This window comes from Mauremys mutica, chromosome 2, assembly GCF_020497125.1.
Source record: "Mauremys mutica isolate MM-2020 ecotype Southern chromosome 2, ASM2049712v1, whole genome shotgun sequence".
NCBI classification, from domain to species: Eukaryota; Metazoa; Chordata; order Testudines; family Geoemydidae; genus Mauremys; species Mauremys mutica.
Window position 1 is genome coordinate 86739742 of NC_059073.1, and position 121896 is coordinate 86861637.

At 42.4% G+C, this 121896-nt stretch overlaps 2 protein-coding genes across 11 annotated transcripts; one reads left to right on the forward strand and one right to left on the reverse strand.

The window, feature by feature from the left end:
- Nucleotides 1-43892: 43892 nt before the first annotated feature.
- On the reverse strand, nt 43893-74792 carry METTL4 (methyltransferase 4, N6-adenosine). Of its 7 annotated transcripts, none has more exons than XM_045004588.1 (10): nt 74518-74671; nt 73066-73560; nt 69666-69731; nt 66530-66896; nt 62851-62920; nt 59061-59235; nt 58704-58810; nt 57568-57659; nt 45578-45669; nt 44455-44715 (listed from the first exon to the last, which is right to left on the reverse strand). In XM_045004588.1, the coding sequence occupies exons 2-10, from the start codon at nt 73480-73482 to the stop codon at nt 44704-44706; spliced, it is 1398 nt and encodes a 465-aa protein (XP_044860523.1). In that variant the 5' UTR covers nt 73483-73560; nt 74518-74671; the 3' UTR covers nt 44455-44703. The 7 variants fall into 7 exon arrangements, with proteins under 7 accessions (XP_044860520.1, XP_044860519.1, XP_044860518.1 ...); XM_045004587.1 differs by having other exon boundaries at nt 44458-44715; nt 45524-45669; XM_045004585.1 differs by lacking the exon at nt 74518-74671 and adding an exon at nt 74680-74792 and having other exon boundaries at nt 43893-45669.
- NDC80 (NDC80 kinetochore complex component) lies at nt 74705-100105 on the forward strand. 4 transcript variants are annotated; one of them, XR_006576790.1, is made up of 18 exons: nt 74705-74858; nt 78229-78339; nt 79770-79856; nt 80550-80673; nt 80807-80976; nt 83769-83871; nt 84751-84837; nt 88660-88753; nt 89980-90086; nt 91059-91203; nt 92070-92275; nt 93500-93652; nt 94158-94247; nt 96757-96849; nt 98040-98170; nt 98789-98891; nt 99470-99658; nt 99944-100098. XR_006576790.1 is itself a non-coding variant. In XM_045004579.1 (17 exons), exons 2-17 carry the CDS (start codon nt 78239-78241, stop codon nt 99590-99592), a joined length of 1917 nt encoding a protein of 638 aa, XP_044860514.1. In that variant the 5' UTR covers nt 74705-74858; nt 78229-78238; the 3' UTR covers nt 99593-100105. The 4 variants fall into 4 exon arrangements, 3 of the variants coding, with proteins under 3 accessions (XP_044860514.1, XP_044860516.1, XP_044860515.1); XM_045004579.1 differs by having other exon boundaries at nt 99470-100105; XM_045004581.1 differs by having other exon boundaries at nt 74712-74760; nt 99470-100105.
- Nucleotides 100106-121896: the final 21791 nt, after the last annotated feature.

The window sequence follows — 121896 nt, forward strand, 5'->3', positions numbered from 1 at the left end:
ATTGGTTTAATTTCTGCCTTTTAAAGTCTGCTCTTTTTATTTATTTAAGAAAAGCATGCAAAAAGAACTGTATACACCCTCACAGAAACCATTCAGAAACATTTTTAAGTGTGTGAAAGGAAGATAAAACAGAGCAGAAGTAACTTTAATCCCTGCTAATATATATGGTGTTATTCCACCATTTAACATGGCTCATAAAAAGTGTATGTTGCCATAACAACTGCCACATCACATGTAAAACTGTCTGAGATACTGTACCCTTAACAAATCAGATGCATGCACACACACACCTTAAAGTACCTCAGACACTACCTACTCTGTTTTCTGGTAAATTTTATCCCCATGTGAACTTAAATTTCCCCGACCCCTCTTTTATAATCATTACTATTAAAAAATGAATCTACAGTCTACATATTTTAATGATCTTTCTTTTCCCTACTGGCCAATTTAACAATTTAACCAAAAATAACCTCAGGGGACAGTGAACACCTTTAAGCTAAGCCAGAGATCTGAGTATGCAATGTACATTCACTTCATCATCATCATTTTACTGAGGTTTAGCAAAAAGTAACAAATGGCTAGTTCCACTCATCATTTGAGTAACACTCAACACAAATCCCAGATAGTGACCATGGCTAAAAACTGCATCCAGATTGGCATGTCTCTGCACCTATGCAGGGACCCACTGAAGTTGAGGGGATTACTTCTCTGAGAACTGCATACAAGTGGGAGCAAGAGGGATGCAGTCTGGCTTAATATGACAAAAGCCTTACTATAATGCTGCTACACATCCCAGGCCTGAAACACCGCTACAATGTAGGTCCCAACAGAGCTACCATTTTTTCCTCTCTGTCTTTGCATGGCCATGGTGTCCAATGTAACCCACTTCTCCTTGCAATATAGATATTGCTTTAGCCTCTAGCTTCTTTTCAGTCTTTGAGATGGCCACCTTGGTTTGTAACTCTGGGCAAGTCACTTAATATTTTTGTGCTACACTTTCCCTATCTTATGAAAAGTGCTCTGAGATTTAGAAGTGGAAATGGTTTGTATAAACATAAAGTATGGTTCCATTTTTCATTCTCCAGAATGTAGCTTCTAATTTTGGGTGGTTTGTTGTGTTTTGCTTTAGTGAGTGACCATATTTCTGCTTATATAATCATTCTTGGGTAGGTATCCAAACTCATTTTTTAAGTATAAGGAATGTTGTGTACAATCCATTACATTGTTCAGCCTTCAGCAGAGGTCCCAGTTATTTATTTTATTGATTGATTGAGATGGAATGGTCCAGAAATCTGTTCCTACTTCACCTGAAATGCCTCAGGTATTCTGCCACTGCATACATACATCCTTGCTCCAGGCCATACCTGGAGTCTACTACAAGGTAAAGAATTTAGCAAGATTCCGAGTGGGACTGGACATTTATATGGATAACAAGAATATCCAATGTGCAAATATTTTGGAAGGGACATAAGACCTCATGCTTCAGGGTTTAAGACCATAACTAGCTATTAAGGATTAGTATGAGACCTTCACGGGGAGCAGATTTCCTGCATCTGCCTACTGTGGGGTTTCCTGCACCTTCTTCTGAAGTGTCTGATGTTGGCTTGTGGTAGGACACCAACCAGAAGAGTGTTCCCTGTCCTGCTTAAGGCATTAGAGTAACCCTGTGAACCACACTCCATTCACTGATCTGACTGCATGTTTCCAGGCAGAGCAAGAAATGGAACAAAGCTGGTTATGTGGTAACTTCCTGTGCAGTGCTCCCAACTAGAGAGAGGGGATGAGAAAGGAAGGGAGAAACAGAGAATGGAATGCAGAGACGTGGTCAGAGAGGGAGTGATTCCATCATGGGTGTTTACAGGGCCGTCCCTAGCTATTTTGGTGCCCTACACAGCACCCCCTCCCCCCGCAGGGGGGCTGTGTCAGGCCCCAGGCCTCCGCGGGGGGGAGCTGGCCCCAGGCCTCCATCGGGGATGGGGAGGAGAGAGGGGCTGGCCACTTTCTGCGGGAAGTGGAGTGACCCGGCCCCAGCCTGCTCTGCTCCCCTGGCTCCCAGGCTTGGGGGACAAAGGGGAACCGTACCCCAGCACTCGCTGGTGGCGCAGCTGGGAGCCAGGGGAGCAGAGCAGGCTGGGGCAGGGTCCCTCCACTTAACATGCTGTGAGTGCAGGCCCGATCACTTCTGGAGTCCTCAGGGGAGTGTGGGCGGGGAAGGGGCATATTCCTGGTGCCCTACCCAGCTGCGTACTTTGCGTATGGGTAAAGACGGCCCTGGGTGTTTATGGAATACAAGGACAGAAAGAAAAAGTGGCAAGAAAGATTCCAATTTAGCTACTAATAAACAGACTGTTTCTCTCATGAATAATTGCCAGAATACATGTCCTGTGTCACTGGTACTATAACCAGTAATTATAGAGTACTGACCTGTTGTGTTTATAACCCTGGGACAGGTCTATAAAGCCACTTGTTTGTTGCTGGAAATATTTTCAGTCATAAAGGGGGAAAATACACTCACACAATCCAGACCTCAAAGAACTCTTAAAATATAAACTGCTTCCTTTCCTTGTACTGTAAAGGTTATTTGTTAATGTCGGTGCTAATTAAAGAAAAAAATAGCCGTGTTCACCCAAAAAAAACTCCCTCAAGAACTCTTTGATGTAAGTGTCCAGATCTTTATGCAAATACATTTCAGATTTACACACGGGCATATTGTAGTCGCATATTTAAATTTGTTTTCCAATATAAAACCTGCTTTCTGTCTTACAGACTAAATCACTAGTTTGAATGTCCCTCCTGGCCATTTTAAAACCGTTATTATAATTCTTGATGAAACAGAGAAGTGAACATTCATTTTATTTAATCATAATAGATTAAATTAATGAGCTTCCCTGACAGATCTATTTATTTTCCTATGGACATAACTCTGTTTGTTGATCATATATAAACAGAGTAAGAACATTTCTTATATAAAGAAGTTTAACATTTCTAATTGATAAATGTTCCAGTTACTAAACAGCATATATTTTCCTGAGGAAGGTTGAGTGAGTTTTGTACTGTTTCTTTACATTTGTAGCTGGAGGTCAGAAAAGAGTGGGAAAGGGAGCGGTTCTGGGTCAAAATTCCATAAAGAATCAGAAAGATCTAGATTAGCTTTAGAGATAACGTTGTTGCTCTCATAATGTTCCTTGTTCAGCGTTAGAAGGAAGCAACTTTAGGAAGGACAAATTTATGAGTGCAGTTGTCTGACAGGGCTGCTTGTGATGGTAGAGGACAGGGCTCAACTGCTCTGGGACTCACGTCCAGTTTATGTCTGATGTTCCTAAAGTTCATGCTTCAGGGTTCAGTGGACCAACAGCAGAGTTCAGGAAGGGATTTTTCCCCCAATGTATTCTGGGAGAGGTTTTTAAAAATCTCTTTTCTCTGAAGTCTCAGGATGGCCACAGCTGGAGATGGGACATTGGGAGGGGTGGGCCAGCACGGTAAGGTGGCACTGAGCATGCTCTCTCTCTTAGGTGCTTGGCTGGATGGTTCTTGCTCACATGTTCAGGGTCTAACTGAGCTCCGTATGTGGTGCCATGAAGGAATTTTCCCATAGGTCAGATTAGCAGTGACCTTGGAGATTGTTTGCCTTCTGCAGCATGTGGGTGCAGACCACTTGCCACAATTATCTGGGTATATATCACTTAATCATTTCTCTGCCATTGCAGGACCCTCAAGCACTGGTGCATGTCAGTCCCTCCTTTTCTTTACCTGTGACACATTATAGTCTACTCTCCTGTCGACTGTAATACTTTGGTCGCAATTCGGTGGTTGGGTTAGTGTGCAGATGTTGATGGCCTGTGATATATAGGTGGTCAGATTAGATTATCCGAGTGGGGAGGGGTCTCTGATGCTTGTTGTGATTATTGATCATTGTCACATGACAGGATGTTCTTGTGGCTAAGGCACAGGGCTGGGAGCTGGCAGATATAGGTTCTATTCTTCACTCTTACATGGATTTTCTGTGCCACTTTCAGTGGCACAGAAAATCCATCCGAAGAAGTGGGTATTCACCCACGAAAGCTCATGCTGCAAAACGTCTGTTAGTCTATAAGGTGCCACAGGATTCTTTGCTGCTTTTACAGATCCAGACTAACACGGCTACCCCTCTGATACTTTCAGTGAGACATTCAACATCTCTATGGCTGTAAATGCACACCTAATGAAAGATTCACTGTGCACACAGGCATGGCAGCATAGTGACAAATGTGGAGCCAGGAGACTGAGGCAGGGGTTCCGATACCACTGCACTCTATACCAAGTGCAGAAAAGCCCTCTCCCAGTATCTACACACTTTGCTTCTGCCCCTGCACACCTAACACAGAGCTGAGGTTTCCTGGACAATTCATAAAGTACACAGAAAGGAACCTCACTCTGATGCACTTTGTGAGCTCCACTGCTGGGGAAAGTGCAAAGAAGTTGTGGAACAAGATCATGACTTAACACTGTGGGAAGAGTAGGTTGATGGTGGAAAAGACAGAAGGTATTTGCTAGTGTGAAGTGACTGTCCCAATGGGAGAGATGTGACCATTCAAGGACTGCCTCAGGCTTCAGCCAGCAGTAGGCCAAGGGAGATACTGAAGAGGGTGAAAGAGTGAAATACAAACAAGAGTTGGAGCTGCTGAGGATACGTGGAAATCCCTACATTTGGGATTCAAAACCTCCAGCAGATTTAGCTTTTCTTCCTTGCCAACTTTTCTCTCCGTCCCACCTTTTCCCCCCAGGCAGCTGAATGTTCTGACTGCCCAGAGTTCTTCGCTGGGACTTTGTCCCTCTCCTCTTTGCAGACCTAAGCAGCCTAACAACATCCCTATCCTCACTATACATCCCTGGGTTTCCCGCAGATTCATGGGCTAACCCACAGCACTTGCGCTTCCAAAATTCACCATTGCCGCTCTCACTCTTCCCTCCCCACTTTATCTACCCTCAAAAACAAAAATTTTTGGAAATAACCAGACCAAAAGAGTGCACAGACAGTCTCTCGGGCACAGCAAGACTTACTGTGACCAGCTCATTTAAGCCCAAACAAATTCCCTGCCAAGTGACATAGACAAGAATCACATCCCATCGTGACTCAGCCTCAGGGCCGCGGTGGGAAGGGGAGTGGGAAGAGTGCCCCCTCCAGTAACAGGAGAAGAGATTCACTGTGCACCCATGCACTCTTTGCAACTCTTAAAAGGAAAATAAAACTGTCTGCAGCTGGGTAAGAATCACAACATCAAATCAAATGCCTCATGCACGCACGCTGCTGCAGATCCCGTACACATCACATGCTAGCTTCTTCACGCTGCTTGTTTAGGACAGTAGTTCAAAACAAGAGACTGTACAACTTTGGTTCCAAGATACCCTGCCCACTGGTGTGTTTTTAACCATTTCATTCTCAGATTCCTGCTTTGTATTAACGCTTTCATCCCCTGGCCATATTATTATATTCTAATCATTCATACATAGTCCAGCTCCGGCCAGTCACTTTAAACTGAATAATGCAGTGTTCAAAAATGTAATCTACATTTCTTTTAGTAGGTATTCTGTGGAGCAGGCACCTCATTAGAGGAAGCAAATAACTTTGTTTTCTACCTGCAGTCAGCAGAAGTCGTTCCAGTTCTTCATCTGTGAACTCACATCAAAGAGGGCTTCCTATGGCATGGCTCCCTTGCAGGGTTGATCAATAAATCAACTGGATGCCAATTTGGCAGTGAAGTCTCTCTTTATTTTTTCTTACTTTTTCTCACCTGTTGAGTTATAGGTAAAAGGAAAGTCTTTCATCTAGTAGTAAACCAAGGAACTCAGGGACCACAGTGAGTAAGAACCTAGACAGATAGGTTAGACTAGTCATATAAAAACATGTGATTTTGTAGTAGTGTGGCTCAAACTATGACTATTTAAATTCATTAGGTTTCACACACTGGTTTTCTAGAATGCTAAGCCTCTGTTCAGACTCCTATTTAAATTCTACTTGAGAGCTAGAAATTATGTGCTGTCAGTCTATTTACTGACGCCAAACACATGATCAGAAACAAAGTGTAAACAGGGACAATCATGTGGAAGTCAATGGCATACTCTGTCTGAATGTGGCTCCTTTGGTGTTTAGTATAAGGGCCAGTACAGATTATAACTATAATTTTTAAAAAAAGGAAAAAACATACAGCATTTCAAATGAACCAGTACAAGAAAAATCCCCACTAACATAACACGCATCCTGAATCCCTTTTCTTAGAAGCTACTCTTTGATTACTGAATGAAGTAAAGTTATGCAGGAAAATTAATCATAATTGTCTCAACTTCTGCTTAATTCTTGCTGGTAAATATTGTGCCCTTAAGATGGTTAATAATTCAGCTTTAGTACTTTGAAATAATTTTATTAGTGTATAAAAGGTTACCTTCGGGGCATAGTCTAACTACAGAATACATCCTGCATAAAAATATGCAAAATTATTTCCAAATGTTTACTATCCAAAGTCCCAAAGCTGTTGCTCATTTTGCAAGGATGGTTTAATTGCAACGTATTCATCTACCCTTGTTTAGTTTTCAGATGTTAACATTAGGCTATTGCATCTGTGGATTTTCTAGCAAGGAGGTCCCTAACAGGTGGCTGTTACTAGACTAAGTTCTGCTTGAGAGGATAGTATTAATCAGTATATTGCAAAACACTTAAGAGCTGAGTCCCACATTAAATCCATGCTTAGTCTCATAAGACACTAATTATGAAAATGCATTCATATATTTCAATGATATTAGTTACACATCCAAATCTGCCTCAGACAAATGAAACATTAAAAGAAGTCTTAACTGAAAGACAATTAAAGATGCATGTTAAATCTATAGCTTCTGCTGGTTTGTGAAATGGAGGCAACATTGCAGGCTTGCAATAAATATAATGGATAGTTGTAATAAAACTATAATTTTTCTGCAGCTGATCCACAAGAATGCAAACAGATACTAGCCAGGTTTCAGCAGTAGTTCTCTAGGAAAATAATCTCATTAATCGTATTTTTTCAGGTTATTTTTACACTATTTAGAGTTTTCCAGTAGACTCTCCATTGTCCTAGCTGCTGTTTGTTTTTGTGATTAACGGACTAGCAAGCACAGTTCATTGAATTTTAAGTATCTTTATTTTGCCAATTATAACATTTTGTTATATTATATAAGTAGGTCCTATTATATATCATTAGCATACCTATAATATATAATTCCCTTTGTATAGATTTGAAGTCACTTGCTGATTTAGTGAAGAATCCGGTAAGTTAATAAATTATGGCATAGTTAGTTTGATGATGGTCAGCAGAATCTTCTGGAGCCCTGCCTCATCTATACACACCTTCCCTTATCATAGTCACATGTTAAAGGGTCAATTTGATACCCAATACAGCATTTCATTTTCTGGGCCTGATCCAATGCCAATTAAAATCAATGTGGGTCTTTCCACTGACTGTATTGCAGGGTTTCTCAAACTGGGGTCGTGGCTTGTGTAGGGAAAGCTCCTGGTGGGCTGGGCCGGTTTGCTTACCTGCCCCATCTGCAGGTCCAGCCGATCCCACATTGGCCCGGAGCTGCAAGAGGAATTGGAATTGCTCATTTATGAGCATAAATTCAATCTAGTTGGTATTACTGAAACCTAGTGGGATGAACAGCATGACTGTAATGTTAAAATCAATAGTTATAACCTACTGTATTTAGGAAGGAAAAAATGGGCAAAAGAGGAGCGGGAGTGACACTCTATGTCAAAAATGGTATTACTATTTCTGAGTCACTGATAACTCACAAAAATATGGTCTTAAATGCTTATAAATCAATGTGCTAACAGGTAAAGCACAAGATGGGGTATTATTCATTGGTGTGTGCTACAGACCACCAGATCACACTAAGGAACAGGATGACTGACTCCTTAAGCATCTATATGTAATGTATAGCGGAAAAAAGCTATGGGAGACTTCAATCGGAGTGATATATGCTGAAGGTCTCCTGCTGCCATACCAAAACATCCTTGGAATTTCTAAATGTTGTAGATGACAATTTCCTAATTTAAAAAGTGTTGCATCCAGCATGCAGGAATTCTACAGACTCTGTCTTAACAGATAAAGAGGAACTGATCACAGAACTAAAATGTAATGGTAGTTTAGGTACAAGTGATCATGACCTGATCACATTTGTTATGTGCAAACAGAATAAACTCCAGCCCAGTAGTATATTTACTTGGTGCTTTAACAAGGCCAATTTCACAATGCTGAAAACAATTATGAACTAGAAGGAAGAATTTAATCAGAAAAATGTGAATGATAATTAGAAATTATTTAACACTTTACTGGGTGTCCAAAAAGCAACAATTGAAGAAGGACATATCAGTTAAAAGACTGACCTGGTTTAGAAGAGTAGTGATGGCCAGGGGCAACTCTATGTTTTTTGCCGGCCCAAGCACGGCAGTCACACGGATTCGGCGGCGTTTCTGCAGGTGATCTGCCGGTCCCACGCCTTCAGCGTACCCACTGCCGAATTGCCGCCGAAGCTGTGGGACCAGCGGACCTCTTGCAGGCATGCCGCTGAAGCCTGCCTGACTGCCACCCTCACAGCGACCGGCACTCTGCCCCCCAGAGCTTGCCATCCCAGGCACGCACTTGCTGCGCTGGTGCCTGGAGCCACCCCTGGTGACGGCAGCTGTAAAAAAGAATATATACATATATCATATATAACAAATGAAAGAAAGGGGAATTTGATAGTAATGAATATAAATTGGAAGCTAGGAATTGTAGAAAATTAATGAGGGAAGCAAAGGGACAAAAGGAGAAATCTATGGCCAACAGCGTTAAGGATGATAAGGGATTTTTGTTATGTAATTAGAAACAAAAAGGATCCTGACAATGGTACTGGTCTATTACTACATGGAAATGATAGAATTATCATTCTGGACCACTAATGTTGATTTTCAGCAAATCTTTGGAAAACTGGAAGAAAGCTAATGTTGTGCCAATATTTTAAAAGGATAAATGGGATGATTCGGGTAACTATAGGCCTGTCAATGTGATATTGATCCCAGGCAAAATAAGGGAGTGGCTGATAGGGCACTCGGTGAATAAAGAATAAAAGGAAGGTACTATATAATGCCAATTGACATGCGTTTATGGAAAATAAATCCTGTCAAACTAACTTACTTTTTTAAATGAGATTACAAGTTTGTTTGATAACAGTAATAGTGTTGATGTGCTATACTTAGGCCTGGTCTACACTAGGACTTTAATTCGAATTTAGCAGCGTTAATTCGAATTAACCGTGCACCCATCCACACCAGGAAGCCATTTAATTCGACATAGAGGGCTCTTTAGTTCGAATTCTGTACTCCTCCCCGACGAGGGGAGTAGCGCTAAATTCGACATGGCTATGTCGAATTAGGCTAGGTGTGGATGCAAATCGAACTTACTAGCTCCGGGAGCTATCCCACAGTGCACCACTCTGTTGATGCTCTGGACAGCAGTCCGAGCTTGGATGTTCTGACCAGCCACACAGGAAAAGCCCCGGGAAAATTTGAATTCCTTTTCCTGTCCGGACAGTTTGAATCTCATTTCGTGGTTGGACATCGGGGCGAGCTCAGCAGCACCGGCAGTAATGCAGAGCTCTCCAGCAGAGGAGTTCATGTAATCTCTGAATAGAAAGAGGGACCCAGCATAGACTGACCGGGAAGTCTTGGATCTGATCGGTGTGTGGGGCGAGGAGTCTGTGCTTTCGGAGCTGCGCTCCAACAAACGGAATGCAAAGACCTACGAGAAGGTCTCCAAAGCCATGAGAGACAGAGGATACAGGCGGGATGCAACGCAGCGCCGCGTGAAAATCAAGGACCCCAGACAAGGCTACCAAAAAATCAAAGCGGCAAACGGACGCTACGGAGCCTGCCACCACTGCCCCAACAGTGACCGTGGACTCTGACGATGGGACAGTGTCGACGGCCAGTTCCTCGGCGATGTTCGCGGACGGGGAAGATGAGGAAGGGTTTGTGGAGGACGAGGCAGGCAACAGCGCTTACAAAGCTGGTTTCCCCGACAGCCAGGATCTCTTCATCACCCTCCCCGGCCGTTAACCCGGACCCTGAATCAGGGGAAGGAGCAGTCGGTAAGTGCTTTAAACATGTAAACTTTTATTCTTAATATTACAGGAATCTGAAGTATGTGAAAAGGAGGTCTCTATATATATATGGGGATAGAACAGAAATCATCCTGGGAGATCTCCACGAAGCTCTCCAGGAGGGAATCGAAAAGCCTCCACAGGAGGTTCCTGGGGAGAGCTGCCTTCTTGGGTGCTCCATGGTAGCACACTTTTCCGCGCCAGGCTTTCATGAGGTACTCAGGGAGTATTGCCTCCCCGAGCACGGCTGCATAGGCCCCTGGTTTGTGCTTGCTTTCACGCAGCATGTGCTCTCTATCTCCTTCAGTGACCGTCCTCAGGGTGATCTCGCTCGGAGACTCCTACATCTAATTAGGGGAATTACTGTAATGTTACGCCTGGTCCAAAGTATTTTTAAAAAATCTCCAGACAGACGGCGTAGCAGAGACTCAGCATGCTGCTGCGTGACAAGCGTAACGGAAAGCCAAAGAATCAAATGGACGCTCATGGAGGGAGGGGGGACTGAGGACGCAAGGTATCCCACAGTTCCTGCAGTCTCCGAAAAGCATTTGCATTCTTGGCTGAGCTCCAAATGCTTCTAGGGTCAAACACAGTGTCCACGGTGGGTCAGGGCATAGCTCGGCAATTTACGCACACACACACACCCCCCAGAAGTGAAAGGGAAAACAATCCTCTGTTGACTCTTTTACATGTCACCCTATCTTTACTGAATGCTGCAGATAGATGTGATGCTGCAGCACTCAACACCAATATCCTTGCTCCCCCCCACCCCGCTATGGGTGGCTGATGGTACAATATGACTGATATCCATCGTCATCATCAGCCTATTGGCACATGGGGCAGTGCAAAAGGACTGGTAACCATGCCGACTAGCATCAGTGAGGTCGATCAAGGGCGCCTGCTCCTAATTTTTCCTGGTAGATGGTGCAGTATGGCTGGTAACTGTCCTCATCATAGCAACAGGGGGCTGAGCTCCATCAGCCCCCACCCTTCATGTGTAAAGAAAAGATTCAATTGCCCCTGGACTAGCAGAGGGATGCTGGGCTCCTTTCCTCCACACTCCTTAATGTCCTATCTGGACTATCATAGCAACTGGAGGCTGCCTTCCACTCATATCTCACTAACAAGTCACTGTGTCTTATTCCTGCATTCTTTATTACTTCATCACACAAGTGGGGGGACAATGCTACGGTAGCCCAGGAAGGCTGGGGGAAGAACGGAATCAACAGGTGGGGTTGTTGCAGGAGCACCCCCTGTGAATAGCATACAGCTCATAATTTCTGCAGGATCTGACACAGAGCAGCTGTGCTCTCTGGTTCTCTGATACAGTGGTTCTCTAGTACACTTGCCCATATTCTAGGCAGGACTGATTCTATTTTTAGATACCAAAAAGGAGGGATTGACTCAGGGAGTCATTCCCAATTTTGGCTTTTGCGCCCCTGGCTGATCTCAGCCAGGGGCAATTATGACAGCAGCAAATGGTGCAGTGCAAAAGGACTGGTAACCATGATCATCTTATTACCAATTTATGGTGTGGTAGATGGTACAGTATGGCTGGCAACCATCTCTGCTGTCATGCAAAAGCAAAAGCATGCTGCTGTGTAGCGCTGCTGGACCGCCTCTGTCAGCGGTATCTAGTACACATACGGTGACAGGCACAAAAGGCAAAACAGGCTCCATGGTTGCCACGCTGTGGCATCTGCCAGGGCAATCCAGGGAAAACGGGCTTTAAATGATTGTCTGCCGTTGCTTTCCCTGAGGAAGGGATGACTGACGACATTTACCCAGAACCACCCGCGAAAATGGTTTTTGCCCCATCAGGCACTGGGATCTCAACCCAGAATTCACAGAGACAGACTAGACTGTGTTCATTGTTCGCAAAAATGTATCTTTGCAAGGAATTCACTCCCTTTTTCCCATCACACAGCTTCGACTGTCTCCAGACCTGCCACAGCATCCTCCTCACAGAGGCTGGCAAAGATTAGGCGGCGAAAGAAAAAGACACGGGACGAGATGTTTGCTGAACTTATGGGGTGCTCCCGAGATGAGGCGGACCAGCAGAGCCAGTGGAGGGAGACCCTCTCTCTGTACCAGCGCTCACACAGCGAACAGGAGGAGAGGTGGCGTGAGGAAGACAAGCAGGCGACTCAAACACTGCTTGGACTAATGAGGGAGGAAACGGACACACTCCGGCGCCTTGTGCATGTTCTGCAGGACCGCAGGCAGGAGGACAGAGCCCCCCTGCAGTGTATCTGCAACCGCCCTCCCCCGCCACAAAGTCCCATACCCCCCTCACCCAAAATAACCAGAAGGAGGGGCGCCAGGGGCCGTGAAAACTGTCACTGCACCCCAGCAGAGTGCTCAAGTACCCAAAAGCTCTCATACCCTAAATTTTGAGAAGTCCTTTCCTTCCCGCCTCACCCAAGCCCCCGTCCCAGTTTCATCCCCTAACTGTCTAGTTGATAATAAAAAATACTTTTCTGTTAATTACTGTTTCCGTCATGTTCTTTTAGTGGAGACTGTGTTTGAAGGGGGGGGAAGGGGGTTGGTAATTGGACAGGACAATCACCTTTACCAGGGTACAGACACGGGGGCAGGATCAGCAGCAGGTCACACACACAGTGCAGTCAGTAGGCACCCTGGTCGGTATGGGAGGTGGTTTGCAGGTTCTGTGTGGGTGGGGGGGTACGTGACTTTGTAGCGGGGGAGGGGGGTTACAGATCTCATGCAACGGTCCCTGTCCTGGACCACAGAGCCACGCAGCAGAGGAATCTGTATCCGTCCTCCCCCGCCAAAAGGCCACATAGCCCCCGCACACAGAGTCCCAAAAAGGAGGGATGGCAGGCTCCGTTGAAACAACCAGTCCGGCACTGCAGACCGCTCTGGGAGCAAGAGCCTGTCATTCCTCGAGTTTAGAGGCGGTCTTTACATCACCGCACACCCTACCCAGCACAGTCCGTGTCCCAGTTTCAACCCTTTAACGCAAAGTCATCAATAAAGAAACCTTTGTAAAGTTACAGTGGAACATGTATTTTATTTTTAAACGTGTGTTGGAAGTTGGGGAAGCGGGGTGGGCGGGGTATGTAACTGCAGATGCTAGTCAACAGTCACTTGGTAAAGAAACAGGGGCAGGTTCAGCTTCTCTGTAAAGAAACTGAACAGTCACAGGTCACGCTGCTCGCTGCTCGCTGGTACTTGAAGAGTTCCTTGTCGCTGTGCAAGGCGCCTGCATAGGGCTTCATGAGCCAGGGCATTAGCGGGTAGGCTGGGTCCCCGACAATCACTATAGGCATCTGCACATCCCCAAGAGTTATTTTGTGGTCCGGGAAGAAACTACCTTCCTGCAGGCGTCTAAACAGACCAGAGTTCCTGAACACACGCGCGTCATGAACTTTGCCTGGCCACCCGACGTTGATGTTGGTAAAACGTCCCCCATGGTCCACCAGTGCTCCCAGCAACATTGAAAAGTAGCCCGATTTCTCAGCAGCTGACTGTGGAAGAGGTGGACGATAAGGTGCGAGGAGTTGACAACGGCCATAACTGCCGCGGGCTCCGTGCTCGCAGTGCTGGGGCGCCCGCGCTGTCACTGAGCAGAAAAGTCTGATCTTTTAACACAATGTCAGTTTGCTTTCAACTATAATCTGTCCATGTTCCCAGTGTCTGACCCTCATGTTCCACTTTGGCCTTGGCCCTCCCCACCCCACATCTACAAAGGTTTCCGCCACTCTTGAGGAAGTGTGGTCCAATAGCAGCGTGCTCCAGCTATTCTGCACCAGCATAATGTGCCATGGTGGGCTCTAAAAAGCCAGCACAATTTAGAATAGCCCCAGACATGGTTCAGAATTATGTTTGCTCATTTTGTGGGCCTCAGTATCTTTCAAAAGATATTGGAGTGGGTTTCCTGTTATGCTCTTTTTTTAACCATTACACAGTAATCTAGCTGAAAGAGTACATACATTTCAATACATCCTTTGGTTTTCTCCAGCTGTTCTTCACACAGATGGCAATGTTTTATCTATTTTTATACGTGTATTTTACTTTGAGGTGGTAAGAAATTGTAAAAAATATTTCTTTTGGTATGCAAAGTTGTTTTTAATCCTCTGATTGGTCTGGATGCTTACATATCTTCTTAGAATATTGTTTTTGCAGGCCTAATGGAGAAAATGTATGCATTTGGGCAAACTAATTGGATTATAGCTGAAAAGCAACATTTCTGAATACAATCAATAAAGATTTTTGTAATCTAATATTTTAAGTTTTGTATATTGTGCATACTGTCGGTCAGTGTACAATTATTAAAAGTTGATGGAATGCCTCTTGAATGCATTGGGATATCCTGGGATGATATGAAAGACGTTGCCTAGGAAACCAGAGATGAACCTTTGAGCATCTTTTAGGTGTTTTGAGATTATCAAACATTATAATACAAGAAGTTGTCATGGAAATGAAGTTCAATACATAGTTAGTGAATAGCCAAGTTAGACAATTACTGGAGGTGGCAATGTCAAAATCAGTACAGAATTAAATAACCCTGAAAAATTTCAACCCAAAACTATGTGGTGTTTTTCCCTCTATGCAAGAAGGATCACTGCATGGTAATAGACGTCTTAGGAAAACAGTCAATAGGTAAATTTCTTTTTAATCTGGATGATAATTTTCCTGCACCAAAACTCCTTGATTTACATCTGGAAACTTCTCAATAGCCAGAACGTTGCTTTGATTATTTCAGGTTCTAAATATACTTCTGTTCTGTTATATTGAGCACAGTGTTTGGTGTGTGATATTTTTAAAACTCAATTTCTTGTCTTGATTGGTCTCTTCTATCTGCCAAGGTTTGTTTTGTTGTTACTGGAGTTATGTTAATTCCCTGTTTCCCCCCCCACCACCCCTTAATAATGTTTTCATGTTGCAGTTATTTTAATCCCTGTAGCTCCTGTGGCAGAGCATATTGATTGTTTCCCATCACCACTCTGCATAGGGAGTTAGCATTTTATCTCCCTTTGAATGCCTCCATTTCTCTTTGCACCTTTTCCTCCCTCTTTACTAGGAATGATCTGTTTCTTAGGTTTACTCACACTGCTATGGGGCTCTGTAATAACTTGATACTTTCATAATTGTAGTATAAATTCCAAAAATCTGCAATCTCTCTTCTTCATAATTTAAATGAAGCCCTGGCACTGACACACTCAGGGAAGCCGTCTGACATAAATACCACAGCTGTAGGGGTACAGAGTACACATTAATTCTGTCAGAGACAAATAGGGTAGCATTTCCAATTGCAAATTCTTTTCCCAAAGCTGCCCACGATTTACAGTAATTGTAGTTTCTCAACAAACAAAATAAATTAATCTCTTCTTTAGCCCTCTAATATTTGTCTGCTAGCAAGTTTTCCTCTCAGATCAACTGTTTCAGAAAGACACAGAATCCCAGTTTCCATAAAAATTGCTGATTGCTACCTTTTAGAACCAGCACTGTTATGTTAGTTGACAAATACAACAAATTTACCAGAAAAAAAAATTATTTTCATCTTCCTACTACCAATAATTTTAATGCACTTATATTTAAAACTATACACTCTTTTCCCTTGACCTTGGATGCTCCAGGGCAAGACTCATCCCTGCACAGTGATGGAGGAAGTTCAGCTTACTATATAGAGGGATGCAAGAGACCCTATAGAGCATTAATGGGGTAAAGATTTTCCCTGACCATGCCTCCATCCCCACCACAGAACCAGGGGTGGCTCTAGGGATTTTGCCGCCCCAAGCACAGCAGGCAGGCTGCCTCCGGCGGTTTGCCTGCGGAGGGTCCGCCAGTCCTGCGGCTTCCACGGACCTCCCGCAGGAACGCCTGCAGGAGGTCCACAGAAGACGTGGGACCAGCAGACCCTCCGCAGGCAAGCCGTGGAAGGCAGTCTGCCTGCTGCCCTCACGGCGCTGGAAGAGCGCCCCCGCGGCTTGCCGCCCCAAGCACATGCTTGGCGTGCTGGGGCCTGGAGCCGCCCCTGCACAGAACACTGCTGTGCTGCTGTAGCGGCAACTCAGAGTTGGTGGTGGAGCTCCACCTGCTCCTCTTGGGGAGCCATCTGTCCCCTTTGCCATTACTGCACCAGCTAAATTAATGCAAGCCAACCTGGTGCAAAGTGACCACAAAGCAGAGGTGAATTCCTTCCTCCCTGTATCCCACCTATCTGCTGCATTCACAGACTCCTGTCTATTCCCTCGTGCTACCTTTCACTGATCTGAAGATGCACTAATGTAAAACTGGTGTATTAAAGTAGAGAATCAGGTCCAATGATTGCAAAGTGTTTTAACAAGGCAGGATGTGGTTCTCCAGCCTTGTGTATTCTTTCAGACCTTGTGTAAAATACCAGGAAATTAGTTGCAGCTTTCTACACCCTCCTCACGCTCACTTTGCACAGGTGTAAAAAAGGCTACAGAAGATGTAAGGCATCCCCAGTGTTGGCAACTCTGGTTATATTTAGTCTTTCCTCAGCTCCTGGAATCTTGTTACTGTCGCAATCTGATTCATAGTTATGGCTCTGTATGGCCAATTGTCGGTCCACGGCCATCTTGTCCTGCTAAAAGGACAAGGCAACCTCCATTTTGGACCAGGTTCTTGTTGTATATGAGAGGGCAAAAAACTCTGGTAAAAACTGCTGTAGTAGGTGGAATCCACAACCAAGTCAGTTGTGCTCTCCTCTGTTTTTTGGTTTTTTTTCTTTTTCTGTTGCTGGGCCATCTAAAGGTCAGGCTAGTTCTATGTATGAAGGCCTGATTCTGCCCAGCAACCTGTTTTTTTTGGGTCGGTCGTCTGGAGGTCAGACTAGTTCTGCCTAGCAACTCCAGAGTACTGTATACAGAGACTTAATTCTGCCCAGCGACTCACTTTTCCGCTCTTTTTGGACCCAGTCATCTAAGGGTCAGGTTTGTTTACTCGTCAACTCCAGTGTGCCGTGTGCAAAGCCTTCCGACGTGGGGTGGCAACAGCTCGAAACCTGAAGGGAGGAGGGACCAGGGAGCCAATCAGATACTGACACGAGGGAGTGAGACCTGTCTATAAAACTAAGTTCCCCCCCAAAATTTGTGTGGAGCATCCGCGTGTTAGCTGAAGGACCTGATCACTCGTTCGGCCAGGGTCTCCTCCCGGTAAAGTGCACTCGTGTCGTATTGTTTGGATTCGTTGTTGTTTGGACCCGATCCATGTCAGCTCGTCATGCTTCTGGTGTCTGTTCTGCTGGTCAGCTGCGCCTGGAGTGCGGTATTTGCTTTTTGATATCTGACAGTTAGCTTATTTAGCTTCTTATTTTTTCCCCTCCCTAACTTGGTACCAAATATCTACTCAGGATATCCAGGATTGTATTAGTGAGCTCAGAATTGCACAATTGTTTAGCTAGCTTGTATAATAGTTCTAGTTGTTATTGAATTGTTAATTGCAAACTGTTTATGTGAATGAATCACTGCTCTGTCGGTGTCCAGTGTGTGTGTGTTCAAACTTGGGAGCTGCCTCTACTTAGAGGGTAGCTGTCCAGTCCCCACGGTCTGAGTGAGTGGAATCTGCCCAGCTGCAGCCGCATCACACTCTGGATTTATCCTCTGTGTGAACGCAAGGGTGGCTGAGGCAGTGGCCCGTGGGTCTCTTTTCTGTGTTGCACCGGGCATCGCCCTGACGAACCCGATTCCTACCTTGAGAGATTGGTGTGCCTGTCTATTTGGTGGTGTGGTGAGCAGTATACAGTACATTGTTATTGGTTTGAATTTGCTTGCATTGTTTATCTGAGTCCCAGTTGGGAATTGCCTCCTCCCCCGGCCCAAAGTGTAAAGAAATCCCTAAATAAACGCAGCCACTTGGCTTTTCAGTGTTACCCTGGTCCTGCCTGTCTTTTCCTCACTCAATACCAAGCTTGAACGAACCGCCAGCTAATTCAGACAGTTACTTCATAAGAATCTTGGTTTTCATTTCAAAAGTGTCTAGCCCACATGGTTGCAGAGCAAAGTTTAAAAACATGACCCAAATGCATCCAGAAAGAAAAAGAAAAAATACAAAATTTATTATTTTTTTTAAAATATTCCATGATGTTGTAGGGGCCTGACTTATGATTTTTTGAATGGTTGGGTCTGACAGTTTTGAACATTAGGCCTATAAATGTTGCACATTTTTGTCATGAATGTATGCACTTGGACAAAACACTTGACTTCTTTTTGCCTCGTTCATCCCAGAAGAAAAATTGAATAAAATGAGGACAATACTGAATATTTGGTGCCATGCCTGAGCTGTGTAGGCTAAAATAAGCTACAAAAAAATTCACTCATTGTCATTCCAATGCCATGGTTAAGATTACCTTGTCATCTTGAATGTATTTTGCAACTTGCATAATTCTGTAATTGCACAGCTTTGTGTTGAGCATAATAGAACAACCTTGACTCATGATGTCTGAAAACACAGTCAATTAACTATTTACATGTGGACAAATGCTTGACTATATTCTATTGCCTCTTGATGGTACCTTAAGCTCCTTTTGCACATTGCATTCAATGAATTCAAGGCTGTTGATTGTTCCAATGCATACATGAAGTTAAAGTCCTTTTGAGGAAGGGCACTTGCCTCTTATGCATCAACATTTTCAAACTCTCTGCCCCTGGATACTGTGGAGCTTTACTTTTAACTTTTACTTTTAACATCACATTTAAAGCTAAGAAGTTTGGGGGGGTTTAATGTTACATTTTAGTTTGAGACACTGAAGAAGGGAAGCAAACTAGTGTTCAGGATTCAAGGGAGGTTCAGTCATAGCCAGACAGAGACACATAAGCCTATGGACAAAAAAGGTTCAAATGGTTCTGTTTGCTTTTACCTTGGAAACATCACAACTGTTGGATCTTCCTTGGTTTTGCTTGCATCCTTACTAATATCCATTGTGAGCTTTCCATCCCTTTTAATTAAGGTCTCAAGATGTGCAGAATCTTAAACAAAGTGAGTCCTTCTCTGCAGGGTTTCTCAGGTGTTAAAAATAAATGGGTGTTAAAAAAAAAGTAAAAGGTCCAGTTGGGAATCTTTATTCACACTGGTGGTAAGCACTTACACAAGCATATGTTTGATGAAGTGGGTATTCACCCACGAAAGCTTATGCTCCAATACGTCTGTTAATCTATAAGGTGCCACGGGACTCTGTCGCTTTTTACAGATCCAGACTAATACGGCTACCCCTCTGATACTTTACACAAGCAAGGAGTCGTAATGACATCAATGAACCTACTTACATGAGTAGGCGTTCACCAATGCGAGTAAAAGTTGCACAGCTTGGCCAAAGAGTTCTTAACACTCTGTATAAAATCCACTTGCCCTCTTAGTTATTAAGGCTTCAATTCCTTGGTACTCTTAATGTAATTGTGCTACCAGTTTCCAGTCATCACTATGGAGTCTTTTAGGGTAGAGAAGACCTGATTTTCTTTATAAAAAGAATGGGGGGGACCCTTTAATAATAGGAAAATGGTTAGTCCTTCCTCATGCATCACACAGAGACCAGGATACACCCCATTTCTTTCATATTTGTGGGCTAGCTTGAGCCCAGGGTTTGAGGCACACAGGGTCTGTATACTGGGGTGAATTTCACCTTTAGGTTCTCTCTATTTCAGCTTGCAAAGCCTAAATAAGGAGTGGTGTTGAGGAAATTGAATCCATCTATTCATAGAATAGTTAAAGAGCTGCCAGTTTGGTCTCAGATTAATCAGCACAGTCTTTAGCTGAGAACCAGGTTTGGGGTTTGTTTGTTTTTTAAATAAAATTCAAAGCACAATCCAAAGACACACCCAGATGCTTCTGCAACTTGAAAAATAAGCAAAGAAAACAATGCATGATCAGTTCCCCCATTCTCCAACCACCCTAAGGATACGATACATTCCATACCATACCAGTGAGCAGTGCAGAATGCACATTAATGCACTTTGTAATAATCAAAACAGACATTAAAATCATTTTGCTGTTAGCATTCAAATGGTTGCTTGCAGTAATGTGGAGGACTTGTCCTTGTGCAGTCTGAATTTCAGAGTGAAATGAAAAGTCTCTAAGATGATTGATGTCTTGGTGACCTTTTCATAAGGATTCATTCTTGAGAACAGATTAATAGGACCAAAGCCTGTCTTCACTGCCCTTTGCCAGGACGTGGAATGCCTAAAAGGCAGCAGAATCACCAAGTTTCCAAAGAATGAGGAAGCCCAATAGGAAGTTTCTACATGTCCCTGAACACCTGGGTCCACCACACAGGGCAGAGGTTGTCTGCACCTGCATGCAGGAAAGTTAGAAACAGGGTGAGATGATGGAGTGGACACAGTAACATTACTCCAATGGTCCTAGCTGCCAGAACTTCTACTTGGGGGGGGGGGTGAGAGGTTCCCCTTCACAAGCATCCCATGGTTAGACTGTCATGAAAAACTATTGAGAGACTACTCATAATCAAGTGAAATAGTTTTAATTGTTATTGCACAGGATTTTTCAAGTGTCACAGAGATCTATTAATTTCTATTAGATTAACATCACAGCTAGAGCAAATACTGCAAACAAAAATTGCAGCTATTCATTTGACTTTTTAATCCAATTTGCTTTATCTTTGTTTGTATTTGTCACAGGGTAAGATGTCCCTGTTTAAGGTTTAGGGCTCAGCTTTACCTGTAACAGGTTTGGCCAGCCTCTTCAGGTGAAGGGAATGGCACCAGGGGTCATGTGATGATAGCAGGTGATTAGAATCCATGCTTGCAGGAGACTATAAGTGTGGCCTGTATTCCACTAGTGAATTTGGGGGGCAGGGTTTGGTAATAGCTTCTTAGACTTGCTAAGAAACTTGTTGAGTGATAAGCTGTAGCTGAATTGTCTGCTGGGTGAGAAACTACAGGGGAGGGCTCTAAAGGTCCATGCACCTGGAGGGAGGACTGTAACAAAGAGGAAGCCTTTGTAAAGAAAAGACGGTTACTCACCGTTGTAACTGTTGTTCTTCGAGATGTGTTGCTCCTATCCATTCCAGTTAGGTGTGCGTGCCGCGCGTGCACGGCTCTTCGGAAGATTTTTACCCTAGCAACTCTGGCGGGCCGGCTGGGCACCCCCTGGAGTGGCGCCGCTATAGCACTAGATATATACCCCAGCCGGCCCGTCCGCTCCTCAGTTCCTTCTTGCCGGCTACTCCGACAGTGGGGAAGGAGGGCGGGTCTGGAATGGATAGGAGCAACACATCTCGAAGAACAACAGTTACAACGGTGAGTAACCATCTTTTCTTCTTCGAGTGATTGTTCCTATGCATTCCAGTTAGGTGATTCCCAAGCCTTATCTAGGCGGTGGGGTCGGAGTGAGACGTGGCAGAGTGTAAGACTGCTGAGCCGAAGGCTGCATCGTCTCTGGATTGCTGCACCAATGCGTAGTGGGTAGCGAAGGTGTGGACAGAAGACCAGGTGGCCGCTCTACAGATATCCTGGATGGGTACATGGGCCAGAAAGGCAGCAGACGAGGCTTGCGCTCTTGTAGAGTGAGCGGTGAGGCGGCTAGCTGGCACACGAGTAAGCTCGTAACATGTCCGGATACAAGATGTTACCCAGGAGGAAATCCTCTGAGAGGAGACCGGCTCGCCTTTCATGCGATCAGCAACTGCTATGAACAGCTGGGGCGAACGCCGGAAGGGCTTCATCCGCTCTATATAAAAAGCGAGGGCTCTGCGGACGTCCAGGGTGTGAAGCTGTTGCTCACGACTTGAGGCGTGCGGCTTCGGGAAAAAGACCGGAAGGAAAATGTCCTGGTTTAGGTGGAAGGCCGACACCACCTTAGGGAGGAAGGCCGGGTGTGGTCGAAGCTGCACCTTGTCGCCGTGGAAGACGGTATACGGTGGACCAACCGTTAGGGCACGGAGCTCGGAAACTCATCTCGCTGAAGTTATAGCGACAAGAAAGGCCGTTTTCCATGAGAGATAGAGCAGGGAACACGTGGCCAAGGGCTCGAAGGGGGCTCCCATAAGCTTGGCCAGAAGTAGGTTCAAATCCCAGGACGAGGCAGGACGCCGTATCGGCGGGTACAAGTGGTCTAAGCCCTTAAGGAAGCGGGAAACCATCTGGTTGGAAAAGATGGACCGTCCTCCTATGGATGGACGAAAGGCGGACACGACTGCCAGGTGTACCTTCAAGGAGGAGACCGCGAGTCCTTGTTCCTTAAGGGACCAGAGGTATTCCAGGATCATAGGTATAGGGACCAGGAAAGGATTAAGGCCTCTCTGATCGCACCAGAGTGCGAAACGCTTCCATTTCGCGAGGTAGGTTGAGCGAGTGGAAGGCTTTCTGCTTTCCATCAAGACTTGCTGCACCGCCGCCGAACAGTCACGCTCCGCGTGGGTCAACCACGCAGGTACCAAGCTGTAAGATGGAGGGACTGTAGGTCCGGGTGGTGGAGCCTGCCGAAGTCCTGCGTTATGAGGTCCGGCCATAACGGAAGGGGAATGGGATCCCGAACGGAGAGCTCGAGCAGAAGGGTGTACCAGTGCTGCCGTGGCCAGGCCGGAGCGACGAGTATGAGGCGGGCCCTGTCCCTCCGAAGCTTGAGTAGCACCCGGTGTATGAGTGGGAACGGAGGGAAGGCATAGAGGAGGTGATCCGTCCAGGAGCAGAGGAATGCGTCCGACAGGGAGCCTCGGGAGCGACCCTGGTAAGAACAAATCTGGTGGCACTTCCTGTTTTCCTTGGAGGCAAACAGGTCTATCTGGGGAAACCCCCACCTTCGGAAAATTGTGTGCACCACATCTGGACGAAGGGACCACTCGTGGGAGAGGAATGACCTGCTGAGATGGCCGGCCAGTGTGTTCTGCACTCCTGGAAGAAAGGACGCTGCCAGGTGAATCGAGTGGGTTACGCAGAAGTCCCACAGGAGCATCGCTTCCGTGCAAAGCAGGGAGGAGCAAACCCTGCCCTGCTTGTTGACATAAAACATCGCCATCGTGTTGTCCGTGAACACCGCCACACAGCGCCCTTGAAGATGGGCATGGAAGGTCTGACACGCCAAGCAGATCGCTCGCAGCTCCCTGACGTTGATATGTAGGGAGAGCTCTCGGGGCGACCAGAGACCCTGGGTGTGTAGGTTGCCAAGGTGTGCCCCCCATCCCAACGCCGAAGCATCCGTGGTCAGGGTGACGGATGGGCGAGGAGGGCGGAATGGGATGCCTGCACACATGACCTCTGGGTCCAGCCACCAGCTGAGCGAAGTGAGGATTGTTTTCGTGACCGTGACCACCATGTCCAGGGGGTCACGTTGCAGACGGTACACCGACGCAAGCCAAGTTTGAAACGGGCGAAGGCGCAGCCTCGCGTACGTGGTCACAAACGTGCAGGACGCCATGTGGTCCAGGAGGCGTAGGCAGGACCGAACCGTTGTTGTGGGAAAGGATTGTAGGTCCCGGATGATGGAGACCATCGTCTGGTGCCGAGGTCGAGGGAGACACGCTCTGGCCAAACTGGAGTCCAGGACCGCTCCGATGAACTCCACCCTTTGTGATGGAGCTAAAGTGGACTTCTCGGCATTTATCAGAAGGCCCAGGCACTGAAACAGGGCTAGGATCTCGGCCATTTGACTTGCTACCAGCTGTCGGGATGGCCCGCGAACCAGCCAGTTGTCGAGATACGGGTATACGTGCATGCGATGACGGCGGAGGGCTGCGGCAACCACTGCCATGCACTTGGTGAAGACCCTTGGTGCGGTGGAAAGGCCGAAGGGTAGCACCGCAAACTGGTAGTGCGCGTTGTTGACTACGAACCGCAGGTAGCGTCAATGGGGCGGGTAAATCGCGATATGGAAGTATGCGTCCTTCATATCGAGGGCGGCAAACCAGTCTCCCGGATCCAGGGAGGGAATGATGGTCCCCAGGGTTACCATGCGAAACTTGAGCTTGAGCAGGTATCTGTTGAGCTCTCGGAGGTCTAGTATAGGTCGGAGACCTCCCTTCGCCTTGGGGATTAGGAAATATCGGGAATAAAATCCCCTGCCTCACATGTCGTTCGGCACCTCCTCTATGGCACCCAAACTCAACAGAGACTCGACCTCTTGCAAGAGGAATTGCTCGTGAGAGGGGTTCCTGAAGAGGGACGGGGAGAGTGGGTGGGAGGGAGGGGGCGAAACAAACTGAAGGCGGTAACCATACTCTACTGTACGAAGTACCCAGTTGTCCGTTGTTATTTGGGACCACGCCGGGAGGAAGTGGGAAAGACGGTTGCAAAATAACGGGGAAGGATCCGGTAAATAGCCTGATGGGCCGTCCTCGGGCGTCCCATCAAAATGCCTGCTTAGGCCCTTGAGGGGCTTTGGAGGACGCCTGGGACTGGTTATGCCGGTTGCCCGATGGTCTACGGCGGTTTAGGCGGCCTCTGCGCCCATTATCAGGCCGTGCCCTGGCCTGATTAAATGGCCGGTACAGCTGCTGCCGGAACGACCTCCGCTGGGTAGCCGGTGTGTGCATACTCAGGGTGTGGATGGCGATTCTACCATCTTTGAGGGTCTGAATCCTCGAGTCCGTTTTCTCGGAAAAGAGACCCTTAGTGTCAAAAGGGAGGTCTTGCAGGGTGTACTGGACCTCCGGCAGCAAGGTGGAGGACTGCAACCAGGAGATTCACCTCATGGTCACTCCCGAGGCCAGAGTTCTGGCTCCTGAGTCTGCCGAGTCCAGAGCGGCCTGGAGGGAAGACCGGGAGGCTTTCTTGCCCTCCTCAAGGAGGGCTGAGAATTCCTGTCGGGAGGCTGTTGGGATCACCTCCGTAAATTTGGAAAGGGACACCAAAGTGTCATAGGTGTAGCGACCAAGGAGAGCCAGCTGATTGGCAATCCGGAGCTGGAGACCACCGGCCGAATAGACCTTCTGGCCCAACAGATCCATTCTCCATGCGTCCTTGGATTTTTGGCGCTGGAGCGGGTTGCCCATGTCTCTCCCAGTCATTCACGGACTGCACTACGAGGGAGTCCGGAGTTGGGTGCGTGTAAAGGTACTTGTACCCGCTGGAAGGAACCGAGTACTTGCGTTCCACCCCTCGAGCGGTGGGAGGGACGGACGCCGGCGACTGCCAGATGGTAGTGGCATTTTTCTGGATGGTCTGAATAAAGGGTAGGGCCACCCGCAGCGGGGCCTCAGCTCCAAGCACCCTGGTCACCGTGTCGTTATCCTCAGTGACCTCTTCAACGGGGAGGTCAATAGCCTGTGCCACCCGGCGAAGGAGGTCCTGGTGGGCCCGCAAGTCAATCGGTGGGGGGGTCCGATGTAAATGCCCCCACCACCGCCTCATCCGGCGATGAAGATGAGGACAGGCCCTGGACCATGGCTTCTGGAGGTGGTTCTTCCAGGGGGTGGGAAGCCGCCGCGGCTACGGGATGCTCTGCCGCTACAGGTGGCGGTGGAGCCTCAACCGGTGGTGATGGAGGAGGCCTGCTGACCGAGGCTTCCGGCACCCTGTATTCGGAGCCCCTGGGTCGCTGAGGGAAGGGGAGCCCTTGAGCCTCGTGGTAGGCCCAGGGGGCCCAAAAGCCCCACTGCTGCGGTCCGTGGTCTTGCCGTTGGGGGTCGGCCCGGAGATCTCCACCGCTGTCCGCCTGAGAGGCGACCAAGGGTTGGCGAGAAGGCCATGGGGGGGCAGAGGCGCTCAGGGACTGCGCCGTCGATGCCGCCGGTCTGTCCCTGGACGGTGCCAGGGATCGGTGCCGGTCGTCACGGTGCCGGGAGCGAGAGTGGGACCATCGACCGCGATCTCGACCGATGTCGGTGGAAGCGGCTTCGCGAGTCGCGGTGCCGGGAACGGTCCCGGGATCCGGACCTCCTTCGGTACCGACGGTCGGGTGACCGGGACCGGGATCGTCTCCGGGAGTGCGACCGGTACCACGATGCGGAGCGGTACCAGGACTGCGACCAGCGCCGAGACGGGGAGCGGTACCGGGATGGTGATCGGTGCCGAGAGCTGGATCAGTGCGAAGGCGACCGTCTCTGGGATCGGGATCAGGACCGGGACCTGGAACGCCTTCTATCCCGTCTGTCAGGGGAAGGTGGCCTCATCATAGCTGGCTTGCCCACTGACTGTACAGCCCGCACCGGCGGTGCCGGGGGCCGGAGGCTCGGTGCCTCTGTGAGCTCTATGAGCTCTCTCGCCGTCGAGAAAGTCTCGGGCGTTGACGGGAGAGGCAGCTCGACCGTGGTTTGCACCGGGGAGCAGGGCGGTACCGGACTCAACGGCTCTTGCGGTGCCAGAGTCGACGGTACCGTGCCCGGTCTGTGCACCACCACAGTCAGTGCCGGGGGCGGCTGGGTGAGCAGTCCCGGTGCAGGAGGCTTGGAGGCCGTCTGCGCCGTCTTCCGCTTCTTCGTCGGAGAGAGGGAACGGTGCCGGGACGCCGGTGCCGGCTGTAGAGTTTTAACAGTCTCGGTGCCGGACCGGCTCGGGACCGCTGGTGTGCTGCATGCCGAGGAGGACTTTGGAGCCACTTGGGTCAGCCCTGCAGGGCTAAGTGCCGACTCCATGAGGAGCTGCTTCAATCTCGAGTCTCTCTCCTTCCTTGTCCTTGGCTTGAATGTCGTGCAAATTGGGCACTTATCTGGTCGATGGGACTCTCCGAGGCAGCGCAGGCAGGAGTCGTGAGGGTCACCAATCAGCATGTGCCGCTGGCAAGCCGAACAGGGCTTAAACCCCGGTGCCTTGGGCATGAGCCCGCACCGGTTGTGGAAAAAGAGGGGCTAGCCCCCCTAATTCCCCTTAATACGCTAACTAAATTATTTAACTATCTTAACTAACTATATACACTTATACAAGGAGATACACTAGGGTTGTGGAGGTCAACGGAGCACTCCACTGTTCCAACGGCCGTCACGGGCGGTAAGAAGGAACTGAGGAGCGGACGGGCCGGCTGGGGTATATATCAAGCGCTATAGCGGCGCCACTCCAGGGGGCGCCCAGCCGGCCCGCCGGAGTTGCTAGGGTAAAAATCTTCCGAAGAGCCGTGCACGCACAGCGCGCACACCTAACTGGAATGCATAGGAGCAATCACTCGAAGAAGAACTGACAAGTGTTTTGAACCTAGGGGAAAGGCTATATGAATGCTGAAGATGGTTCTTTCAAGTAATAACAGACTGAGTGAGGGGTAGAGGTTTGGAAAGGTCTGAGTGTTCTAGTATGGTAATATTCCACACCTAGAAGGGGAGTATTAGTGGGAGAACACTAAGTGTAGTGGTTTGTATAATGTAAAATGGAAGGCAAACTGAAGCAGCAGCGTGGCCCAAAGCCAGACTAAGCCCTGTGACAGTGCCCTTCTTGTGTTTGCTTTCCATGAATATTCTAAGGAACAGACTTCACTTGTGCAAATACTCAGAAAAAGTGAATTTTAAATCTAAAGGGTTGAATAGTCACTGAAAGCAAATATCTGATTGTATAACTAAATTATACCATTGTTGGTCTTTACCTAAATTATCCTGTCATGGAACTATACCCCAGGCTTTGTGTAACTAACTAATACAGCATGAAATTCAGATTTTGAATATTCACAGTGAACTGTTTGCAAACTTCTGTGGGCCAAGAATTATTCATTGAAGAAACATATGAATAAATCTAAGAGGATTTCAACTTGTTTGGGTACAAAAAGGCAAAATTCCTCAAATTATTCATTATGTATTATCCATTCAGCTCTAATCAGGACAACTGAACATTTAAAAAAAATCAACAATGCAAATTTCAGTTAGCATAATTCTCCACGTGTGATCATTCATGTGTTTTTATTCTTGATAAATAGTCTGAGTGTTCAGAACAGTGCTGCCTTCCCAGGAGGTATGTGTTAAATGATAAACATAAAACCAATCACTTCCAGGCTCTTCAAACCAGGAGCAAAATAGAGGAAACTTGCAATTGTTAATCAGTATATTGGAATCGGTGCTTCAGCCTATTAATATTCACTAGTGCAATTTCAAGTGCTTTGTTTTCTGTGTTATGTGGCATTCAATGACTCCATAGAGGAGAAGATGTCTAGAATAGTTCAGATGTAACACCCGATTAGAAAGAATATGTTTAGATAATCTTGGTATATTTAAAAAAAAAAGGAACATTAAGGTTGTGCACCAACCCATGAAAGAAAGGGAATTCTTCACAATGAAACAGGCATTTATCATACATTTCTACAGCATAGGGGCAAATCTTACATTATCTCCATGCCCCTAGAAAAACCCTGTCAGAAAAGCAGTGTGATTCTGCAGCAAAAGGAAAAGGTTTAGGTTTAGTGAGTAGGTGAGCAAACTATTGTGCTCCTTGCATGGTGTGGAGCCCTGCTCTGCAGGAGATCTTTCTCCAAGGGCTAGGAGAACCAAGCCCAGGAAAAGATCTGGGTGAGGCCAGAGGATCATCTGATAAGATTCCCCTAGTTCTCCCCTGTTTTTCCCTACAGGACAGTCCCATAAGGGGTGTCCTAGGCTACCCTAGCCACTGGGTTACAGTAGCCTCTGTGGGAAGGCTCCATTGTCACTCCACCCTCTGAACCACAAATTCCTCCCTGTTTCCTGTCTCATCAGCAAAGAAGGACATCCCCTGTGCCAGCTCAGCTGCACTGGCACAGTGATTTGGGAGCAGGGCCACAGCTCTGTATGTTCCCTCACCCACTTGCTCCAGAGTGAAGTAAATAGGCCTGCTATCCAGAGTGCCTAGATCCAAGGTCTGAGTAGCTCCTCTAGTCCTGCAAGAGCATGTGGTCCATGATATAGGCCTAGCCAGAAGCCATTTAGCCAATGCCATCTGGTAACTAGGATTTGAAGAAGATATAGCTTGTTTTTCACTAGGTGTTGCTTACTTTTAATGGCTTGCATCAATACCGTTTCTTCCAATGTAGTGTGTATATGTGCATACTTTCAAGAGAGAGGTCTGTATTGACTTATATGAATCATCTGGCTCACTGGGGCTACTCGAAAAATGTAGGTGGGTAACAAGTTAACTTCATCTAGCTTGTCCCTGGAAAACTGCAGATTTAATGTGCAGCACACAAATTTGGTGTAGTACTGTATTTTTATTGTTCTAATTTACAGTCGCTGGCATCAAAGGGGGGGAAGAGTGAAACAGAGAGAGGAGATGAAAAAAGTGAAATTTGCATTTTCTTTCTTCCTCTTGATAATCCTTGTGTCAAAAAACACATGATATTTTTGGAGGATGGATCAGCAATTCACACATGAAATACGGGTCCCTATTTCTTGTACATGCCATACATGTTCAAGGTTGTAGTTTTCAGCTAACCAGTTGGCAGTGTGGGGTGGAGGGAACAGGAAAAGGGTGTCAAAATCACCCAGTTTGTTTATGAAGGAGAAAGTACTGGCCCTGTCCAAAGTCACTAATTATAATAACTTAAAGCAGGCTGAGGAGTGAGCTTGAACCACTTTTCTCAATTCCCTCTCCACTCTCTTCTCACTCCTCAGTGTCAGATTCTTTAACTTTTGCCGCAACTTGCTGGTAAATAGTCTGGGCTGAAATTAGGTGTATAGCAAAGGGTGTTACCATCTGCTGCATGTCACTAGTTCTTATTGATCTCAACAGTTATTTTTGAGGCTGTTTATTAATTTCCAGGGGATGAGGATGAAGGGCCTCCAGTGCCACCATCAGTACTTTTCAATATTTGCTACTTTTCTTAGGCTGACAGTCAGCATTGCCATAATGCTGTTTTTTACAAGCACAGTAGCCCAGCGACGCTCGCCTCAAGCACCAATAGCCGAAGAAGAGGCAGTAATATACCAATCGAGTTTAGGTTTGTTTTATGGCCAGTGTGTCTCCCTTCAATATAACTGTGGATAATTTTCTCCTTTGTGATTCTTCTTTCTCTCTCTTTCATCATGTTTGGCACTTGAATCAGAGCATGGCTGGTGAGATGAAATATCACTCAGACATGAAGCAAAATATATGCCAGTTTCAACTACAAACTTAGGCTAACAGCAAGTTGTTGATGTATAGTAGCCTAGGTAGCTTGTTGCATGCTAGAAAAGAGAGCACATTCAAGTAAAATAATAGTGATAGTAATTGTGAGAGTCCCTAGATCTTTTTTGTCCTGGTATTTTTATTGTTTAAATATAAAGAATTAAAATAAGTAAAGTATTCTTATTAACACAGGCTGGATTTTCAAAGGCATTTGAAGGAATTAGATGCCCAAACTGAATGGGATTTAGACACTTAAATCCTTTATGCTCCTTTGAAAATCCCAGCCTCAGTGATTTGATCTCTAGCATGAAGTGGTAATGAGATCAACTGCTATGCCCAGTGCAGCATGTTGCATGGTTACGGAATGTTTCATTAACATCTAATGTAATGTAATCTCTTTCGATTACTTTTTAGGGTATCCATTATTGTAGCATCTAGGCACAATCATCCATGCTTTTTGTCATCCTCATACTCACCCAGCATTAAACTTAGGGTCACAGGATATCTTAATTGTCATCTGACTTGGACACTCTATTTTCATTCTCCCATTAAAAGCCTCTCCAGCAACGATGGAGCAGGTAAATCATATGAGTTGCTCAGCATATCTGATTATGATCCAGCCAATTGGCTCTGATAATGTAGGAGGAATTCCTTTAAAAATATCAGCTGGAGCCCTGAGTTACCTTTCTGTCATCTTCCATCACACATGGTTGAGCATGCTGCTCACTTAAGCTGGTGAGACATTCATCTACAAATTAATTAAAATTGTATAAGTTAGGCTAAATTTTCATCAGAAATTAACCTTTTCCAGGATTGTATGAAAGGTTCACTAAGGTCAGCAATTAAACGAGTTGGTGAAAGTCTATATCTATTGTGTTACAGTCAAACTTCCAGTTATTCAACTATCGTTAAATTCAGGATTGTCTTCACCTTGAAGACCTATGCAAGTCTGACCCTCTTTATATGTCAGCTCTTGTCACACAGCATCCCCCACGCCTTTGCTCTGTGACTGATGCCTTCTTTGATTCCTTATTGGTCTGCTCCTCCTAAACCTACCTGTCTCCATGCTATGCCTTGTGGCTGGAATGCTCTTCCTGGACTGATCTGTAGGGCAAATACCCTCTCTTACAAAGTTCTCCAAAAGACTTCTTCCATTGCATCTACATGAAATATGTAGCTCATAAGGGACTGGTTGGGGGTGCAGTCAAGTAGAGTTGTCTACAACCTCTCCATTAATGACCCAGTGAAAAAGCTGTGCTCCTCTTGGTTACTTGGATACCTTCACAAAGAGATAAGGCATTCTAATACTATAAAGGAAACCTCCCAGAGCAGATAAGACTTAGCCCAAGCCTGACTGATTTCAGACCATGATGCTAAACTCAAATTCCTGAAACCGCAGAAGTCAAAGAAAAGCAACAACAGTAAATGTGAAAAACAAACACTAAAATAATTAAGATACCAACCCAGGGGGAGGCAAAAAGGAAAGAGTCAACTATTGAGTCCTCTGTGAACACCTCTGTGCAAAGGTTAATTAATATGATACTTAGAGTATTATACTAATGGCTTTCCTAGAAACACCTAAGCTAGATATCAAATATCTGTAATCACAATAAACGTGTGTTTCACATAGATAGGTAAGACACTTTTATTTATCTGGATTTTTAAAAACTGTGCTCATCCTTACAAACTAGGCATACATACATTAAAAGTGAATAAATCACATTAAGACAGATGAGATAAAATTAAGTGGAAAACGTTCATAGGCCATATAGCTGCAGTGAGAGACAGGTGGACATGTCCAGTCTATTCTGTAATTCACAGGCCTGCAACAATGGATGCTTTTGCCTTACACAAAAGGCCAGCCTTTCTCAAGAATAGACTGGCCTGCTAAGGAGCTTTCCATAGCCGCCTGCAGCCTGAATAGCTCAGAAGGCCATAGAAGCGAGTGGAAAAGGGAAATATTAGCATGTACCAAACTGGGGGCCACATCCTCAACTGGTGTAAACCAGCATAGCATCATTAACTTAAATGGAGATCCCTTGATTTAAACAAGCTCAGGCAGGGCTGGTTCCAGCATTTTTGCCACCCCGAATTGCCACCTTCAGCAGCAATTCAGCGGCAGACCCTGAGGGACTGAGGGACCCACTGCTGAATTGCTGCCCCAAACACCTGCTTGGAGTGCTGGTGCCTGGGGATGGCCCTGAGCTCAGGATCTGACCCCAAGAACTGTCACTACATTAAACCCAGAAAGACTAAGGATGTCACAAAAGTGTAGTCTCTACATAGAGTAGCTACTGAGAGAGAAAAATAACTACTAATACACATCAGTCTCACATACACAAAGTACGCAAACTGATAAGCTCTGTTTGCTAATCCCTGACTATTGCAAATGAAGATAAGTAATCTTCTCTAATCAGATCTGTATGAGGTTTCTATTTTTTCATAATAAAGCATTTATGTTACAGATGCCCTGACAGATTTTACCATCTTGCCATTTTATTGATTCTTAAATAGGAAAGCTATCATAATTCTGACTGCTTCTCATGAGGAGACTAATTAGATTATTTGATCGTCTGGTTCATCAAAGCAGGAAATACTTAAGTGTCACAGCTGGTCTCAGACTAAATAGCTTGTACCAAGATTTTAAATGAAAACAATTCTATCTTCACTGGGTAAGCATTTCATAAATGGCTAGACAGTAAAAATTATCAAGACAACAACAGATATCATCGGATGACTGCAAAGGAAGTCTAAACAGCACCAGTGCTCATGGATTGATTTTCACTTGCTCTTCTTATTACTGTCATGCAAAAAGATTTTGTATAATAAACAGCCTTTAAAAATTTCAGACAGCTATTTATATTTCCAGTAAAGACTTAAGATTAACTTTTAAAGACTCAGAAAGAGGCGATTTCTACATTCTAACTGATTCGCCAACTCCTGTTACTGATGCAATCTTTGCAAATTGTGCCTGTTACTACACGTGGCCCTGCTTTAATGAAAATGAAACATCCTTCACAGACTGAACCCAACTCCATCATCTCTGCTTCTCACCTCCCATCTTTCTCTCTCCAAATTTGTGGATCTCTACTGGTTCACAGTATAAAAATCAAACCATGGTGAAAAGAAGAAAAATCTAAATACATACATTGTGCATCCTAACCCAGTATAAAACACGCATTGTCTTACACCTACACGTGATGTCAATGGGAAATTTGTTCATTTAAAGGAAAAGTTGCATCCCGTTTGCTCATCTCAGCAATTTGGCAGTTAATATGGAATGAAATCCCTCCCCTCTTCTTCCCCAGGGCCAATACACGGTCTGTGCACTTAAGATCCACTTAAGGCCTCAAAATAGCTGTGTGACCTTGGACACATCATTTCTCATTTCTATGTCTCATTTCCCCCCATGTGTAAAGTGGGGATAATGGTTCATATCTTCCTTTGTAAAGTTCTTTGAGATCCATATACAAAAAGTGTTATGTAAGAGCTAAGTATTATTATTATGTAATAACTAAGCTATGGAATGATGATACAACCCTAGTCTTTACAGGGCTGTAACATAGTTCTGTAATATGTTTACAGACAACATCAAATTATGTGGTAACACTGTTCCCTCATGATAAATGTTACTGTTCAGATGAGCCCTGCAGCACTGTAAGAATTGAAAGGTTGTTCCATTGACCTTTTTTCTTTAACTTGTTGATGCTACCCTCTCTTATGTGTTTTGGTTCTAGAATAGAAAATATAATAAAGGTTCACCATGCAATGCAATTTATAGCTGTATTTAGATTGGGGTGTTATGTTCTTCCTCTCTTTGTCCTTATCAAAATCCAGAAGTCCTTGTAACTTTTCCCCATCAGTTTGCACAAATTTCCCTTTCTAATCTAATCCAATGTATTTGTCTTTAATGAGTTTGGTTGTAGGCCTCACGGCTTTTTCGATAGAAAGCTAGAGCTGGTCACTTTGATGTGGGAAAGTATTATTTTTTATTGCAGAATTGTCTCTTTGAAGTGAAATGAATCAGTAGATGAGTCATGAACTATAAAAAACAACAGCTACTTTCTTCTGAACTTGATCTAACTTCAGGAGTATTGTAGTGTACAGCAAGGGTTCTCAAACTGGGGGTCGTGACCCCATGGGGGTCACAAGGTTATTACGTGGGGGGTCACGAGCTGTCAGCCTCCACCCCCAAACCCCGCTTTACCTCCAGCATTTATAATTGTGTTAAATATTTTAAAATGTGTTTTTAATTTATCAGGGAGGGTTCACACTCAGAGGCTTGCTGTGTGAAAGGGGTCACTGCAATACAAAACTTTGAGAAAGTGTGTACAGAATAACAAAGGATACAAAAGTTACATTGGTAAAATGATACATGTAGTACTTTGAGGGCTTAGCATTGTCATAATGTTATTTTCAATGAAGTACCTCTTGCAAAATTGTAATTATTTATCCTAATATAAATATTTACTATGTATCTATTCAGCATCTCTGAAAATAAGCCAATTGTTAGATGCATAAATAAAGACTTAAGTGGCTTGCTATAGACACCAAACTTTGAAAATTTTGATCCATATGTCTGGCTGATTTTTTTTTAACCTATGGTTGTTACAAGTAACACTTAACATGACTATACCTGAAAGAGATTTAAGACAAAACACTTCATGATTTTGTTTTCATTTATTTCCTCTACATTTGAAAGTAGTTTGTCAATTTCCTGTTTTGGCTACAGTCTCCTATGCAGTTCACATGAATAACATTACTCGCACACATTAGTGTTTGCAGGTCGAGGCCTTTCTTTTATGCGGGCCTTTTACTCAACCAAATATATTTTTTTTGTTTTGTTTTGTTTTGAAAGAAGGTGGGTGGAATATGATTGTAAAAACCACACAAATTGGCAGGGGTACTCAGAAGTCAATCTTTTTTTACTAGATTTTCAAATTGAGTGTGTCCCTTGAATTGACAGAATATCACAATTCTTATTGGCAGCAGCGATTGAACTTAGGACCCGTGGATCTAAAAGCATAAGCCTTTGTTAAATGACAAACCTCTGAAGTTTGCAATGACTCAACTCTGCATGTGGTGCAGCCATTAGCGGGGGCTGCAGAGCCACACTGGGTAAGTAGGCTGCAGTAGCACTTCCTGTATGCTGAAATTGTAACCTTTGTTATTCCTCAGCATGCTGGACCTCTGCTTCCAGCTTCACCTTTTGTTTCCTGCTGTATAGTCTCCTTTTCTTCTATATTCACTTTAATGGAAGAACTCCCTATGAAGAGAGAGAAGATGGAAGAAAGAACAGGAACAAGAGTGTGATGGGGTGTACAAACCCTACACTGGAAAGGGAAGAGTTAAAGAGATACATTGGTCCCTGGCAGCTCTCATCCTGCCACACCTTAAAGCTTAAAAGGGAGCTGAGTAGCACAGTAATAGGTAGACAGTGGAGATGAGTTGGCATATGCTCTGAGCTTCTGGGAAGGAGCACAGCACAGCATGAGTGCCTACTGCCTGGCTGTGACAGCTTGGTCAAACCCCCAGAGAAGGGACTTGAGACTCTAAGAAGGTCTGATACTTTACCTTTGATTTCAATTATTTATAGTCTTTACTTTATCCACTGGGAAAAGAGGAGACTGGCAGGAAGTGATCCAGGAGGCAGCAATATTCACTTTGGGGTAAGGGATTTAGCTGTTTACCACTGGGCCCTGGATTGGAAGGTGGAGAAGAGGGTGGGCTCAGGTTCATTTACCAACCCCTAGGCAGTGCTGGAGATAGTAGTCTGCCTCTGATATGGGGAATCCAGTTGAGACAAGATGCTGCAGGCAGAAGTATCAAGATCATGAGCTCTTGATCCATTGGCAACCCAGAACTCCTTGCTTAACCCAGAAGCCTAAGTGCATTGCTGGACTCCTTATGTATCCCCAAAAGGAGTGGACATAAATATGTGGCCTGGCCAGATGGCTGAGTCACAGAAGGGGCAGACCACTGAAGAGTTCAAGTAGCTATGAACACAGGTGCCAGAAAAGGCTCTGATCTTGCCTGACCAATAGGCAGGACCTGCGGTGAGTGATCCCATCCAAAGGAGATATCAAGATCCTTTTTTAATGTATGACACTGTTTAATAAATGGTCAGAATATCCTCTCAGTCCAGTGTGATTACAGAATGTGCCATTTCCACCAGCTTCATTGTGGTGCAAAAGGTGAAGGTGCATTATATTTTTACCAGTGATGTAGAGAGATTATTGTTAGTATTATATTGATTGGTTGATTTTTTTGCACAACTGCAAGATGAGTTGCAAGAAGAAAAATGTCACTAAAAATATCTACCCCACAGCCTGGGTCTGAGTAACAATAGCAAGTTAAACATGAAGATCATGTTCTTAGATTATTTGAAATAAATGATCTGTTTGCAGTGTCTTGCTCATCATATTCCTTGTGCTCCCTGGATGATACCTTGCTTTGTTCTTCTGTTATCACAGAGCATTGCTCCCGCTATTTCATAAATTAATTCCACCTCATTGCATGCATTCATGTCCTATTTCTATTGAAGTGTTTCTACTCATGTCTTAATTACTGGTGGTACTTTTAAATTTCTATTATTTCACTCATATGGAGATGGTAATAAATAGCAAAAATTCAAAGGCAGAAGAAATATATGGCTGAAGTATTATTATGCATTGCAGTAGTACTTAGAGGCCCCAAATTGAGACTGAGGTCCCACTGTGTTTTGGCACTGTATAGCACAGAAAGAGACAGCCCTTATTACCGTGAGTAGTCCAACTGAAATGATAAAATTCATGTGGCTATTTTCAGGATCCAGGCCTTAATAACAGTTTGTCCTCTACAGGAGAGATTTTTACTTTCAAAGAAAGTTGGGTATTTATCTGTCCTTGGAGCCTTTGAAAATCTCCCCCAGATAAACTCTTACAACAGTCCATACTCTCCCTCACTAACCCCCTGGGGCCAGGACTGTACTCCAAGTGTGAAGTTAACAATGTGTATAACTCAATGGTTCTGAATACCTTTAAAATTATTTTATACTATACAAATAAAAGTTGGGTGAGGAAAACGGCAGGGGGAGGTGTTCATCTGGTTAAGGAGGAGGAGGACAATGCTTAAAGAAAGCTATAATTTATGGCCAGATCAAGTCATTTTTGCACTGCTCTAGTGGTGCAAAGGGGACTTAAATCTGCCCTAATGGGGTTGTTGAGTATTCCCTTGATGGGGTTGGAAGGAAACCACCTGGTTGCCTAGTTGCTTATATAGCACCTGCTCTCCCATGGAACAAGGGCATGATGGAGACAGGGCCACATGAAGGAACCACAATGCAATGATGGTATCTGTGTTGCTCTTTACATTACAAAATCTCAATACCAGAGAGATTAATAAGACTGGGACTTTTCAGCTTGGAAAAGAGATGCCTATGAGGGGATATGATAGAGGTCTATAAAATCATGACTGGTGTGTAGAAAGTAAATAAGGAAGTGTTATTTACTCCTTCTCATAACACAAGAACCAGGGGTCACCAAATGAAATTAATAGGCAGCAGGTTTAAAACAAACAAAAGGAAGTATTTCTTCACACAACACCCAACCTGTGGAACTCTTTGCCAGAGGATGTGGTGAAGGCCAAGACTATAACAGGGTTCTAAAAAGAACTAGATAAATTCCTGGAGGATAGGTCCATCAATGGCTATTAGCCAGGATTGGCCAGGATGGTGTCCTTAGCCTTTGTTTGCCAGAAGCTGGGAATGGGCGACAGGGAATGGATCACTTTTTGATAACCTGTTCTGTTCATTCCCTCTGGGTAAGGCTACATGCCTGTCATGGAGGTCATGGTTTCCATGACTTTCTGTGACTTCCGTGACTTCTGCAGCAGCCAGTGCAGCTCGAGCAAATCAGGTAGCCTCTGGGCCAGCCATTCCAGCCGCTGCTGGGGCAGTCTGGGTGTGGGAAGAGGCTCAGGGCTGAAGCAGAGAGTTGGGGTGCAGGGTGGCACTTACCTGGGTGGGTCTCCCTGGAAATGGCAGACATGACCCTGCAGCTCCTAGGCAGAGGGGCCAGAGGGCTTTGTGCACTGCTCCTGCCCACATGTGCTACCCTCCCCCAGCTCCCATTGGCTGCAGTTCCTGGCCAATGGGAGCTGTGGAGCCAGAGCTTGTGGCAGGGGCAGCATGTGGAGTCCCCCCGGCCTTCTCTCCCACTAGGAGCTGCAGAGACATGCGGAGCCGGGTAGGGAACCTGCCAGCCCCGCCACCTCTCCCCCACTCCTCCAGCGCCAGTGGGGGTCCTGGACCGCACACAGCCACCCGGCCCCTCCTCTCAGCCATGAATTTTTGTTTACCGCCCGTGACCTGTCCATGACTTTTACTAAAAATACCCATGATTAAAACGTAGCCTTACCTTTGGGGCACTTGGCATTGGCCACTGTCAGAAGACAGGATCCTGAGCTAGATGGACTTTTGGTCTGACCCAGTATGGCCGTTCTTATATTACCATTGGTTTAAAAAAGTACTATGTGACACATATACCCATATCTTATAGTTCAGTCAATAGCATAGACTATGTTTGCTTTCAGGGTAGGGCTAATCAAATAAATGCTTGTTTCCTTTCAGATGTTAACATTAAAAACACAGGAAAAAACACCTTCAAAAGGATCCAATTTTCAGTAGTGCACCAACACTTTTGGCTATACCTGATTTAAACAAACAATGTTCCTCTCTAAACCCAGATTTTCACACACAAATAATTCTGTTTGTGCAAAGCAGGGGTTGTACACTGTCATAGATACAGGGCTAGCTAGGATCCTTTTCTGGATCCTCCAAGTGCACCCCTTCAGATGACAGGGCCCCTGCCTTTGCCTTCCCTCAGCATAGAATCTCACAATTTGCTCACTCTTATACAGGATTCCTAGGCTGCAGCCTCCTGTTTATTTCCTGTGATTACTCAGCAGGCCTGACTCCTGGTCTCTCCTTTGGGACTGTGACCAGCTGTTAACATGCCATGCCCAGGTAGCCTTCTCCAAAACAAATATTGCTTACTGATCAATAGCAGGAATACAGTTCTGCACAAAAGAGCGAGGAGTTTTAGATACTGTGTAGTACACACCCCCCCCCCCACCCTAGCTTATTCTTGCTCTCCTTCTCTCCCTCTCCCAGCAATCATCCATAGCACATATGAAGGTCTAAGTTAGCCAGACCCAACCACAAGACCTGTCTCTCTAGGATCTCGCTCTAGCAGGTCACTTTTTAACTGTTTAGTGTCCATTTGATCTTTAGCTTCCAGCCTTGGCAGGACATCAGGGTAGCTGGAAGTGGGCCCTTTACAGTTAATTGCTTAGCTTTGCTTGTTGGAGAAGTAGTTTAGCTGCACCCATTGTCTGGCATTCCTGGTTGTTTTTTCTAACCTTCTGCTCTTAAAGTGAACTAACCTATGCATCCAGTTTCCACTCACCCAGTATAACTACTTCCCCTACCCACACTTGACCATCATAGAAAATATACAGTACTTAGGGCAGTCGATTAATTGCAGTTAACTCACACGATTAATTCAAATTAATTGTGATTAATCGTGGTTTTAATTGCACTGTTAATAGAATACCAATTGAAATTTATTAAATATTTTTGATGTTTTTCTACATTTTCATGTAATTGAAATCAAATATTTGCAATGCAAAAATGATAAAAGAAATAGTATTTTTCAATTCACCTCATACATGTACTGTAGTGCAACCTCTGTCATGAAAGTGCAATTTACAAACCTAGATTTTTTTTTTGTTACATAACTGCACTCAAAAACAAAACAATGTAAAACTTGAGCCTAAAAGTCCACTCAGTCCTACTTCTTGTTCAGCCAATCACTAAGACAAACAAGTTTGTTTACATTTACAGGAGATAATGCTGCCCTCTTCTTATTTACAATGTCAGCAGAAAGTGAAAACAGGCATTTGCTGGCATTGCAAGGTATTTACGTGCCAGATATGCTAAACCAGGGGTCAGCAACCTTTCAGAAGTGGTGTTCCGAGTTTTCATTTATTCACTCTAATTTAAGGTTTTGCGTTCCAGTAATACATTTTAACATTTTTAGAAGGTCTCTTTCTATAAGTCTATAATATAGACCTAAACTATTATTGTATGTAAAGTAAATAAGGGTTTTAAAATGTTTTTAAGAAGCTTCATTTAAAATTAAATTAAAATGCAAAGTCCCCCGGACTGGTGGCCAGGACCCAGGCAGCGTGAGTGCCACTGAAAATCAGCACGCGTGCCATAGGTTGCCTACCCCCGTGCTAAACAATCGGATGGCCCTTCATGCTTCAGTCACCATTTCAGAGGAAAATGCTTCTATGCTGATGACACTCGTTAAAAAAATGTGTTAATTAAATTTGTGACTGAACTCCTTGGGGGAGAATTGTATGTCCCCTGCTCTGTTCTACCTGCATTCTGCCACATATATCATGTTATAGCACTCTCGGATAATGACTCAGCACATGCTCATTTTAAAAATGCTTTCACTGTAGATTTCACAAAAGACAAAGAAGGTACCAATGTGAGATTTCTAACTGACCCAAGGTTTAAGAATCTGAAGTGTCTTCCAAAACCTGAGAGGGACGAGGTGTGGAGCATGCTTTCAGAAGTCTTAAAAGAGCAACATTCCAATGCAACTACAGAACCCGAACCACCAAAAAAGAAAATCAACCTTCTGCTGGCGACATCCGACTCAGATGATGAAAATGAACGTGCACTGGTCTGCACTGCTTTGGATTGTTATTGAGCATAACCCATTATTAGCATGGATGCATGTCCATTGGAATGGTGGTTGAAGCATGAAGGGACATATGAATCTTTAGGGCATCTAAATATTTTGCAACCCTGGCTACAACAGTGCCATGCAAACACCTGTTCTCACTTTCAGGTGACATTGTAAACAAGAAGCGGACAGCATTAGCTCGTGTAATTGTAAACAAACTTGTTTGTCTTAGTGATTGGCTGAATAAGTAGTAGTACTGAGTGGATTTACAGGTTCTAAAATTTTACATTGTTTTATTTTTGAATGCAGGTTTTTTGTACATAATTCTACATTTGTAAGTTCAACTTTCATGATAAAGAGATTGCACTACAGTACTCGTATTAGGTGAATTTAAAAATACTATTTCTTTTGTTTTTTTTACAAAGCAAATACTTGTAATAAAAAATAAATATAAAGTGAGCACTGTATATTTTTATTGTGTTGTAATTGAAATATATTTGAAAATGTAGAAAACATCCAAAAATATCTAAATAAATGGTATTATTATTATTTAGCAGTGTGATTAATCACTATTGATATTTTTTTTAATTGCTTGACAGTCCTAATAATACTAACACATTAATGCAGAGCAGCTCCACATCCCCCACACACCACTTGCAGTGGAGTTGATGTGGAAAGATATAAAAGTAGCTTAATTTGGGAACTTTTGGTAATCAGGGCCCAGATGAAACCTCATGACTTACAGGTCTTACAGAGGGTCAAGCAAGGCTCTTCCACTCAATAAGGATCTGCCAATTGAGCCATCATGACTCATACAACAGTTTGGATAAATATAATCTCAGATCTTGCCTACCTTTATCAATAATTTATATTTAAAAACAGGTGTAAAATGGTAAGTAGTCTCAAATGATGCGTTAAGGTTGATGAACACAATACCCAGCGCATATTCGCAGCTGTCATCCTTATATCTCCTGAATTATCACCATGTCTTGGAAGTAATTTTTCACAGCTTGTTCTTTACTGTCCTTGCCATCTACATAGACTGAAAACTTATGGAAAGAGAAAAGCACATTAGACTACTACTTCACTTCTAAATAAAGGTTTATCTTATAACAGAAGCTTTGTAGTGTTAGTAGATAATTTCAACAGGAGCTCATATCACAATCAATACCTAGAAATATAACTATTCCAGAAAGTATCTTAACAGAATAAAAAAATTTATTAGATTTTAAAAATATAAGTAAAGGTCATATGATAATTTGACATTTCAAAATCATATTCAATCCTTCAGCTTCATAAAAATGTTTGGTAATAACTCATTAATTCTAAATATGAAGATAGCTTTAAATGACTTAATGAGCTAAGATTTTTATGTAATTATATAATTCTCAAAGGATCTTAAGCATTGAGCTTCTGCAATTCTTCCTCCAATAAACCTTCATATTTTGATAATAAAGGGATATACCAATTTAAAAATCTCACTTGTCTGAAAATGACCTATTGTACTTCTAAAAGGCCTAATATTGCAACAAGTGAAAATTAGAAAGAAAAATATTCTTCAGTGTATGTTTTGTTCATTAGACAGCACTCTGCATAAAGTCAGCGTTCCTTGTTGCTGTGTTAAGAGACCCATGCAAACAAGAAAGAGGAAAACCTTTTAAAAATAGGAAAACGATGACAAAACAACATTTGTCAGAAAAACTAAGGGGCACACAATACATAGGCAGCTGCTGTGTATCACACTGAACTGAATTAAACTCATATCTTGTGCTCCTTTATGTATTTCCAACTGTTCTGTTATTTTATGCCTAGGTTGCAAGCTCTTTGGGCCAGGGATTGTCTTTTTATTCCATGTTTGTATAGGGCCTGGCACAATAAGCCGGGGTTCCTTTCGCTATCACCACAATACATAACAGTACCTGTAATTGCTTTATTTTAAAAAAAAGAGTAACTAGATTTCAAGTTGAGGGAGGTCCACTTAAATTCATTTGATTTTACTCTGCCCTGAATTTTCAATGTGCATCGGATAGTTGTATGGACACCACAACTGGCATTATAGAAAGATTTGGCAGCTGGTAAGAGACAGATGGAAACTTTTTGCAGCCAGGAAAGTGTGGGAAGCAGTTTGGGATTATGGGACAAACATAATAGCTGGCTATTTCTGCTAAAATAATCACGGACAATATCAGTGTCGTTAAGTTTCAGAGTTAACTGTTCATTGAGAAAATGAGGGCAACTCATACCTTGTTAATGCCATTGTTTTAGATTGGCTGCAGACTCAGAAGACAATACATCTGTTTACACTGGTTCATGTTTGGAAATATTTCTCCAGAGTCATAAGGACTAGGAATATAGTAGTTTTTTAAATAAATTTTTGACTCCGCCACATAAGACCTAGTCATGGATAAATCACTTAAGCCTAATCTTTCAACTTTTGGCAGACCTGGTTTTTGAAGATGAGCTCATGGTGCATCTGCTGAGTTCAGCTGGAACTTTGGATCCTCATCTTCTAAAGATCAGGTCCCAACTCTCTTTAGATGGAACCCTGAAATGGAGAGACACCTAAAACTAGTTGACATTTTAAAAATGAAGGTGCCAGCTCTGTGCAGGTGGACTCTGGCACCCATGTGGACTCCACAGATTTCAGTGGCGGTCCCCACTGGCTCAGAGCTCTGCCTGCCTGGAGCCAATAGGAGGATTAGGCCCTCAGACTGTAATCTCTAGGGGTGAAAATATGTGCTGTGCCTACAAGAGGTGCAGCACAAAACTCAACTTCTGTGGGGTCTATGGTGGCTTTACGCTACTTCTGACTTCTCTGTATTCTGGACTGCTATGGCACCCAGAATAAGTCACACAGCCCTGGAAGGCAGCCTAAGTTATAGCAGCCTGTTGCCAGCTTCTTATGGGTGGCAGCAGTACCTCAAATCCCAAAAATGCTAGGTGCTGTAGCCCTTCCCCAACACATACTTCTCACCATTAACTCCATGGCACCACACCCCCTTGCTGGTGCTTGTGGAGGAGGCTTTTTAGAACTGCACAAGATGTGTTAAACAAAGCCCAGAATAAGTCACACAACCCTGGTACCATGGGGCTTATTTAATTACATGTTTATAAAAAAAGTCTCATGAGATTCTCAGTTTGGGAGCTGCTCTAGACTGAGTTTTATATAGCATTTACTTCCTCTTGTAACCCTTGACATTCAACTATCTTAAAACCATATTTTACACTTACTCTGTAAGCAAAGCTCCCATTATATCAATAAAGGTTTTGCATAAACATTTTGCCCTTAATTATTAACATAGAACAATGTTTTTTAACTACGAGATTAGCTTCCTAAGGGAAGCCTAAACAAACTCAGGGAAAACAATATATATACACACATAAACATATTAAATGCCAATTGTACATACTTAGCTTTCTTCCCCCCTTACACTTTGGACAATTAGAAACCCATAACTATTAAGAAGGTTTTTGCCTACTGGTAGGATTATAACAGCTTGCACTCCATTGTTGAAATATTTGCGTACATTTTTTGTTTTAACTGTATCTAGTGTAAAAAAAAAGTTACTTCAGCTTTGCTATGTCTACAGCCCAAATAGAGAAAAAAAATGTGAAACTGAACCACAATATAAACTATAACAGAGAAATTAAAAACCTGTGAATAATACACTGACAAAACAAATTGAATTTAAAAATCATTGTGTTCAAGTTACAAAAGAGACAACTTGTGAACATCAGGCTTTGGTTAAAAACAATCAAAAGTTTATTTAATTTGAGGTGTATGATTTATTTTGCTCCTTGTTATCAATAATGGCGATTTATCTTCCGAGGATCTCTTTGCCTCCAATGTTGCATACAAACAGCAATGTTTCATTAAACAGTTATCTTTTTCATAGTAAAACCTAAGGGAAGCAAAGGACATATGCAGTATATCATTCTAAAAATAATTTAATTATTGCTAAAACAGTTATCAGTTCAAAAGAACGGATATAAAACTTTAAATAAATATTTTTCAAGAACATTACAAGAAAGAGGAGCTAAAAAAGTAAGTTAGGTATAAATTGAAACATGAAGCATAGCTTAGTTTTTAAAATGTTTTCAAGAATGAGGAAACAAGGTTTATAAAATTTATATTCTGCTGAACTTTTACCATATACATATACCTTAATATGCAGAATTTGTAAGATGTTGAGACTATACTCAAAGTATTAACAGCATTAAAAAAAGATGGAATTGTTGACTATTTTAAAAGTGTAATTTTTAGAACTATATAATAATTACATAGAATATGTTCCAGTCAACAGTCCACATACCTATTAATGTGGGCACTGCTCCCTTTATCTCAGGAGATAGAAAGACACATGACTATGTGGTAAGATATGCTGTATTTATACTTATTTACTTCAGTTTCCCTTGTTTTCTGATTTGTCACCAACCCAAAGTAGTATTTTCTTTCAGAAAAATCAATCTGATTCAGAAGCACGTACTTCAAGTGATCTGCCCTACTTCTCAAGGGGAATCAAAATACAGGAACACCTTGTGAAACTGAAGACACCACCATAATCTAATCAGAAGGCTAATCACTACAAGGATTTCAATTTAAGTGTCTGTTTCATTTACATTGCCTTCTGAGTGCACCTCTCATAATAAAACTGTGTTCTAGAACTATGGGGAGTGGAGAAGTTTTCAAATTAAGCCGAAAGATCCTACTTCATTTTCGTTGTGCAGAGCAATGAAATAATCAATGTGTTGGAATTTAAGAACCTCATTTCCCCAACTGGTCCAACCACGCTGCAGGCAGCGAGCAAACAACTCCAAACATTCTGCATCAGGTTTGATATATTCCGTCAGAATCTCTGTGCAAAAGAAAAAAAAAAAAGAAACAAAGATGATGATGAAAAAGGAGTGTTAAAAAAAATCAATTTCCTCTGAGCTGTTGGGAGATGAAAAAAGGAATGTTTCATTAAAAAAAAAAAAAAGACAGCAAATTAATTTCAAGGATTTCATCAACCAGCTTGACTATTTATAGTCAGAAAGTCATTTGAAATAAGTGCCCTTGAGATTTTGAACAATACTGTCAAAGCCTTCAATAGCCCTGATTTATCGGTTTTCATTTGGAGTCAGGGAATGAGGATTTCAGTGCCTACACAGGTGACTTTTCAATTTTTCAATATTGTCATCATAACATCTCCCGAGTACTGACTTGACTCTTTTTAAATACGTGGACATTCAAAAAAGACGTTTTCCTTCTTAAAGAGCAATTGCTTCTGATTATTTATTAGGACTGCAGTGCTCCCCACCCTTCACAACACAAAAAGGATAGAGCAATTAGAATCATAGAATATCAGGGTTGGAAGGGACCTCAGGAGACCATCTAGTCCAACTCCCTGCTCAAAGCAGGACCAATTCCCAACTAAATCATCCCATAAATTAGTGATGATTTATTCTATCCTGGAAGCATTAGGAGAAAAGTCTATAAAAGTGTTCTTTCCTTTAGTGTTCCAAATATAATCACATTTCTTCTACAATTTAGTATTCTTTTTTAATGTTTAAATCTAAATAAATTGATATTTTTCTGTTAAAATACCAATTATTTCACTTATTATGAGGAATATTTGGTATGGGCAGGGCAGGGAAGGTATCTTGATTCATTGATTTTATCTGAAAGGCATTAATAAAAATATTTCTTACATTTTTGAATGGGGTACTTGTCAGACAGATCAATATACCTTGCTGCTGGGTCAAAGGGATTCTTAATTGTTAAGTTTCAGGGAGAAGGTTTAAAGTCCCAAAAAAAAAAAAAAAGAAGCTTACTAAGTAAAAGGATTTTAAAAGTGACATAGTATGTAGGAGTGGGAAAGCCTGAAAAATACCTTTAGAACAAAAATATGCCCCAGCAATGTAATTTTAACTTCTGACTGTGACTGACTAGAAAATTGAAAACTCCCCCTTTCTCAACTTTCCTCCAGAACTCATTCAGAATTTTCACTATTCCTCATGAAACATGAGGCATAGAAAACAGTTCATTATTATATCAGACATTTTGTTACCTGAACTGATCTCTCCTCTCACTATCATTTCAGAAAGCAGAAATACATCTGATCAGCATACATCAAAGCAAGGTTGAGAACATTTACGGCCAGAATCCATTGTTTGATTTTCATGTCAGAGTTGCCCCTCAAAGAATTACACTTTCAGGTAGGTGGCCACTTGCAGATTTCACATCTGTTCAAATGCACATCATGAAATGCTCCTGCTGCTGGAAGATGAATATGCTCCCAAAGATCTACTCTGTGGCAATCTTACCACATGCTTTTTCTACCCAAACATTTTCCCTTCTCTGAAAGCTGCCACCCACTTTAAACTCATTCTAATATTTTTTAAATATCTAACTTTTTTTCCCTTTAAAAAGTTTCCATACCTCTCACATTTTGGTACAAGCACAGGTCATGTAGACCTGCCCCAACTCTTAAAAAAAAACAACCAAACCACAGAAATTCTACGGGTGACTTATTCACACTTTTTTTTTGCCACATAATACTGCTATTACTAATAATCTCATATTGGAAAATTTATTCTTTATAATAAACAGGCTAGAAAACCTAATCCAATCTAACATTTGCATAAGAGTCTAGCAGCTTTAGAACACAATGTGCATTCTGACAGCAAGCCTGCTACACTGCTCACAAGCATTTCCCTCCCTCCATCTAATTAGACAGCTAGATAGCACTCGTCAAAAATATGCCTGTACCATTTTGCAAAGCCACCACCTAAAGAAAAAAAAACCTGTCTTTCTTTTCCATGCTCTCTTTTGTTAAGGATTGTTTGTGTACTGATCTGCTGCCAGTATTTTAACAAACATCTCCCAAAAATCTATTCCCCGATCATCTAAGAAAGCCCACGTAAGAGGGAATCTCTAAAGCCCCAAGCTTTCAATAAATTCTCCCTGGGCAAAATTCTGCTCTTTTGACTTCAACAGGGACCAGCACATGCAGAGTTTATTGAAACATCAGTACTTTAGTTTCTTTTCCCCCATTTAAAAATAAAACCCACTTTTCATAACCAAAAAAACCCAAATAAGGAGATACCACCATTTGGCCAACAAGGTTTTATTAAATTGATATTTTGGAGTACTTGTATTTTGTTCCTAATTATTTGTTTATTTATAGAGAGAGAGAATGAGAATATTGATGCCGCAACAAGAAGTCCAGTGGCACTAGTATTACTAATTATTGAGCACCAAAACTTTCATCTTCTGAAAAGAATTTTAAAATACCTATCTGACATAGCACAAGGGAGAAATTACTTCTGATAGGGATTACTTAACTGTAACCAGAGGTGCAATGCCAACGTTTCCATCAATTTTGGCGACAGAATTTAACCGAGGGTTCCTAGGAGTCTCCCCCACTTTCCCATCCCCTACAGCCCCTAAAGATGCCACTCCAGTACATGATGACAGTGTGCACAGATGCAGCCAGATTATATTTACAATAATTCAAGCCATCACAATATAACTTTTCATAGCTTGGATTGGGTATTTACATAATCACATCAGGCAGTAACCCTCAGTGCAATGAAAATTAGCATATATAGACAGCAATAATATGGCCATATTTTGTTGGTATAAAATCTAATGCCACCAGTTTACCTGAACATTAACTTTCTATAAGTTACAGTAGTATCTTTGTTAGGGTTTTATGGCCTTCCTACCTTCACAAGTATATGTTAATATACTCTTGGGACTGATCTTTAGATGTTAAGCAAATCTCTTTAAGAGAGTTAAATTTGTGCTTAGCACAGGACCAGGAAAGGGTGGGGAGGGAGTGTTGGAGGTTGGGCAAAGGTGGCATTATGCCACCTAGCCTTTGTCTAAGCCTCCAGTTGGCTGAGTTCCAATTTATGCCTGGCTGCCAACAGCCCCACAGACTATTGCACAGCAGGGTATGACATGGGACATAAGGACTCCCTGTACATGCCTTCTTTAATTCCCTGTCAGGCATGTCTCTACAACATGGGTCAAGGGGGCACAGAACTGCTACAGAAAGCAGGTTTTCTCTGGGCTTCCAATGCTTTGCTCTGCTAGAGCAGGGCAAAGTGGCTGGGGCAGACCCAAGAATAAGGCCCAGGATTTTTAAGTTGGCTGTCTCTTTGTAGCTAATAACTTCTTTACAAACTGTGGAAGAAATCTGAAATCTCAAGAGCCAGTCTAGGAACCTGTACAAAATAGTAAAAACACCCCCCGACCCCCACATTATTTGAAATTCAACATTGCTCAGTGTCCTCCATGTAAGAGAGCCACCCTTTATGTATCCTAACAGCAACAATGAATTGAACTAGAAGGAAAACCTGCTGTTATTTGAATCAAAATCATAAGTGATAAAATTTCATTGTAAAGTATTTGCATAAAGCAGTTTAAGTACATCTATAATGACATATTAAAGCTGTGAGCACTAAACGCAAAACATGTATCACCAGAAACCCCTACAGTCATGATTTCATAGTTAAATGCACTGCAGGAACCCGAATGTCTCCTTTTGATGGCTTGCTTTAATTTGCATCTTCCTCTTCCCCCAGAGAAATAAATTGTTATAATCAGTCATTAAATGGCTACATATGTACCAACATAAAACTTTACAATAGTAACAAGAAATCAAGTGCCAGACAGTAGCAATAAATACTAATATTTTTGGCTTTGTTGCTACTTAAACAAAACACAAAGAATCTGTGTGTGAGTCATCAAGTTTCCTTCTCCCCCATCCCCAAACTTCAGCTTCTGTTCATATTGTTCTAAATAATCTAGGAATGTGGATCAGCTGCTCTCTACTGGCAAATCTAGAATACTGCCTTTAAAATAAAAAAATAATAACCATACTACTACAGTACTAAGAACATCTGAAATATCTTTAAACAGAAGCAACACCTTTATTCTTTATTTTTTGCTGTTCTAAGAGTTACCTTTACTTATTGCAAATATACATGTACATTAGGAAAAAAGTGTGTAACTCACTGGCCAGATGATCTGTTCTCAGTGGTAAATTTCTTCTTCCAGCAATAAAAATGAATAAAGCACAATAGGCGTGCAGCCATTCTCCAAAAGAATTTTTGGCATGTAATGTACTCACCCTACACACATCCACATCAGATATTACGTGAAAGCTTATTTTATGTACCTTTATAGGAATATGACATGGAGCTGTCAAGTGGTGCAGTAAGGCTGAAGAGCACAGTGAAACAATGGTACCCAAAATTAGTGTCTTTTTTTTCAGTTCTGGAACCACTACAACATGACTAACTACAGTTTTTACTGTTCACATTAATGTCAACACCTTAATGTGGTGTTTATTGGTCAAAACTACCAAACATCAATGTATTAAAGTATTTTTATTGTTTTTTCATGGGCAAATATTTTTTCCAGCAATGATTAAGCTATTTCACACATGGCAAAAACGGTAAAATATCAACATTTTGCAATATACTAATGTGGAATGTTTTCAGATCACATTCTTAATTGTCAAACTATCTCACGAGTGATAACAGTTTTATATTTTCGGCTGAGATTTGCTGAACAGATCAGTCTCACACTGAAGATTGTGCACAAGTAGCAGTAGCTTGTCTGCCTATAGTTTGTACTACATAGTGAGCAGATATAAATGTACATGAATTTTTAACACAATACTTCTCCATTGTAAGCTTTTGTACATACAATGTAGCCTCTAGTCTATCTGGTTGAAGGTTTTAATTTGTAATTGCCTATGCATGCAGTATGAACCTTTGAAATATTCTAGAAACTAGCTTTTTAATTCAGTGACACATATGCACAAGTCAGTGTTAGAGATCATAATATACAGCTTCATATTATGAAAATGCAAAAGCTATGAGAGAAAGCAGTGGCCCAATGAAGTAGTGAAGACAAAGTCCACAAACAAGTCCTTGCCTCTGCACTGGAGATGAAGAGCACATATAAGGGTCTCGACTGAAAATAGCAGATGCTGATGAAGAACAAACTGAAAGATCTATGAGAGTTGCACTTGATTTTCATGGGACATAAAGCTTCTTCAGCCCAGTCAAGAAATCTACAATCAAAACATGTGCTGACATGGTGAAAAAGACCAAATTTAAGTCTAGCAAGGGAGGGACAATCACAGCAGCTATCAGTCTTGAAATTGTTTTCCACAGAGCCCAATCCTTAGCAAGATACAGAGATGATGTTTCAATACCAACTATTCTTAGTCTTCCACAGGTACCTGAACCTATGTCCCTCTTACATGCTGATGTAACAATAAGAAGCACAGACAAAGCTGAATTAGGGCATCAACTGGAAGCTGAAGCTGAAAGAATCCATGAGCTAAGAGCATGCAACAAAGAAACCACAGTGTATAGCAGAGATGCCATGGCTGTCATACAAATGATGTCTGGACACAAATTCCACACATTTGATGAACTGGCTGCTGAGTACTTCAGGCAGGTCCTAAAAGCTAATTCTGTACCTGAAGTCTTTGACAGAAAACTGCAGCAAGACAGCACCAGACAGGATGTAAGGTTAGATGTAAGAAATGCCAGGTGACTGGTGGACACACTGTGCTTCCATGGAGAGTTTTTAAACATGTCATCCAAGAAGCAGTTACTTGTAACATTTCTCTGTGAATATACGGTTCAAAATGCACCTGAGAGTTTAGGAGTACACCAGCACAAACACTCCTTCTTGCTGGATGTTTTTTCAATAGTGAAATAATGAAGTCCATCACCATTAAATGTGTTGAAGAAGCCCAATAGATCTAAGCTACGCAATTTGAGTTACGTTCGTAGCGTAACTCAAGTCGACGTAGCTTAGATCTACTTACCGGGGGGGTCCACACTACGCTATGTCGACGGGAGACACTCTCCCGTTAACTCCCCTTATTCTTCTCGTTCCAGTGGAGTACCAGAGTTGATGGGAGAGCGATCTGCAGTCAACTTAGCGGGTTTTCACTAAACCCACTAAATTGACCCCCAGTAGATTGATAGCTGCAGCGTTGATCCACCAGTAAGTGAAGACAAGCCCCAACACTTGAACAGTACTCAAGAGGAAGTGGACACAAAGATGCTTCTGCACGCTTTATGTGCCAAAGTGGCTTTTGGGTTTCTTGGGTGTCAAAGGAACTATAACAATTAGATCATCTGACATACATGATTTGGACTGTGCTGTTCACTACTTTCCAAAAATGGAATATGCAGATGACTTGTGGCCTAAAACAGGCATCACTACAAGCACAACTAACAAGCATTGTTTATACTTGTGCACACAATTTGTGGCACACTCACTCTTGACTTCTGCAACATACCTCCTGCTGTACATGCATTAAGAGATATAACTCTCATATCCCTATTTGGTATTGGGGGGGGAGGAAATCTGTGTTTAATGTTGTCAAAACAAAGGGAGCTTACCATTTCAGAGATCTTGCCAAATTGGGAGACTGTCAGACAAGTGAAATCTCTGCAGCAAGACAGTGCTCTATGACCAGAGCAAGAAAAGGAAACCCACAGAGACCTGAATTGTTTGCACCTCAATCTATTTATCAAAAAAGGAAAAGTCACTGGCCAAATTTCCCCCATGTGAGGACAGCTTTGAATAGCATGTCAAAAGAGAATCTTGCCAAACAAAGATTTGGATGTCTTCACATATAGGTAAACCAGATATTGGATCATCATTGTAGCTTATATGGAAAAATGGGTATGATCTACTTCCTGTATTCTTCACGGGACTAATGGCATCTCAGCTTCTGCGAGACTTTATTTGTGCCTGTACCAGTAGGCATTGGTCTACAGTTAAGTGTGTCTATAGTCAGAACGATCTTTCCTTCATAGAACTGCATGTATGCCTACGCAAGGAAGACTGTGGTAACCCACACACTCTCAATAGAGATCAGGAAGATGATGATAATGATGTTGACTAGAAATGTCACTAGTCACATTTCAATGATACCAGTACAAATTTATTATTAGATTTTGTTTTACCCTTTAGATTGTTGTGATGCTTTAAAGTCACAAAGAAATCCAATGTTGTGTCTTGAAATAATACATAGAGTAAATACACTAACAAACAAAGGCAAATATTTAAAAGTGGTCATTTTAATGTGACGACAGTGTCACTATTTATTTCTGTGTCTATGGTAATGGCACCACTTGACAGCTCTGCATCATCTCTCTTCTTAAAGTAGACATAATAAGCTTTCAAAATGATGTATGATGTATATGCACATAGTGAGGGTACATTAAGTCTAACAAATCATGGTGCCTGCTGCGCGCCTACAATGGCATTAGTACCAGATATGTGAGTGACAAGCAAGAAGCACACAAATGAAAGATGAATTCTAATCATACTTACTTGACTATAATTAATTTTGCCAAATCCATGGCTTTAAATACTTTTGCTAATCCCTAAAGTGTAATATTTTGTTTTAAGCCAGTTTCAGACCTGAATTCATATGCAGGAATTCACCAGTGTCATTTCTATAGTTTGTATCAGACTCATACAGTGCGAAGGAATCACTCTAGTACAAGAATCCTGAACAATCTATACATAGCAGTGCCACCATCCTGCACAGTGTTGATATAAGGCACTAATGCAGTGGTTCTCAAACTTTTGTACTGGTGAGCCCTTTCACATAGTAAGCCTCTGAGTGCAGCCCCATCCCTTATAAATTAAAAAAAAAACCCACAAATGTTTATATTAAACACTATTATAAATGCTGGAGATGAAGCAGGGTTTGTAGGTGGAGGCTGAGAGCTCACAACCCCCATGTAATAACCTCACGACCCCCCTGAGGGGTCACAACCCCCAGTTTGAGAACCCCTGCAATCAGGGGAATCAGACATTTTGAGATGCAATATCACCAGTGACCAAAGTCATTTTTGACAGAATTGGATGCTTAACCAACGTCCAACACAGATAGGAGACAGTTGGCTGAAGTTCAATCCAAATAAGAAACCAGTGGGTAGGGATAAGCCTCTTGAGGGTTTGGTAGTGGTGGGGGTTGCATCTGTTCCCTCAGGGGTTCTGTCTGCTCCCCCGTTTCCCGCATCTACCCATTTCAACATTGCCCACTCTCCCCCTGCAATACTCGGGGCCTTGTGCACCCCATTTCCCCATGCCAGGGTCTCTGCCTCCCATTTCCCCTTCAGCACTCTCTATCTTCCCTCCATCTCCCACCTCTCCAAGCAGGATCTCCCTTCCTCAGCACCATGGCAGGGGCTCTGTTCCCCTATTCCTCTCTTCCCCAACATCATGGGTCCTGTTCCCACCCATTCCTCTTATGCCATAGGCTGTGTGACTCCCCTCCCTCAAATCATACTCATAGAATCATAACAATGTCAGGCTACAAGGGACCTCAAGAGGCCAAGTCCAGCCCCCTGCACTGAGGCAGCAGCAAGTAAATCTAGACCATTCCTGACAGGTGTTTGTCCATCCTGTGCTTAACCTCCAATGACAGGGAACCCACAACCTCCCTTGGAAACCTATTCCAGAGTTTAACTACTCTTAGAGTTAGAAAATAGTTCCTAAAATCTAACCTAAATCTCCTCTATTTCAGATTAAATCCATTACTTCTTGTCCGACCTTCAGTGGACATGGAGAACAACTGATCACCATCTTCTTTATACCAGCCCCTAACATATTTGAAGACTTTTTTTAACCTTTTGTCTTTGGCCAGCTTTTCTACACATTTTGCTATTTTTGTCACTCTCCTCTGAAGTCTCTTTATTTCCCCTGGACTGGAAGGGAGGGGTACACTTCTGCTTCCCTCCCCACCACAGAGTAGGAGTTGTGGAGACAGGACACTAGAAGGGAGGAATGAAGCCTTCTCTCTCTTCTCCCTCTGGCTGCCCCTACTGGATGAGCATCTACACCACAGCTCCCACCAGGAAGAGAAATGATTTCTCTTCTGTCTGTCTGGAAGATAAATCAGTCAGGGTGTCAAACACATTAAATTCTACTGGGAGGATGAGCAGGGGTTATGCTGGAAGGCATTAAGGGGTACCATCAACAAGTTGTTTGATCTACAGACAAGTGTAGAGGTACCTGAAACTGTGGCTTCGCTGAACAGATGACAGCAACTCCATATGTTCCCCATTTCCCCCAGATCAATAGGGTTCCGCCCACTGATAACTAGATCACTCCTTGAAATTTTGGAATTGATCTAATGCACCATTCAAAAGTTATCACATTACATACACTCAACTCGACTGCATTTCTATTTGTCCGTAAAGCCTTTCCAAGCTTGGCCAGTAAAGTCTTAAGAGGTCTGAGTCCTGGCTGCCTCAGTGACCATGAACCTTGCAATCATGTAGATCAGCCCAGGCACCCCTGTTAATCAACCAGAAAGACTTAGAATATAAGGCTCATTGCAGGACATTGCTGATGGACGGTCATGGATTCAAGCTTGCTTATATTTCAGATTACTAAATTGTGCCTAATTACTTGTCTCCAGACACATATATGTTAACACACACTGTTAACAACAAAAAACAAAAACCCTCCAAAATAAACACTGCAAAAGGAGTTGAAACTAGCACTCTATCCACGGACAACTCTGCTCCTCAGACACAATGCAACTTTCTACCATAAGAGTAAATCTTGTCAATGCAGGAGACAGAGCTTCTTGGGGGCTGGTCCAGGAATGTGGAACAAATTCCCATAGGAACCAAGAATCACCTCCAACCTCACCACCCTCCACTCTGAGTGCAAGGCACACTTCTTCAACCTGCCTTCTACACCAGAAACACATAGCATTGCATGCATATGATTTTTAAACTTACCATAACTAACACTACACTGCACACACAATTTCCCCCCTCGGGAGAGGATGACCTGAAGAACGAACCCCACATGACAAATGTTAGTCATGTCATTTAATGGACCACTGGAAGCTGCTCAGATACTACAGTGATGAGGTCAGTATAATTACCTATATAGAAGAGTAATCAAATTAGGATTTTGTCAGAAGTGTGTATGGAGAGAAGGGTAGGCTAAATTAAAGTTGAAAGACTTCTACTTTGCACACCTTGTCACCAAGTTCTCACACATGTAAATCCAGTGATTTAACTCAAACTGATCTCATTTATGGTGGTTCAAGGTGAGAGAGACAGTCTATCCAACAGCCAAGACCCAAACCAGTTAGAGCTTTATAAAATCCGTCAGTGCCTGGATTTACACCCAAAACCTAATATGGATTCAGTGCAGTGGCCAGAGAACGAGTCTAACAGGTTCCCTGTGGTTACTGGCACCTCCTGCAGCAGATGGAACATGAAGAGTCTTCAAGTACAGCATATTTTAATGATACAATCTATAAATTCATAGATTCCAAGGCCAGAAGGGCCACTGTGATCACCTAGTGCATGTGACCAAAAAGAATGAGTTCATGCGAAAGAAGAGTTGTGTTAAAGTTGTAGTGACCCTTCATAATATCAGACTTATCTTAAAGTATAGGCTGAAGTAACAGAAATAAAACACAGTTAATTGGATACCAGGTGGAGTAAGTAATTTCCTGTATAAGAAACTGCTTCATATGGCCTTAACTAAGATCTGATAATTGGCAATGACATCACTTGTTTGTTAAAAAGAGTATAAAGTCAACTCTTAAAGGGTTCATTGCTAATACCTGCCTGACCAAGCTGAAGACACCCAATACGGGTCTAGGCACTCCTGGAGGTTAGCCCATTTATAAGTATCTTGATCAAATGCTTAGAAGTGTTTTGTTACCGTTTGGATGTACTAAATTGCTTATTATTTAGGCATGTTTAGAGCAATTATAAATAGCATTTGGCCTTTTGTTTTAATAAATGAATTTACGGTTACATTAGTGTCATGGAAATATCGTGCATAAATAATAATACTTACAACACTTAGTCTGTCTGACCTCCTATATAACACAGGCCATAGAACTTCCAAAAAATAAATTCCTAGAGCATATCTTTTTGAAAAACATCCAATCTTGATTAGAAAATTCATCACTGATCTGCCAGAGCCCCAGTTTGCAGAACCTCATGGCATTGTGCAAAGGTGATGAGATTCTTCAGATCTAGCATGAGCAAGGGCTTGGATGGGAGGCACCTTTTGTCTAACTGATTGGTTGGAGATCAACTCCTGTAATGTATAATGGCTATTGGTAATTAATATGGGTATGGTCTACTTGCTGTCAAGTTATTTTTATTAAAATTTGTGGTTTTAAAAAGATATAAAATGTACCCAAGGTTTTGTGCTATATGTGCATATTCTATGTATGAAAAAATAAATAAATCTCTTCCACTATTAGGTGTCCCAGAAAGAAGAGACTGGTGGTTTTAATTAAGTAAACAATAGACAGTCTATTTTATGTATTCCCTGCCAGGGAAATGGTGCTCATCACACAAAGGAAAGAACTCAGGTCATCTGGAACTCTTTTATACGGAATGCAGGAACAGAGCAATTTTGAAGTAGTTATAAACTATAAAACAACGCAATTTTTTTTTATTTAAGACCTCTGTCCAAAAATTTCAAACAGAGATGCCCAAACTTTGGTGCTTAACACCCATATTTAAGGAACTAAAAGTGGCAGGCTTTTCAGAGATGTTGAACACTTGTCATTCCTATTGACTGCAATTGCTTAGCATCTCTGAAAAATCAGGCTACTTATCTGGCACCTATATATGGATTTAAGTGCCTAGCTTCAGACACTCAAGTTTGAAAAATCTTGGTCTATACAAACACTATATTGTAGAAAAGTGTTCAAAGAACATACCAGTAAGAGGAGGCTTGTGTGAATGAAGAGTGCAGGGTATGCTGACGATTAATTTGTGATCTGGAATTGGAAGTACTGCCACATCTGATTTCCTGTTGTATAAAATCAGAAGAAAATAAATGAGATTTCTCAATCAATACTGTGATACAGGTATGCATTTTCATGGGGTTTTGTTTCAAATGGGATATAAAAAATACAGAGTACTCATTCACTATCAGACTTCACCGTAAGCCTTGGGGAAGCTAAATATCTAAATGTTGAGTATATTTGTTTTCCTGAAAGATAAAGGGCAGTTTATGAAATTTCGGAGGCTTTGGAGAAAACATAGGTAATAAAGGGATGAAACAAGAGTGGGGAAAAAAATCCAAACTAATCGACAGTTCTGTCACTTTTCAACTACTTTAACCAAAAGAACCCACACCACACCCTTACCTTACGTGCATACATAAATACATACACATGGCCCTCTGCTATGGTGAAGAATGCACAGCACAACCCTACCCACTTCTTTTCCTCCTGATTCTGGGCCACCTATTCATTGGACTGGTCCCCCAGTAAGAGAGAGAACAGACAAAGGATTGCTCCAACTTCTAATGGCAGCCAACAGCCCCAAGCAGGTAGGACTGCAGCTGAGAAGTGCCAACAAGGGAAAGTCCCCTTTCCCAGAGCCATGCTTCATACACAGGCAACTGTGAGAGACAGGAGTTGCTTTGGTCACTTTGTGCCACTGGAGAATTCCCCTTTCATTGGGATGATGCTCCCAAGGGCGGCTGTGCCAGTTTTAGGTGCCATATGCACCAGGTGAGGGGCAAAAAGTGACTGGCATGGCATAGATACATGCCTTAGTGTACAGGTACAGTACCACAAGTGTAATTTGTAAAGTCAAAATGATTAAGAACTTAAAAACTGGATTGTAACACATCACAAATCCTACTGATATTCTGAACAAAAAGAGCTCTCAGCCATGCTTATAGCTGTATGTTTCCATCGCTTCACACCGACTAAACAGAGATTCTAGGCTCCAGAGTGACACACAGTGACAACCCTGGAAGCTTATTATATAGCTTATATAAGAATGACACATGCAAAAAGAACCACCACTTAGAAAAATACTTACTAAAAATAGTCTCTCCTACCTTAAAGGCAAATCTATATTTCCTTGAACTCTCCCCAACACAAGAACTTCATAGGGTTTTTTGTGGGAAGAATCTAATGGAAATACAAATTCTCCAGATCTGGCAATCTGACAAAAAGAAATGAGAAACAAATTTTGCATGCGACTTGGTATACAACAGCTACATTTTTTCTATTAGTTATTATTAATCACCCCCACCTTCAATACAAAATGAAGATATAAAATTACTGCATCCCAGTGAAGAAGTAATGACCTTTAAATACAAAAAACACGAAGGGACAGAGAAATTACAGAAATATGCAGAAAAGCACCATGTTGCATGGCCCACCCACCAAAAGCAAAGAGATTCATAACTTACTTTCACCCAGTGCCACTCAGCAAGAGTCTTCACAGACCAATAAGGATAAAGTTCATCCTTAACAAAACGTAGGTGCTTCTGTCTATTGGTCACCCATGTGACCACAAGACAATTTGGAGCAGCTAGCGATGGTATGGGAATTTGCTTGATTTGCCATGAAGACAAGTGGCTGTATCTGTACCTCGGTATATTCAGAAAGTGTATTAGCAAATACAAAACTAGTATAAAAAAACAACAATGGTGAAAGGGGCTATATAAAGCCCCAACTCTGACCTTCTTTAAGAAACATTTCCTGAATACAAATAAAACCACACAGTTAAATAAACTTAAATATGAGTCAAGAGTGACATCCAGTGGCCAAATATGTTGGATGCTTACAACTCCCCCATATTTATTTATATATATATATATATATATATATATATATACACACACACACACACACATACATACATACATACACACACACACACACATATAAATGTTGCAATTTTTATCTAAATATTTCTCCCATTCCCAAAATATGTCAGGTCTGTAAGAATTTTACTTTTGAAAAAGGCTGAGTTCCAGTCTTAATTTTGACAAAGATTATTGCTTTTAATCCAATACTCTCATTTCTACACTAGCATAAACTATTTGATGACACAATAGTTTCTGTTTATATTATAGCTTCCACTCAAGTCAATACCATTCACTCTGTAGTAAGAAATCTCCCATCTGAATGAAAAGCAAATGGAGTAACCTATAAGCGCAAGAGCAATGCCAACTTGGATTGTCAGGTTAAAAGGTCAAAACAGTAATCACTTCTCAAACCATATACAAAAGTCACTTATAATTTTAAATTAGTATTTCTGTTAGAGGTACAGTAGGTTGCTCAAAATAAATCTGAATACTGTGAAGTTAATTTTACTCCAGTGTGAAGAATATAGTGACGTTTTTAGATGATGTCTCTAATTTATGGAGGTGGTTCTTTATTGTTTTGAATGCCATGCTATCTACACTAGTAACATAGTAGTTTTCATGGAACTCACTAGTCACTCAGGATGCAGTCTTCCTATAAATGTTGCAGAATTATTTCTTTTCAGTTAAGCACTAATCTCAATATGTATTTCTACTCTAGCTTAATTATTTTTAATCATACAGACCAAGATCCTCATGTTGAATGGGAAGCTAAACCCCATTCAACAAGATAGTCCACTGATCTGCAATGAGTAAAAAACCTAAAAGGAATCTCCACTGAAGCCCTTGGCTGGCTTCCAGCTCAAAAATTAAGCACTTGCACTCATTGTGGAAGAGTGTGCCTTTCTCAAAGGGGATAAAATAGAAAAGTGAGTCCTATTATGAGTGGTGCAGCTATTTCAAAATACAAACCCGTACCACATTCAAGAACAGAAATAACTGAGTTTTCTGCTTTGACAGAAAGTTGGATATTTTATTTAAGGGGAAGGGGAGGGATGATGGGGATGGTTTTTTGTTTGTTTGAAGGACCTTAGTAACAAAAAAGACAGTATTATTACGTGTGACCCTGGTAAACCAGGTGCCAGCTCTTGCCTAGTCTGTAGGCGTCAGGTGACAAAATCATAGCTGGAAACCAGACCAGCTCACCTACATGTTACTGTTGTTCAAGATAGGTGTTAGGCTTTTAAGGATATTTAGACTGTATAAAATGCTGCATGCATTAATCTTACTTGTAATGTCTGTATTCCATGCTACAATGTAAAATATAAGTTTGTTTTATAATTGTAAAAATGCCTGCTCTGAATTTGTGAACTCAGACAGGAGTGGCTGCCTCTTACCCACCCAGGAGGGCTATCAAAATTAAGTGGGCCATTGTAGGACATAAGCTTTGTTAATTGCCCCATGGAGAAGTATGTGCAGAAGGCCTTGCCCCATTGTTTTGAAAGCTGGAAGAGGGAAATAAAAATAGCTGATATGAAGATTTTTCATCTCTTTACTGTTTAGACTCTTACTAGGGCTGGAGCTAAGAAACAAAGCACACATCCCTCAGTGCCAACCTGACTTAAGCCCTGAAAAGAAATTCAATACTGACAGATTGCTACAACACTGTCACCTTTTGGAATCATAGACTGAACTCAATTGTGCATATATGTTGTGTGCTTTAACTTGTAAATAACATTTTTCCCTAGTTGTTAAATCCTTAATTAGTTTACTATAGGATTGGCTACCAGTGTTGTTTTTGGTGTGAGATAATTGATCTGGGTTAAGTGACTAGTCTCTTGGGACTGAGAGCAACATGAATATTTTGTGATCTTTGATGTGACTATTTATCACAAAGTCCATATTGCCTGGGTAGTAAGATAGACTGGAGAGCCTAAAGGGACTGTCTGTGACTTCATAGTAAGACTGTTACAGTAATCCAGGAGTTCACACTTCTTACTGGGTTGGTGAAATCTAATTATAAAACATATTACCAGTTTGGGGTGTCTGCCCTGAGGTTAGCACTCATGGTTCTGAACCACTCCAGACAGCGTGACATTAAAAAAATAAAATAAAATAGCACATAAAGACAGTGGCTCCTGTTCCCCTCTATTTCCCAATGCCGCACAACCTTAACTGACCACACCAAAATGTCTTACTGCCAGGCACACTTCACTTGAAAAGTCTGTAATGTATTATTACTATTTAAAAACACTTGAAGAGAGTTAATGTTGTGCATATGAGTGTGATTTTCAGGATTGCATTGGTATGTATTGTCTGTGGTTGTATGCTAGAGAAGCTTAGAGCAGTTTATTTCAGAAGAGGCATCTGGAACTCTATTTGGATTTTATGATTAAGAGGCAAGGCACAGGGTGCGGGTATTAATGTTCTAAGTAACAAATTACTTTAAAAAAATTGCACAGACAGGATAGAGTTGAAGTTAAGTGTATTTCCTGAGTTAGCAAATTTTTTGTATGGGTTTCAAAATTGAAAACACCAGTCTAATCCTGTGACATCAGAAGTCTGATTTATTTATTTTTTTAATTGCAAGCTTCCAGAACTACAGGAGAGAAACTATATCAATATTCACTTTGAAAAGTTATATGTCCAAATTCTCCACCATTTTCACCACTTTTACATGGTGGTGAGTCTATCTAACAAACTGAGTCCTGTTGGAATAAAAGATAGTTGACTCACTTAAGAAACAGGCCCATGAATTCTAATGTAATGACTTTGCAAACTAGAGTTCTCAGCAGCTGACCCCACTGTGCCTGACAATTTCAGTACTGTATTATTAAATTTTCTACTTCTACCAATCAAGCGGAGAATCAAACCCACAACAACAAAAATTCTGAAATTTCCAAATTAGGCCCCAGTCCCGCAAACAATTGTGTACGCACTAACTTTGAAATCAACGGTACTACTCATGGTATTAAAATTGAGCACATGCGTAAGTATTTGCAGGATTGGGGCTTTGCAATAAAATTGGCTTCAAGCTCTCCTGGAAAGTAATTTAAGTGCCAATCCTATAAGCCCTTTGGCACATGCTTAATTTGAAGCATTTGACTAGTCTCAATGAAATCCATAAGATTACTCACATACGAATATGCTTCACGTTAGACACATGTCAAAGTGTTTGCAAGATCGGGGCCAAAGCTAGCTGTTATCAATGTGTTGGATTGCATTACCGTATTATATCAACTGCATCTGTGTGGAGGTAAAAATAACAAAAATAAACACATAATCAGAACTTTGCAGGAATGCTGCACTAACACATGAACAAAATCAAATGTGGGGTTTGGCGGATTTTTAAAAAACAAACAGGAAATATATAAATTTACAAAAAAGTTACCGGTTACTTCTTTTAACAGACTTGTTCTGCCATGGTGGATCTATCACAATTACATCATATTTATTCTTATCTAGAAAGAAAGTAAAATTGAAAGACTAGTTTAAAAATAAAAGCTAAAATTGTTCCCCAAAGTGTAAGCAACCTAATTACAGAGACCAGAAGACTAGACTGTGCAGCAGAGGGGCGATATTCTATTTTGCTTTTACAAATTAACTAAAATGCTTCTAACTGCTTTAACTTACCACAATATGATAACTATCATTTTGAGGAAATTAATGAAAACTGATAAATGTGTCAGACTAAGATATGTTTCTGTTATTCATGATTTTTAAATGGCTGATCAGTTAGAGCTATGGTTTTAGGCCCCACTTCAGACTCTGCTATGTTATGTCATGTTGGTTACAGGTGTATTGTAAACTACTACTACTTATGTATTAATGTTTCAGCTATTATCCTGCCAGTACTGCAACCACCGCTTTAATTGTCGTAAGAGGAAAAAACCCTTAAAATTCTATCTAAATTCAGATTTCTTTATGACAGAATTTGGCTTAGATCACAATTATATTCAGTTAAAAATACTGAGTGAGATAACCAGTGTATTTAAAAGGCACAAACTAACTATTCACAGTGGAAAGCCATGTATAAAGAATGATGCAACAACCATTCTAAGTTTTTAAGAACAGGTTAAACCAGGCATGGGTAAACTATGGCCAGTGAGCCTTGTCCGGCCTGTCAGACCTTTTATTCCAGTCCTTGAGCTCCCACTGGGGAGAAGGGTCTTGCCCCACTCCGGTGCGCCAGTCGGGGAGTGGGATCGGGGGCTTGCCCTGCTCCGCACTCTCGTTCCACATTGCTCCAGGAGCAGCGGCATGCCCCCTTCCAACTCCTACAGTAGGGCAGCCAGGGGGCTCTGCACGCTGCCTCCACCCCAAGTGCCACCCCCACAGCTCCCATTGGCCACATAGAAGCCAGAGAGGGGGACATACCACTGCTTCCAGGAGCTCCTTGAGGGAAGTGCCACCCGGAGCCTGCATCCCTGAACTCCTCCCAGGCCCCAACCCCCTGCCCCAGCCCCGATCCCCCTCCCGTTCTCTGAACCCCTTGGTCCCAGCCCAGAGCACCCTCCTGCACCTCAAACCCCTCATCCCCAGCCCCACCCCACTGCCCGCACCCCCAGCCGGAGCTCTCCCCCCCCCCCACATGGACTCCCTTCCCCTCAGCCCCAGCCCAGACCCCCCTCCCACATCCTGAACCCCTCAGCCCCAGCCCAGAGCCCCCTCCCACATCCTGAACCCATTACTGGCCCCACCTCAGAGCCCGCACCCCAGCCAGAGCCCTCACCCCAACCCCAATTTTGTGAGCATTCATGGCCGGCCATACAATTTCCATACCCAGATGTGGCCCTCAGGCCAAAAAGTTTGCCCACCCCTCGGTTAGACAAACACGTCAGGAATGGTCTAGGTCAGTGGTCCCTGCCATAGCACCCGCCGGGGCATTTATGTGCACCTGCCTAGTACCCAGCAGGGGAGAGAAGCTGCGGCCCCGCGCCTGCCGGGGACAGAGAACTCAGGATCCGAGCACGGTGTTCTCTGTTCCCAGCAGGCGCAGGGCCCACCTAGTGCCCAGCAGGGACAGAGAACTCCAGGGCTGCAGGCTGTGGGCGCTGGTGTTCTCGGTCTCTGGCAGGTGCAGGGCCGCGGCTAAGCCGGAGAGAAGCTGCGGCCCTGCGCATGCTGGGAACAGAGAACTCCGGGGCTGCAGGCACCGGTGTTCTCAGTCCCAGGCAGGCACGGGGCCACAGCTTAAGCTGGAGATAAGCCGTGGTCCCGCGCCTGCCGGGGACAGAGAACTCTGGGGCTGCAGGTGTTCTCTGTCCTCGCGGCTTCTCTCTGGATTCATATACAGTGAAACCTCGCTATAGCACGATGATTGGGGTTCAAAAAATTGGATTGTGATAAATGCAGGGTCACGGTTTAGCGAGGTTTACCATTTCAAGCTGGTCAGTTTCAAGCTGGTCAATTTCTCTTGGGCAGAAAACGACTTGCATTTGCGAACTGCCCATAACAGTAACTGAAAGGGTGCAGCTTCAGCAGCAGGGGCTCTCAGCCATGCAGCAGGAGAGGGAAACACTTGGGGAGAGCAGGGGAAACAAGGGCAGAGGAAAAGCGAGGAGCAGCTGGGGAGGAGAATGGCTCTTCTCGCCAAAAGAAGAAGCAGGGGTAGGGGGGAAAAAGGCAGGGGGAAGGCACATTCCATTTTTTTTCCCCCTTCAGCGGCACTCCAGCCTTTTTTTTTTTCTTTTTTCCTTTTTTGCAGTTCAGCAGCGCTCTGGCGTTTTTTTCTTTTTTCTTTTGTTCTTTTTTGCGCTTCCGCGGCACTCCGGACGCCTTTTTGCTTGGGGCGGCCGGAGCCACCTTATGATCGCCTTATATCCAAATTCACGTTATAGCAGTTTCCCTGTATTATGTTATATTAAATATGTTTTTCATATTATTTAATGTACAAATATAAAATAAGCCTTGAAAAACAGTTGGTGCCCGCCACACTCTTCTGAAAACATGAATGTGCTACTGGCCACAAAAAGGTTGGGGACCACTGGTCTAGGTATACTTAGTCCTGCTTCAGTGTGAGGGGATGGACTAGATGATCTCTCTAGGTGCCTTCTTGCTATGATTTCCAGATCATGGTTTCTATTCAGATATCAACTATTGAACTGAGGGAGGTATCCTGAATCTGGACAGAATCTGCCAATTCTTTGGAAATAGTAGAAATATCTACTTTTGGGAGTAAGGGTTACAGGAAAATACCTGAGGCCATGCCATCATGTTAGGTCAGGAAATTCAAGAGAAGGTTAATCCTATCTGATCTCTGATATAGAGGATCCAAATGGTGCTAAATGTGCGGCAGTAATTTGAGGTCTGATCTAGAAAATACAAAATGTCTTTATTCCTTCATGTACCTCAATGTAGTAAGCCATTTTGCTCAACAGACATGCAGCTTGAACTCCCAATTTGTCAGGAGAGAACTGTAATTGTTAGGTTAAATTCCACAGCTTGCATGTCCTTCTTATCAAAACATGGGTGATTTTTTTAATTTTAAAATGGAATATTGGAGAGTGGGAAATAAAAGTAACTATCATGTCACTAATTATTGGGTACAGCCTAAGTAATTTGTTCTTTTGGTACTACACATGAAGGAATTAATGCTAGGGAAAAAAATTATTTCTCTCTTCTTAAATACCTTGTCATATTGTAGTTATAAATTATTCAAATGAGTAGACAACGCAAATTCATTTAATGGATTATTGGGGAAAGCACAGAAATAAAGTGCTTAGCTAATTAAAGCAGCATTAGTTTATTGAGTTTCACACAATACACGGCAGATGAGATTTTCAAAGGAGCCTAAGAGATTTAGATACCTCTCACAAAGTTGGGCAACTCCCATATGCTTCTTTGAAAATCCCAGCCGATCTGCATGAAGAATAGCTCATTCTCAAACTTCTAATGGTAGCAGCTTGCTAGTGTGTTCCCTACTACCAATACTTCAATCTTCATTGAAGTCTAATGTCAAGGTGATTACTTGAGAAGTGGCTCTGTGGCTTAACAGACATGTTCCATCAGCAAGCAGATTGATGGGCTACTGAAAAAAAGAGGAAATTTTAATGAGTAAAGATACTTACAATTCAGAAGTGGTTGCATACAGGAAATATCAGATAAAAGGAAACTGCTTTTTGGCGGCACCAGGTACTTCTGCCCCATTAAATGTATTATCTTTGCAAAGTCTGTATTGTTCTCTGTAACGCATGAAAGCAGATCCTGCTCTGGAATGGATGTTTCCTCATCTATAATTTGTGAAGATCGATGATCATTTTCATTCACAGAAGGAAAACGTTTTGCCATTTCACATAATTCAGCCATCTCACAGCCAACATGTCCTGTAACAACATTCTTGACGCTACTTTGTTTTGCAGAAATGGGGTGAAGAAAACCACTTTTGAGCCCTTCTTTGATTAAACACCTGGTGCCTTCCAATATCAGACCCCTGATCTGTACAGTAATAAGACATACAAAGCAGAGGGAAAGGATCTTTGAAATGTCTGGTTGAGACCTCTGGAGAATTAAACAGAAATTTCATACATATTTGCTACATTGCGAATCTGCAGGTTACCATCAGGACACGTATTGAGACAAACAAATTTACAATCAGGAAAACTGAGGATGTCAGTATCCAGGAATTTTAATATGGTATCTTTCCAGAACCTTAAACTCACTTTAAAAACAACATATTTTATATATTAAACTAAGAATGGCAAAAAAAAATTAGTGAGTCAAATTATTATAACTTGTTTTTAGTGACCATCTAAATGACACCCTCTTAGGCACTGATCCTGGAAGTCATTCATGCAGGCAGTTCCTTGAACCTGCACAGAATCCCAATGACTTGAATTGAGAATCTGATTATGTACTTCCCATCAATGATTCCGAGCCTCAAATTACTCCCTGCATCCATCATCATCACGACCTCACTATTTTCAATTATTAACCAAAGAATACTGTCCATTTATCAGTGTTGCCAACTATCATGAATCTTACAATATTTATTATTGTTTTTAAAGCTCTAGCTCCTGGAATCATGAGATTATGTGAGAATCTTAACTTTTTTTTTTAAGTAAATTTCTAGCCTTATGGTTACAATGAACTTTTAAAGGATCAAACATGAGAAGGCAAATAACATCACCACATCTATTATTTTTAAAATCTCATGAGTAAGCCAATCTCAATATTTTTGAATGCTTGGGGTTGGCAATATTGGAATATAATTATAGCCTTCATGGTCTTAGCATACACACATTCAGGAATACCAATGAATGTACTAGGGGTTCCTATAAAAAAAAAACTTTAAAAAATGCAGTTTCTCTGTTCCTACAACAGCTATGAATAAATGCTAAAATAATTTGTACTGACTTCTCATCCTATGGAGAGGAACAACCTGGGGAGGTTAGCTTTTACTGCTATAAATGCAAAGCTTAATTTTCTAATGGTTTAAATAGAGTTTAGCAGAGATTATTAGTGTTTCATTAATAGCTACTGTTTGTTTACACCTTCATTAAAAAAACCCAAAGTTGTGCATATAGCTAACATAGGCAACCAAGAGATTTTATCACTTGTCCATCTCTCTCACTCCCTCATGCATTGTTTTTATTTAGCCCCAATCTTGCAAAGTGCTAAGTATACACTTAACTCCACAAACAGTTATCTCATTGAATTCAGTTCATGAAGTCTTTTTTTTAAAGCCACATTTAAGTAACTTCACATTTCTACAATAATAATTTTCCATGTACCTGACTGACATGTTAAAAGCTCAAATCGTTTTACAAATGTTAAAAAAATTAAATACAAACTATAAAACTTCAAAAAGTAAAACAATGAAAATTTTGAAAACATCATGGGCCAAATCCTCAGGCGGCAGAAATCAGGAGTCAGAAAGGTAGAAATCTGAGAGTACCACATTAAAGACAACTATAAGCAGAACAGAGATCAGAGACAAAACTCAATGGAGCAATGATGATTTACACCAGCGGCATGTTACTTGCCATGATGGAAAAAAGCTGCTATCAAGTAAAGCAATGGAGGAATCAATTATCCCAACTTTGTGGTAGTTTTGTGATATGAACAAATATGTACTAGAATAAGAACATTAAATTCTATTAATTAAAACATGCACAGAATTCACCAGAAGGGAAAGGCTAGCATTGTAAGACACTCTACCAGTGAGCAACCAAAAAGGTGCCAGAGGAAGAGTTTTGAAATGAATGGGGATTTGGTCACTGAGCGATTATGAAGTTCTGAAATGGTTTGCCCTTTCTCCAAGCTATGCTGATTCTCCATTTCTACCACTGTTACTCCAGAAAGGACTAAAAGGAAGAAAATAAAATTTAAAATTTTACCATCACCAAACTAGTCACCAAAAAAATAAAAATTCCTATTATTCGCATCCCATCACGATTCCATGCCAACCCTAGTCATTTTTACATAACTCTTCTTTGTTACAAATAAACTGTACAGCAGACTAATTTTATCTTGTCTAAGACTTTCTTGCTACATTACATGACACATTTTTCAAAACAAATTGATAAATAAAAGTGTTCAGAAAGGCTCATTTGTCCAGAGATTCAATTTTTAGATTCTATCAGTATGTCTCAGCTAGTAGTAATCATACCTCCAAAGGTCCTGGCTTCAAACCCACATCACGACATGGGCTCTAACTCATTCCTAACACTTTACTGTAGCAAACAGGATACTATATAAGATGTTAAAGAATGGGTAATTCTGCCCCCCTCCAGTGGATGTGACACATCAGAGCATCTTTATAAAAGAGTTGGGGAATTATCTCAGTTCGGTGTCCAATATACACATCATTAGAACTGTCTATACTGCCAAAGCTCAAAACCAGCATCTGTACCATTTTCTTGCAGACATTGCCTAGCTAGCTAACTCGGTGCTTACTCCAGGATGTTCAGCTACCTAGAATATTAAAGGTGTTATGTGAAACCAGTTTCTAGCTCATTGAAATTTCTCAGCTGCAGTTTAATTTTTATACAAAAAACAAACACACACACACTTAAAATAGTCCCAGTATTGAGTCCTCCACTTGGGGACTGGTGAAACTAAATATTTCTCTAACTGTAATGAACTGAAACTACAAGACTCATGCTCCATATATTTTGGAATAGTTTCAAAGGGATAATATTAATAAATTACCTATAGATACATACTGTACACTTGTCATTGTTACTTACACTTGCTCAGGCTTACCTTTGTATGGTATTCTAAAGCATCCAGTTCACCTTGGTTGAATACACTACACTTTCTTTTACGTTTCTGCAGTGAACAAAATATGGGGAAAAAAATATCAGCTGTACTACATGGCAAAAATATGCTAGAGAAACAAATACAAGCTCTGAAGGCATGTAACAATTTGCTATACCCTTCTTTTTATGAACGTAAGTCCTTTGTCATAGTCAGCTTCTGATGGTGCCACAGTCATTTTAAAATACTGTATATACTCCATCATAAGCTGGTTCATTTATAAGCCGCCCCCCCTCTGCCCCCCCAAGATAGATGAGTAAAAATGGAAAATTCTTATAATCTGTTCATCAGCCGACCCTATAATTCAGGGGTCAGCAGACTTTGGCTCCCAGGCCATCAGGATAAGCTGCTGGTGGGCTGAGATGGTTTGTTTACCTCGAGTGTCCGCAAGCATGGAGGTAAACCTAAGTAAACAAAGTATCCCAGCGTGCCAGCTGCTTACCCTGACAGGCCAGGACAGCAACTGGTAGAGAAATTTTTTGGGGAGGAGAAGCTGGAAGTCAGGGGAGTAACCCCGGTGACCACCTCCCACATGACCCCACCCCTAGCCTGGGACCCCCCCCCCCCCACTTTCCTCACACCATCCCTTCCCACCTTATCTGGGGAGGGCCAGGGGAGGATGTCTCCGGCCTGGCTGGAGCTGCTCCGGCAGGCTGGGCAGCGTGGCCACAGCCTGCTCCAGCGGGCCAGACCGGGCGGCACAGCCGCATGTTCCAGCGGGCCAGGCGGCATGACTGCAGCATGCTCCGGTGGGCCGGGCTTTGCAGCCACAGCCTGCTCTGGGCTGCAGCCTGCCAGCCCCAGAGCTGCAGCTGCTTCGGAGGCTGTGGCCAGAAGCAGAGACACTCTGGCCCTGCCTCTTCCCTTCTGGCTCTGCTGCCTCTCCTTGCTCCCTCTGTTGCGGGAAGGGGCTGTGTCCCACCTCTCCCTCTCTATACCTGTTCATAAGCCAACCCCCTTCTCTGGTGCTTCCTTTTTTACTAAAAAAAATCAGCTTATGAACGAGTATATATGATAATCTGTGCTGTAAGAGCCTGTATCAGCCTATTTGCCAGTGCTATTCAATGATATGCCACTTCACAGCCCATATTAACTCTAATCTTCACTGCTTAGCTTTTCTGTCTCCAGATGAAAATGCTATGAAATCTTTGTTTGGTTGCCAAGCCCAGGCTATTGCCAACAAGAAAGTGTCACCTGACTCCAGAAAGATACAGCCCATACATTGATTTAGCCCATACATCATATACACAAAATTTAAAAGGAACAGATGCACCTCATATTTCTATATTTCAACAAGTGCTACATGCAACACATCAGCAAAATTGTCATGAAAACTTTCAAGCCCAGGCACAAAATATATTTACCCACCCTTACCATGTTAATTTAAAAAAATAACCCTCAGAACTACTTAATCATCCTTGGCAAATAAATTTTCTTTAAATACAGTCTTGTGAAAAGCGTAAGTATAGTCCTGCAGTTGTAAAACAATATTTGCAACTAAAGTAAAAAAAAATATATGTTTTTATTTTTTGGATCAGTCAATAAATGAATTGCAATAACAATTAAAGTCCAGAGATCCATCATTTTGCCCATCTTTATTAAATTTTCAATAATACAGCATGAAGAGACTTTAATATATACAGTAGAACCTCAGAGTTACAAACACCTTGGGAATGGAAGTTGGTTGTAACCCTGAAATGTTCGTAACTCTGAACAAAACGTTCTGGTTGTTCTTTCAAAAGTTTCAAAACTGAGCATTGACTTAATACAGCTTTGAAACCTTACTATGCAGAAAAAAATTCTGCTTTTAACCATCTTAATTTAAATGAAACAGGCACAGAAACAGAACTTTTCTTTTGTTTTAGTAGTGTACGTTTAACACAGTACGGTATTGTTTTTGTTTTTTTGGGGGTCTCTATTGCCACCTGACTGCATACTTCTAGTTCCAAATAAAGTATGTAGCTGACTGGTCAGTTCGTAACTCTGGTGTTCATAACTCTGAGATTCTACTGTATACATCCTAAACCTATTCAGCTACTCCAGTGGACATACTGCATATCCAGGCGCACACAGAGTGTAACAGGTTCAATATAGAATAGCAAACATGCCAACAAATGCTGTAAAAGATGTAGTAGAATCAGAAAACAGAATGTGTAATGAAAGGTGCTTTCTAAACAACATACCTGTACCAAGAGCATTTTCAGAAGTATAGCTGTTTCTTTGATTAACACTGAGTTTTTATTAATTTAAAATCAGTAGCAAGTTGCATACTTTTCAGGCTTACATGTGATCAACAAAATTGTGAAGTTTTACTTGCAGCTTTGTTATTGATGGTTAGGCATTAGCCAAAACACAAACAAAACCTCAACAACTTCACTCTGAGATCTGAGACTGAGTTTGTAAAAAATAGTTGTTAAAAAAAATAGACATGCCAGTTATTTATAAATTGAGCATGTTTTAACCAAGGAGTCATTCAGAGTCTAACACGGAGCCCAAAGTTATTTTTTTACAGAACATCACTACTGTAAGGTTACCTAAGCATCTTAAAGTTCCATTACAAATCTTTCTTTTCAGTCTTTCCTTCCTAATATTGCTCTTTTGGGCTGAAATGATTTATGATGGATTTCAGCCAAAGGTATTGTTTTTGTTTCCTGCAGAAACCACCCAGCCATTTTTGAAATGTTATTTAGAAGAAAAAAATAGGAGGATATCAGATATCAACATAGTTCCACTTAAATCAGTGAATTTACACCATCTAAAGATCTGGCCACAGATTTATTTTAGAGCTGAATAATTATTTAGGGGGAGGGGTAAAAATAATTTTTAAATAGCAGAACACAAAAAGCCCAACTCTGTATGTGGCTAGTTCTTCCTCAAGAAATTAGAAAACATTAGAAATCAAAAACAAGCAATTAAAAAGTCATTTCTAAGCTTGCTGGGCAGGCATCTGCTAATTTTCAGAGGGACTGAGCAACTCACACTGAAGTCAGCTCAGCACTTCTGAAAATTCAGACCATAAGTGTTTAGCAGATGCATGCTAAATTGTACAGGACTAATAGCTTGAAAATGGGGTCATGAGCTATAAGGCCCTGACATCATCTTGTTAAGGAGCTGGGTAAATCCCTGTGAGTATCTAGCAAAGGCTTCAGTTTCACACAATTTTTAAGTGCAGACCTCTTTCACATTTTGAAATTGGCTGTGGATATGCTTCCTCCTCACCCCACCCGCCAACAATTTGTGCTTTAATTTATTTCAGGAAGTAGCAAGACAATTTGCAAGAAGTTGTTATGGTAGATGCAGAGTTATTTTATTAATTGTCTTTTTTTTTTTTTTCTGTAGACCATACCTTCCTAGCACTGGCAATGGAATCCCCATCGCTGTTCTTGGCTCCTTCGTGCTGCTCTGTTCCATTGCCACTGTCCTTCCCCTCCCTTGGGCCAGCATCAGAGCTTTCTTGCTGGGGCTTCTGTTCGGAAGCTGAAACTATATGGGGCTTAAAAACATGAAAGAACTCTTCCCGAAACACATATTTTTTCTTTAGTGTTGCCCCTGTTCTCTCTACTGCAGCTCCAGTAGAGTAAGTAGTATCAACAGTGGAAGGAGCAACAATATCCTCTGTAGAAGGAGTGGAAGAAACAGGAGCAACATGAGAAGCTGAGGGAGCAGGGTACTGGCAGGAGGGGCAAAGCCGGTAACCGGCCTTGTTGATGAAGGAAAGATGATCCAGTAGCCACCCAACTGACAGCTGATGCACCACAGACATCACATTCTCTCCTTTTCAAGCACAGTCTCTGAGAAACTGGAACTGAAATTCATACTCGCTTTCCAGTTTAGGTTTTTCCTGTAATTAATACAAAAGCAGACTTTATAGAATTATTAAAGCGTATTAAAACAATTCCTAAAGTGTCCTAAGCATTTCAAATATACAGTCTGTTGCCAGGGCCGCCAAGAGTGGTCTCGGGCCCCAGTGAAAAAAATTTCTTGGGCCCCCCAGCAAGGGTGGACCGGCTAAACAGGGTCGACAAAGCCAGGCCCCGAGCCCCCTTCCAGACCGCCGGGCCCTGGTAATTTGTACCAGTTTCCCCCGCTCTCGTCAGCCCTGCTGTTGCTGACCCCCACCATGCACTGTAATAACTCTGCAAACTCCAGCCTTTAAACTCTCTCGCCATAGTACTCTTACTGTACATTTATTTCACAAGCGTCTCTAGAATATACAGAATAAACGCCTGTTATAACATGCCACAATTCCCTACTCCATGATTATCCCTTTAGCAGCTCTGACAGCGTTTAGGTAAACGGAGGGCTTGCGCTAGACAACCCCCGACACAGGAATGCGCGAGTCTCCCTTTGAAAATAACGCGCCACGGATTCACACACAGCTTGGCCAGACTTCTGCAACTTTCTGGGTGGGCAGAGAGGGGGTCGGGCGGGTCACCTCACACCTGGAAGGCCCAGGCTGGGCTTGTCCTGGGCTGCAGCGCCAATCGCAGCCAGCCCTACGGAAACCCAGATTTTGCCCCGGTTGTTGATATGCCCTCGGCCCTCCAGCCACCTGCCCCTGTTCCGCCCGGGAGCGCCTGTCCCGGGGCTCTGCCTCGCCCCGCTGGCCCGCGACCTAGGCAGCGCCGTGACTAGGGCGTGCGCAGCTCGGGGCCGGGCAGCGCCTCTCGGGTGAGACCCCTGCTCAGGTCCCAGAGAAGCCCCGTGTGCCCTGCCTGTGTGAGCCCCAACTACTGGCCCTTCGTTCTCGGACACTGGCAGGCGAACGTCCGCTTGTGGGAGAAGAAGCTCTTCCCACCTGAGCGATTCCAGCCCACACTGAGCGCAGCCATCTTGTTGTACGGACAAAACGGCTGTCGTTCCCTAACTTCCGCTGAAGCGCGACAGCGACGACTGCTAGTAAACTCAGCGCTAATGAGAGATTTTTTTTTTTAACTGCCGTAGCTATTAGAACAAATACCGTCCGGAGGAGAACGGAAGTGAGGTCACCACCGGTAGACGATGCTCCTAGCCAGTGGCAGAGTCTCCCAGCTCGCCTGACGTAAGACGCTCGGCTGCGCGCATTGTGACGCCGGTGGCGGGTGGATTTGAAATTGGGACGGGAAGAAGAGAAAGTTGCGGCGGTTGTAACGACGATAAGTGAGTGAGTGGGGGATGGTTCCGGCGCGTGCGCCCCCGCCGCCGACTGCGGCAGGACAGGGCGGGCGGGAGCCTCTGGGGGTTGCTGGGGCACCCGGCGGGCGGGGCGGTCTGGCCGGGGCCGGGGCCGGAGTCTCCCGCTCGAGCCCCCTCCCGCTCTGCTCTCCGGTCTGCAGGCGCAGTTGCTAGTAGCTTCCGCTCCCCGGCGGGCCTGGGCAGAGTCCCCAGGGGCTGCCCAGTTCCTCAGGACTAGGGTTGCCCACCCCGCCCCCCGATTGGCCTCGAGCTCCCAGTGCCCACTGCAAGCGACCCAGGAGATTTAATAGGATATTTTAAGGAAATGACATTGCGGCATAGGGGGCTGGAGTGGGGGAACCTCCCAGAATAGCTTCAGTCACAGCTGGCAACCCTACTCGGGACCCAGCTGCCTGCGAGAGAAGGAGGTGGGGGGGGGTGTGTGTCTCACACAGAGCCCTCGCCCTATCTGCCTGCTAGTGGGGCTGGGGCATGGACAGGTCCTACTGCCAACTAGCTAGTCCCAAGGCACCGCTGTACTCCTCCCACCTCCCCCCCATACACACGCACACACTCCATGTACACATGCCTGGTTTGGCCTGGATTTTGCAGCTCTGTGTGTGCGAAGCGCACCTGCTGCAGCAAAAAGATCTCACAGGAGAAAGGGTTAATCTCAGTGCAATATATTAAAGTGGGGTGCATGTCCTCCTCTGAGCCAACAGGCTGATGGGTACATTGTCTCTTTGGCGATAGCAGACTTGGTAATTTGTGGAAGTATCCAATGACAGGGTCTGGATATTGCAAGAGAATGCTCTTTGAGGGGGGCTTGAAGGTTGGGGTGCACCTAATGTTAACCTCTAAGGTAAGGATAGGATTACCAGAGTCCTGAGGAGAGTGCCTGAGTTATTGAAAGGCTGGTGCTTTTTCGCATCCCAGGGAACTCCTACACGATTCCCAAGATACACAAGCAGGAAACCCAGGCAGATGCATCATATATGGGTGTGGTAGTCCTACTGAACAAATATAAGGACTTATAGAACTTGTCTTCAAACCATACAAAGGGCAAGTTTCCTCCAAGATTCAATGGACTTTCTCCAGAAACTTTGCAACTTTAACAGCTTCCCTTAGAACACCATATTTACCACCATGGATGTCCCCTCCCTATACACCAACAACCCTCACCATGATGGCATCGCTGCCTGCCTCAAATATCTAAAAGATAGGGGGCAACACACATATCCATCCCATCACAAAACTCACTCATTTCATTCTCCATAACAACGTTACATTCAACAACACACACTTTGTCCAAACCATGGGAACAGACAACAGCTCCCCAATATGTCACCCTTTTCATGGGCCGCCTCAAGGAAGAATTTCTGGAAAAATGCACCATGCAATCAATGGTATACCTGAGATGCATCAGTGATGTTTTCATCATCTAGACAAACAACCTCAATTCCCTCATAGATTTCCACCACAACTTCAACAGCTACCTCCCATATATCAAACTCTCTCTACAATACTTGCCCATCAGCATCAACTTCCTGGACATCATGATTAGCTCCATCAATGGAACCCTAAAGATAACTATATATAAGAAATCCATGGATCACCATATTTAACTTCACAGATCCAGTAGCTATCCCAGACATGCCAAAAAATCTTTTATCTACATCCAAGCAAGAATATGCTTAGAGGGAAAAAAACTGGGATATGCACCTTAACACACTTAAAACCTCCTTCACCAAACAAAGACACTGCACCAGAGAAGTAGATCACATCATGGAATGGGCCACCCAAATTCCCTGAGAGAACCTGCTTCAATACAGAAATAATAACCCCACTGACCGCACATGCCTAGTTGTCACCTAGCACTCCACGCTGGAACCTGCATGAAATATCATCAAACAGCTATAACCCATACTTGATGGGGACCACATCCTGAACGATTTCTTTCTGGAACTCCCTTTTTTGGTGTTCAAACAACTCCCACAACCTGGCCATGCTCATGAGAAGCAACCTCCCTACAGACTAGGACACACAAAGTCAAAGCAACCCCAGACCCTGCCAGAATAACAAATGAAAAACTTGCAGACATACCTCCACTACTACAGTGATCAATCACCGTTCTCACCCGTAAACTCATCCATATATCCTACAGATGCCTATCACAATATGTGGTGTACTTCATCCAGTGCATCAAATGCCCCAACAACTATGTAGGTGAAGCCAGGCAATCACTACACTCTCAAATTAATTCTCACAGAAAAAATAATACAAAAATACCCTGTCACCCATAGGTGAACACTTTTCACAAAGCAGTCAATCCATATCTGACCTCTCAGTCCTCATCCTCAGAGGAAACCTGTACAACACCTTGAAAAGATGAACTTGGGAGCTTAAATTCATAACTCTGCTAGATACCAAAAAAATCATAGATTCATTAGACACTGGTTTTATGTTTCATTACAACATTCTGTAACCCAGTAACCCTCTTTTGACTTATGGCTGCAGAAGTGTTAACAGTCCACTTCATTTTAAATGGTCTCTTGCAACATGTGTTAACTTCTCATGCTAAAGAATCTATTCCTCTTTATAGTCTGCTATGATACTTAGGATATGGCTACACTTGCAGCCGTACAGCGCTGCTGCGGGAGCGCTCCTGCGGCAGCGCTTTGAAGTGCAAGTGTGGTCGCGGCACCAGCGCTGGGAGAGAACTCTCCCAGCGCTGCAGGTACTCCACCTCCCCGTGGGAATTAACTTTGCAGCACTGTAAATTGCTGCGCTCAGGGGGGTGTTTTTTCACACCCCCTGAGCGAGAAAGTTGCAGCGCTGTAAAGCACCAGTGTAGCCAAGGCCTCAGATTATTTTTCCCTGACCTGAAGAAGAGCTCTGAGTAGTTCAAAAACTTATTTTTCACCAGCCAGAAGTTGGTCTAATCCTCACCCACCTTGTCTCTAATATCCTGGAACTAACACTGCATACAGCAGTGGTGAAATAGTTCCTTTAAATGTTTAATGCAGTTATCATTGGCTTTCAGAGTTAGTGCATCAATAAGGTGAATGAGACAGGTCATCCCTTTGATAAAGCTCTTGTTTCAGAGTCTGTCTGCAGGCTCAGGCAGTATACATTTGGGAGGTTTACTTTGCAACTATAATGACTAACTATTTTTTTCTTAAACAAAACTTCAATTTCTTCAGGAATGCTAGGGCCATCAGATAATTGCTGGTCCAACATACCAACCCAGCCTAGTTCAATCCAGTCCCTGCACATAATGGCTGTGTGTTACACGAAGAATGATATTCCTTGACACTTTGACTTTCCTCTAATACCAGCATAATTTACCTTGTAGTTTATTCACAATGCGGCGCAGCTCGAGTACCACTGGTAGCAGTAGTCGGCAATCCGTGATGCCTCTGAGAGTGCAGGATACCAACAAGATGGGTCTTCATACACCTCAGGCGTAAGTGTCACTGATCAAGTAATTTAGAGTGGATTTTCACAAAGGTAATTGTTAATCCCACTGGGTTAAGCATGTCTAAGTCTTGCAGGGTCAGATCCGTAAACAACAATTTGTGTGATGATGTTAGTTTTAATGCCATAATTTATGTTTGCATGCAAATATGGTCAATTCTTTGGGAGCTAAAATTTTATTTTCCTGGCTTCCATGTGACTAAAATTTCATATCTTAACTTGTTTTTTGTTGCATTATCAAGTACAGAACATCTGGTAACTGGTTTTTATACAATTGACAGTCTCCAAAGAATATATTTAATTGGTCAGCAGCACCAAGAAGCCTTTAATTCTAGAATGCTTAGTCTAGCTCAGGGTGGATAAAAATTTGTGCTTTTAAAAAAATAAAATAAATCTGATTTTTTTAAAATTTAAATACAGGTTTATTTTTTTAAAATAAACCAATTTAAAATTGTCAGCCTGTGCTAAGGCCTTAATTTAGTATAATCTATTATAATCATTTAAATTAAATGCAAAAAATAATTTTAAGCAATATGTGTTTGTAGCCAATTTTTAAAGACTGTTCCACCAGTTCAGTGCTTTGTCACTGTGTAAGTACCCGGAACCAGTGCTTGTTGAAGTAGCAGTTGCCTTTTCTGCAGGTGCACAGCAGAGAGAATGTTTTTTTCATTTCAGTTTATTCAACTAGTTCAGCATTAAGAAACCAGATGGGCACTAAACCTAGAAAGCTTGTTTTCCTTTCCCAATCTAAAAATAAAAACTTGGTGTGAGAGGATATCTGTTAGTTTTAAAATCTTGCAGGACACAGTGACCAGAAACAATCAGTTTGATTAATTAACTACAGATAATACTTCCTTTTTTAATGTTAGTTTTAAATGCAAATCATGTTAACCTTTTTTGATAAATGTTTTTTTCTTGTGTACCCTGCATATTTAAAGTGGTTTTATTTAATAAAAAAGTGAGTATCGGTTTTGTGCATTTTAAACTGAATTTGAATTTCCACCCAAGTAGACCTGGACATATATTGCAAGTATAAAGTTAATCTAATAAATGTCAAATTTAAAAATCTGAGTAAATGTACCTTAAGCTATATAATTGCTTGCTTAAATGTATGTAGGCATTTTGTATCCTCCTGGTAACAAAAAGAAGCAGCATATTTATTGTAAAGATTATATTTAGTTGTAAATCAGTATGTTTTAATGGTTACCAATCAATGAAAATCAGCCTTTCTTTAGGACAGTAATTAAAAAGTACTAATGCAAAACGCAATTAAAATTGGTGACTTAAATCTATCCACCCTAGTCTAACTTGCCTTCTGTTATGAATATGTGCTGTAGTTTTCTTAAGTGAGCATAAAGGTGAAATTATTGTAATATCAGTTACTTACACAAACTTTTTTTTTTTTTTTTTTTTGTTAAGGCAAGACAGAACAACCTTTGGGAAGCTGAGTATGAGTAAACCTGCATCTGGTACCTCAGAAAGAAAAATCAGCTTCTTTGGTAAAAGGTATTGGTGATAGAGCTCTGTGTGGTAAATGTAAAAAGTAATTGAATAGCTTTTTAAAGATCTCTGCAATTTGTTTTCCCTAGAAAGATTTCTATTGGGGAAGGAGGGATCTGGGCACTTTGGTGCAGGAGCAGCTTCATAACTCTCTCTCTCGCCTCACAAGGGTTGAGCAGTACAGAGCTCATGTTCATGTGCATATCACTGACTTCCCCTCAGAAGCCACAGCAAGGGGAGAGGCAATGGGACAAGTCTTTAGTAGGCTGTACCGCTCTGCTCCCACATGAATTTTTTTCTCAGTTAGACCAGAGTTGGGGATAATAAGCTAGAAGATGGGGACCACCAAAAACTTCAGTGATAGGATGAAGGTAAGGAAGATGAGAATTTATTTTTGAAATCTAAGGATATGGTTTATTCTGTTTATTTTGGCTATTAGTCCAATTAACTATTGTTATTCAGCTAGTATTAAAACTAAGGCTTTGTCTACATGGAGACATTGATTAGCATAGATAATGCAAAATAACTTATTCTGCAATAACTATTTCAGAATAACTTCCTGTGTGGATACCCTGTTCCGGAATACAAATGACAAAGCAGAGTAATTATTCTTTAATAAAAGTGATTAAGTGAAGAAAAGTAAATAAGCTTAAGAACACTACAGTTATGGTCTACAGGTATCTAAACTTTTTTTTCTAGAACTAGTGGTCCAGGAGGTTCACGTAACAGTCAGTATGGTGTGTTTGGTACAGAAAAGATCAAGGATCCCAGGCCACTTCATGACAAGGCATTCATCCAACAATGTATCCGACAGCTCTGTGAGGTATTTTGCTATTTTCTTTAAATGTTTGGTTTAAATCATAAAGGTTAAATCTATCTTTTTCCTTTCCCTCAAACCTAGCTTTTGTCTAGAACCTACCTACACACACTAGTAATATGCATGTATCTTTTCTCAGTTTCTTGTAGAGAATGGCTATGCCCATAATGTCTCCATGAAATCACTCCAATCTCCATCCGTTAAGGACTTCTTAAAGATCTTCACTTTTATCTATGGCTTCCTGTGCCCTTATGAGCTTCCTGATTCCAAGTTTGAAGAGGAAATCCCCAGAATCTTTAAAGAGCTTGGGTATGCATCAGGAATTCATTCTTGTTGATTTCTTATGGTAAAAGAGCATGGTAAAACTTAAAATTGTGTAGTATAAACTCCTTCCCCAGTGTTGTTATTGGTCCTGTTTGTTTTGTTTAGGAGGTGGCTTGTTGGATGTAGAGGGTTTTTGGGGGTGCATTTCACTCAAGCTGGACAATTAGCTATAGTCATAGTAATCTTTGGTGTTACTTGGAAATAGTAGTAGGTCCAACATTTGCAAAAAATCTTAAATGTTGGTAGTCTCCAAATTTCCAAGTTTATGGGGCAGTGTGAATTGCATTTAACTCATCCTGTGAGGTGCCTTGTGCTGATAGGGAGATGATGATTACCATCATCTTATATTGATATCTTTGAGTGAGGCATACTCACCATGTCAAATATGTGAGGTTTTTGGTTTGTGTTATCTAGTAGAAATTTTGAAAAAAAGGGTGCTCTCCAGTGGCCTTACTTTGTGATACTGAGAAACTGACTGTTTTACTAGAAACCAGGTAACCAGAATACAATCCTGGGTAACTGTCAAAACATGGTAATGATTCTTGGAATTAAAAGACTGTTTGAGAAACTTGTCTCCAGAGCTGGAGGATGGATTTAAATAATTATTTTTTTAAAAAACTGAACCTGAGTATTTAAAGAACATTTATGTTCAAAACACTTTTGCACACTATAGCAGCTAAATGTTTTTAGCTCATTGCCCTATAAATCTAAACTAATTTTGTGTAGCTGCCATCCAAAATCAGAACAAAATGTGCACTTTTCCACACATTGAATTTCAGAAGATTTCCAAACTGTCTGTAGTTAGCAATGCAACATCCAGGTGTTATATATTTATGAACTTGCATGTCAAATTTTGTCAGATTACAGATGTTGTTTTAGTTAGCTCCCAGCACTGTAAATTCAACCTAGGATCTGAAAACTATGCTATTTCTGCCTAATATCACATGATCTTTAGTTCACAACCACTTTTGCAAGCCAGTCTTGCATTTAGAGAGTCCCAGAAGTGAGAATTTCATTTAGTGCGGTGCTCTTCCTCTGTTTCTCTTGCCCAGTTGGTTAGGAGTGGATGGGCTTCAGACTTGCCTCCACCATCACCACATCCCCCAGTGAGGGAGAAGATTGGTCAGTACACCTCTACCTCTGTCATAGGTCTCACCCCCACTTGGAGCTTTTGGGTTCACAAGATGGGGACCTGCATGGACTCCTCTAAACTAAAATCCTAGTTTAGATCTGGTAAAAGCTGCCACCACCCAATAATGTACGTGTATTGGGACACAGTCCTTCCCCAAAATCCTTGGGGATCCCAAGAGCCCCAAATCCATGGAGTTCTTACACCTAGGAGAAGTAAACCATTCTCCCCTGCTTCCTCCCCCCTCCCTTCTCCTAGGAGAGATACTGGGATTCAACTACAGAGGGATGCCTTCCTCCTCCCTCCTTCCCTTTCCCTGAGAATTCACGCAAGGAAAGATCAACCAAGTCCTTAACAGAAAAGATTTATTAAAGAATAAAAAGAAAGTAAACTGTCTCTGTAATACCAAGATGGGACAATACACAGGGTCTAAACTTATCAATCTCTGGAGAGAATCCCCCCTCCTTTCTTTCTCAGTAAAAGCAATAACAGTACAGAATTAAAGAAATTCTATAGCAAAAAACACAATTGCAAATGTAGAAATCAAATTATAAGACTAATTCGCCTTTCTAATACTCACTATACTGGATAGTAGGAAATACTCCAGGAGAACTTGGAGACATGTCTGGCCTCTCTTAGATCCAAAGAGAGCACAGAGCAAACAAGGAACACAGACAAAGGCTTCCCTTCACAGATTTGAAATTATCCTGTCCCTTGATTGGTCCTCTGGTCAGGTGTTTCTCAGGTTACTGAGCTTGTTAACCCTTTCCAGGTAAAAGAGACCTTAACCCTGATCTGTTTATTTATATACTCGATATAATGCGACCCAATATAACACGAATTCGGATATAACACGGTAAAGCAGTGCTCCGTGGAGGCGGGGGGGGGGCACACTCCGGTGGATCAAATCAAGTTCGATATAATGCGGTTTCACCTATAACGTGGTAAGATTTTTTGGCTCCTGAGAACAGCGTTATATTGAGGTAGAGGTGTACTTCACATGTTGGAATTCTTTTTCCTTCCTTACCTCATCACCCACACCCTACCTTCCAGGCCTCTCTGCCTCCTTTCCTAGCACCTATTTAAATAGTTCCCTCTCCTTCCATCCAGCACTACTGTGCATGTCTCTCACATCAAAATAGCCTAAGAAAGAGAAAGGGGAGAATCATTGCAAGTGGGGAGATGTCAGGTGGGGAGGCAGAGAAGCAGAGGGAGAGTCAAGACCAAGAGTTGCCCCCAGCAGCAGACTAGAAAGAGGAAAATGGGAGGAATGTGTCTTGCAATCTGGTGAGCAAATGGGAATTGTGGCAACAGTTTGAGGACGTTCCTTCTGGCTTCAGCACTACCCTTGTCTATGCAACAAACCTCCACCTCCTCAGTCTAAGAAGACATTAAACTCCTGTCATCACCAGCTGAAATACTCTGCTATTGTAACTTAGCTGATTTTTTTTATTATTTTTATTTTTTTGATGCCTGATAAAGTAGAATCTACTTTGTTCTTCTGTAGCTGCTTCATAGAAGCACATCCTTTTTTATTGGTAAGGTGAGCCTCAAGAATGTATGTAAGAATGCCATTTTGTGTAGTCAGGGTATTTTTACCAGAACAAAGCTTTTATTTGAGAAATGCTCTGATTCTTTTTCCTTATAGGTATCCCTTTGCATTGTCAAAAAGCTCTATGTACACAGTGGGGGCTCCACACACCTGGCCTCAGATTGTAGCAGCTTTGATTTGGCTAATCGATTGTGTCAAGGTACTATCTGACTTCACTGAGCAGAATAACTTTGTTTTCATGTATGGAGTGTTGCTGTAGGCTCGAATGTTAGATATCTTAATAAGTGACTTTTGAAATAGCCTAAACACTACAATAAGAAAGCAAAAAAATTGTGAGATGACATTTTTAGTTATGATGTAACTTAAGAGCTAGACTTTATTCTTATTTTTAGAATGGTATATCAGATGACTTTATTTTAATTTTATGTTTACACCTCTTGTTAAGCTAACTTGTGATGTTGATTAATACCTACACTAAAACAAGGTAGCTACATCGAAGTAAAAATTAAATATATGAACACTTTAAAAAATGTGGACTGAATTCAAAGTGGGTATGTAAGTTAGGGCTTGCTTCTGAGGAACTTCCCTTTTGCTCCCCTGGTGACCGTGGCCATCTACTTCAGTTTATTAAATTTAAACTGTAAGGGTGGGATTTTCAATAGAAATGTAGGACACCTGTCCCACAATGGGATGTGTGTGCCTGTGTCTTGAGCACTCTTGAAAAGCCAACCCTAAAACTTCCAGTATTTATGGCTGCAAAGATACATTTGGCTTACATTCAGAAGGTTAAACGATACAATTTTGTTATATGGAGTCTCCAAACAGTTCTTCTGCCTCTCTTGCGAGACTCAGCTTGGCAACATAACAGCAGAATTAAACTAACAAAACTTATTTTCACTGCTGCTATTCAGAAATTACCACCAAAAAGGGAGATATTGGTCCAGTGATGCTAATTCTGCGCCCATGGACTTTTTCATAAAATTAATGTGATACTCTAATCCAGGAACTGGTAGAGGTCTTCACAGACTGCATTCTCTGGAGTACTATTAACTTCATATGCCATTAATTCCCCTTCTAGTTGTATTCTGCCATGAGGGAAAACACACCCTTTGATGAAGGACAGACCTGGGAAGGAGAAACAGAAGATGGTATTGTACATCATAAGGTACCATAACAATTTACCAGTGACTATAGTAACTGCTCATCTAGAACAGTGGTCCCCACAATTTTCAGGGTCATTGTCCACCAGGGCCGGCATGGCTGTGCTTCTGGGGGAGCAACAGGGTAAAGAGGGCTGAAGCTGGAGGCAGGTCTGGGGCCAGGAACAGGACTGAGGCTGGGGCAGGGGTGAGGGCTGGGGGCAGAGGCACAGCTTGGCTGCGGTCGAGGGCTGAGGCTTGGGATGGGGCTGGAAGCCGGGGTCCCAACTGGGGGCAGGGCCAGAGCAGAGCTGGAGTGGAGCTGGACAGGGTGGTGCTCCTTCTCTGCCCCCTGTGGGGGCTGGCCCTGGTCCTATTTCACCCCCCTGAATGTTTTTCCACACCCTTCTGTTACGGGGGTGCACCCCACAGTTTGGGGAGCTCTGACCTAGATTCTGAAGTATACTGTCATAAGACAATGTATATAACTCATTAAAATTTTAAGCTACTTTAATTTGGCTTTCAGTTTTCTTGGTCAGTCTTACATCTTTAATGCTGTTTTCACAAAATCATGACTACAATGTAAATTAGCTTAATAAAGTAACAGTTTGTACTAGTGTCTCTCTCTTTTTTTTTAATTGTAAGATTGTACTATGTAATGTTTGCAGATTGTACTATGTAATAAAGCATAAGCTTTATCGTATTGGCAGGATTATTGGCTGGACTGTTTACCTCAACCCAAATTATTTTTTAAAATAAGATAAATTTCTTAGCAAAGGCACTCATCCTCCTTTTGTCTGGGCACTGGTAAATTACAGCTAAAACTACTTCTCTGAATGTGGGTCAACACCAGTCTCAAGTGTTCTACTTCAGGGTGGAAACTGTTTATTAAATTAAAATAGGAATCCTTTGGTTTTTATGATTCTATCATACACTGCTTCTGCTCCTCAGGAGGAGAGAAGAGTGGGGGTGTCATCCTGCTTTTCATTTTCCTCTCTTGGCATGGTGTAAAAGATTTCCTCTGTTTGGAACTTTATTCTTTTCTTATTAAATTGCAATACTGTCCTGAACAGTAACGCCATTTAAAAAAGGTAGGGTTTCTTTCTTATGGGGGTGACGCTTCACAGGGTTGTGCGACACCTCACCACCATCTGCCCTTAGCATGAAGTAGTCTTGTCTGTGCCTTATGTAAATCAATTCCCTGACTCCATCATTCTCTGGCAACACAAGCACTGCCTTCCAGGCCTCCCTACACCTCAGTTTCTTTGCATAGGTTACCAATAGGCACATGTCAACCCCCAAGTCTTCCAAGCACCCCTCTGAAGTGTCCAGCCCCACTGAACACTCACAGAACTCTGAGATTCACTGCTCCCCAGGGAATAGTACACACCATTTTACTAGTTTTAATTCAGGATTACCTGCCTTCCCACTTAACCCACAGCACTCAGATATATGTATAGTAAAAACAAGAATGAGTTTGTTCTCTGATAACAAATATTCAAATGATTAGTAAGAATATTGGAAATATGATTTTGTTTTGTGTGTAACCATAACAGGCTTTCTAGACCTAAACCTAACTCACAAGACAGTCTCTTTCTGCTATGGGAGAGCTTACCACAAGTCCTTTTAAGAATTTTCAGCCAGGGTGGCCGAGAGCTCCCTTTCATAAAATCAAGCCCACTGGCAGCTTGACTTCACAGATTAAAAAATGCCAAAGTATGTCTCTACACCCCCAAATATATCAGACCAAACCTTTGATTTTTTCACCTGAAAACAGGGTTCTCCATCCACCCTGTTTCTCCATTCCCCTCCTCCCCCGACACCTCTCCATCCCCATTAGGGTTACCAATCCTTCAGGGTTGTCCTGGAGTCTTCAGGAATTAAAGATTAATCTTTAATTAAAGATTGTCATGTGATGAAACCTCCCGGAATACATCCAACTAAAATTGGCAACCCTAATCCCCATTTACCCCTTCCTGTTAATTCTCTTCTAAAGTCTTCACAAGTTCTTCATTAGTATTTGAATCAGTATGCTAATAGACTTATATTGTGAGATACTGGATACTGAATGGTCCACCAGGGAGATAAGTGTCTCCCATCTTCTGTCTGGAGAAGTTTGTCTCCAGATACTCTATCCTGGAGTGTTCTGCCTTTAATACCAGGCCTAGAGAACATAATTTTCAGCATATATTCATAATTCCTCATATATTTCCTGTACGGACATCTGTCGATGATTATGATGATCAGTGTGACTGGCTTTCATTAGATACCTTACATGACAATCTTTTGGTAAACCCAGAGGATCCCTTTACCCTGGGCCCTCTTCCAGTTGGCATCAAATGCTTCCAGTTCAGATCTTCATTTTTACTTTTAAACTGGATAAAACTTTTTTCTAACTGCTAGCCCTGCAACCTAACCCTAGATCTAAAAGCCAAGTTTCATTCTTTCCTCTTGTTATCATCAGTAATAAAAGTTCTGCCCTGAGTTAAAGCTATGCAGTACTTTTCAGTGGAGTTGCATAGTTTGACAGAAGGCATAATTGGACCTATTGAATTGTTATTAGCAGTGATGTACAAGCAAGAAAGAACCGTGGATGAATTTTTGATCCTGGGGTGAGGTTGCAGGGCTAGCAGTTGAAACGGAAAAAACTTTTTTAAAAAAACCCTCTGTAAACTGAACAAATATCAGCTGGAGTTAACAAATAAAAGACACACAATACCACTTTCAGTTGCTCTTGAGAGAACTGCAGTGTAAAATTGCTAACAAATTACAATCTTTGGGGATTCCTGGATTATATGGACACCTTCCCCAACAATATAGGCTACATCCTCTGTCAGGGGACTATATCAGATCATCCCTCATACATCTAATTTTTAAAACAAACAAAACTACCAAAAAATAGACTTTTTTGACAGACTTACCGCTGCAAATACCATTTCATCTTCCTCCCTTCTCCTTTGCATCTAAATTCAATTGAATACACAATCTATTCTTTCTGTCTTTAATTCACTCTTCTATGGGTTTTCTCTTCATGCTTTGCTCTCCATGCTCACTTGTTTTTTCCAGTATTTCTTGAGCATCTTGGTTGATGACTATTACTCTTGCTCCTCTCCCTCTTCAGCTCAAACTGAACTCATCCTTTTGCCTCTAATTTTTCCTCTTCCCCATTATGTACCATTGAATCCTCATCCATTCTGCCTTGATTTCTGTACACTTTCCTGTACATCTTTGCTCTCCTCCAAGCCATGCAGAATGCTGCTTCAAAAAAATTTCCCCTCATGCCTCTTATGTACCATATAAGTCCCCTATTTAAATCCTTTCATTTGCTATATGAAGGTCAAGTGTTTGGACCTTGCCTTCAAATTTCTGAACTCTGCTACAGCTTACATCACTTCTTTTCATCCTGTTCTTGTTTTCACTCCATTGCCTCTCACTGTTCTCTTTGTATTCTTCTGCATTCTCATCTTTGTACCTTCTTTTTTATGCTTAGAATAGTCTCTTTCCTATGCACTGTATAGTTATGCTATCTTAATTCGAACTATTTAAAAATAACCTAACAGGATTAAAACAAACAGTTCTAAGAGTTAATGGTCATTTGATCAGTTGGTGTATAGTAAGTCTGAACTATATTCTGCTTTTTAATTTAGAATGTAAATCCCTTGCCCAGGACCCTGTCTGTCTGTATTGTAAAGAGTTGAGCACATGGACAGTGCTTAATAAATAAACTGATAACCAAAAAGATCTGTTACGATGTTCAATTTAATTCCACTTGCTGAGTGGAACTGGATATCCAGATGCTGAGAAGCTTTTAGCTTTCCTTTATGCAAGTTTTTAAATTGTATTTTCAGCTTTTTATGGACTACACTGTAAAGTGCTATGAGCACTTCATGAAGGGTGGAGACACTTTTGAGGAGTTTGATGCAGAAGTGCAGTTAAAGCTAAGTAAGTTTTTTTGGGCGGGGTGTGGGGGGGAAGGAAGAGGGATTAGTCTGTATTTGGCCATAAATTGTTTCAATTAAAAGTGAAATTCTTCTCTGTAAAGTGCCTATTTGTAACTAAAAGTTTGATTCCATGTTTCTCTCTTGCTTGCAAATTTGATATGAAAATAAAAGGATGGATTTTTCCACCCCCCCTCCAAACTGCCAACCATGCAGTCAAATGAGGTTATCTTCATTTTATGTATCATCCCCAGTAATGCAGGCTGGTCACCCTATGCCCTCAGCAATACCCGTGCAATCCTCTGTTATCAGTGGTATGGTATGGGTGTAACTTATTGGAATGCATTATGCAATGCTGTTGATGCAAAAATGAAATAGCATTTGCTGCTCATTCTTACTTCTGGCTCAGCAGGGCTGACAAATAAAAGGCAATACAAATTTCCTTTTCTCACTAAAAGGTGCAGATGTGACTGAATACATACAGGCAGATCAGATGAGTAAGAAGGTTCCACTTCTGCAGTCTCTTTTCGGGGCCTGTGTGGTTCCACACTGTATTGCAGAGCTTCTCAAACTGACCTGTGGAGTACTTGCTGATGGTCTGAAGAGTGTTGGCAAGTTGTACGGTGCAGCTCCTTGTTTTAACTTGCTTCTACAGGCATCCAACACAGAGCCTGTCGAAATAGCTGAAAACAAAGAGAGCGCTTCACTCAGTCCCTCAGTGGCTGTTGCTTACGTAGGAGCCACTCTTAGACTAGAGGCACCAATAGTCCTGGAGTTGCCTGCTAATGGAGTTATTAGTAGGAGAGGAGACATGAGTTATCAGTGAGAGAGGAAAGTTCAAAAGGAAAGAGAACCAGGCAGCTGTCCAGCATGTGCAGGGTGCAAGGGAAGAGACAACTCAAATTGTTGGGAGGCACATGGGAGGAAAAGAAGAACATCATTGTTAGAGGAGCAGAGTGAGAAAGTGATCATTCCCCCCTGCCCTTATCACAGTTTTTACATAAGTAACATATTGCACGGTCACAAATGGGGCTACACTTGAGAAGTTGTGAGGGACTTGGTTCATGAGGTGAACATTGAGAATTAAATGAAAACTATAACCTTTTGAAAAATGTGTCTATTCAAAAAATGGGTGTCTGGTGTGCTATAATAAAAGCAACTGCCATGGCATTATGCAGTATGGATGTTGATGTTTTAGGACAGCAGTCTAACTTCTTTGTTTCCTTTCAGAGGATTTGTTTAATGTAGATGAATTCCAGGTGGAGGCTCTAGCAGCAGAAAACAAAAGGTTGCATGAAGAGATTGCAAGACTAGAGAAAGAAAGGGAAAGTGAGCCGGTTAGTAAATATGCCCATATAAGTGAAGGGGGGCTGTTTTTTAACATGATTTATATTGATGTTCTGGGTCCTCTCGCACATTCCTTGGAAATAATATTTCCATAGCAAGGCATTGATACCACAGCAGTAAGACAGGCAAACTGATGTGGCTCTTTCATGCTAGAATAAAATGTAAATATTCCTTCAGCTGTTCCAAGTGACTCACGCTGACCCTGAACATCATTTGTGCTCTATATCAGTGCAATATAATTTTATTGGGAAGGCTTGAGTCACAGTTGGGTATTGTGTAGATACTTTCAAATAATGGAAGACTTTGCAATGTTCACAGTTTAGCCAATGTAATTCTAAGCACTGTTTATCCAACAGGATTTCTCTCCAAGGACTTAATATCGGGGTGGGGGGGAGAGTACAGGACAAGTGGCAGCAACTTATCAAAATGTTTGTAAGAAAGCATTACATATTTGAAAAGTCAGTTCAAGTATTTTAAATATATATTTACTGAAATAGAAATTGGCTCAGTAGCTAGGTAACTGGCAAACAGAGACTACTTTTCCTGTGCAAAATGTGCTTGTTTTACTGTTGTCCCCTCTCCACTGTTTCCACCATCTGTTGTGTCTTGTCATAACCCTAAATTGCAAGTTCTCTGAGATGGAACTAGCTTATTGCTTGTTGTCCAGTGCCTAGCACAACTGGGCCTTTATCCTTGATACAGGCTTCTAAGTGGTATTGGGATACAAACGAAAGTGTCAGAGGCTTTTGGATTGAAATGTTTGAGATTAATAAAGCTGTTGGGAATGCCTAAGGCTTTAGCCACTAAAAAGAGGGAGGGAGTATAAAGAAAAACGTCATCAGCCTAACAAAGCTGCCTGTAATCACAGCACAGTCTTGCGTAGAAAGTAAAAATGATTTTATTTCTACAAATTCTCTGAGAGGTTGGTGTTGTTTTTTTTCCCCTTCTCCTCCCCACAAAAGGATCGTTTAGTGTCATTGAAAAAACTGAAATCTTCTTTGCAAGCAGATGTTCAGAAATATCAGGCTTACATGGCTAATCTGGAGTCTCATGCAGCCATCCTTGACCAGAAAGTGAAAGGAATTAATGGGCAACTTGAAACAGCAGGTGAGGAAGAAGAACTGTTCACAAATGGTTGACCATGCTAAAAACAACTTGGTTCAGCAGTGTGTGAAATATTTATTGTGCATATCATGATCCTACAGAGAACCTTTCCCATATAGATTCCTAATAAAATAGATTTTTATTAGATTTGTAGCCACTCTATAGGCTCTGAGAAGAGTGGGGTGAGGAAATGGCAAGTGAGTGATTACTTCCTAGACCAACGTATAGATCACTTTAAAAAATGTATAGGCTGATAATTAAGAACCTATTAGTTGATCCTAATTTTTTATTTATATACTTTAACATCTAGAACACAGGTTCTCAAACTGGGGGTCATGAAGTTATTCCGTGTTTTTAATTTATAAGGGGGGGCTGCACTCAGAGGCTCGTTGTGGGAAAGGAGATGCCAATACAGACAGTTTGAGAACACTGGTCTAGAACTAGGTTTACTTCAAAACTGAGTGAAAGCATCCCTATCTTGTTTGTAAAGCATTTGGGGATTCTTTTTATACAAAAATAATCTATCTAAATGTAAGAGTCTATTATTAATTTTAGTGTATACTTACTGATTTCCTTTCCATATTAATATTTAATTGGCAAAACATCTGATTCTAACTTGTTTTAACTAGAAATTGCCAAAACTTCTGAAACAATCACCTTTTCTTTTGCTAAAAGTTAAAGTATAGCTGATTTGAGTCACATTAGACATGTTAGCTCCAGGGCTCAGAAATATATGTCACGTATTAAATTAGGAAACTTTTAAGAAAGCAAAGTATGAACTAATATGGAGTAGTTATAATGCTTACATGAGGCTGCCATTAACTAGTCTGAGTTTCTAATAGATCTAAAAAAACATTTTGTAAATTCAGAAATGGAAGTTGAAGCGATGAAGCAGGAGAATGCACACCTCCAGCACATCTTTGATAACCAGAAGTACTCAGTTGCAGACATTGAGAGAATAAATCATGAAAGGGATGAACTACAGCAAACAATCAACAAGCTGACCAAGGAACTGGAGGCAGAAGAGCACCAATTATGGAATGAAGAGATGAAATATGCTAGAGGGAAAGAGGCGGTATGTGAAAGCAGTACTATCTGTGAGAGGCGATTGTCAGTTTGCGTCCTTAAAACTTAATTCAAGATTAGTCAAAAACTGAAATTTAGTTTCCTAAATTCTACTGCCAATTAGTTTCCTAAATTCAACAGTAGCAGTAATGTGTCTGTTTAATATGTCTGTCTTTAATCTGTTAAAAAGGTCTGTATTTATTCTTATCATGAACAAACACTTCTTTCTTGCCCACATCTCCTTTCAAGTGGAGTGGAAATGTCTTTGGGATGCACAACGATTTGTGCATCATCGATGGGATAGCAGGTATGCACCACTGATGCTGAATCAGAGAAAGAGTTTTCAAAGTTGTTGGCTGTCTAAATCACTGTCTTGGAATTAAATATCCCTAATGTAATTTATGCCATTTTAGCACTTTAATTTGCATTAATATTTCTCTGAGCTCTTAGGACCAAACTCATCCCTCAATTCCACTGAATTCAGCCCTGCTGAAAGGATGAGTTTGGCCTTTAGTATGCTAATTTAAAATGGCAGTTTTTTAAAGTTGCTACTTGTTGGACAAAGTACACCAAAAAAAAAAAATTCTCAAACACTGTATAACTTTACATATTGCTTGCTTATAGCTGTAAAATTCAAAGCTAATGCGAAATAAAAATAAAATAGATGTTGCACTATTGCTAAGTAACACCTAGGGATCAGGAAACAGGCCAATTTTGAAACTCTCTAGGTATGAAATCATTAAAATAACGTGCTAGGCCATTCAATTATGTATGTGCCGTGTCCATAACTCTTGCTCCCTACGCTAGAAGCATTGCAGTTATGAGAGATGTTTGCCTTTTTTTGGAGCCTTACAAACTACTCATAAGTATCCATCTCCTAGCTTTGAGAGTCAGTACCCAAATTAAAACTCGAGAGTAGTTATACTTCATGAGGAGAAAATACAATAAGTCAAATAAGAAAACTGTTCAATCTCACCTGTATACGTTATGAAATTTCTGAGAGCCTATCTACAAGACTCACAGTCGTTAAACCAAAAACGCTAACTGATAAGTTGACAATACCTAGAACTCTTGCATTTCCAAGAAGTGTGTGTGCTTTATGGAGCAATTGGGCAGTCTTTTACTCATAGCAAGAACAATCAGCTTGCTGCAAGGCTTTGGAGTTGGATGCATGCTTAGAATATCTGTTCATTTTTGGCTTTCCACCCTCCTATTCCCCCTCCTCCCCCAACAGATCGAAACACAACTGGCAGAGTATCACAAGCTGGCTCGAAAGCTGAAACTAATCCCAATAAGTGCAGAGAATTCCAAAGGCCATGACTTTGAGATTAAGTTTAATCCTGAAGCAGGACCAAACTGTCTAGTCAAATACAGAACTCATATTAGTGTAAGTGGACACCATTATGTTTAAAAGACTGGTAATTTTATTGCTGCTTCACTCTTGGGAACAGAGTTAGTACTTCATTTATAAGCAACTTTGTTAGGAAATTTTAAATTACACTTTATGTAACATCAGTACAGTGCTTTGAGACGTACTGACAGGAATGGCAAAAGGAAATATTCTAAGTAACAAAATATATGGGGCGGTGGGAATGGTAAGTCATTGGGGTGGGGGGACAGACATCACTTTCAGGGTTGTTGTTTTTTTGTCACACCACCCCCCAAGTCATCTTTTTTGCTTATAAAGTGGCTTGGTTGAAAGCTTGGGTCTTGTTGAAGAGATTCCAGGTTCCCATCCTTTGAGGTTTTAAGTTGTGGTGGAACTTTTCTCTGAGCAATAATGGTTTTGTTCATCTCTAAATTATTGTAATTCTGGAGGTTTCTGGGACAATTTCCTTATTTCAATACGCACCCCTTTTAAAATGACTATTTCTTTTGTTTGTACATTACAGGCTCTCCTTATGGAGCTCATAAATAGGACCGAAGAAGAAATTCGGAAAGCTACTCACAAGAAAATGGGTTTAGAGGATGCTTTGGAACAGGTGAGCTACACATGCTTATGGTGTCTCAATATTAAGCTTTGCTGGACCATCTATTACCAACACTTGACCACTTACATATTATAAAAACATTTTATTATTTAGTTTTTTTATTCTGGTTGTGCCCAAAGGCCTTTGTCAGGGTCAGCCAACACCCCCCATTGTACTAGGGACAAAGGTACATATGGTCCCTGCCTCAAAGACGCAAAAGTGATTAACAGAAGAGGAAGTTGGGTGGTCCCGGGTTACAAAAATAAGATGCAGTTACATAAGTTTGAGGGCTCCAAATATTGGAAAGCTTTTTTTTTTTTTAGACGAACAAATAAGTAAAATGAGATTTCTCAGACTGCTGCCCAACCTAGCCATCACTAATTGGCTGATATCTTGTAGGTTTCAGAGTAGAATTGGGCCTAGCAGGTATCTGAAGATGGATTAGTTTGGGAAAGATGTTCCATGTGTAGGGGTTGTTGATTAATATTATAGCCAGTTGATTTTGACTATATTTGCAGTTGGATATTAAAAATGCTCAAGAGACCAAATAACCAAGCTCAGCCAATTTGTCTAGACAAAACTGTGTACTACAATACAAAAGGAAGACATGCATACTCCTCCTCTGAGAACAACTCTTTTTTTTCCTCTCAGCATGATTATCACACAATAGGTGTGCTTCAAAGATACATCCCCAAGACCACTTACATTTATATCATGGCTGTTTACCAGTTAAAAAGTACTTTATACCTCACGAAAGATCCAACCCACCAGTTCCTTAACTTGTCCTATACCTTTCCTTATCTTTGTTTTGGATACTATATTCCAAGCCAGTTGCATGTGAAGGTACTTCTACTGGGACCTAGAACAAATGTATCTTGCCTTTGATGGGCTTCCTATTTTCTAACGCCAAAGCTGAACTCAGCTTTGCAAAGTGTTATGGGATACTTGACATGGGTGAACAGAATTGTGGGAAGAATAGTATTAGCTAACAGGAGCAGCATTTTAAAAAGTGCAGACATGTCTGGAGGAGCAGCCAACAAATGAGCATTCAAAGCTGGTACCGCATCAGATAGAAGAATTGTTCTTGAAATTTCTGCCACTTTAACAAACACTTTTAATAGGACACCTATTACAAAATCCTCTTGTTCAGGAATTAAGACCTGTTTTTGTAGTTGTCTTAAATTGTGCCCATTGAAAAACTTAATTTAAAGATCATCCATTTAAACAGTGACCTGCATAATTAAAGGTCCTTAATGTTCTTGGACTTCACTTGGATAATCCATGTACTCAGCAAATTATTCTCATCTCTGCTTTGCTGCAGAAGAGTTCCAACTCCTTCCAGTCAGGGAAGATGGCTATAATGGCTGTGAAAACATGAAGAGAACTAACCTTTCTTATATTTTTCTCTTTTTAAACACATGAAAGTTGTTCATCTTCTACACTGAGAGGGGAAGTACCGGTATATAAGTATCAAGGTTGTACCTGTTCTCAGAGTCCCAAATACTATAATCTTCACACAATGCTTATAAAAACTAATTGGGAAATTTAGTATTCACTAAATCTGAAACATACATAAACACTCCTGTCTAGAATGTTTATATGCACACTTAACATGATTCTCCAACAAAAAAGAGACCTTGATAACTGTAAAAACTCTTCAGTCCCATCAGCCTTCCTTACTGGATATGAGGATGGGGCAGTAAATGATAAAAGAGTCAATTAGGCAGTTGTTTCAGCAAACAGGAAGCTACACTAGTCTATAAGGTGTCACAGGACTCTTTGCTGCTTTTACAGATCCAGACTAACACAGCTACCCCTCTGATACCTGCAATTGACCATGGTTCTGATTTGTTGCCATCATCAGAGCAACCCACAAATCTGTCTTCAGTCAGGGAATGAAGTGAATTCTAGAAAAAGAAAACGATAAATTCACTTGTTTGACTCGAAAGGGAACATCACTGATTTTGAAATTGTAGTTGGAGAATATTGAAGAGGAAGAATTGGTATCACAACATTTTGTTTCTACAACTTGGAACATTTAGAGATTGAAATACAAATACAGTGTACTTAGTCTTCTAATTCACATCTTTAAGATTTAAAATACCTAAGTTCCAGCATCTCCTAAGTCTGATAGAACATATTAGCAAGAAGTCCACCATTTCCAACACAAGCCCCTTGAAACTGAAACAAGTAAGCTTTTATTTAGTATTGTGATGTATTGAAAGTTAGTAGCTTATTTTCACCTCTTCCCCCAACCTCCATCCTCACTTAATCAGAGGTAATACTGATGGCAAAGGGTATAATTATCTCTGTATACATAGTTTTGTTTCACTAACAATTATTCCTTACACTGGTCCATAATAGGAGTTGATCTAAGTATTCATTTTTGGGAGTTAAAATAAGAGTCATGGGAGGATGTGGCTTCTATGTATATATTTTCTGTGAAGGTGGAAAGTACTCAAAATTGCGGGTTGGAATTTTTGCAGACTACTGTTGGACTTTTTTAACCGTGTACTTTCAGGTGAACACAATGGCATTAGAAAAGAAAAGCAGTGTTAAAATGCTTAAGGAAGAGGCCCAAAAGCTGGATGACCTTTACCACCAGAAGCTTAAGGTAGGCACTCTTTATAAAGGGAGACAAATTAAATGAAGGATTTGGATAATGAAAATCTAAAGTTGTGTTCTGACTGGACATTTGAGTCTTATTGGCGCTGTCACAGCCATAAACAAACTCATACGTAATTGAGAATTCAGTGCTGGAGAAAGTCTTGATCTAACATCCAGTAGAACATGTTTGGTAACACAAAAGACCCCTCCTGTTGACTGAGTGGTCCCCTTAACATTCCCATTGCTGCTCTGGCACCTGTCGCCATGCATAGCAACCTCTTATCCTATGTTTGTTCTTTCCCTGAGAACTATCTTTCCGAGAAACAATGATGCACAGAAAAAAATGCTACTTCAAAATAAGCTAGTGTTAATGTTAAAGGTGTAGGTTTGAAAGAGGTAGTAGAGCTGTAAACCACAAAAAGGGTCTGCATTACTTAGCTGCTGATGCACTGATTAGGAGGTGAAGGCAGTTGATCATCACACTCTTGCCTCACAACACACCTAAACTCAGCTATTGATACTGTGCGATTAGAGTAAGTCAACAAAATATCTAACAGCTGTGATATTGGTGATAATACTTTCAAAACACTATACAAACATTAGAAAGACTATCAACCATTTTTGAGCAGAAGTATGACTTATCTGCTATTATGAGTAACATTTAAGTTTACTAGAACTGAAAGCTTAGGAGACAGGGAATTCTTTTTGTTGGTTGTGTGCATTTGATAGCACTATGTGTATTGCCAACTTCACTCTTTCGTCTGTTTTGCTTGAGCCTTTCACAGAGGAATAGGGGAAAGAGAAACTTTTTTTTTTAATATTTAAAAAGGGATATTCTTGTAAAATCACAAAAATTTGCAGGAGTAATCAGGATCCAGGCATACTCCCACTGTGAGAAAGGTGACTACTACTGCCTATCTTAGTCCTTCAAATAACTTGGGGTGGGGGGGTAGACTTGGAAGGGAAGGCTGGAGCAACCCAAGCCTTGAAGGGTGGAGTGTGGGTTTTACTCCAGGGCAGTACAAAGGGACCCCCTTGAATTCTTTCTCATTTGGTTTCCAAATAAGCTGTAGCATAGTGTTACAAGTGTATTGATTTACTAATTCTAATATGAATATTAGTAGTAAATTGAGAGAGAACAATTTATCTCTTAATAATAAAAAATAGAACAACTAATTTATGTTTTTACCATTACAGGAAGCAGAAGAGGAAGAGAAAAAATGTGCAACTGAGCTGGAATTATTGGAGAAGCATAAACACTTACTTGAGAGTGGAATCAATGAAGGCCTCAGTGAAGCTATGAACGAGTTGCATGATGTTCAGCGGCAGTAAGTCCAACAACAGCTAGGGACTGGTTTTTGAGAGATATTGCACAGGTCATTCTATGTTGTGTTAACATGTCTAGCATTATATGATGATATTTTTATATTTCATCGAGTGAGTAGGTACCTATTTTTCATCAGGCTCAATATCATTACCTTCCTTCTGCAAGCTTAGAGCTATAAAATATTTTCCCTCCACAGTAAATGTGCTTTGCCAGGATTTTTAACCAGTCTGCCCAATAGTTGTGTTCAGTTGTCTTCCAGTGTACCTTCATATCATGTATTTGGTTATAGTGAAAATGGAAATCCATCAGAGTTCAGTAAAGACACCTGAGTACAGTAATTCATCCAGAAGAATCCAGGAAAGCTGTATTTTGATCCTGATAGATAGGGTTTTCTCAGTTGCTCTTATTTTCCTTGTGATCCTTTATTTTTTTACTGATCAGAATAAAAATGATGATGCTTGTTTTTCAAAGTTAAATTTAAGAAAATAAGTCTGATCTGATTCAAATAAATTATCCCATGAAGAGTTGTATTAATCTGAAGATCCATCAGCCAGAGTAAAATGATTGTTTTCACTGTGTCAACTTGTATAATTAAGAAAAGGTTTTTTTTATTCTTTAGATACCAGGTTGTTATGCAGATGACAATGGAAGAGAGTAGGAAAGTAGGTGATAATTTGAACCATCTCTTGGAAGTGATTGCTACTCATGTAGTATCAGTAGAGGTAAGTCAAACTTGTTGCTGTCTACAATGAAATCCTTCTGGACATGGGACTTTCAGAAGGATAACTGTGCATCTGTATTAAAGAGTTTGCTCCTTTGAATAAAATACCAATCATAGCATCTATAGTCCTGCTAAAAAGAGCTTGGAGCTTCTGATAATAAAGTTGATGGGTTTAATTCTTTGTTCAGTAAAAGTCAGGAATGGCAACTGATACTTAATAGTCCTTCCTTGTCAGTTTTAATCTTCCTTCCTTCCTCCCTCTTCTGTGTCTCTCTAAGAATAGGATGATTTAAAATATTTCACATCTATAAATTGAGATTACTCAAAACACATGCAGCTGCAAATCCCAAATACTGAGGGATAGTTCAGTGGTTTGAGCATTGGCCAACTAAACCCAGGGTTGTGAGTTCAATCCTTGAGGGGGCCATTTAGGGGTCTGGGGATTGGTCCTGCTTTGAGCAGGGGGTTGGACTAGATGACCTCCTGAGGTCCCTTCCAACCCTGATAGTCTAAGAAGCCATTGTTCAACATTATTATAGAAAGCAATAGTTTAACTAGTTTGCTGTAACTCTCTTTTAGAAATACCTGGGTGAGCAGAATGTAAAGGTTGATAGAGACTTTGAAGAATTCATGTCAGAAGATTTACTGGCAAACTTAAGAGAGATCCTAGACAACTATAAAAAGAAGGCTGATGCAGTGTAATTCTCAAAGGATGAAGAAGATAAAAATTTTGGATTCGCAGAGCTCTAGAGGTATCCGTCCTTCAATGTAAGCATCACCTGTCATAGATTTCCTTGTTAGCTGAATTGCTGTTATGATTCATAGGCTCTTTTACAAATGTATATAACTTCCTTTTAGTTTTTAGTAAGTGCATCATTATATAAAAAAAATAAGAGGTTAATCAAATTATTTGCAAATAAAGTAATAGATTTGTTTTTACTTTCTTTGTTATCCGTTTATGCAACTATGGCACGATACAATCCAGAAAACAAATTTAATTTTGATCTCTCTGTAACTAGTAGGAGGTGTTCACATCACTTGTGTTCCTCCTAGAAACATTTAATGGGATTAAGATACAGCGCCACCTGTCTGAAAAATGATCTGGAATGGATTTATAGATGGGCCATCAAGTCCTAGTGCTTAAAGGGACACCGCCAACTTGAAAATCTGCCATCTGAAAACTTTGTATTGACTAATGTTACAATAAACCTATAAGATTACTAATAACTGAAAGCGTTTTTTCCACCATTTTTGAATTTACTGTGCATTTGACAGTATATGGCAAATTTAATTGTTTCTATTGATAGTGCACATCCTTTCCTATGCCCTGCTAGAGACAGTGTTTTGGTTTTTTAACCAGTCGCGGTAGCAGCACCAAAAGAGAACAGGCAGTAGACAGGGTAGGAGGACTGTGCTTGAGCATGTTTGGTACTGCTCATAGATCTGCTGACACCTGGCAAAGGCTTCACTGTACTTTACAAGCAACTCCTGTCTTAGACCTGACAAACTGACTACACCAATACCCCTCTTTCATGGTATTTATCCATAAAGGATAGCATGTGAGGTCGCTGGTGAAAGCCTGTAATTTATCAATACTCATAATCAGTGTGAGATGTGTGTACAGATAATAATTAAGGAATAATGTAATTATATTGAAAATTATGCCTGATGGTCTTGAATTGGAAATTAGTCACTAGGGAATCATTTGTCTCAGTGATGGCCCGTTCAATCAGGAGAGAGTTGTCAACTATGGTCCTAGTTATATAGGTGCGATGATTCAAGGTAAAACATAAACTTGGATACGCTTAGGAGCAGAGAATCTGAGATTTCTGTGAGTAGCCAATATAAGGGGCTGGATATCACAGGGGAATGATTCAAGGGGACTTGGGCACTGGTTAACCTGCAAGGAAAAGACAGGGCTGAAGCTGGCAGGCTTGTGGTGTTAGGGAGCTAACACCGAGCTACTTCAGGGGATAACAAAGTAACTCCAATCCTGGGTAGCCCAAGAACTGTCACACCTGCCCAAAGACCATTCTCAACATAAACCAGAGTAGAAAAACCCTTAATTTTTAAAGACATTTTTTGGGGGAGAAAATGAGGACAATATAGAACCTTTTTTAATAGTATAGAAAAAGTGAGCTTATTCTATTAAAAAGTCAAGTTGTGTCCCTTTAAGTGCTCCATGTTCCCAGAAAACAACCTTATCTTGCTACCCAGATATGTCTGCACCAGAGACAGATGTAGGCAAGGCACGTTATCATCTCTGGCAACGTGGAAGCTACTGTTGGATATACTATTATTTTTAAATAAAGCTATTGGATTGTTAAGCAAAGGCTCTCATTATAGCTTACTTTAGCACCTCTTCATCCTGTCTTCCTTAGAGGGGTTAAAATTAGTGTCTATAAGAGAGACTCAAGCCTAATAAACAGGAGAACATGGGTAGCTATCTTTTGAATCCAGTCTTGTTTCTCTTTTTTGTTTCCTACTTTGTACAGTGGACATTGACTTTTTTTAAAATCAACATTTATTGCTCTTAGTAATTAAATGTACCACAGTATCTCCTAGCTAGCTAACAGAAATACTTCAGTCAATATTTGGATTTTTTTATGTATCAACTGCGTATAGTGATAAATAACAAAATATCATTCACGCTAATAAGTATCTATCATAAAAACTAATTACCTCACTGTGTTTTAGAGTTGCTGCTTATGCTTTCATCAAGTCTCGAGAAGGCAGATGACAAAACAGAGTCCAATGTGTAGATCTAGGTGCCGTTAGGTAAAGTGTCTGAAGCACAAACCCACACAATAAAACAAAACCTGAGCTCAACAAAGATTATGCACAGCTCTGAGCTGGATGTCTCTTTAATATCTTATATATGGCTTATATTCTGCTTTCAGATTATAGAAAATAGCCTGGAATTAATGTGGTATGTATGAGATCTTCTGGCTCACAAATGGGTATTCTGCTTCAAACATAGTCATAGGGATGGTAGTTTTAAATATTAAAGTCCTAATTATCCATTCTCCCACTTTACACTCCAATAATTTATCCTGACCATACAGACTGTTATAAAAGTTTACAAGTAGATCATACTCCCATTTTTCCTCTTACTCAAGGCTCTCTGTTCCCCGCTCTCTCACTTGCCCTTTTTAAGCTGTCCTCTTCTCCTTCAACAGTCTCCCTCTTCCTTTGGCCCAGACAAATTTTCTTCTTTTCAGAATGCATTTATTTTGGTTCATTTTCTAAGACTTACATGCTCTCCAGAGCCATATACTCCTACTCTAATTATAAGGAAGTAACAAACAAATATACAGACCAAAGCTCGTCATATGACCTACTATTATTAGATTTTTAAAAAGCTCTCCCAAGGGCTGCTTATGTGCTGTCCTCCCCTGCATCCCTAAACAACTTGTCACTAAGTGTTTGTCTAATTTAAGGCACAACTTGCAGTCTTACTCTTAGGCGTTGTCTACTGATTATAAATGAATAAAATCTGAATAAAATTACATGAGTAAATCTCATTTCAGTGGGACTACTCAAATGGGTAAGGGTGAGGAGTTGGAGAATCGAGGCCAGAATGTCTTGCTCTCAAGTATTCTGTAAATTTCCTGCTCAAATATCAAAGCTGCTTGAATAATGGGAAAATGTCCACATTTGAAATTAATATTATTTGCAACAAATTATTTGATCAGCTATGATTTTGAGGCTAGATCACCAGCATGTAAATTTTATTTATATATTTTAAGTTAATGGAGCTGCACTCACTTCTACATCAGTAGATTTTGCCCTCTGTAATGTGCTATGTACACCCATGCCACAAAGTAATAAATGATTACAGCTGAAGTTAGTAAAACAGGTTGCAATTTAGCTAATCCTTTGAGTTTCTTCAAACTCCCAGACTGTTTTTGGAATGTGGGTGCTCCTCATCTTTTTCTGAAAACCAGGATTCTTGAGGATGTCTGCAGCTGGGCACTCAAAAACTGAAGCACTCATAATTAGTTTCTGAAAATCTTGCTCATGGAATGAGACCTCTTTCCCCAACATGAGTCTGTAATCTAATAGGTAATTTTTCTGTTACTCCAGAGGAGAAACAGTCCTTCTTGAAATGGAATGTTGCTCTTAAACTGCTGTACCAAAAACAACAGAACATTACTACTTTGAATCTATTTTGCTACTAAAGTACATTATCTTAGTTGGAAACAAATGTATCTGCTACTAGTTATCTGTAGGTAGTAATTTGTAATCGGTTCTTTGGCTTCCATTTGGATACAGTATACTGGTCTAGTTTATCATGGATATATCTATTGTACAGAATGTGATTGCTTAGAAGTGGCTTATAGATTTTTTGGGTATTTTATATTGAATAAAATGTTAAATACCTAGTTTTCCTAAATGACTTTATTATAAGAAGGGTGGGATAAGAAGGTACATAACACCAGAGTGTGGCTGGAGAAACTTTCTGGTAGATAAGGGGTGCCTCTTCCAACAAAAATTAAATGCATTCCCTAACTTATGCTTTGGAGCTGTATTTGTCTCTAGGAAATGCACATTTTGAATGTAAAAATATTTTCAAAAAATTGATTTCTTAAGATGTTTAAGACAGAAAAAATAATAATACTAACAATCCAGGAAAGTATAAACTAACCTTCCTTAAACTTTAGGGGGTATTTTTAAAAGCACTTAAGGGATTTAGGTGCACACATCCAATTGATCTTAAATAGGACTTGTGTGCCTAAAACTCTTAAGTGCTTTTGATCATCTCTCTCACTAGGTTTCATGACCTCTTGTTATAGTTGAAGCATTAGACGTCCATCTAACTTTAATCACACTTCATTCTGAAAGTGTTTAACCTAATATAGTTACAAGTAATGCCTCAGGTTACTGAACTGAAAAAACGTTTGTTTGTTTTTTCAATTTACTTTGTGCGTTTGACAGCACTTTACAATTTCATTCTTTCCCCTATTTTGTCAGTCATTTCCCCGTTTTGTGTGGCCGAAAACCCAGCAGGGAGTCTTAGGGACTAGACTGAAATCTGGTCCACGTTTTATGAGTGGAGTAAGTTTCATGTTGACCTCCCTTTATGGGCCAAAATTTAAAATTACACCATATATGTATGTATGTATGTATGTATAGCCATTATTTTGTATGTGCATTCTTTCTGCACGTGAACTATCACCTCTTTTTTAAGAACTGACATTAAACGTAGATTTTTACTTCATATCTACATAATGTATCTCACAAATTAAAAATATTTTTAAAAATATGGTTTGTAAAACCACAAAAATTAGTAGGGGTGATATAAGGGCAGGTGAATAAGCAGAAACTTTTTTTAAAAAGCACCGTTGGGATATCTAACATCCAGACAGCAATGTTTTAAGGCCCTATCTAAAGGATTCATATCTAGTAAATTTCATCATTCTCCCTTTGTCTCCCTTGGAGGGAAGAAGGACCAAATCCAAACTGCTGGAATATAGTGGTTCTAGGTAGATGTTTGGGAAACACTCATTTAAAAATGAAAGAGTTTTGTGGTCCAACTTCTTTTCCATTCACAATCATGTAACATCTCTTGGCCGTTTACAACAATTACTTGGAAAAGTAAAATTGGAAAGTGTACATTTATCGGTATTGAAATGCAGTTTAGCAGCTGGAAACAAGAAGAGCCAACATTGGATGAAATCCTGAACCATTGATTAATGATAACACTCCCATTGATTTCATTTGAATCAAGATTTCACCTATGTGATCAACTTACCTCTCCCAGGATCACACATTGCCCATATGTTGTAGTTTGGGAAACTGGTCTAGGTAGTCTAAATTGCCAGTTAGACCACTAACTCATTCCATTTACTCAATTCAAAACAGAACACAGTGTTAATAGCTATTTAGGATCATCCATTTAACAACTCATGATTATCTAAAGCATTGAACAGCTATATTCAGCAGCCATCCTGAATGTGTATTAAAAAAAATTAAAATAAACACTTTGTCTTCCTCCAGCTGAATACACAGAACAATACTATGACTGAACACTTTACTACTTCTTCGAGTGCTTGTTCTTGTCTATTCCACACTAGGTGTGTGTGCTTGCCACGTGCACCGGTGCCAGAAGTTTTTCCCTCAGCAGTACCTGTAGGGGGAGCGCTGCTGCGACCCCTGGAGTGGCGCCGCTATGGCGCGCTATATGGGGAGCAGTGCGTTCCCCCCACCCTCAGTTCCCTCTTGCCGCCAGTGAAGGTGCATCGGAACTACTTGCTCCAGCTTTGCTGCAGCTCATCCCAAATCTCATCTTGTTCAGTATTACCTGTTTCAGTTAGTCTGTTAAAAGTTCTAGTTTAGCTAGTTAGAGTTCGGGCTGGGGTATGCCCCGGGCCCCAGGGTTTAAATCGGGCGAGTCTTGTAGGTGTTCGATGCCCGAAAGTGACCCGCACACCGACTGTCTCCGCTGTCTGGGCGAATCCTATATCAGCAACCGCTGTAAAATCTGCAGGTCCTTCAAACCCAGGACAAAAAAAGAGAGAGACATTAGACTTTGGGCCCTTCACGTGGTATTGGCACTGGCTCCTACCCTGGTGCACTGAGTGGAATCGGCACCGGGCACTTTGGCATCAGCACGCAGCGACCCCCCCCCCCGGCACCTTCCGGTGGCTGGCACCACTCCCCATCGAAAAAGCAGAGGAAGGCTTTGTTGTCTCAGAAGCATCGAGAGAAGGCACAGGGAGAGGCTAGACTCACATCGGGCAGCTCCGGTTCCCCCCGGGCTCTAGAGCTCCAACTCAGGTCAAGTGGAGCAGCCTGGTTGCGTCGACTCAGACCTCTCCAGCTGAAGTCTGCATGCCTTCAACACCGGAGGTCCTGCAAGTGGCCAAAGAGATTATGACCCTGCAGGTGCCCGAGGCACCGCAGGTACCCGGAACCTGGACTAGAGGCAAGCCACCGCTGGGATCTTGGCAGCCGACACCGACCCGACGCAGATCCCAGTCAGGGGACTGCTCTTGAGCTCGTTCGTCACCCAGTGTCCTGTCAGGGCACAGCCTCCGCTCTCGTTGCCCTCCAGGCTGTCTGGTAAGGTGCCATCAGAGCAGAGCTCCAGGCACTGCTCCACGCCGAGTACAGGGTATCAGCGGGACAGGCACCGATGCCACAGATGCTTCCACTCTAGGGGAAGCTACAGGAGCTGCTCCCGACACGGCCACCGTTGGCGGTCACGCTCTGACTCTCGTGCATCGAGGCACTGAGCTCACGATTCCTGGCAGGGATTGCCAGCTCCACGTTGTCATGGATCCAGGCGTCGAAGCATCTCAACTAGCAGCAGCTCGAGGTGGCACCGTTCCTCGACGTCAGAGTCCAGATACCGTGGCAGATGTCGTGCTCGGCACTACCATGCCTACCATTCGCATGGCACCGACAGGTCTTTGGCAACCCCAACCTGGTCCTGCATGCAGCGCCCTATCACCCAGCTGGGCCAACCCAACCAGCTGGTGCTGCCGGCACCGCACCAGGGCCACTGGCAGGGACCCCCATGGCAGGGTCAGTGGTGCCAGTGGACCCCTTGGCCCCCTGTGAACATCCAGCAAGGCCCTTGGTCGATAGCGGGAGCATCGGAGGCTCCGTCAGCCACATTGTCCAGACCTCCAAGGGACGCATCGGTGGGTCACGGATCCTCGGCACTGCAAGAGGAGTCCAACCAAAGGGCAGATCCCGCAGCACTGGCCGGCGTGCAGAACCCAGTACCACCCCCTCCCCCGCGCTGGAGGACAAGATCACAGCCCTGCCCCCCTCTGTACCGCAAGAGGACTTCAGGGCCCATCAGAAGCTGTTAACACGAGTAGCGTCCAGTCTCCACCTCCAAACTGAGGAGATGGAGGGACCCTCGGACTCACTGTTTGATGTACTCTCATCCTCGGCACTGGGCAGAGTGGGCCTCCTGCTCCATGAAGGGGTGGCCAATATCTCTAATGCTCTCTGGCAAACACCAGCCTCTCTTGCCCTGATATCGAAATGGGCGGAGTGCAAATACTTCGTGTCCACAAAGGGGCACGAATATTTCTATACCTACCTGGCCCCCAACTCCCTAGTGGTAGAGTCCGTGAACCACAGGGAGAGACAAGGCCAACCAGGCCCTGCACCCAGAAATAAAGATTCCAAAAGGCTGGACTCACTTGGCAGGAAGCTTTATTCGTCTGCCAGCTTCCAGCTCAGGGTGGCCAACCACCAGGCCCTCCTCAGTCATTATGAGTTTAACTTGGGATCACTGCCAAAATTCAAACCCTCCCTTCCAGAGAGTGAAAGGAAAGATTTTAAGGTGCTGGTGGAGGAGGGTGCCGCTGCCACAAAAGCTGCTCTGCAGGTGGCGGCAGATGCGGCTGACAAGGCTGCTCGGTCCATGGCCTCGGCTGTGTCCATGCGCAGGGCATCGTGGCTACTCCTGTCCGGGCTCTCCGCGGAGGCACAGTCTGTGATGCAGGATCTTCCCTTTGACGGCAAGGACCTGTTCACGGAACAAATGGATATGATGCTCCACAGCAGGAAGGACTCACATACCACCCTTCAAACCCTAGGCCTCTATGTTCTGCCCAAGGAAAAGCCCAAGTCGCAAGCCCCATTCCTGCTCCTCAGCCTAGATACGAGCCCACCTACAAGAGGTCCAAAACTCAGAAAAGGCAACCTCAAAGGCAGTCCCGCTCTGCCCCGCAGCCTGGGCCCTCCAGGGGCAAGCAGCAGGGCAAGAGGCGGTTTTGACTGGTTGCGGGAGGGTACCCCGGTTACCCCCGAAAGGACCCTCCCACCAATAAAGTTGGGTTTCAGCAACCACTTGTCTGCATTCCTTCTGCAATGGTCCTGAATAACATCGGACTGATGGGTCCTCAGCACCATTTCCCAGGGTTATACGCTACAGTTTGTCTCACCCCTGCCCTCCTTCCCTCCTCCCTCAGTTGGCAGGGGGGACCCGTCGCATCTACCCCTACTGCAGCAGGAAGTGGGTCGGCTCTTCAGCTTTGGAGCCGTAGAGGAGGTTCCGTGGGAATTCCGGGGTAAAGTGTTCTACTCCTGTTACTTCCTGATCCCCAAGGTGACAAGGGGACTCAGACCCATCGTGGATCTGCGAGGCCTCAATCGGTTCATGGCAAAATGCCGGTTCCGCATGGTCTCCCTGGCATGTATCATACCCTCCCTGGACCCTGGCGATTGCTATGGACCTCCAGGACACTTACTTTCATATCCACATATTCGAGGGGCACAGACACTTCCTCCATTTCCTGGTGGGACAGCACCATTACCAGTTTGTGGTCCTTCCCTTGGTCTGTCCACCGTGCCCAGGATATTCACAAAGTGTATGGCAGTAGTGCCGGCCTACTTCAGATGTCAAGGGGTACAAATATTCCCCTACCTCGACGATTGGCTGCTCAAAGGCACCTCCCGATCCCAGGTTCAGATTTATGTGGACCTGCTCTTGGCCACATGCGTCAAACTGGGCCTCCTAGTAAACAAGGCCAAGTTGACATTGGTCCCAGTGCAGCGCATAGAATTCATAGGCACTCTCCTGGATGCCTCCAAGGCCACAGCCTCCCTTCCCATGGACAAGTTCCTGACCCTGAAGGGGCTTATAGCCTCGGTCACGAAGTTCCCCGTTACCATGGCCAGGGCATGCCTACAGCTCCTGGGCCACATGGTGGCGTGCATGTATGTGGTCAACCACGCCAGGCTTTGGATGGTTGGCCTCAGAGTTCTCCCAGGCCCATGACAAACTAGACAAGGTCCTTTCAGTACCGGCATGGGTGATCGCCACGCTTCAATGGTGGTCCTGCCCGGACAATATGCTCCAGGGAATTGCCTTCCGGGACCCCACCCTGTCACTAGACTTAGTGTCCGACGCATCAGACCTGGGCTGGGGTCCAGCAGTAGTCTGCAATCATTGATGGGCTCCCTTTGCCCTGATAGCGTTTCTCCATTGTTGCAATGTCCTGGTGAAATCGCTCGCCATGCTCGTCGTTCACTGCTCCGCAGTTTGGTGGAAAAAAAATCTAGATGAGAGTGCAAAAAATGTATCTTTAGTGACATGTTGCAACCAAGGCTTTTGTATGCCTTGAGGAGGTTTTCCACCAACAACCTGTAGTTGTCTGCCTTGTTGTTTCCGAGAAAATTTATTGCCACTAACTGGAAGGCTTTCCATGCCGTCTTTTCCTTGCCACGCAGTGCATGGTCAAATGCATCATCTCAAAGAAGTTCACGAATCTGAGGACCAACAAAGACACCTTCCTTTATCTTAGCTTCACTTAACCTTGGAAATTTTCCACGGAGGTACTTGAAAGCTGCTTGTGTTTTGTCAATGGCCTTGACAAAGTTCTTCATCAGACCCAGCTTGATGTGTAAGGGTGGTAACAAAATCTTCCTTGATTCAACAAGTGGTGGATGCTGAACACTTTTCCTCCCAGGCTCCAATGACTGTCGGAGTGGCCAATCTTTCTTGATATAGTGGGAATCTCTTGCACGACTATCCCATTCGCAGAGAAAACAGCAATACCCTTGTGTATCCAGTCTGCAGACCAAGCAAGAGAGCAACAACCTTCAAATCGCCACAAAGCTGCCACTGATGTTGGTCATAGTTTATGCACCTCAAAAGTTGTTTCATGTTGTCAGAGGTTTCCTTCATATGGGCTGCATGACCAACTGGAATTGATGGCAAAACATTGCCATTATGCAGTAAAACAGCTTTAAGACTCGTCTTCGATGAATCAATGAACAGTCTCCACTCATCTGGATCGTGAATGATGTTGAGGGCTGCCATCACACCATCGATGTTGTTGCAGGCTACAAGATCACCTTCCATGAAGAAGAATGGGACAAGATCCTTTTGACGGTCATGGAACATGGAAACCCTAACATCACCTGCCAGGAGATTCCACTGCTGTAGTCTGGAGCCCAACAGTTCTGCCTTACTCTTGGGTAGTTCCAAATCCCTGACAAGGTCATTCAGTTCACCTTGTGTTATGAGGTGTGGTTCAGAGGAGGACGATGGGAGAAAATATGGGTCCTGTGACATTGATGGTTCAGGACCAGAAGTTTCATCCTCTTCCTCATCTGACTCAAGTGAGGATGATTCTGGTACATCAGGAACCAGCAATCCTTCTCCGTGGAGTACTGGGCGTATAGCTGATGGAATGTTTGGATAATGCACAGTCCACTTTTTCTTCTTTGACACACTTTTCCCAACTGGAGGCACCATGCAGAAGTAACAATTGCTGGTATGATCTGTTGGCTCTCTCCAAATCATTGGCACTGCAAAAGGCATAGATTTCCTTTTCCTGTTCAACCACTGGCAAAGATTTGTTGCACAAGTGTTGCAGCATATGTGTGGGGCCCACCTCTTGTCCTGATCTCCAATTTTGCAGCCAAAATAAAGGTGATAGGCTTTCTTAACCATAGTGGTTATACTGCGCTTTTGTGATGCAAAAGTCACTTCACCACAAACATAGCAGAAGTTATCTGCACTGTTCACACAAGTACGAGGCATCTCTGCTCATTTTGGCTAAACAGAAATGTGTCCCTTTGCAAAATCAAACACTGACAAATAAGAGAGCACGACACTGTATGATTTCTAGAGCTGATATAGGGCAATTTGTTCAGCAGAGTGATGTGAGCTTCGTTATGATTGCATCATCCATGACTTCTAGGAATAACATGATGCAATTCATATCATGTATGATGCAATACCAGCTTCAGATTGCATCATTCATTGTTTTGCCTAAAAAGCAAGTACTGTCCAAACCCAGTCATAGATTTATTCATAGATCCAGTCAAAGATGTATTTTAGTCATTTCTGGTTTAAATTGAGATCCCTTCCCTTTATAACTCACTTATCCTCCGCTATTCCCAAGTCAAGGGTCGTATATACTGACCCAATAGCATATCTTGAAAACTAGAGCCAATCAACAATTTTAAGCATCATTTTCGTTCTCAGTGACCCAGAATTAGTAAAGTTAGACTACATTTATTTCAGAAGCATTTTGGCTGTAGAGCAGTGTAGCCTTCCTTGTGGCCATCATGTCAGCCCAGCGGGTCTCGGAGTTTAGGGCCCTGACCTGCGACACCCACCCCCCCCATACAGTCTTTCACAAAGACAAGGTTCAGCTCTGCCCACACCTTTCATTCCTCCCCAAGGTGGTCTCCACCTTTTACATTAACTAGGACATCTTCCTACCTGTCCTCTGCCTAAGCCACATACCTCTAACAAGGCCGCCGCCTCCATACGCTCGACGTGCGCAGGGCTCTGGCCTTTTATCTGGATCGGACTAAGCCGTTACGTAGGTGTTCGCAACTCTTTGTTGCCTCAGCAGAGCGCATGATGGGCCAACCAATCTCCACCCAGAGACTGTCTCAGTGGATCATGTCGTGCATCCGGACATGCTACGACCCAGCAGGGGTTCCCGCACCACCTATCGTAAGGACTCACTCGACAAGGGCTCAGGCCTCTTTGGCTGCCTTTGTCGCTCATGTCTCTATCCACGACATCTGTGGGGCCGCTACCTGGTCCTCAGTACACATGTTCACGTCACACTATGTAATCGTCTCCCACGCCAGGGATGACACTGTTTTCAGTAGGGCTGTGCTCCAGCCAGGGGATTCATAAACTCCTACCCACCTCCATCATACATAGCTTGTAATCACCTACTGTGGAATACGCATGAGCAACCACTTGAAGAAGAAAGGACAGTTACCTGTTCCGTAACTGGCATTCTTCGAGATGTGTTGCTCATGTCTGTTCCACATCCCGCCCTCCTTTCCCACTGCCCCAAGCACGGCAGGCAGGCTGCCTCCAGCGGTTTGCCTGTGGAGGGTCCGCTGGTTCCGCGGCTTCGGGAGGTCCACCGAAGCCGCGGGACCAGCGGACCATCCGCAGGCAAGCCCTGGAGGCAGCCTGCCTGCCATCCTTGCGGCGCCAGCAGAGCGCCCCCTGCAGCTTGCCGCCCCAAGCACAAGCTTGGCGTGCTGGGGCCTGGAGCCGCCCCTGCCCACTGTCGGAGTTGGTCTGGCAAGAAGGAACTGAGGGTGGGGGGAGCGCGCGGCCCCCCCTTATAGCGCGCCATAGCGGCACCGCTCCAGGGGTCGCAGCAGCCCTCCCCCTACGGGTACTGCTGAGGGAAAAACTTCCGGCACCTGTGCACGTGGCAAGCACACACACCTACTGTGGAACAGACATGAGACACTCATTTCAAAGAACAGCAGTTACAGAACAGGTAACTATCCTATATTAGACATATATTACCAGGCTAAAGCAGCAAAAAAATGTAATGCAAAGAAAAGCAACAAAAAAGGCCTCTCATCTTTTAATAAGATTCTGCTCTACAGCTGTGTGCAGTGTCACTGGGGTACCAGGCCTGCTGAAAAGAACAGCACCATAATATCTCTGCTTATGTACCAGCCAGAGAGACTCAGCAATGCTATAGGTCATGATGGCATGCTATTCTCTTCCTGGGTATTGGCTGTTGATGTATATTGCTTTGTAACTGGTGGTGAAAAATCTTAATGATCTTAACAAATATTTTGAAAAAAACACCCAGATGAATTGTAGTTACATTGGGCACAATATTGTGAATGTGTTTTCTGATAGGGCAGATGAAATTGATTTAATCTAATGAAGTTATTTTATTAATTTATGAGTGCCTTTTTTATTCAGAGAAGATTTTATGCCAATTAATTGTTCTCAGCTATGGGCTATATTATATGTTGGGATCAAGGAGACGCGGAGTCAAGAGGTTTGTTAAGCAGGCGTCCCGAGCTCTCTTGAGCTGGGTTTTTATTAGTAATTAGAACAAAGAGCATGAGATCACAGTTACTTGTAACATATTGATTGGTTCACCCATAGCCATCTCCCTTTGTGCAATATATCATAATTGGTGAAGGGACTACGTGAGCTATAGCCTAGTCTGTGCTTAATCAATAACCTGAGCATTGCTTTACCTTAAGCCAGGAGTAAATGTAATAAACACGTGTGTGGTTTGCCAGCACAGCATGTTTCACTACACCTCCCCCTTTTTGTTTTTAAGCAATTTGCAGGCATAATGAATGCTCTGTTTTGTATTAAGTCATTGCCAAGGGCAGCCTTGGACAAATAGGCTAATAAGTGAAGGAATACACTGTAATATGCAGCAACAAAGTATTAATCCTGCAACTATAACAATAACATATGCAAACATTTGCTTTAGCCAGGATAGGTCTGGCAGCCATCCTTGTATGGTCGAACGTATCGTGCAGGTACCCAGAGCGGGCCGCTTGGTGTTGATACAGCTGCGTAACCGCGCCCCCAGGTGATTAGTGGCACAGGTCCGCTCCACTCCGGGCCAGGTAGCTGACGATAGGTTACCTTTGGAGCAGGAAGAACTTCGGTCGTCTGATAATGCCGTTGTGCCCTGGTGAAAAATTGAGAATTGAAAGGTAATAGATTTAAATGATTGAGTGTAAACAGTACTTGAGCCAGCCATTCTTCCTTTTCTGTCAGGCTGCCGGGGACAATTCCCCCTTTTTGTTTTTGCCGCAGGAGGGCAGTTTTTAATGTGCGATTAGCTCGTTCTACAATGGCTTGTCCTTGGGAATTGTATGGGATGCCAAAGGTATGCGTGATTCCCCATCGCGTGCAGAACGCTGCCATCGCTGAAGAGCAATAGGCTGGGCCGTTGTCAGTTTTTAAAGCTGATGGCTTTCCCATCACTGCAAAGGAACGAATGAGGTGATTACAGACGTGTTTGGCTTTTTCCCCTTTTTGTGGCGTTGCCCATATATAGCCAGAATAAGTGTCTATGACTACATGCAAATAGGACCAGGGAGCTAATGGTGGGAACCGAGTGACGTCCATTTGCCACAATTGGTTTGCACCTAGCCCCCGAGGATTTACCCCGATAGCGGGTCCTGCGAGGTTTCCAGTACACTCAGGGCACTGCTGAATAATCGCTTGTGCATCAGATAGTGGTATGGAAAATTGCTTGGCCAATGCCCTAGCATTTTGGTGATGTAAGGAGTGACTTTCCATAGGAGAGCAGGGGAAAGCCTTTAAGGCGTTATCAGCATAGGCATTGCCTTGCGAGATTTCTCCGGGGAAAGGCTGATGACTTCTAACATGTGCGATAAAAAATAGATGTCGTCGGTGACGTAATATCAGTTGTAGGGAAAGAAATAAACCAAGCAAATTATTATCCAAAGATGCAGTAACACAACTAGAAGCAATATTACTAACAACATTGGCAGCATACAAACTGTCTGTTATGAGGTTAACTGGTTGATCAGAAAATGTGTTAAAGGCAAGAATTAACGCAGCTAGCTCCGCACGCTGAGGAGAGCGTTGCGGTAAGGTAAACTGGGATGTCCACTGGTCATTTTTCTTCCAAGCAACCACCCCTCTGGAGGGGCCACCATCGGTGAAAATGGTAAGAGCTTCTGTTATGGGAACGGGAGATACCAAGTAGAATACTTTCAGTGGAATATGCTGAGCAACTTGGAGACGAGGATCCTTGGGAGTATGGTAAGTTACGGACCCAACATAATTGGCTAGGGCTATTTGCACCTCCTCCGAGTGCATACATGCAACTTCCCAGGTGGCGATGGGGATGGGGATAATAATGTTTACTAAATCCATGGCAAACAAGTTTAGTGCTCGATTGCGTCCTTTAGTGATTAATTGAGCAAACATTCCAGACAATGGGACGAGTGTGTTTTTGTGTGTGTGTGGTAAATACATCCACTCGAGGATAAATTCTCTCTCACTTGTATGTTGAAGTAATGCCCCCATGAATTGCTTAGTGTCCCCAAGAATGATTAAGGACGGGGGCACGTCAGGTACTGCTCTATCTACCCACCTTTCTGCCATGGCTTCGTTGACCTTATGCACTACCTCCCGTTGTTCGTTTGTTAGTGATATTATGTCTCCCGGTTGCTTTCCTAATTTTAGGGCATTAAACAGTGGAGTTAGCATAGAAGTGGGAATCTTGTAATACGGTCTTATCCAATTTATGGATCCCAGAATTTGCTGTAGTACTACATATGTTAATTTGTTTGGCAAGGTAAGTTTTGGAAGTATGGGCATGGAGTATGCTGCAAGCATTTTATGACCTAAATATTGAAAAGGTTCGGCTTCCTGTATTTTTTCCGGGGCTACTACCAGACCCGATTGACTTAAGATATCCGTTAACTCACTTTTCCATGTGGTGGGTAGGGGCCTACCGGCTATTAAGATATCATCCATATAATGGTATACAAGTAGCTTTTTGAACTTATTTCTGAAAGGTTGAAGAGCAGTGTTTACAAAATACTGACACATGGTAGGGCTATTTAACATGCCCTGGGGTAACACTTTCCAATGATAACGTGTTGTGGGTTGGGCATTGTTCAGGACTGGCACTGTGAATGCAAAATACTTTCTATCCTTTTCCTGTAACGGTATTGTAAAGAAACAATCCTTTAAATCAATTATTGCCACCTGGTAGTCATAAGGGATTAAATTTGGATTGGGGAGGCCACACTGCAGGGGGCCCATTGGTTCTAGTATTTTATTAATTTCCCTCAAATCGTGAAGGAGCCTCCATTTTCCTGATTTTTTCTTAATTACAAAAACAGGAGTATTGTACGGGCTTGTAGTATGCTCAATGTGTTCATCTTTCAATTGTTGCTCAACTAATTGCTGCAAAGCTTCTAATTTTTCTTTAGGTAACGGCCATTGTTCTACCCAGACTGGTTTATCAGTTTTCCACTGTAACGGAAGAGCCTGAGGCTTACTCATCTTCCAAAACCAGTTTTGCCCCTATCTGTTCTAACAAATCTCTTCCCCAAATGTTAAACTGTAAAGGCAATATGCAGGGTTGAATATATGCTATTATGGGACCTTGTTCCTGGGATTTTACCGGTAACCATTGAGAGCTCTTTTTAGATGCTTGGCTTCCTCCTACCCCAAATACCGCAGGGGCTATCTCAGAGGGCCATTTAGGTTCCCAATCCTTTTCAGCTATGACAGAAACATCCGCCCCTGTGTCCAACAAACCGGTCAGCCACTTACCTTGGAGGTTATACTTACGTTGAGGTTTGTGCAGGGATATTCGGTGTACCAACGCCGCCACCTGTGGGTGAAAGGAAGAGTCGCTGTCGCCTTCAGTACGGGTTGATCCAAAGCCTCCTGTACGTGTTACCTGTGATTTTTCTCCAGGGAGCTCATATGGCAACAGTATCATTTGTGCCCAGGAGTCCCCTCGTCTTAAAGTAAAAGGCAGGTGACTCCAATACTGAACATATATTTTTCCCTGATAATCAGCATCAATCACTCCTGGAACTACCATAATTCCTTGTTTGCTTGCTGATGACCGAGGGAGTATAATGCCCACCGTCCCTTCAGGAAGGGGCCCTTTTAATTGAGTAGGCATTAAAAGAACTTCCCCCGGTAAGAATGAGGATTTTTCTTCTTGATTATACAAGTCTATCCCAGCACTGCCGGTCGTTGCCGGTTGCGCTGTAGTCAATTCTTCCGCCCCCATTGTTTTTCCAGGGCCCGGGGAGGGCCCGGTTATTGGTTTCCCTGCCCCAGTCCTGATCGACATTGATTTGCCCAATGATACCCCTTGTTGCATTTAGGACATTTTTTGGAGGGCCTACCCCCTTCCTGGGGTCTTCCTTTATGTGCTCCCCCTCCGGGTGCCCTACACTGGCTTTTAAAGTGTCCCGGTTTTTTGCAATTAAAACAATTTCCTGCTGGTTTATTACCTTGTCTTATAGCCCCCGCCAAAAGAGCCATAGCATGGGTTTGACTACCGACATCCGCGCAAGCCTGAATCATGTCCGCTAAAGTGTACGAGGGGCGATGTATTATAGATTGCAGTACCTTCTTGCAATCAGCATTAGCTTGCTCATAGGCCAGTCGCCGTAAAAGCTCTGTCTGTGCCTCCTCGTTATCAACCTGCCGCTGTACTGCTTCCTTGAGCCTATCTATGAACTGCGGATACGGCTCTGTAGGCTGCTGCCGGGTGGCTGTGAAAGACCTAGTCGGTTTCCCACTTACGGGAACCCTTCTGAAAGCTCTCATAACACTAAGTTTAGTACGAATATATGTATCTGGGTCTAACTCCAACTGTCCCTCTATAGTGCTAAATTGGCCTGCTCCATAAATCTGGTCAGGCGTGGCAGCTGGGGTTGAGTATCCCACAGCAGCTAACCTAAACTCACTGTCCCACACCATATACTGGGCGGGGGTCAGCACCATACGAAATAAGTCTTTCCAATCTTGTGGAGCCATAATGTAGCCATTACCAATTCCTTCTAAGATGCCTGCCACGAAATTAGACCTGATGCCTGTCTCTGTGATAGCTTTTCTCACTTCCCTCAGTACTGTATACGGTAGCGCCGTCCACTCTCTGGCGGCATTGCCCTGTGCATCGACTCCTGCCGCTATAGGCATTAACATGGGCAACTCTCCCTCCCACTGATGTTCTTCCTCCAAATTCAATTCCCCCGTCTCACGCGCCAACGCAACCGCCGCCCGGACGCAGCCCCCACGATTCCCCCGGAAACAAGGCTGATCAGTTCCTTTATTAACGGAGGGATCCGAGGGCCGCTGCCCCGTATCCGACACCGCAGGTGCTGGTGGTAGCACCCGTGGGTACGGAGGCGGTGTCGTCAGCGCGAGAAGCGGGGCGGCAGTGAGAGACGCCTGTGGCCCCAGTTTTCCCACTGCCTCAGTACAGCGCTGCCACATGAGCAGGTGCTGTACTGCTGCTCTCGGTGTCTCAAAGAGCTGTGTTCCTATCTTTTGCCAATCTGCTTGCTGCAGGGACCCCTCTTCGGGATACCAGGGGCATTGGCATTCTATTTCCTTAACAAAATCCTCTACATGCCGCAGTGTAACCGCTGGGCAACCGCTCCCCTCAATGAGCTTAAATAATTCCTTAGCATGAGCCTTTTGTGGCACTGATAAATCGCTCCCCATACTCACGAGTGGCTGTTTCCAGCGGGTGCACCTAGACTATTCCAGTCGGATGAGCAGGGGTCCTCGGGATCCAGTGAATCACGTCGGGGTCACCAGATGTTGGGATCAAGGAGACGCGGAGTCAAGAGGTTTGTTAAGCAGGCGTCCCGAGCTCTCTTGAGCTGGGTTTTTATTAGTAATTAGAACAAAGAGCATGAGATCACAGTTACTTGTAACATATTGATTGGTTCACCCATAGCCATCTCCCTTTGTGCAATATATCATAATTGGTGAAGGGACTACGTGAGCTATAGCCTAGTCTGTGCTTAATCAATAACCTGAGCATTGCTTTACCTTAAGCCAGGAGTAAATGTAATAAACACGTGTGTGGTTTGCCAGCACAGCATGTTTCACTACAATTATACAATGATGCCCAGGTTCTTTTTGGTTGATATGAATGTGATTTCTGTCTCTTTATAATGTGCTTTATTTCTGCTACATGGTCAACCAGTTCTTGTTGGTTGATATGAAGTGATCATGAGAAAACACTTTGGAAATTATTTCATCTTCCTTTTTGATTTTATACATGTTCAAAAAATATTTATATAGCACTTTTCCTTTTGAAAGATTCCAAAAGTAAGATCACTTCACCTACAACTGACTGCAGCCTCCTCCACACTGAAAATGTGATAGCAATTCTTTGCCAGAAACACACCACCAGTTTTATTTGTTTTTAAGGGGAAGTGATGAATAGTTGAATTTGAAGCTACAGTGAGAGTTTTATGTAAATAGCATGTAAATATCCAAGTTGGAATTCCGTTCCCTTGATACCCATGTTGAAAAAAAGTAAATACTGGTTCTCTAAATATTCAGTCATGCATACATCAGTATCTTCTTTCTTAAGAGTAATTTTGTTGAATTTGTGTAAGGAAACTGCTGCATAATAACACACACCATAATTGTGTATGGAAACTAACAGTAACAATTCTGCTTGTATTTGCTGATGATCATTTTGTGTAGTGAAATTCTTCTAACCATGTCCACAACTCAGATTTGTCTTCTGTTGACTTTACTGGGGTAGAATTAAGGTTATGGTTGATAACTGAGTGTGAGCCTTGTTTGAGAAATGCAACTTTAACTCTGCACATTCAACAGTTGGTGGTAGTTTTTTAAGTTATTTTTCAAATCCTAAACGATAATATGCACTTACACCAGTAATAACTTTCTCCAAACTAGGTTTTTTGTGTCCCGTGTTACAGATTTGTCCTTCAAAGGCTAACTTAGTCAGAAACAGTAGGCAAAATTAAGGAGACCAAATCTGCTCCCTAGGCCTGATGTAGCTTAGCTCCAGAAGACACAAGAAGCTCTTCTGTTTTAATGGATCTTTTTCAGTCCTGTAAAAAAATAATTAGGCTGTTTTTTGTCCCAACTGAACAGCCTTCAGGAATTCTGTCCTTAAAAGCAGAAACAGTTAATTAGCCACTCAGCCTTTGCTTCACTGCCCTCCAGACAGCAACTTCAATCCCGCATCTGAGAACTTCACTTGTCAAATATATCTATTTCCCCTTTACCTTCTCATCCTCCTACCTTGTTCTGCACCCTTTAGGGAATATCTATCTCTCACTTCTTAGTGGCATGGAGTAGAATTATTTCAGACAGAGTGCTAGAAGTGATTGAAAAATAAACATGCTTTCAAATTCCACTTCATGCTACCCTCCTATCGTTTTTCTCTATCTCTTTTGAGGAATCCTTCAAATGAGAAGATTGTTGACAATTATTGTAAAGTCGTAGAAAAAGTTCCATACAGAATTAAGGGAAGGGATTCCCACTGTTTTCTTATCCCAAAAAGGAAGGGAGGCCACATCCCTAAATGGGCTTGAGAGATTTGAACGTTTATCAAGAAATTTTGTTTGATGAGATTAACATCTCTCATCCCTTCTTTGCCTTCTCATGACTGGTTTAAAGGTCTTGATCTGAGAGAGATCTGTTTACACATCTCAATCAGACAGTATCATCAGAAACACCTTCACTTGTGTGTAGACCAGGATCACTTACCAATAAAAGAGCCTTCCTTGTGGACTAGCAACAGCACTGTATAACCACAAAATTCCTAGCTGCAGTGACAGCCCATCTAAGGAATCAGAACACCTGATCTACACTTATCTTCAAATATCTCAAGGCTTAAGCTTATCTCTGAAAATGAACTGTCAGTTATCTGAGAACTGGAGCTGCAGATGAACTAAAAATTCCACCTGAGTGGAACTCGGAAACTGATACCTGATAATGGTTTTTGTTTATTTGTTTGTTTGTTTTTTGCTTTGATACAAAATGGGTACATATGTTCAACTAAGAAATTACACTAGTCAGAGAGATGGATTCAGGTGCAGAACCAACTTTAATGGAAATACATTCACCCTCTAAAAAGAACTACATCACAACTAACAACATAGCATTTCTTTCGCAATCTAGCTATACTTTAAACAAAACTTGTCAGACTGAAGAATCACTATCTAGTACTTTTTAGGAGCAGTATTAAATGTTTCCAATTAAAAGCTCTCCTGGCCTAAAGAAGAGGTTTCACAACATTCCAGATTATTAATCCTGTTTATTATGGTAGTACATAAATACCAACCAAGAATGCCTTTCACATCTGCTCTCATCAAGAATCCAGTAGCTCCAAATGAGAACGTTTTTACAACTGTTGGGGCTCCAGGTGTCCCCATACTTCACACAACACACAGTCAATCTGTAGAACTCATTGCCAGTGGATGTTGTGAAGGCCAAAATTATAACAGGGTTCAAAAAAGAATTAGATAAGTTCGTGGAGGATAGGTTCATCAATTACTATTAACCAAGATGGTCAGAGATGCAATCCCATGCTCTAAGTGTCCCTAAGCCTCTGACTGCCAGATGCTGGGACTGGATGACAGGGGATGGATCACTTGATGATTGCCCTGCTCTGTTCATTCCCTTTGAAGCATCTGGCATTGGCCAATGTCAGAATACAGGATATTGGGCCAAATGGACTATTGGTCTTGACCCATTATGGCCATTCTTATATTTTAATTACCTCAAGCACTCAGGTGACATCTCATACCAGGATTACAAATAAGAATCTTGTTGAATTTAAATGAATACACAATGAAAGCAAATAGCAAGATTATTTAAAAAGATGACCACGCATCCAGAGATATTGGACTCATTTCTGTGGTGGACAATGCCTCAGTCATAATGCCTCAGTCCAGCATTCCATTCCTCCCTCCTTTGGTATCTAAAGTTACGATTTGCACAAATACCTCTGCAACAGTAGAGATCATGTTTGCCAGATCTGAGATTTAAGAACATGTCAGGGAATCAAGAATACATACCAATGTCCTGAATTTAAAGGTAATATGTCATACTAATGACTTTTCTGCCAAAGATGCAACACTGAGTGGTTCAAGTTCACAAAGACCATGTAGCTGCAATTCCTAAATGAATTACAAGAGCGTATCAAGTCCCATGCATTCTGTTAGGAAGGTATTTCTGGAAGAGGGCTTCCATCATACTGTTTTCCCATTTCTTGTTCACCTAGCCCTAGCAGGAAAGAAAAATATGTTAGCAGATTATCTCAGTCACAAGCCTTAGGATCAACATAAGTAGTCTGTGAAGAAGATGTTGGTGAACCTCACTCTTCAGAAATAAGCCTTCTGAAAATAGATGTTTGCAAAAGAACATAATACCAAATGCCTCTCTGTATTGTATCAGGGCAGGCAAGAACACAAATTGCCTTATGGAGGATCCCCTATCAGATTGTATGGGGTGCCATAGATAACACTTTTATATGCATTCTCTCTGGTTCCACTGGGATCTTAATTTTAGAGAAAGAAAAAGACAGGACAAGGGTCAAGGAATTTTTGTAGCCCCAGCTTGTCAGTGATGGTATTCATATCTTCCTGGTCTGAGAGAAGAGTTGCTGCTCTGAATCATCATAGAGTAGACAAACTTTTGTCTCAACAATGAGGTCAGATTCTGTATCTGAATTGAGACTCCCCATAGTTAGAGCATGGAAACAGACACACTTGTA

Coding starts and splice junctions, on each gene's coding strand:
- NDC80 (XM_045004579.1), top strand. CDS start 78,239: ATGCGGCGCAGCTCGAGTACCACTGGTAGCAGTAGTCGGCAATCCGTG. Junction 80,674..80,806: donor GTATCCGACAGCTCTGTGAG/GTATTTTGCTAT, acceptor ATCTTTTCTCAG/TTTCTTGTAGAGAATGGCTA. Junction 96,850..98,039: donor TTTACCACCAGAAGCTTAAG/GTAGGCACTCTT, acceptor TTACCATTACAG/GAAGCAGAAGAGGAAGAGAA.
- METTL4 (XM_045004585.1), bottom strand. CDS start 73,482: ATGTCTGTGGTGCATCAGCTGTCAGTTGGGTGGCTACTGGATCATCTT. Junction 66,897..69,665: donor CTTTAGAATACCATACAAAG/GTAAGCCTGAGC, acceptor ATTACTGTACAG/ATCAGGGGTCTGATATTGGA. Junction 62,921..66,529: donor TATGCAACCACTTCTGAATT/GTAAGTATCTTT, acceptor CTTTCTTTCTAG/ATAAGAATAAATATGATGTA.